This window comes from Sesamum indicum, linkage group LG3 (genome assembly GCF_026168435.1).
Source record: "Sesamum indicum cultivar Baizhima isolate 11 linkage group LG3, ASM2616843v1, whole genome shotgun sequence".
NCBI classification, from domain to species: Eukaryota; Viridiplantae; Streptophyta; class Magnoliopsida; order Lamiales; family Pedaliaceae; genus Sesamum; species Sesamum indicum.
Window position 1 is genome coordinate 18,606,843 of NC_142659.1, and position 117,714 is coordinate 18,724,556.

At 33.7% G+C, this 117,714-nt stretch overlaps 7 protein-coding genes and 1 non-coding gene across 8 annotated transcripts; 4 read left to right on the forward strand and 4 right to left on the reverse strand.

The window, feature by feature from the left end:
* Positions 1-3,531: 3,531 nt before the first annotated feature.
* Positions 3,532-6,651, reverse strand: LOC105158027 (uncharacterized). Its single transcript, XM_011074629.3, has 2 exons — positions 6,482-6,651; positions 3,532-6,219 (listed from the first exon to the last, which is right to left on the reverse strand). The coding sequence occupies exon 2, from the start codon at positions 6,215-6,217 to the stop codon at positions 3,971-3,973; it is 2,247 nt and encodes a 748-aa protein (XP_011072931.1). The 5' UTR covers positions 6,218-6,219; positions 6,482-6,651; the 3' UTR covers positions 3,532-3,970.
* Positions 6,652-11,382: 4,731 nt separating this feature from the next.
* On the forward strand, positions 11,383-28,267 carry LOC105158028 (alpha/beta-Hydrolases superfamily protein). The gene is made up of 9 exons (XM_011074630.3): positions 11,383-11,813; positions 14,689-14,862; positions 16,832-17,234; positions 17,699-17,970; positions 21,319-21,387; positions 21,531-21,587; positions 24,753-24,805; positions 24,913-24,988; positions 26,968-28,267. Exons 1-9 carry the CDS (start codon positions 11,773-11,775, stop codon positions 27,911-27,913), a joined length of 2,091 nt encoding a protein of 696 aa, XP_011072932.1. The 5' UTR covers positions 11,383-11,772; the 3' UTR covers positions 27,914-28,267.
* Positions 28,268-37,264: 8,997 nt separating this feature from the next.
* Positions 37,265-39,008, forward strand: LOC105158029 (protein ASPARTIC PROTEASE IN GUARD CELL 1). The gene has a single exon (XM_011074632.3). It carries the CDS (start codon positions 37,308-37,310, stop codon positions 38,838-38,840), a length of 1,533 nt encoding a protein of 510 aa, XP_011072934.1. The 5' UTR covers positions 37,265-37,307; the 3' UTR covers positions 38,841-39,008.
* A 22,730-nt stretch (positions 39,009-61,738) lies between these two features.
* Positions 61,739-62,455, forward strand: LOC105158117 (mavicyanin-like). The gene is made up of 2 exons (XM_011074754.3): positions 61,739-61,949; positions 62,058-62,455. Exons 1-2 carry the CDS (start codon positions 61,778-61,780, stop codon positions 62,453-62,455), a joined length of 570 nt encoding a protein of 189 aa, XP_011073056.1. The 5' UTR covers positions 61,739-61,777.
* Positions 62,456-64,100: 1,645 nt separating this feature from the next.
* LOC105158030 (Peptidyl-tRNA hydrolase family protein) lies at positions 64,101-74,052 on the reverse strand. The gene is made up of 8 exons (XM_011074633.3): positions 73,762-74,052; positions 73,577-73,661; positions 67,250-67,317; positions 67,111-67,161; positions 66,955-67,028; positions 64,809-64,867; positions 64,656-64,732; positions 64,101-64,558 (listed from the first exon to the last, which is right to left on the reverse strand). Exons 1-8 carry the CDS (start codon positions 74,011-74,013, stop codon positions 64,448-64,450), a joined length of 777 nt encoding a protein of 258 aa, XP_011072935.1. The 5' UTR covers positions 74,014-74,052; the 3' UTR covers positions 64,101-64,447.
* Positions 74,053-74,129: 77 nt separating this feature from the next.
* On the reverse strand, positions 74,130-74,201 carry TRNAD-GUC (transfer RNA aspartic acid (anticodon GUC)). Its single transcript has one exon. It is a non-coding gene; the product is annotated as a tRNA-Asp (tRNA).
* Positions 74,202-79,314: 5,113 nt separating this feature from the next.
* On the reverse strand, positions 79,315-108,828 carry LOC105158031 (DENN domain and WD repeat-containing protein SCD1). Its single transcript, XM_088878137.1, has 30 exons — positions 108,359-108,828; positions 106,517-106,655; positions 105,311-105,411; positions 102,773-102,836; positions 102,531-102,644; positions 100,575-100,789; positions 99,547-99,601; positions 99,374-99,457; positions 99,031-99,226; positions 98,804-98,930; positions 98,642-98,705; positions 98,515-98,559; positions 97,617-97,692; positions 97,428-97,501; positions 97,297-97,347; positions 96,269-96,426; positions 94,353-94,400; positions 92,916-92,973; positions 92,750-92,833; positions 90,193-90,412; positions 89,753-89,952; positions 86,654-86,718; positions 85,763-85,891; positions 84,237-84,413; positions 84,019-84,090; positions 83,775-83,935; positions 83,595-83,636; positions 80,728-80,936; positions 80,082-80,186; positions 79,315-79,666 (listed from the first exon to the last, which is right to left on the reverse strand). The coding sequence occupies exons 1-29, from the start codon at positions 108,826-108,828 to the stop codon at positions 80,091-80,093; spliced, it is 3,594 nt and encodes a 1,197-aa protein (XP_088734263.1). The 3' UTR covers positions 79,315-79,666; positions 80,082-80,090.
* Positions 108,829-113,544: 4,716 nt separating this feature from the next.
* Positions 113,545-116,419, forward strand: LOC105158032 (AT-rich interactive domain protein). Its single transcript, XM_011074635.3, has 2 exons — positions 113,545-114,019; positions 116,108-116,419. Exons 1-2 carry the CDS (start codon positions 113,594-113,596, stop codon positions 116,279-116,281), a joined length of 600 nt encoding a protein of 199 aa, XP_011072937.1. The 5' UTR covers positions 113,545-113,593; the 3' UTR covers positions 116,282-116,419.
* The last annotated feature ends 1,295 nt before the right edge of the window (positions 116,420-117,714 follow it).

Sequence of the window (117,714 nt, forward strand, 5' to 3'; positions counted from 1 at the left end):
GATATAACTTTTCTAGTGTAGAATACCATGGTTATGTAAAATCTCTTGGCAAGGGGAACTAAGGAACTCAGAGCCATTATTAGTGTGCATGGCCTTGATCTTGACATTAAACTAGGGTGAGCATTTTGGTGAAAAAAGAGGACAAAATATGGGGTGTTTGTGATTTATGAAGCATTAGAAAAGTTCAAGTGACCTTTGACAACCTAATAAAGAAAGTTGGTTATATGGTTCCCAGATGTCAACATGAATCAAGCCAAAAGGATTATGTGTATGAGATTCACTCAAAGGAAATGACCCCTTGGATTGATTAGCTGAAGGGCAGATGAATAAATATGATTTGTTTCTGTCATTGATGTTTAATGCATGAATATGATTGAGTACAACGGGACTAGTGTGGCCCAGTTGTTTATGCCACAATGTGTAAAATTTGGGTAAAAAGCCTGGCATGCTACGTGATCATTATCTTGTTGAGATAAAGGAACATAAACAAATGATTATTGTCCAAAAAATAGAGTCACTCTATCTATTTTGATATTGCCAAAGTGTGCTCAGTCTTCAGATCCTACAAGAGGCATAAGGAGGTAAGAAAGAAGAAACTAATAGACAGAGATCTGCATAAGTGAGATATAAAAGAAGATTATATTTGAAGTTAGGAACAAGGAGGACAATTTTAAGAGTGAAGGTAGGAGAAAGTTTGATGTCACCACATTGTGTGGCTTGTACAATACTATTATCAGGAAGGAAAATGTTTACGGAGGGATGTAGACTAGTAGAGATGAACAATCTTGCATCACCACACATGTGAGTGGCTCCAGCATCTACAATCCAGGAACTAGAGACATGTTTGTTTACAAGTTGCAGTTGCCAACCCCATAACTCCCATCTCATCAGCCTGTGGAAAATGCACTTTCACCAGATCCTGTGGCACCTTATTTTGTACAATCCTCAATACCTCCATCAATCAGCTCTATAGACAAAACCCTGTTGATCATCCTCATGAACTGCATATGCTCTTCCTACATTCCCAATCTTTTTTTTATGTTCATTAAGGTCTTTATACCAATCAAGTATGCCATGAATTTTGAAGCAAGTTTCCTTGCTATGTCCTGGCTTATTACGATGTTCACAAACCAGGCTTCTTTTATCTACAGTACCTTTTCTTCACATGTAATTCCTAGCACCTGCATTTCCTCTCTGATCATATCCCTTTACTTGTGTTGCAGAGTTATCTCCAGTATCTGCAAATCCTAGATTGACATACCTCTGCCTATCAACCTTTAGCACCATTAAGTAAGCCTTATTTATATGGGGAAGGGGATCTAACACTAGTATTTGATTTCAAATATTGTCATAATGACTCATTTAGCCCCGTAAAAAGTTGGATTAATTGGCCTGCTTCAATATGATCTATCTTAGCATTGTTGCATCCACATGTACACATAGTTGATGGCATTATGCACACTAGCGCATTCCAAAGTTGTTTCATATTGGTGTAATATACAGTCACACTTAGAGCACCTTGCGACATATAGCTAATCTCATGTTGTATTTAGTACGGCAATGGTCAATCACATTAGCCATAACGCACTTCCAATCCAGCCATAAAGATTGCGATGAAGTAGCGTAGAGATATGCATTGACAATATCTTTGGATATAGTATTCAATATCCAAGTCCTTACCATTGAATCAGTGATTCGCCATTACCTAATTGCAGAACCTTCAGTTGGTTTCGAGCATGATCCAAGCTTGTCTCTCCCTTCAAGTGCAATTCGCACCCATCTACTCCATGATAACCAATTTTACCATTCAGTGGTGCTGAAAGCATCATCATTCATGGATGATCTAACACCTAATACCTTGTTTCCGTGACCTCATTTCCAGATCTAGTACTACCAGCAGAGGCATCTGGAACTGCATTTGAATAGCTCGCCGTTGCAGATAATTTTAATTGCTAATGAAATACAATCATTGTAATACTCAGACATACAGAGATCATCAAAATGATAGCTCTGATACCATGTTGAAATCAGAAAACAAATCCATGGGAAGGATATTCAATATTAGCATAGAAGTTGTGGAGTGAAAATTTTTCATTCTCTGTTTATTGATATTTGAGCTGAGAAGCTCTTAAATAGCATACACAAGGCGGAAAAATAAAACTGACTAACCATCCTCGAACTACTCCTAACAACCACTTACATGTCAGCCACCAAATATGCCTGATAGGGATGTTGATGGGGCTGTCTTTTGAATAGATTTGGAGTTAGGGTTGGGAGTGGTCACTGGGGATTCAATTGGTACAGTGGTGGGGTGCCTATCGAATCAAGTTTGTGGAGCGCCTTCAGCTGAACATGCGGAGTCGCTTCCTATACTTACAGATTGGAATTCGTCGTTATGATAGGTTGGCAAAAGGCATTATTTTCCGACAAGAAGAATTTAATATGCACTAAAGCTAATTATTTTCTTTTATCTCAAATCAAAAATCAGCTGCCATAAATTAACTAAACAATATAATAATTATATCATACATTTAATTTGTACGTTAGGTTCATTTTTACATGCATTATTTCTTCGAATCATATTAATAATTCATTTAATCAATTAGTCCTACAAATCTGCGCCATTAACAAATTAAAATAATGATAATATATTGTGAATGGAATGTGTTTTTCATTAAGTATTTGAACTAAAACTAAAAATCATCTTATATCAATAGTTTATATAAAATATCATTTGCTTTCTCTTATTACACATATTTACATTCTGAAATAAAAATAAAAATAAATAATAAATAATCATGTAATTGAAACTCCATGGACCATGATCTGTATCTATTATTTTGACAGGCATGAAAATCACTTTTTTATGTCAATTTTATTTGTTTATATTTAACTTCTTTTCATGTTTTTACTTTTGTTTAGACTTATTACTTGTATGAGGCATGATCAAGATTAATTAATTATGAGATTTTTACAATAATTATCAATTTTTTTTCTTATTTGATATAATTTTGTAATTTCTAAATCATAGTTAGTGTTAAATTCTTTAACTAAATTTCAAGCCCATAACAAATAAAGAGGAAGAAGAAGACATGTCAATAAAACTTAACAATTAATCAGTATCTAAGTTTACTGGACATGTATCTCTTCAAACTTAGTTTAGACAATTGTAAACTTCTGTAAATTTTATCGATATTAATTCATTATAATTTGGAGAAAAAATAATTTTATATTATTGATCTCATTAAAAATAATTAATTAACTTCCACATAATTTTAAATTTTGTCCATTACAATTTTAATCATAATTAAATTAAACCCACAACGGGCACCCGCTAGTATATTATAAAGAAAAAGACAGGAAAACTGCCCGAATATGCTTGATCGGGGGTGAGATCAGGAAAGAAAAAACAAAGCATAAAACTGAATATGAAAGAAAGTCGAAAACTACTTAACTTAAGACTGAACTTTCAGTATAGGAGGAAGATTGAACTATTTAAGTCTATATGATATTACTACGAGGATCTTCATCTCAAGCCTAAACTAAGATCATGATTATTGAAAATACTTTGAGCAACAGGCGCCACAATTATCGCCATCCAAAAAGTGTAAAGAATTACAGCAAATCTAAGAGTTCTCCAGCATCATCAAGTGCATGGCTTGGCCATCTGAAGATTAAAGAAATTAAAGAAAATAAAAATACCAAAAACACATATAATGAACTCTCTGGCCTTGAATAGAAAAGGGTTCATTTCAAAATCAAGAATTCAATATATCGCCTAGGGCATGACCATAACAATGACAGTGTATGGCATGACCATAACAATGAGTCATATATTTGGTGTGTCGGTCGAGGTACGATGTTACCATATATGCCCATCTGCAGCACAGAAACCATTGACGAATATTACCACGACGGGCTCACTCATGTTTAGCATTGTCAAAACCAGCTTGAATGTGATCTATATGGGCTAAACTGCATTTTTCTTGTTCCTGAAGTTCTCCTTCAGTGAAGTAAACTTCTTCTTACACTGATTAACAGTTTTGCCAGGAACTGCTGCAGCAACACGATCCCATCGCTGGTTGGTGTCTTTTGGGAAGGTTTTAAGAGCTTGGATCAATGCTTTCTCCTGAACCTCAGACCATTTATCTTCGTCAGAACTAGATGAAATCCCGCTTTCAGCCTCACCATCAGCTGAACTTTTGCATTTTTCATTGTGACTAGACGAGTCCTGCGAACCGTTCAGGTTAGTGATGTTTTTCTCTGCCACAGTGCTGTTCCTGAAGCTCTCCTTCATCAGTGCAAATTTCTTCTTACACTGGGCCACAGTTTTTCCTGGAACTGCAGCTGCAACTCGTTCCCAGCGCTGGGGAGTCTCCTTTGGGAAGGTTTTCAGAGCTTGGACTAAAGCTCTTTCCTGAGCAGCAGACCAGGAATCTTGGTCTGAACTTGAAGCAATCCCATTACCAGCCGTACTATCATCTGAGTTCAGGCTGTTTCCACTTGGATTGGATGACTCCGGCAAATTGTCTGGACCAGAAGATTGCCTCTCCGCCACATTGCTATTTGATAAGCCCTGCATAACCTCTCTTGTTGTAAGAGGAGATGCAATTGCTTGTGCTGGCTTCCTTTTCTCAAGGAAGGAGTCAAAAGCTTTAGCAGAGTCAGGCTTCTGCAGAAGAACCGTTTTTGTAGCCTTGAGAATCTGTTCAACTGACCTCCCAGTGCCAATATATTCAGAAATCACTTCCCACCTCCTGGAAGTTCCTTTAGGATATTTCTGCATTCCTTTTCTCAAAAGCTCAATCTCTTCTTTACTCCAAGGTTTTTCCTTCTTCTCGTTACTGCCATAAGGAATCTGTCCATTGACGGCTACAGAACCATTCTGCTTTACTTTCTCCTCAACTTCCTTCTCATCCTTCAGTTTGTGATCAGATTCAAGTGTCACTCTGAGGAGCTTAGCTCTATCTAGCCCTTCCTTCCCTTCCATCTGATCACACAAACTCCTGAGCTGCTCTTTATCAAGTGTGGAACAAAGACCCTCCACATCATCATCAGTAAGACCAAGTAAATGTTCGGACAAAACAGGGGCTGAAAGTGTTCGAAGCCGAGTCCGTTCTCTGCGTAGTAGCTTTTTTTCTTTCTCCTTCATTTTTTTCTGATTTAAAGCAGCTTCAGCAGCCCTTTTCTCCTCCTCCTCTTTCCGTTGTCTTTCCTCCTCAGCAATCTTAGCTGCTTCTTCTTCCTGCAACTTCTTGGCCAAAAGCTTTGCCTCCTTCTTCCTCTGTTTCTCAGCTTTCTCTTCCTCTTTTCTTCTCAAAATTCTGGGGTCCCGTTTATAGGCATTATCAACAAGAGTGCGTATTCGTGCATATTCTTCCTTCCTTGCCTTCTCTGACAGTTTCGCATTTTGCCTTTCCATCCACCTCTTGTGATCACGGGACTCAGCTTGCTCGAGGTCAAACTCGTCAGCATGAGGAAATTCCCTCCAACTCTTGAAGCTATACCAAAAGTTGTAAAAGCTATCTACTTCTTTTAGTGGAGTTTTGTCATCTCCCAAAGTCGGGACAGGCTGGGTGACAGACCAGCGTCCATTCCTCAAGAAAGCAGGTCCAAAAACCTTGAAGAAGTCCTGTGGTGCACAATCAAAAGGAATTTCATCATCAAACTCATCTGTAGAGTCATAGATTCTTCTCCTGACCGGGTCAATCAACACTTCGTATGCTTCTTGAATGGCTTTGAAATGGCTCTCTATCTCATCCTTCTTTGCCTGCTTAGCAGCCTCGGTTTCTTCGGCAAGCAAAAGAGAAGCTTGCTTGTCAGGATGATGTCTCAGAGCAGCCTCACGATAACTCTTCCTTATCTGATCCTCAGTTGCAAGATACCTCAAATGGCTCAACCCTAATAAAGCATAATGATCCTGCTGCTTTGCTTCACTACCAGATTTCTTCTTCCCTTTAGTGCTGTACGAATCTGATGATTGTATATAAACATGTTCCTTTTCTTTTGATACTTCCTTCTCATCGTCTTCATCTGTATCCGCTTCCACACAGTGGCCTATCAACCTAAGTGCAGCAGCATGAAATGCATGGCCAGCAGGTTCCAATTTTGAAGCCTTGACCGGGAGGCTATTAGAGGATAAATAGATTGGCTGACCATCCACAATTTCTTGAGAGTAAGTAATTAGCAGCACCCTTTTCTGAGATGCCATAGCCATCACTACCAATGTCCAAAAACCCACAATAAGCTACCGATTTATTTCACATTTCAAGAAAATCAAAGCTACCAAAAGATACATAACACGAAACAAAAGAACTGCCCATAAGAATAAGAAATCCGTGATAGCACCCACAAAAAAATAAATAAGTAAACAATTTAACAAATTTCAAACAAGACATTAAACTTTTTCCCATTATTTCTCGTCACACCAAAGACAATAATCAGAGAGAACAGAAATCTCTACGGAGTAAAATCAACATACATGCGGTATTCTAAAATCTGCAACGAACGCGTCGGGCATGAAGTAATCACCCTGCGGCCGCCGCTCCTCCGCCGCCGAGGTTTGTGAAGGATCTTTGATGACTGCGACTAGGGTTTGTGTTATTGCTATGGAGAGAGGCAGAGCAAACAGAGGAGAGAGGTCTGGCGCAAGAGCAAACATTCATATATATATATAAAAGGGCTGTGAATGGGATGGCAGTTCAACATTAATTGGGCCCAATATGAGAAAAAAGGCCTATTTGTTAAGTTCTTTTAATGGGTCGGGTTTCCGTTTTCGGTTTTGGGTTTTTCACCTTCACATATAAGTGTTACTGATATATATGTATATAATTTAAATTATTATTTTTTATTTAATGTAATAAATAAATAAAATATACTAAATTATTTATCAAAATTGATAAAAATAAATTAATTTTTAAATAAGAGTGAAAAAAGAAGTAAAGTAAGGGTATTTTAAACTATCGACATTTAGTCTACTAATTAAAGTAGTTATTTTAATGCTGTGGACCTGAAAAATTGTATCTATAAGATCCTTCAAAGGACTCTTTTATCTCAACAACTTATTCCATCAATATCTCAGCCACAAAAATATCGAGCAACCTTCAAAACAACTGTCAGTATGTCAAAGTAAATCCACAATGGAGTCGTTATAATATAAATAAATTTTAAAAAAAATGAGTTATACCAATTATCGGAGAATTCTAGCATATGGGTAACCAACTACCTCCATAGCTAGTAAATCGCAAAACTATGTCGAATCAGCATCGCAAATACAACATCCTCAAATGTTAATACATAATTATCATTTATTATCACAATAATATGGATATCTAATTAAAAGATGAGACAAAGTATCTTAAACGTTTAAATATTTGTATAATAGAAAATTTGGAGTTAAAATAAAGACTTGTAATGATGAGGGCGAACAAATAAAGTTTTAATATAATATATATTACATATCAGCACTATATAATATATACACACTACACAAAAAAAAGAAATAATTCTTATTAATATGGTTCTATAATATTTATATAGAGAAAAATGTAAGTAACCCCCTTGTGACATTGTAAATGAGCAAATTATCCCCTTATAAAAAAATAAAGAGCGATTTACCTCCTTGTATAAGGAGGTAAATTGTTCATTTTAAAAAAATATTGGGGGGTAAATTGCTATAATGTTTTCATAAGGAGGTAATGTACTCATTTTTAATATCATAGGGGATAAATTGCTGTTCACCCTATTCATTTATATATATATACACGTACACCTACTTACCTACATATATATATAGAGAGAGAGAGAGAGTTCAGCTAATAAAAGAGTGTAAAACCCACATTAATAAATAAAAAGATAGAGGGAGTGAGGTGGTGGAGAGACCATATTAAAGAACAACACTTGTCTCCATTTTTTTCTTTTAAGCACTTGAACACTCTAGTATCTCTTTGAAAAACTCTATACATCTTATTTTGGTAAGCCTCTTGTTCATTCCTTACTAAATTTCGTGGAAAAGTTAAGATATAAGATGAATCTAAAGAAAGCAAATTGATTAAGTTGAAATAGTAGTGATAGGGAGTGTCCTAATTTACTAAAATACCCTTAATGAAGGGCATTTCCGTAATTATCGGAAGAAAGATCCGTGCCCATTATCAGGTAGGTCGGGTAGGACCCGCCCCAGGAAAGAAAAATCTAACTTATAAGAGCTATCTGATAGAGACGCAATTGCCCAGATAGTGACATGTGGACAAAACCACCGTACACGCCTGGAGCTATAAATACTCCGACATCTCATTTTATGGGGGTAATTGTTGTCTAATATTTTCGACCTACTACTTCAGATCGCACATTTTTACTTCGATCTATTCTAACTTGAGCGTCGGAAGGTCATTGTCGGGGACGCACCCGACGAGCCTAATGCTCATGTTTTCATTTTTAGGGCTCTAACACAAGATCTTGGAAAAGTACGTGGCCGTGTACAATCAACAGTCGTGGTCGTATATTTCAAACTTGATCAAGCAGCAACAGAAAACATTATGCACCACTTAGTCTCCACAAATCCTAATTCTCTTGAGTTCTATCAATTCAAATTTAGTGATTCTTTCATATATGAAAACCGTAGGATCTCGACCAAAATTTTTTAGTTTTGAGCAGCTGTTAAATCATTTGATTCAATGGGAGAATCTGAGAGAATATTTTGTTGCCTTGTTTCTACGATGATCCAAAATCAAGTATATTAGAAACCTTGTAACTTGAGTAATAATGGTTTAATTTATATGATTCTTTTATAAAATAAACCCAGACATATAAGAGATTATATTATAAAAAAATTGTGATTTTTGAAAGAGTACATGAATTTTGAAAGAATTTTAAAATAGTGTCCATGAATCTGTAACTAATTATATAGAAATCCAATTAGTATGATTCCAAATGGTACTTTTATCAATTGTATCTCGATCTAAGTAAAACTTATATTTTGGGCATTGATTCTATTAAGGAAACGTAATGGAGTAAGAGGGGTTTTTAATTTGTATGATTCAATATACAAATCATACATCATCGAAAAGCTTATTATGTCTAGTTTATATCGTAATACTAAAATAGTTTTGAAATTTGATAAATTATAATTAAAGTGATGATTTAATCAGTAAGCAATGCTCATGCTAGTAGGATTGGCAGTTTCAGGAGACGCAAAGTGGAATTTTAAAATATAAACACTGACTTTAAAATCTCAAGGTATATAATGATGGAAAGACAATTGAGTCTACTTTATGCAGAAGAAAATAGAATAAAGAACCAAATTTTGTAAATTTAGATACAAAAGACTTAGTGAGAAGTATACGAATATTATCTAATGCTTTATTAAGAAATTACAATTTGTTGACTATAAGTATTATAACCCTTTATAGGACAAGAGAACAACGTACAAGACTAAATACATTGTTCTACTATTTAAATTGTTGTGAAATTGAGGTAAGTTTAGTTAATTGAATCTAGTTAAATGTTGTGAAATTGAGGTAAGCCTAGTTATTTGTATACTTGATCGAAAGTTGTCATGTGCATTATTGGATTATATGATTGTCTTGTCGAATGTTGTTATGTGTCTCATCGTTTGTTGGTGTACTTCTTGTGGTAAATAATTGTGATGTACTCCAACTTGGTTGTTAAATAGAGATGAATGAATGAAGTGGTTGTGAATGACGGTGACATGCTCTATTTGAGTGTCGAACAAAGTTGAATTATGAAATCGATAATATGCAAATGGTAAATTGAGATGAACAGATGGCTTACCTAAATTGGGTATATTCAATAGTTTATGATGATGTGATTGATGTTATCAATTAACAAAGATGATGTAATATGATATGATTTGTGCGTTGATATTGAGAAAAAAAGAAAGGAGATGATATGATGGAGATGATGATAGCATGCCAAACTATTGAATATACTCCAACTAGGCTAAGCAATGCCGTAGAAAATAAACCATTATTATATGTGTATTATGATGTGGATGATGTTTAATTTTGGTATTGATTTTGCATGATTATTGGGATTATTTACTTCGTGATTACATGACGAATATTGGTTGATTGGTTCATTGCATGAAATTGGTCTTTTGTTGAATGTGCCCATATGTGTATATATATATATATATATAGGCTAATCAGCTATATTTACTCGATTTGCACTTTATTCTTTGCCACGTATACTTTTAGGTGATAAATTATGATGACTCATCTTGCTAGATCGTAAGCGAGTTATCAACCTTATTAGGTGGTTAACAGTGCCATCTTGAGTCGGGAGCTCTAGCTATATAGATATAAGAATATTAAACTGTGATCGAATTGGTTTCTTAAATTTTGTATAGCTAGAAACTCCATTTTTTTCCTTTTCATATAATATTGTATCAAGATTTCGATGAAGTACTTAACCGCTAGAGATATATAAAAAATATTAATTATATTAGTTGTCTTATCGGGTTAAATTTAAGTTTGTTACGAGATAGAATGTGATTATCGCTGGGGAGTGCCATAATAAAACTTGTAATAAGGATGGCGATGTTGTAAAAGTACTGGACCAAAATTATAGCAATCGATCTCGACATTTTATAGTTATCAACAACAAATATTTATTATTTACAAAGAACTTAAGAGAAAGTATGGGCGTAAATAAATTACTTATAGGGATACTTATACTCCCTTCTCTTGATGTATGATGTAATTACATTTAGATCCTCTTTAGTTTGAAAAATTATATATAGCACCCTGAGGTTTGCTTTCATATAATAAATAAATCCCTCCATTAGTTAAAATTAACTGAATTTGCTGATATTAACAAAAAGAACTGAATGATAATCAATATTTATGCTTGATTGACTTATTACCGACTTATTGCACATAAATAATTTTTCTTTTTCCGTCTAAACTACCCTTATAACGATGAAAATATACATCCTCACATGTATTAACGTGCAAAGATATATGAGAGTAATTTAGTTATAAAAACAAATTATCTGACCTGCAAAGTAACTCAATTAGGTTAAATATAGATTTTTTTTATTCTTTTGTTAATATCAATAGATTGGATGAATTTTAATTAACGAAAGCATTTATTTGTTAAACATAAAGCGAACCTCATGAATAGTAAATATAATTTTCCAGATTTAGGTATAATTACACTAAATTTCAGAAGAGGAGAGTATAATTATCCGTTATTTATATGAATTTTGACTAGAAAAATTTTAACAAATAGACGTAATATTCCACAAATTGAAAAATATTTCCTTTGTGTAATTTGCTAAATATAATTTGAACGATAAGACAATATTATAAGTCCACAAAATAACATGAACTGAAATGCGGAAAAAAATGAAAAAAAGAAAAAATTTGTGGTGAGAGTACGGCATGGCCACGTCATCAGGAGAAGAGGAAGTAAGTTGACAACCACGTGTAAACACATCTATTCCGTAGTGTTTTATTGGTGCGGGCCCCAACCCGATTCCAAAAGCTAACCGACCTCTGCTGCCTTAGTCCGGACGACAAGAATCGGCGTCGTAGCACAAAGCTCCTTCGATTTGGTGGATTCCAGACTTCTCTCTCGTCTTCAATTCCTATTCTACTTCCATAACTGGTGCAATTTTTCGCTTATAGTGCGTATTAATAATATAGAAAAAGGTTTTGATCTGAATATCCCTGAACTATTCTTGGGTTCGGAGGGAAAAGGGAAAGAAGGGGGAAAAAAAGAAAGAAAGAGGGGAGCAGAATCCGGGGTGCAATGCAAAGGCTTGTTGACAATGTTCTGGCTGTCACGAAAGAGTGAGTCAGCTTACGTTTTTGTTTTCTTCTTTGCATGATTTGGTAATTTTGATTGATTAATATATGAAGATATTGGGTTTTGCTGATGATTATGATCTGATGGAGTAGTTATTTCTTTAGTTGGCAGCTTTTTTGGTACGTTTGATGATTTGGTTATCAACATCATTAGTTCCCTTTTCATGGTGGACTCGGTGGCTAGAATTTAGGGGAGTGTTCGTTTTAGGCTGCAAGAGAGGAGCCCATATTGGTAATTAGCTTACTTTCTTCGGAGGGATTTACATTGATACGCCTATGAGTTTGACGTAACTGACTTTTATTAAATGTCACGACCTTGCCTATTATATGGAGAGCTATGTGATTTTGTTAGCCATCCATCCTGTTTTTACTTGGGAGCTTGTTAAGGCAATTAGCTCTATTAGTTGATTAAAATACTTGAATTTCTAGGCTATCTCAAGGGGATGAGAAATCTTTGTCATTGAGGATATCTTGAATGGAGAGACCGATTCTTACAATGACTTGATGATTATATTCTTAAGATAAAAATTGAAAATTAATAGTTTTACTCAGTACTGTTGCCGTTTTCAGAATTTTATCTTTGAGAAAAGTTTATGAAAGGTGCTTCAAAGTTTCTTAAACAAAGTAAGTGAGAAACTAGAATGAGGATTAATATTTTACCTACTTTGTGATTTTGCATATGTTCTTACTTCTCTACATAGTTGACTATGATAAACGGTAGTGGGCCGGTCCTGGGCTGGGCTTTTTTGGGCTGGTCTGTGCCGATCCTGGGCTGATCAGGCCCACTGTGCACCTTGAGTCTAGTTTAGAAACCAATAAAATTTTCTCTGACAGTGAATATGGGATAATATTCTAAACTTGCTGTATCCTTCAAAGGTTTAAGATGGCATCAAGATACATCTGGATTGAACTTGTGTATCAATAGAACCTTGAGAATTGGGATTTACTCTGATGTCATTATGTCTCGGCCTAACTCATAAGTCAATGAGCTGAGGGTTGAAAGTGAGGCTGCTCTTTTCTCTTTGCAGACATGGTTAATCTGCATTGTTTAAAGAAACACATTGCACCTACCTGTTGAGCAACCTAAACTTCTTCCTATAAGCAATGTGGAACTCTAAAATTACACAGGTAGCCTCATAATATTCTTGTACTGCTCCTTCAGTCGTCGAAGAATACCCTAAGCATGCGCATATAGGCCTCCCAAATTGTTAGTACTCTAAGGTTGCATGTAGTATCATCTTGTCACTCCAATGCTTATGGGGCTATTCCAGATTCCAACATTCTGAGATTTTCTGTCACCAGTTTACATCTGTCCTCATTATGAAAATAATTGAGTGGAGTTGCTAGATAACCACATTGCTCCAACCGACTATTAAGTCATTTTCTTCTGGTACGGTGTGCGTTCCTACATTGACATTCGCCAATCTTTGTTTGTAACACATAATATTGTTTTTATATCGCACGAGGCTTCATTTGACATGCAGTTCAATAAGGAAAATCAACAAAAAGAAATAGGGAATGTTTTTGTTTTGTTTCATGTCTTACTACCAATGGATCACTCTCTTTTACATTTTTTCCTGGATTATATTATATTTGAGAAAAATCAGGTGGAAAATTTTTGACTAAAGAATGGTTTTAATTCTTTCTATCAAAATCAAGTGAATGTCTTTTGGAAACATTAACCGAACACTTATTTAATTGAATATATGCCACAGCATGAAATGTTATTGCCAGTTCTGTAAGCATTTTGGAAAATCGGGCTTCATGGTAATGTCCATTCATGTTTTAGTGCTCTAGTTCATTGACTTCTGTAAGTAATTGTTAAACATAGTTATATTGTTTCACAAACATAACTTATATGTTTGATGTTCTGTTCGTTCTTGTCTATTAGTTTTTGTGGTGGAAAGTAATGTTTTACTTAAAATACACATTTTTCTATCATGCTTACTGGAAACTCTATAACAGTTCAAAGGAAACTTTATGATTTATTGAATTTTGGGAAATGTTGTTGTTTTTCTATTATATAGACTTCTCAGGAGTCCAAAGATGCATTTGTTGCTCCATTTGGAAAACAATGTTGAGCAGTTTTATGTTCATTAAATTATGAAAAGAAGATGATGAAGAAAACCTGTTTGAAATAAGTAAAGCAGTAATCCAATTCTCCAAACAAGTTGGTATTTTCTGCAGCTACAAGTCGAAGTACACCAAGCAGAAGGTGCACATTATCTGCATACTGCAATGCCCCTAGTCACCCAAGCCCTAACCATTCCATACCTGGAAATGACGGAGCATCATACTGTTGGGAGATAATTTGCTAGATTGTTTATTGCTGCTCCGAATCAAACATTCACTTATACATTTTCATGATATGCTTCTTGGGGAAAAACCAAAATCTGTCTTCTGGATTATATTTTTGTTTTATGGAGACCCTTACCGGAGATCACTGAGAAAACTTCTGAATTTTTTTTTGTTTCACATGCTTTGACAAGTGGGCATAAATTTCAAGGAACCAACGACAAGAATAGTCACTGTTGTGATTGTCCATTTTCTGTTGTTTGGTAGGCCCTGCGCTTCAATAGATCCTTGCTTGTATTACTATCAGAAGTAAGACTGCACAGTTTTTTGCTTTCCTTTTCACGTCTTGATTCCAAACCATGTTATATTTAGTGGTTGAATATGCTTCTCTGAGAAGGCTTGTATGCTTTGCTTCACTCGATATAAGCAGGTTTCATGCAGCTTTATGATTTGTTATTGCAACTGGTTGTTCTTATTTGCGAGATGTATCTGGCTTAAGGGCAGTTCAAAATGAACCTAGTGTATTAGAATTCTAATTCTTTTCTCTGTTGATATGGCTTATCAGGTCTGTGAAGACGTTTACTTATGAATCACTGAATAATGTGGTAAGATTGATAAATGGAATGTCAGCAATGTTGTTGGCTATCTTGCCTGGTAAGGCTTCTATTCTTGAAGGCATTCATGGTTGGGAGCTTAGGCCAACTTTTCGTGGACCTCGACTCCCACGCTGGATGGAGAAGTAGGGTTTTGTTCCTTTCCAATAATCCTTTTGTGAGAATTCCAAGTATTTATTTGTTGAATGTGATTACAACTATGATTAATCTCCTTGGTATTAAAATAATGCAGATTTTGTTTCATAATAATCACAGTCGCCTCTGAAGCTTTTTCACATTATACATTGCTATCTGAAGATGGAAAAGCCTCTTGACACTGATTGAGTATGAACTTATATGATAAATAAGGGTGTCTCTATCTTCTCAAATGGCTCTTTGACTTTATTTTTTTCATTGGTAGTTTTTGAATCTCATGTAATAAATTTTTAGTCAATATTAAGATAAATGAGATGTGGAAGGAAAAATCACCCTGGTACCAAAATGTGCAATTATTTACTCTAGGTGTCAGTTTCTGATTAATGTATGAACGCCTTCTGTTCTGTTCTGATGCGACAGAATTTTGTATTTTGGCATGTTGCATTTGCTAAGTTTTAACCAACTATGGTAGTAATAAGTAGTTTTTGGCTATTAGAAACTTTGTTTGGCTTGATTTGGCTATATAATTTTATGGCATGAAAGGGTAGCTAAGCTACTTCAAAAGTCACAGTCTTAGTAGAACAATTTTCTTAGGTTTTATGTTTCGTACAAATTTTACCATTATCACATGCAGTCCCAAGAAATATTTTAAATGAATAGACAAATAACAAAATGTGTGTCTTGCTTAAGAATATCTTCTATAGTGAAATGGGTGGGAACTTTCTGTCAGCTCCTATAGATAATCATCAATCCTGTTACTGAAAACCCAGTATCCTGTCTGACGGTTTTTGCCAATTTTGACCTTTGTGTTGTCCTAAATTTTCAAGCTGGTAGTGCATGCGTACTTTTGTTATGTTATTTCATCACTTGTGTAGCGGGTGGATAGTGGGTAAAGTTGTTATCTTTCATTTTTTTGTCCTTATTTGGTGTGTCAACAGATGGATGATTCTTCTGGACTAGTAGTGGTACATGTGTATACACACGCACACTCACATAAATTGTGTATGTTAGATAAATTAGGTAAAATAAGAAGAGAATAAATTAGTTTCTCGGTGAGTTGGTTGAAGTGGCTGCTACCGAGGATGCTGGGTGTCCGTTTGTAGTAAATGCTGCTAATGGTGCTTTTTAGGTTAGGAGCAATGTTGAGATTATTAATAGTAATGAGACTATGAAGAGATCAATGTAAAATGAATAGATTAAACTATGGTGGTTGACTTTTCGAGATGCCCCTCCTATAAGTCAAAAAGGTGATCCATGTTGATCCTTGGCCTGACTCCTGATAACTAAGGATATATTTGGTATAGTTGGGTCTATAATTCGTGTTACATTCCAGTGACATGTTTAGGATAAAGGTTTAAATCATTCTTTCTTTCCTGAGGCAGGCATGAGAATCCATTAAATAGTCTGTAGATGCCCATTCATGAATAGTTTCATTCAGAACTTGGGTAGGTTTGAAGCAGTCTTAGCTTATTAGAGTTTAGGAATTAGGAGGATTGGTAATAGTGTCAATGTGCTTTTATTGTGATTATGTAGTCGCTTCATGATACTGATGCTATGTGTTTAGCTATTAAGCCTAGTAAGTTATTGAGAATTGGGGATGTCTGAGGATCATCTTTGCCTTGAGTTTAGGTAGCAAAGTAATTTAGATGGTTTTCAGCAAAATCCGATAATGAGTATGATTTAATTTGTTAAGTATGTGCGTGTACAAGATGCCCGACTGAGTGGAGCTTTCTGGTCATGTTATGGATCTTCACCCATCTTTTGCTATTCCTACAGTTACATGCTTCCAAGAGTATTAACATAGCAAGTTTGTAAAATTTACAACAATTGCTATGGGCTATTCCCAATTCAGAACTTGTCACCAACCCCATTCTCTTGCTTGTTTCTGTCTCTGCATAAATTATGTTTTCAGCATTCGTGCTTGACATGATTGTAAGGTTTTCTGCTTGATGGATGCAGTGGCGTGTCATCTTTCAATCACTTCATTCATGAGCTCTCTGTCGATTCTGATACATCATCAAGTGTATATTATTCATCTGATGGAGAAGATAGCGATATTTATCCTGGAACTCCTATGTCACAAAGTTCCAGATTCTCAAGGGAAAGCAGTTTCACTAGGGCTAAGCTAAATAGAAGTTGGATATATTGGGTCAGATGTTTAATTTCATGGATTCTGTTTCCCATGAAATTGCTTTTGGGCGCCCCACGCTATTTTTTCTCTTCAGCTTTTCATAGGGATTCAAGAGCCCCTGCTAGATCACGGAACCTCCACCCTTCATTTGCAAATTCTCCTAGAAGATTGCAAAATCTCAAGGAGCATTTTGTTCAGAGGGCCACTGATCGCAGGCGCGGCGTTGTTGAGGTTTGTTTCCATGTTCATTTTCTTTCCATGATGAGACCATATTCTTCTTATATCTAGGTGGTGGGATCATATTCTAGCTATCTGCAGGACATAAAAAAATATCTTCTGATGGAATCTTAACCCCGTACCTGTCAGGGATGCCCAGCTTTTAACTTCATTGGACATAATACTTCCCAAGAATAAGAAATTTGTTGGCGAAAAATCAAAGGACTTGAGTATGTGAAATCTAACACCAAGACGAGAAATACTGCAAGAAATTTAGAAATGGTAAAGGCAAGAAGTAAAGCTTGAAATGTTCTAAACATGACCACTAAATGACCAAGGAGAAGGTACATATGGCACCGTGACAACACCACGCCGAGAATCATATATGTCAAAAAAGTCTATGGGAAGACTGCATATCTCTAGATTGCATTTACGTAAGCAGTACATAAGTGAAGATAACCTCTTTTTGATGTTTTCAGGATCTCCACCTAGCAATTGAGATCTTCATAGAATCTGCATTCGATGTAGTTCACAAGGGGGCTCACTGTCTTCTAGCACCAGGAGATACCCTTAGAAGAGTATCTCGATGGTTCTCTTCTCAAAGAAATTGTCATGCAGATGCTCCTGTCACTTCTGTCTCCACTTCTGTTCTATCAGATAATGATCCAGCTCCTACAGAAAAGAAAACAACTTTCCACGGTACTCTCAATACAGATGCTCGGACATGTCAGGATGTCATAACAGAGCTGGGGTATGTGAAGTTTGATTTTATCTTATCTTCTCTGAGCTCATTTCTTCAATGTGCTTTCATGGACGGTATTTTAAACAAGATACATTATGCTTTCTGTTGATGCTCTAGTTTGTTGGATCTTGATGAATCAGATCTGGATGTTTCCATACATATGAGTATTGATTTTATTTGTTGAGCTACTTGGTGCAATGAATTTACTTGTCACAAATTGTAGCTTGGTAAACTCAGTTTTGACTAAGTTATTCTATGGAACTACAAGATTATTAAGGGTACTTAGATAGTTTTATAAAGATTGTACGGACAAATTATTTTATTAATGTGAAGCTGAATTTCAATTCAACTGCCTTCTTTAAGTTGGACTCTTTTGGATAAAGAAATGGTAAATACACTTGCTAACAAATTAAAAGTAGGATTTATTGATTTCTTAATCAGCCAAGTTGAGATCAACGAGTCTATCCAGATGTGCCAGTGAGTGTCACTTAAAGTGGATAACATCAATTCTTTTATTATATATAGACAGATTAACAACATTAATTAATTATGTTACTGACTTTTTGAGTTAGATGGATGTCACGTCTTATTAGGATTCAGTGCACTGATATGAAATACAATTTTGTACAAATGAAAGTCTGTAAATACGTGCATTTTATCAAGACATATAGCACCAGTACACATTGTCTTTATCAGAAACTACTTTCTTCATTGTCTTCTCTTGTATTATTACTATGTTTTCCTGCGTGCATATAATAAATAATCTTTCACATTTTAAAATATATTATAAATGAGAAAAAAATTTACATACCAACACAACTCACATTTCAAAAAAATAAAAAAATAAAAAAAAGAAAGAAAGACAAGAAAAAAAACCGTGACATATTATCGGCACAACAAAATAATTAGAGAATTAGTGTGGTGGTGTTAAAATGACGTGGAGTGACTTTTGTAGAAAAAAAAGAAGGAAATTACAATTAATTTTTAGAATCATCTAATTACGGGTATAATTGTCATATTTTAAAATTAGTGCGGCGGTGTCACTAACCACCATTTGTAAGTGTGGAGGGCCTTACTTTTATTATATTAGTATAGATTTCAAAATCGTTGCACTAGTTTTTGTAACACAAGAATGTTTGTATTTATTTAATTCTACTTGAGTTTTATTCTCTATAAGATGATGCTAATAGAGTTCTATGTAGATTATTGGTAAACTTTTTGTTTATTTCATCATATAGTTAAACCAAACTTGTTACGTGGAGTATGATAGTTGACAAAATATGAAAAGAGAAAAGCCAGATAGAAGTGGATGCAAGCAAAAACTGGTGGCACGAAGTATCAGTATAGGTAGCTAATACATTTGAAAAACCTCATTGAGAAAAACATATTGAGTTTTGACATCTAAGCTAGAGCAAATAAAGAGAGTTCTTGCCGCTTGCCCTTATTTCTGAAACATTATGTAGATCCACATGAAATTTCTGCATGTGAGAATCTATAAAGTATTAAAAAAAAGAAAGATGGACATCAACACATTGTAATTATTAAAAAAAAAAATAATAGTAAAAATAGGACTTAGTTAAAAGTAATGTATTTTAAAGTAACCTTTGTCTTTATTGCATAGATATTCATTCCTCTCGAACACCTCCTGGATATTTAAGCTTGGTTGAGATATAGTTGTATAAATATGTTATTCATTCATTTCATAGAGTTTCTTCTACCAAGAAAAGGCGAAAAAGTTATTATACTTGATGGTTTATGTTCATAGTGATTACTGAGATTAACAGATGTTTGTTGTTGGTTTGTTTGAGTTATACTGCATTGTAAGTGCGAGTTTCTTGGAGTTTTCACTGTGACTACCAACTTTTGGAAATACAATAATAAAATCATCAAAAGTTAAAAAAATGAAAATTTGCAAAACTAAGTTAAGAAACATTGAAAAATATACATGTTTATATGGAAACCATTAGGTCGATTCTTCTCCATTGGCATGACATGGAAGTATGGTCCACCCAAAACTTTCAAATGATTCCCTCAAGCAAGATCTAAGAATAGTAATCATCAAAGATAGAGAAAAATTAACAAATATATCATAGAGATGAAAGTACTAATGTACTAGTGGATTTTGTGTCAATGAAATCACCATTTAATAAACACTTGAATATAGACATTGGTTTTATCTTCCACTTCAAATAGTAGCTCTTTTAGAGTTAAGAGATTCACACTTTCAGTAACAAGAAATATTAGTATTTCTCTGTGATATGTTATGTGGGAGAATTTTGCAAATGGAGCGTGGTTGCTTGACATTTGTGTTTATTAATGGTGATTTTTGAAATATAGAGAAGATGTAATATGCATTTCTTTATATAGAATATGCTCAATTCTTATCTTTAAATTCAATGTTAATTGGGAGAAAAAGTTTAGTTTGTGATCAAAGAGTTTTAGGTGGGTATCTATTTTTGGTCAAGTATGTTATTTATTTTCAGCTAAACTTAAGTTCCAAGAGTCATGATTGCATGCATCATTCTGCTATGTTGAGCCAATTTGGTATCTGTTTGTTCATAAATCTCTCTGATCATGTTTTCCTGATTAACTCCAAAACTAAGTGAGCTATATATAGTTTGGGATGTAATTTTTTTTCCCCTGGAAAAGGGGGAATTTTTTAATCAAAAGATAATACTTACTTACATTCAAAAGAAGGAGGGAAGATGGAATTGTGTAACTATACTCGAGGTTTTCCAACTAGCTTCAACTAATAAATCTTTCCATATGAGTTTCTAGTCTGCTTAAGCCTAGGAACTACATGCCTCCACATTTTATGTCTTAGTAAAGCTGATCGCATTGGTAGCATTCAAAACAGCATATATACATGCACAAAAGGCAGCAATACAGAGCTTGTATATAACCATTTGCTTTTCTCTTCATTTTATTTTCTTTTTCTTTTTTTTCTGGGAGGCCGGGGGGGGGGGGGGGTGGGTGGGTGGGTTGGGGTTTTGATGCCTTCTCAGTTGAAGGTAAGGTCAAGTAAAGGATATTTTCTCTCTTGGTTTGTGAGGTTGATATTGGGTGGTAAAAGAACTCACAAAATTTCCTATGGACTTGAGGCACTCCATGAGTTTTCTGAGATGTTGGGAAATTTTGTTTTTGTTAGCTGCCTCTCCCGCAAACAACAGGTCCAATTTAGTGTAAATGTGTAGCTTGGAATCTTATTCATTTCTGAAAGTTGAAGTTAATATTCAAGTACTTGAGTATTTGCGCTCTTTAACAGTCTAAAAGTTACATTCAAGCCCATACATGAACCTGTTTGCTCACTTTTTCCTGCTTATTCGAGTGGACTTTTAAATGTCTTTTCTGATGTAGGTATCCTTATGAAGCTATTCATGTGGTCACGGCTGATGGTTATGTACTTCTTCTTGAAAGGATCCCAAGGTGTGTGCTGTTACTTAGAGGAAGCAGCGGTCTAGTTTGCTTGTTATAGCGATGCATTTTTCTTGAGGTTTTGTGATATAGACGAAATTTTAAAATTGACGATATGCCAACAGCACATCCTGATGCTTGTAAGTTGATTGCAGGAGAGACTCGACGAAAGTTGTTTTTCTGCAACACGGAATATTGGATTCATCTATGGGGTGAGTTGTGTTTTTGATCAGTTTGTAGTGCAGATTTGGTGTTCATTTGAAATTTATTCTCAATTGTTCTATTATGTCATAACTGATGTCTAATTAATGGCCTGAACTTGTGCAAGGTGGTGCTATTACTTACATTAGAAGTTTTGCCATGGCTTCTATCAAATTGTAGTTGACACCTTTCATAGAGTTTTTTAGTTATGTCCTACTGTTGTGGCTACTCTAGAAATTGGTTTGAGTGCTCTTACTTCCACATTTGCTCCTGGCATGTCAGGAGGACAAGTATGAATCTTAGTTTGTCATCAACTCAATACACAGTCCAACCATAAAAATCAAGGATGCTTTTCAAGAATAATATTGCATGGTACGATTTGAAGAAGTGAAATGAGAGGAGATGACTTATGGTGTTATCTGTATATTTTTGTTCTGGCTTATAATTGTGATCCCTTCCAATAAATTGGACCTAGATAAGAAGTTGATCACCTTAAACATGTTGTCACAAGATAGTAGTCTCTTAACAAAGTCGCTGTGATGGCTTAGACATTGTACCATTAGTTAATATTTCCAAATCTTTGTAAAGGTATATTAAGGGCGTCAATTGCTTCTGAACCTTACAGTAAGAATGCTGATAATCTATTTTGCTCATGTTTGGAATGTGAGAATAGGAGGTCTTCATCCCTTTAAGTATTCTGTTGTGTACAAAATGTTATGCAACCTGAGAGCCTCTTTCTTCTGTTAAGTCTACTGATTTGTTCAGTAGGCTTAGTCATTGAGTTGTTAGTATGCTCTGAAATGAATATACAATTTGTAGGTTGAATACACAATTTTCACTATTTCTTGATTTGGATGCATCACTAGGCTTTTGATGGGTTGTACCCTGCCTGGTCATCTATGGAATTTCTTTGGAAGACAGGGAGAAAGAAAAAGAAGCTTAGGCAAGAATATGAAATTTATAATGCCAGGAACCACCCTGTAAGTCGAACTAGTTCAGGTAAATTGCTCTAAAATATTCTGCGAGTGGAAACTTTGGGAGAAGGGCACGAGGTTTATTCTTGGGTTTGAAATGCATTGAAAAGCTATTCGTTAATGATGCAACAAAAGGATATCTGAAGTATAAAGAAACTAAGAGGAGATAAGAGAAGGAAATTTGAATAAGAAAGAATGATGAGAAAGGGTGTCAAGCTGCTAGACTTTCTGGATGAGATCATTATGAATCTTTTGCAGAGGCCTCAAGGTTGTCTACTGTGGATTTTAGTAGATCCGACTTTGGCAAGGACTTGCATCTTGGCATCCAATGTGGTCAGGGTTGTCTTTAACCTCTTGCATTTACTGTTCACCATCTTAGTGGTTCTTCAACATGTTTTAGGGGCTTCAAATTTCCCTTTTGTCAACAATAGCGTTTTTATACATATGGCTTTGAAGACTTTTTTGGGCCGAACCAACATATCTTTCTAGAGATGGAAAATCTGTCAGATAATGGAACATCATGTGCGGTTTCAATGTCGGGGAAGTAAGAAGATATGGGCTACCATTTTTTGTTTATACACAACTTTCCCTTTCTCCAAGTAGGCAAGCTCCCCATATAGTTCCATATTTGGATTTGGAGATTTATGGTGCCCGGCCTGGAAGGAAGATCTGATTTGAGTTTTCATTTTGCAACACTTCCTTGGAGAAGACGACTAATCATTGTTAGTGTGGTCTTCTTCACAAGAACAACTTGGATCGTACATATAAGGATTACACATTCTATATGAAGTTCCATTACTGCAGAAGTTGGCTACTAGTAGACCTAGATGTAGAACTGGAACTGGAAGGGTCCATGAAAAAATACTGTTTCCTCTTTTCACTTGCTTGTTTGGTCTGAAACACACTTATTTTGACAATTTCCCATGCAACAAGAAATGACATAGCTCTGGTATGTGCTTAAGAGCCTTGTATTTATTCTAAGACTTTCAGAAAGGAAAATCTTAACTGAAATCCTCAAGCTAAAGATATAGAAAATGTTCATTGCCTTTGAAGCAGGATTTTCTACTACTACCCCTTTGCTTTATCCATCTGCAGTGACAAAAAAAAACAAGAGGGATCAAAGCAGCAATAACAGACCAGAATAAACTAGCATGTGTACACAGGGCAAGAGTGTTTAGTTGGGGAGGACTAGAATAATATGCAAAGTATCTGGGGTGGCTTTTGAGAGAACTGAAAGAAATTTAGAGAGCCATGGAAGAAAAAAACAATTTTCTTTATATATATCTTGACTTTGAAAATATTTGTCTTGTGTCTTACATGATGCACAGGACTCAGGAAGTCTTTATGTTGACCTTAGAGTCTGAACATTAGAGAGAAACTTAGTGCCGTCCGATAGATACCGACTCCATTTTCTATTGAACAAACTATAAGACCAAGCCAATGACAAAAATACACGTTTTTCAAATATGCCTTCCAGTAGAAGATACCTGACACTGGCATTTATTGCTAGTGATGTGATGGCATTGCTTTATTCAAGCTTGTCTTTAGATTTGCGTTTTAGTAGAAGATACCTGGTCATACATTGGTAATTTTGCTAGTGATGTTGTGGCATTGAGTTATTTAAGGATGGGTGCTAATAGTAAGGATTTTGAGAATCGTCGTATGGGGTTCGTAAACCCTAGTTAGGAAGCTGAAATGAAAAAAATCTTTTGTGCTTCTCTAGTAATAGGGTAAGCTCCATAGAACTTGGGTCCTAGACCGCAGCTCAGTAAGTGTTAGTTCTACCATGTGGACCAAGCAACCTTTAGGTGGGATTAGTAGACGAGAAGGGGAAGAAATGGAGTAGAGGAATCGGTCAACTTTGAGAGTTCATATGTTGATGCTGTGATCCTTGGGAACAATTCATTTGTAAAATGGAAACTCCATTTGTTTTTTAGTCTCTCCTGTAATCATATCTTGTGGATGACACGTACTTGCATTTGGCATTGATGGATATTGAATTTCTGCATTTCTTAATGGAGATTTATTTCCTTCAGCCAAATTTCTTCCTTTTCTATATTGGTTTGTATTTCTGGGTTATGGATTTTATATGGCAACTGGGCAAACTAATTGATGATCCCGAGTCTTCAGATTCTTGAAACTTTTTGGATGTTTTTATTGTATCATAACTCATATTTCTCACACTAGTAGCTGCTTTTACAGTTGGGTGTCCAATGGGGTTGTTGGTTCTCCGGCTTTTGCAGCCTATGATCAAGGTTTGTACCAGATGTCTTTGTTATTTTCAATATGGTTCACATAGTCTCTGTCCTTCTGAGAGTAGAACTTGTTGATATTGAAAATGGTTTTTGCCTTCCTTATCCAGGATATGATGTTTTCCTTGGGAACTTTCGTGGATTGGTCTCAAGAGAACATGTTAACAAAAATATCTCATCACGACAGTAAGTAGTTATCTCATCCAGTAAGATGCTTGAAATGATTCTGTGTTTACATAAAATAGTGGACAGAGATACTTAATCTTCAGGGCCTTTGATCAATAATATCATAAAAACAATGAGTAAATTAATGAATGAGACAATCACATGATATAAATTTCTGGTGTGACTTGAGAAATGTACATCACGTTATGTGGATTTGCGTGCAATAAAAATCACACAAGAAGACCTGAATAGCAGCTTTAGAGAACCCTAGAAAGAAACCTACTGGGACTTAAAAATGGATATGGGTTGACTCCATTATCCACTCAAAGATAAACTAGTCATTGTTTCTGGAACTTTCACCAATTAAAAGTTGTAGAGCTGATAACTTTAACAATGAATTTTTAAAGAGATAACATCAATAGGGGAAGTCCTATGCATTCCATGATTTCTCTTTTCTGAAATAAGTAATAGGTAAACTGCAGTAGCAAACAGAGCTGGGCACGCTAACCACCACGTAAGTGGGCCTATCGACTTTTGCAGATAAATTTGTGTTCTGAACGATAGTAAACCACCCTGATCCTCGACTTAGATTTTGAAATTTCTGTTGGTATTTGGATTTTGAAAACTTAGGCAGTTATAATTGTTGTTGAGATCTCAGGAATGGGATGCCTATTGTAGTGTTGTACATTGATTCTTATATCCCATTGTAATTATATCTATATTCGGTCTCAGATATCAGTTGCATTGCATTGATATTAAGTCATCAGCAGGTATAATATTCTTTCAGTTTTGTGGTGGGGTAAAGAGAGGTGGATAAGATGTGGTTGATCAATTAGATTTGCTATGGGCGTATATGTTATGACATCATAGGATCTTGATCTAGGTTATGCTATAATGAGATTGCTCTATCTCGTTCTCAATGTGTTGTTTGAAATCATGCCTTTTGTTTTTCACTAGTTTCTGGGAATTTTTGATTGTCATACTATCATATTGCTTGTAATATAAAACCTTGCAGTTTGCATAGTTATTAATAATCTGGAGGGAGAGATGTTCTCATAACTGGAAGAGTTTAGCATGGTTAACATTTTTCAATTGATGAAATGTTCTCCTATGCTTCCATAGCATGTCAATTTTTCAGAATATATTATTATGATTTATTTGAATTTCATATGTCAATCATTGTATTATATCATATTAGAGGTGTAAGAAATAAAGAATATATCTTTCATTTAGAAAAATATATTTCTCCTACTGTTCAAATTTTGCTGCTTGGTTTTATCTTGTTAGCTTTAAGATGGTAAATATACATTCAACTTTAGGGCTAATATTCGCGTTTAAGCTTGTCCTTTGTATCGTTGATTAAATGCTTGCACTATCTGTTGGTTTGGGAAGATACCAACATATCCTTTGAAGGTGCATTATATTTTGGAAAAGATAAAAGCAGCATATTGGCATGCATTCTTAGAATTTGGTCAATCTTGAAATTATCATTGGCTTCTTCTGGAACAGTTGGTATGGCTTAAGGGAGAAGTTAATCACTATAATTAGATAGATGTCTCAAATAATGAATCGCGGAATATGATTTGATGATCATGACAGTGTAAAGAAAGAGAGGGTAAGTATCAATCTCAATTGCTGTCAAGATTTTGTGTAAAAAGAGTAGCAAAATATTCAGTTTATAGCAACAAATATGTACAATATTCTTTGTTTCTCTCCGAGTAAGATCCCAGCTAGACATTTCTATTAGTTATCATGAAGTATTTGGAGATGCTATCTTTTGTATGTTTATACTGTAAGAGGATTTTTGTTGAGATGACAGTTGATACTAAATTCTTGATATTAGATTATTTAATTTTGCATCGTGGGACAACTTTCTGTTCCATAAAATTTATGGAAATTACTGAGTTCATTTTTCATATCTAATATACTTATTGAAGGTGAGACCTGTTTATAATTCTTTCTTGTTACGTAACATTCCTGATTATGCTGAATTGTTGCAGATATTGGACTTATTCCATCAATGAGCATGGTACTGAAGATATACCAGCAATGATAGAGAAGATACATGAAATAAAAATTTCTGAATTGAAGTCCAAACAATCTGATTTGGAGGTAGAGAGTAATATTGATCAACCTTACAAAATATGTGCAATTTGTCACAGCCTGGGCGGAGCTGCTATTTTGATGTATGTTATAACACGTCGGATCGAGGAAAAGCCCCATAGACTTTCCAGGATGATCCTATTATCACCAGCTGGCTTCCACCATGATTCCAGCTATGCATTCACAGTGGTAGAATACCTGTTTCTTTGTCTTGCTCCCATCCTAGCACCTCTCTTGCCGGCTTTCTACATCCCCACTAGGTTTTTCCGTATGCTGATGAATAAGTTGGCTCGTGACTTCCACAACTTACCTGCAGTTGGGGGACTTGTACAGACCCTCATGAGTTATGTTGTCGGCGGGGACAGTTCTAACTGGGTTGGAGTGTTAGGTTTGCCTCATTACAATATGAACGACATGCCCGGTGTTGCATTCCGGGTGGCTCTTCATCTGGCACAGATGAAGCATTCAAGGAAGTTTGTAATGTTTGATTACGGGAGTGCGGCTTCCAATATGGAAGTTTATGGTTCCCCGGAGCCACTGGATTTGGGTGAGTATTATGGCTTTATCGACATTCCTGTTGATCTTGTTGCTGGAAGGAAGGACAAGGTGATCAAGCCGTCTATGGTGAGGCAGCACTACAAGTTGATGAAAGATGCGGGAGTTGATGTTTCATACAGTGAGTTTGAGTATGCACACTTGGACTTCACATTCTCACATCGAGAGGAACTCTTGTCATATGTCATGTCGCGGCTGCTACTAGTTGGTTCCCCATCAAAGCAGATGCCTAGACCAAAATCTCTTAAGCTGAAAAGAAAAGATTTACATGCAGGAATCGCTAAATGAAAGCAGATGGCATGTCGGTACCTGAAACCTGTCTTTTAAATAGTGCTTCAGGATGTTTCTACAATGTTCATATTAATGTGTATAGAGAAAATAGTTCCAACAGTGCTTAATGTAATTGGTGGCCCTTTTGTCTGGGATTTGAGGAGACGAGGACTTCGTGGATTCGATAGATAGAAAACAGAGTTGTAGAATGAAATATGTTGTCTGTAACCATATCTGATCTATGGTTTTGGTATTTATTGTAAGTATCTTTTCTTCCAAAAATTCTTGTAAATGCATCTGACTACCATTACAGGCAGTTCCCGTGCAAGGGTTTATTGTGTTAGTTGAATAATTGAAAATTTTATTCTTATACTCAAGTTATCAGGAGGGTTATTAGATTTCATGAGAGTATATATATATATATATATATATATATGTATTATATTAAAATATTGTGTATTATCATTAAGAGGAACCTAATATTTCTGTTGGATGCTTATCTTGAGGTGTTTTAACTTATTAGAACATATCCCGATGGTTGCACGGGTAAAAATATATGTTTAGAAATGATTATATTATTTGTTAAGTGCAAAAATATTAAGTTAATAATTTTATTTATATTTATATCATCGAAATATTAGTATATACAATTATATTTTCCTAGAAATTGTTAGTAATTGTTTTAATTGATGAGAAATACTCTGCTATTTGTAATTCACTTTTAGTTTAACTGAAATTGTTAAGCAAACATAAAATATAATAAAAAAAAATTTAATATTGAAATAAAATTAATTTGTCAAAGTCCAATAGTTTTTAATTCTTGACAAGAAATTTCAATTTAACAAAAATTGATAATTTTTTCTTTGTAGTTATTTTAAAGTAAATTATATTAACATCCTGGATGCTAGCTAAAATAAAAAAAACATTCCATGACTTTTGCAAAATTACAAATACACTTCTTGAATTATAGTTGTAACTACTACACCCCACAAAAACTCCTAAAAAATATTACGCTAAAACTCCTTAGGGGGGATAGCTGTAATTTTGGTCTCAAGCTAAATTGGTGCTATTGTAATATACTTTTTTAATTTAATATTATTTTTTGACAAATTGCATAAAATCCCCAGTATTTAAAGGTTTAGTTGAAAACTTCCTAAAAAAATTAGGATTTTGGGGGTCTAAAGTGTCGATCTCGTAACGTTTGGGATCAAAAGTGAGAAGAGATCAATCCTATAGGACCAAAAGTGTAATTAGTCCAAGATTAAATTAGTTAGATTAATTTAATTGGGTTTACCTTGATTAATAAATTGAATATTTTAATTAAGAATGTTTGGACTGATGTAGTTAATTAGATTAAATGACAGTGGGTCTAATTTAATTGGTTTTTATTAAATAGAATTTAATTAGAATTCATTGGACCTTTGGGCTTGTTTTAATTTATTTAAAACAAAGCCTGATCCACTAAAATAGGACCCATTAGCTAGGGGTTGACTTCCAAGTAAGGAAGGGAGGAGTTCATACTTGAAAACATGAGAAGAACGAGTTGCACTCTCGCCATATATGATGCCCCTTTTATATAGTATGATTTGATCATACCATGTAAAAGTAGGCTTGATTTGTGGGATTGAGTAGAATGTATCTAGATATATTTTCATTCTTCCATACACTCAATACAGATACACCATCGCTCTTCCTCACTCCTAATCTCTCTCTCGGCCACCCTTTTTCTCTTCCATAGTCTGTTTTTTGACTTTTTTTTATCTAGGATCAAGTGAAGAGTAAAAGGATATTTTATAAAGAGAATACACTAAATTGATAGTGTAGTTCTCTTGAATCACAATATTCTAAAACTGAGTTTGATTTCCTCTAATAATGAGATCAAAGTTTTTTCTCTTTTTGTTGTGTAGATCATCTTTGGAGGACTTCTTCTTTGGAGTTTGAAGTGAACAATCAGCAAAAAAATTTATCGGTTGAAAGGATCAATAAGGTAACATCCAAATTTTTATGTTATTCATCACATTTGTTCGTTTTTATCTATAGACTCATATGCACAGATTTTACATATTGGTTATTGTTATCATTTATGATCCGCATGTGTTATATTGAATGCCCGAGAATCAACAAGTGTACGCCCCTTAGTTTGTATTGTAATTTTATTATTATGCACATTTATTACTTCTAGCTCTTCTGTCATGTGTTCCTAGGCCAATCCACTCCCTTCAAGAGGTGTATACAGACTCGAACTGACATATTAGATATGCTACAACGAAGGCACTCTCAGCAACAAGATGACTAAAGGGTCATCTATGCAAGAGCATGGAATCAAGATGTTTTCCATTGGAAACTTTCAAGTTGGGCTTGAGAATGACACATACATGGATGTGATTTTTCAGTTACTTCCTCCCTCTTATAACGTGTTTGCCATAAACTTCAACATAATGGGCTTACAAAGTCCATCCACAAGCTGATCAACAAGTTGGTGCAGTTTAAGGCGACGTCTAAGAAGTGGGCAGTCGACGGTCATGTTGGAGGTGGCTTTAACCTTAAAGGCGAAAGACAAGGGGGCCGAAGCTGGAGGAAGAAGAAGGGTCAAGCAAAAGCTACTGCAAGTGCTCAGAGCACTCCTGTTGATAAGATTGGAAAATAAAGGAAGAGGATGGTTCCACACTCTAGAAGAAAAAATAATGTTTGGATGAATAGCCGTGAGAACGTTTGGAAGAGGCACTATCCTAAGCTCCAATCAAGGTATGTTTGTTGTTGAGCTTAACATGACTAACTCTACTTCTTAAGTATTGGATACCGGTTGTGAAGCTGATGTTTGTAATAGTTTGCAGGTAATGGAGAGAAGTAGAATGGTAAGTAGGATGAGAAGAACCTAAAGCTAAGCTGTTGCTAAAGAAATTGTAGGATTAGTTAGTAATTATGTTAGGATAAAGTTGAAACACTACAATTATATACCTAGCATGATCAAAATTTTGTTTAGCTTACAATTTTTTATTAATAAAAGTTTATTTGCATAATTTTCTTTACTCTATCCAATTGAATAATTTATCATAACTACTGAAAACAAATGAATAATAGATAATCAAGAAAATGCGCAGGTTTGACATGTAAGGCTAGGTCTGATAGGAGTGCAGGTTTATTATAATTTCAGTGATATCTTTTGAGGCTAAAACACTTCTAATCAAGTGTTTTGCAGAATTAGCTTATAAGAGATTGGTGGAATGAAAAAGAAAGAAAGATGCCACACTCAATATTTTAACCGATTGAAATGACCAGTTAAGCTTGCCCATGCCTAAACCTATGGGAAAGCAACAAAAAGAAAAGAAGGTCCAAAATACGATTTTTGGAAGAATTTGTGGCTGATCGAGAGATCTATGGCTGAGTGGAAGATCTTCCTGCTTAAGAAAACTCTTTAGGATAATAATTTCAATTCCTTAGGTCTTTTAGTTCTATCAGGTATCTATCTTTTTTAGTTCTAATAGGAATAAACTAATTAGTATAAATAATTGATGTAGTTCATCATATGGATATATTTGATCTTGGATCTTTGATACCATCTTTGGATATTCTTTGCGTTTTTTTACAATATTTCTTCTTTTCTCTTTATATGTTCTTCCATGAGCATGTTAAGCTAGTTCTTTAGTTCCGATTAAAGTTCAGTGAATCTTTAATTCCAATATGTTGTGAGATCTTATTTATGCTCTATACTTTCATTCATATTGATATTATTATTATTCTCTTTGTTTTTATTACAAATAATCTGATTTATGGATGATAGGACCCATTGTTCAATTTTGTTAAGAATATTTGGCTAGCCAATTGAACTTGCAAATTCCTAATTGTTTGTTTAGTTCAATAACTAGTGTTAACATAGCATAATTTATCGTGTCGTAGTGGTTGGTTATGTTGTGAGGAATGCACAATCTAACTTGAATAAATCCTCGTAGGAGTTTATTAGTTAGAATTGGACCTTTCTAGTTCTTAATGTTGTTCGATAGATTAAATCTAGATAATATTTCCAAGGTTGTTTACTGATTAGAAAATTAGTCAATGAATGTTCCTTAACTAACGGCAAGGTAAGAAAATGTGAGGTCGTTAGGCCATACCAATGACCATAAGCAATTTATCTATTATGAATGATTGTCATCTTTGTATCTATGACTAACTGTGGAATTGAGCATGATCATATCTTTAATTGGAACGTTTCTCTCATATTTACTCCCTCTTTAAGTGTTCTTTTCTATTTAGTTTTAGATTTAGACTTTAAACAAACTCTCCTATTTTATTTTGCTTCTACTCTTAAAGAAATTAATTGAAAATCAATCTTTGTGGATTCGACCCTTCTCACTACTTTTATAAGTTTGAGTAGGATATATCTCTGGTTGATTCGACACCTATCAAAGTTGGTAGACTCAAGAGTCTAGAAATAGACGACTTGGATAACTTGCTAGCCCGCGAGTCCCATTTGAAGGAAAAAATGATCAAGAAACTCTTTGTAGGACAAATCACGATTGCGCACTCTGTTGGATTTGATCCACTAAATACGCATGCCAGAAGCGAGTTCACAAATCTAGGGCTTTTGGAAAGTCTAGGACTCGAAGTAGAGTAGCTTTTTTCCATACGTCAAAAGACTAGTGGGAGACAAACTTGACTTAATGTCTAGTTTGTGAAGGTTCATCGGTTATCCCAAGAAAAATAATTTTCATCGAATACCAGGCGTGAGGAGTTGCTCCTTGAGGAATCAAGTGAGGCAACCCCTCAGCAGATGAAACAACAACATCTAAGCTTATAATTCCTACTAACAATATTCCAGTCCATTGGAGGTCGACTACCAACAGCCTTAGAGGTATTTGTTTTGTGGTCTGACCAAGTTAACTGAATAACTATCCAAAGGACATGTGCTAGACATCGATTCGGGAAAGAGGCTTAAGGTCATGAGATCCAACATGGATTCAAGGAATTCCGACAAGGTTGGACCTTTTCCAGAAGATGCAATATACATTTGACGAAGCCATTTGGGGTATAATTTTATCAAGAATGAGTTTGACCTTTGTGTATACAAGAAGGTTAGTGGGAGCTCAGTTGAATTCCTAAGGCTTTGAATAGACTGCATCTTGCTCGTTTGGAATGATGTCAATATGTTGGAGACACTAAAGCACAGTAACTCATGCAATTCTCCATGAAATAACTGGATTTGTTCCTATAAAGCATGGGGTTAAGATTTTCAAGACGCACTCTTCGAAGATTGATGGGGACCTTCAAAAGATATTTTCCCCTATGCATATGTTATAGGCAATATATAGTACGTTGTTCAGTCATGGCGTACGACGGTGGATAGTTGATTTTGGAAGGCTGTAGCATTGCTAGCTTCCAGTCTGAAGTAGATGATATGAAGTTTTCAATTCAGATTCATATTCATATTTAGGTTGAGTGGTGGTTTGGTGGCTTTAAAATGTTCCAAGTGTACTAAAGTGGATCCCACCATGGAAGCTAAATAGATAGCGGCTTTAGAAGTTCTTTTTAAGCAGTTTGTACGAAAACTGCATCAGTAATTGGATGTGGTGCCTAGTATTATTGAGTCAGCAATTATCTTTGACGATAACAATAGGGCTATAACACAAGCTGAAAAAACAAAATCTCATCACAGATCCAAGTAAATTCTTAGATGTCACCATATGCTTAGGAAGATGGTACGAAGGGGTAACAGATGGTTGGACCACATCTACGGAAAACATAGTAGACTTGTTGACCAAGCCAGATTTGTAGATTGCTCGTGCTTAGCATCTTTAGAAAATGGGTCTGAGGCACATGGGTGAACGGCTTTAGACCAAGTGGGAGGATATTAGAATAGGTGGTCAGAAGGTCTATTAGATTGGCATTTTCTGTAATCTATTTAGCTATTATGTTGGAATATAATATTGAATTTGATGAATAAAGTAAGTATCCATTTTGGCAATATGTGTTTGTTCTACTTACTATTTATGTTGTGTTACTTTAACATCTTAACAAAGGCCATAAACCAGACAGACAATCCATGTAGTTAGGTTGCTATTGAACGACAGCTATAAAAATAATTTTTTTAGGATTGCGTGTGAAATGTTCCAAGTCAAGAACCTTGAGATAAGACATCGAGAGTCTTATTGAGACTTGCACTAAGTGTTGTATTCATTGAATATCACACTTTATCGGCAACAGATGTTAGACATCTATACAATTTTAGCTGGAGGTCAATAAAGTTGTCAAGTTGACTGAACTGACTCATGATGAGTCATCAACTAAAAGCTTTTGAGGCTTGATCGGTATGACTGGTATTCCTCGGCTCTGATAGTACTGGATTAGTCATCGAATTTGAGGAACCACTACAGTCATATATAAATGTGATGGTTGTATCTTGGGCCTGGCGAGAGATGATCATGCGTTTGATGTGGTCATTATAAGCTTTGTCTACTATAGTCAGAATGTAGTGAGGACAGTGGGCTTCAAGATAAAATCCGTCACCTATCAATAAATGACAGTCAAGTCTCCTATGCGCTTTGAGATATATTTGAAGCTCTTTCAGTTTGTCGCCACAATGATTGGTCGAATAGAGAATAGTTTCCCATGTCTTGGAGATAATATAGTAGTTGAAAATTATCTTGGAGATAATATAATGGTTGAAAAATCAGATTTTCAAGATATCACAATTCTCACACTCTCAAAAGTGAAAAAAAAAAAAAACAAATCATGCTTTTTGTCTTACGAAAAACCTAACCCTCCGATTCTTGTTCTTCTTGAACTAGGTTCAAGTTAAAATCAAAACAAGATTTGATTATACTAATAGATAGTATAACTCGGATTTGTTTCTTCATTGATCTTGTTCTATCTAGTAGTAGGATTTGATTTCCATTCTTAGTGTGGTGTGGAAATCAGAGGAGTCATACATTGGTCTCATGCATGACAAGATTCCACAGTAAAAGAAACAATGCACAAATCAAAACAAGTAAACAAAAGGTATAATTTCGCTGTTAGATGTTTGTACTTTGTCTTTTTGCCAAACCATCCTAAAACGATAAGTGTATGGTTTTACGTTTTTGTTTTCGTGTTTTAATATCGAATGCCCAAAAAGTTAAAAGATATCTCCCTTTGATTGGAATAAATTTGATCTATTTTTTCTTGCATTGCGTTTTATGCTTTCCTCAACCATACCGATTCTTTTAAAACTAAATAGGCATTATTCTCGGGTCTTGGAATTGGTCGGGTGGGATTGAATAAGTATGCGGATCTTCTGTCCTGTCTTCTAATTTTTGCCCTATAAAGGGGGTATTTTAGTCTTTTCAACGACACATTTCTTATTTATCCCATTAAAATAATTAATTACAGAACATGAGCATTAAACAAGTGGAAGGCTGCTATTAGGGTAGTGGCACCAACTACTATAATTAATAGGAATTAATTATGCTTTCATTGGCTCAATTAAAATTAAATTACAAAAAGTCACTATTTATTGTTTGTGTAATTACATAAATTTCCTATCTGTGTTCATCATTGCCCAAATAACCCCCTTCCAGTAATATGGTGATTGTCAATGAGGCGCGTAAAGGAGTTATAGCAGAATCAAAAGTGGGCAGTTTTTGTAAAAAAAGTGAAAACCAGAGAAAGACTAAACTATATAGTGTTTGGAAAAAAACCCACTTCTAAAATAAACTTAATTGATGAAAATCTGTTTTGTCCATATGTGTTAAAAGAATACTATCTTTTGCTTATTATTCACTTGTGGTTAGTCACTGTTAATTTTATTTTATGTTTATATTTTTAAATATCATTAAAATGTGCTTAATTTAATAACGCTCCCACTAAATAATATAATTATTGATTCATACAAAATCATTAAACTTGCATGATTGTAAAAAGTAATTAATTTATTAATTAATCAAATAATAATATGTTAACAAAATAATATAATTAGATGATATAGCACATGAAATATAAAAAAACTTAAGATATCAAATATGTGAAAGTGCAAATTTAATTATTGTTCAATTTTAAATTATTTAAAAACTCCGATATCAACTTCAAATATATAATTTCAGAAATAAATTAAAAACAGTAAAGTTGAATCAAGATTATTATAATAAAGGGTAAAATAGTACAAAATAAAGTTGAATTTATTTATAAAAAAAGCCAAAGCAGCTAAAAGCACCCCTCAAAGTGCTTCTAACTTTTGGACTAAGAGCGTTTTTTTAGATATTTCAAAAACAAAGTTGATATCTTAAATATTTAAAAAGTACTTTTTTGGAGTCAGAATCTGAAAAACGCTTTTATGAAGAGTGCGCAAACACTCCTTAACGCAATTGGCAAAATTGATGGCCTATGAAGGTCATATTTTGGAATCCCGCCATATGCGCAGGGTATTATTTTTACTGCATATTAAATGTTGGTAAATTTAATTTATTTGATATTATTTAATTGTAATCAATCTATTTCAATTAATAATAATTTATCGTTCTTATTTAAAAAAAGAAGTAATATAATCATTACAATAATGATGCTTCTATCATACACAAGGAAGTTAGTGTAATTAAAATTATAATCAATGGGATCTAAGCACAATTATTCTAATAATTGAAATAATTTGTGTACTTCCATACACAGGTGTTGATAATTTGGGATCTAAGTACAATTATTCCGATAAATTGATCCAATCGAATTGCATAGTAGTTGATAAATACTGATTTTTGTGGCACATCATTCGTGCGTGTGTATAAAAAATAAATTTTTTACGTTTCTAAAATATATTATAAATAGAAAAAAAATATTTAAACCACTACATTACATTAACAAAAAGAAATAAATGAAATATATTAATCTATTAATTTTAAAATTTAAAAATTTGAATAAATTAATTATTCAATTGAAGAGCATTTTTAAGTTTGATAAAAAATTAGCGTGACAGTATCATTAACCGTCATTTATAAGTGTGAATGTCCTTTTCCTTTTATGAAAATTCTTGTCCAAATCAAGTTTTGGTCGAACCAAATCAATTACAGAACAAGTGTATCATATTTGTTGTGTGATTGGTCACTTTTTATAAATTGTACATAAATCACTAAGTAGGCCTACTATACTTATTATATAATTAATTTAAATTTAATGGAGTTAGATAGCTAAAATTTCCTTTCTTGTTATGTTAATGTAAATTAAGAGAATGTTGGCGTAATAAGCTGTCATTTATTAGAAAATGGAAAAGAGAGAGTTGGGAAGAAAGTAAAAACAACATTAATTACATTAATTTTGCGCGCACAAATTCATACCTCTATTGCAGCTTTTAATGCAGCCTCAACAGCTCTGCCTTACCTACGCCCCCCCTAACCCACCCCCCTTCTTTGATTTATAAAAATTCCGTTTCCATCTTTCCTTCCATCTCCCAAACATGGCCCAACCTACAATCACCGCTCTCTCTCTTGCCAGTTTCATTCTCTCTCTCCTCCTCATAACTTCTTCATCATCACACCATCATGACGAACACCTTTTTCAAGTTCTCGATGTCTCTGCTTCTTTGCAGCAAGCCCGACAAGTCTTCTCCCCCAACCTCGCGCAGGGGAGTGCGTCTCTCCGTCAATTACAGCCCCTGAATTCCAGCAACTATTCAGCTGATTCCCTTTCGCTCACACTCCACCCTCGCTCCTCTCTCCCTTTCGACCGCCACAGCAATAACTACACTCATCTCACTCTCTCCCGGCTCGCCCGCGACGATGCCCGTGTTCGTTGGCTTCACTCCCATCACCCACACTGGAGATCCAGACACTCCCATCACCCACACTGGAGATCCAGACACTCCCACGGCCGCTCCAGGCACTCTCGTGCTCCTTCGGCTTACAAGGCTGTTCGCCAGCCTGACCAATTTGAGTCCCCCTTGATCTCCGGTATAGAGCTGGGCAGCGGGGAGTACTTTGCCCGAATCGGGGTGGGTCGACCCGTCAAGGAATTCTATATGGTTATTGATACTGGCAGTGATGTGAGTTGGCTCCAATGCCAGCCCTGCTATGACTGTTACCAGCAGGCCGACCCGATTTTCGACGCATCAGCGTCCTCCACCTACAAGCCACTCAGCTGTAAGACCGAGCAGTGTGCCTCCCTTGACATCTCGGCCTGCAGCAGGATGGGCAACTGCATTTACCAGGTCTCCTACGGCGACGGCTCCTATACCGTCGGCAACTTCGCTACTGAAACGATTTCGTTCGGGGCGAGCGGGTCTGTCCCCAACGTCGCCATCGGTTGCGGCCACGACAACGAAGGCTTGTTTTCCGGCTCGGCTGGGTTGTTAGGCCTGGGCGGCGGCAAATTGTCGCTGCCTTCTCAAATGAGAGCGAGTTCCTTTTCCTACTGCTTAGTGAACCGCGACTCGAGTTCGTCCTCGACTCTGGACTTCAACACAGCCCGACCCGCCGACTCCGTCCTGGCTACCCTGCTTAGGAACCCCTTGATTAAAACATTTCGCTATGTGGACCTCACAGGAATCAGCGTCGGAGGTCGGGCTCTGCCTATTCCGTCGTCTCTGCTCGCAATAGGCTCAGACGGAAAGGGTGGTGTGATTGTCGACTCGGGGACTTCTGTGACTCGGTTGCAGACGGAGGTCTACAGCTTAGTGCGAGACGCCTTCAAGAACATGACCCAGAACTTGCCTCCCGCCAGCAGGTTATCTTTGTTCGACACTTGCTACAACTTGTCCGGCAGGAGCAGGGTGCAGGTGCCGACGGTGTCGTTCCAATTCTCCGGGGGGAGAACGCTGTCTCTGCCGCCGACCAACTACCTGATACCGGTTGACGACGAGGGGAAGTTCTGCTTTGCATTCGCGGGGACGTCTGGGCCAATGTCTATAATGGGTAATGTGCAGCAGCAGGGGACACGTGTCAGTTTCGACCTGGCGAATAATTATATCGGCTTCAGTCCGAATAAATGCTAGTATCTCTCTTGTTTCGTGAAGCAGCAGAAATACAGCAAAAATTTTACTATTATTTAAATTGTGAGTAAATCCTCACCGTTGCTCTGCTTTGGGTGAATATATACCGACGATCAAAGACCCTTGGATCAACTTCTGGCGCTCCGATCAATAATAATTGAAATTAACCTACTTTATATGTCTAAAGAATTTGAATAGTAAAAAGGAAAAAAGACAAAACAATTGGCATCCCATTTTGTAGAATTATTCTAATTTTTTAAATTTCTTATTAATGTTTGTGGAAAGTATTTAGTGAAATTTTACTATGATGTATATTTTAACTTTTAAAATAAGTTGTTAATTTTTATAAATGACATATTTTTTTTCATTTTCACTATATATAATCATACACTTTAATTATTAACATATTTGGATTATTTATTTTGTTTTACTTGAGAAATAAAAAATCTAATCAAACTTGATGTGCCAAAAAATGCTAGGTTCAGTTGTTGGATGGGCTTAAATGCCTTAGGAGGCCAGAGTCCTTAAAATGCTTATGAAACGAGGACCTGTAAAAACAACGTTAACACTCCAATGCCTAAGTTAGAATAAAATATTGAAATAAAGATATTGAAAGAGGAAAACATGAGTGAATTATGATGAAATATGATAGTGAATCAAGAATAAGGATGAGGGTGTGTTGTGTGATGAACTTGAGAGTATTAGAAAAGAGGAAAAGAGTGCCCTACAGGAGGGAACCAAACCTGTTTATATAGCCAAGGCCTCCTCATCATGAGGGAGTCCAATCTTCGAGAGGGCTAAGTTGGGGTAGTTATCCAATGAATAAGCATCTAGGGCTTCCTCATCCAGGTGGTTAGAAGAAACTGGAGGATTCCTTCCTAGCCTGGGGAGTCCAGAGAGGGTAGGAGTCCTTCTTCATCAGGGGACTGTCCTTTAGGGTCCTCTCGTCAATTTCTTCCACTCACACCTCACCACATGGATGCAACTATGGAAGGGTGCTCCTCCGACCTGAGTGGGCGAGCTCTTGTTCTTGTGCCTTTGCCCTCTTGGGTCGAGGCTAGGTATAGCTCTTAGTGGGCTTTCTCAGGCTCTTCTCCTTCATTGGGCCTCCTGGCCTGGTAGCCGTGCTAAAGGGTGATTGTGGCTTGTGGGCTTCGAATTTATGACTATAGCAAAATTATTTGATTTATTACCTCAATAAAATCTTTCGCTCAATAGTTTATAATATCTTTTAAGCTAGGAATTAGAGCGGTGAACTTGAAATTATGATTTTCAAATTTATGTTAGTAGATCTTGTGAATTGTTTAAATAATTTTAAGTTCAAAGAATTTTAATTACTTCATTTCTAATTTTGTAATGTATTTTGATGAATATTGATAGATTTTATATTTTTTTATATAGCATTATTGAAAATACTTTTTCCAAATCCTCTACTCAAATCCAAATCTATGGATCCAAATGTAATCTTAGGTTATAGTTGAATGGGAGGGCACAAAGATTTGGGAAATGATTTAAGTACATGATTTGTAGGAACTCTATATACATGAATTTAAACTACGACAAATTAAGTTTCACAAAATATAATTCAAAATTAGAGTTGGAGGATTAGAAATAATTTAATAATATTAAATTATCTAAATAAATTCAAAAAATATCATAAAAAATTTGAAACTCTTAGTTTTGAATATATTAATCCAAACACAACCTCAAGTATTTTAGCCAAACACATCTTTAAAGCATATAAGTAATCGTGTCAAGATCCTGGGACGATACCTTTTCTTTTAATAATTTTAAAGTTAAGACCCAATTTCACAAAACTAACCTCATACTTAAGATTAAAAGAATAATTGTAAAATTATTTAGTGGAGTATAATAAGTAATACATGGTAATACACAAATAATACGTTCGATCAAAGCATTGACCTAATCATTTGGAGACCCAATTCGTGCAGAAATTTGATGCGAGGGTCCAGAGTGCAAAAGGCACAAGAGAAATTATCCCCCCATGGGTTGGAGCCTGTGTAGGGATTTCTAAGGGATGGGCCTCAATCCATGCCCATCAGCCCAAGACATTTGGTGCTAACTGGGTAGTCGAGTTGGTCATTTCTCCTAAATGGCAAGAGACCATTCGCTCCGAGAGTGAGTGCTCACGTAGACTATAACAAGGACGAACGGTAGATGTTGCTCATGCCCCCAACAATCCTTTGGAATCTCAAGGTATATTCCTCATGAATCTTATTTCCTCACAACTAGGATTCCTTGAAAATCTCTGGTAACGTCTCCCAAATCTTGTGAAGACTTATCTTCAGCAATCGTTGAGCCGAGTCCCTCAGGATCCTGCCTCCTCATTCACTGCAAGCGGTTTTCCCCTCCGATTTAGGGTAATGTTATTTTAACATAAGCACACCTATAAACTCGCTTTGCAAGTATTCTTTTTAGCAAAATCATTCTCTTAATTTCTAAGCATTCATTACTAGTTTATTTCTCTTTGGAATTTACCCTTTTATCATTAAATACTGATTTGATTTTGGACTGTTAATATCTTTTTTGCAGGTCCCCTTTATTAGGCATGCTAAATATTTAGCCCAAAGATTTCAAGTCCAAAGTCTTACTTAATGAGGATTTTGCTCGCATCGAGTGCCGCAGTCTGTGGGAACATAGAACTAAGACGTGCGCATCAATGGAGACCCCAAACAACAATTTCAACAAGCAAAAAGGTATGGAGGCAAACGGTGAAGCGCAAAACTCTTCAGGTGGTAGCGAGGGGAACAAGACCGCCCTTGGCCCCCATTAGACCCACCGTCCTTGGCCCCCTCTAGACCCACAACAGTTGGATCTTCCAAGGCCACCGAGCCCCTACCAGATCCCCCTCGTAACAACACCTCGTCTGACACCTCCTCGGTAAGGTTGTCTCCGGATCTATTGAAGACTATGCAATAAATTATCGATTCAGTTGTATGAGCGCAATTGATTGCTGTAACCCAAGTGCCTATGGTGGATCCTGCAACAGCAAAGACACCAGGTGAGCAAAAGGTGCCCCTAGCTCAAGGGCCGCTGGCTCCCCCTTAGGAGCAAGGCCCCCGCCTGTTGTTGGAGGAGGTTCCACCTCAGTGGATAGCTCGTCCAGAATGCCTACAGAAAGGACTTTAGGATGTCCAGCACCATGTGATAGCAGACTCGATGGAGGAGCAATGCGTATCTTCTTTACTGAGGGGGTTATAATGGATGAACTTCCCCTGAACTGTCGGACTCTAGCTATCGCGAAGTATGATGGCTCTACAGATTCCCAAGAACACCTATCATGATTAAGAAATGTGGCTCTCTTACATTTTTAGACAGATGGGATCAAGTATTGAGTATTCGTTACCACTTTTGCTAGGCAGCCCAACAATGGTTCAACTAATTGCCAGCTGGGGCAATTGAGAGCTTTCAGGAGTTTTGGTCCTTAGTTACATCAATGTGCTAGTAACATAAAACATTTAAAGATGGAGCCCAGTTGTTATGGTCCACCAGAAGGACAGAAAGTCCTTGAGGGATTACCTCCATCATTTCAACATTACTGCCCTGGAGGTGCTTTCAACTACCCAAAAGTCAAGGCCACCGCCTTCTTCCAGGGATTGTTGGATAGAGATTTCTTCAAATCCTTGACTAAGAAGCCAAACTTGAGATTTGACAGCCTCTTAGCCCGAGCAACCAAGTATATCAACATGAAAGAGGCACAAACTTCCAAAAGAGAAGGACAGGGGGACAAGAGAAAGGATTCTAAGGAGTAAAGATCTTCCAAAAACTCAAGATTGGAGTTTCGAGATAAGAAGTCGCCATTCCAGAGAGGGTACCACGCTACACTCCCTTGAATGCCCCTATTACACAGGTACTAATGGCAATCGAAGACAAAGGATTGTTAGCCCGGCCATGCTGGCTAAGGAAGGACCTACCGAACCTAATAGCAAAAAAAAAAAAAAAAATACAAAAAATTATGTTTGCACTTGAAACACATATTTGCTCGACTGGTCGACTTAGTTTCATTATAATTAATTTAATTATAGCTCTAGTTTCATTGCAATCCGTTAAAATATTAAAATTGAAAATCTAATTCATAACACGGTCATGGTAACCCGGAATAAAATTACGTGTGAGCTAGGTAGATCTTATTTGTATTATTAGTACAGTGGTCCATGGGAAATCATCTTTGTAGTAAAAAAAGGTAGTTGGCTTTTAATGTTTTGGAAGTGCCAGCCTGCCAACTTCATTCCTTTTCCCGATTCCTGCGCTGAAAATCAATGCTATGCTAAGAAAAAGGAGTGTAATTATTTAAAAAGCAACACAAAGAAAATTAGTAGAAAGTAAGTACATAACATAATGACGTGTGATGTGTGTTCGAAATTAGAAAGTGCACAAGTATTTAGTCCAAGTACGAATTTGTTTATGTTTACGTAATTGGAGAATTTTGTAGTGGGTCTTGCACGATAAGAAATAGCAATAACCACAGCCAAAAAGTTTCGATTATAGTCCTTCGATACATAAGTCAATAAGATAGTAGAATATAAAGATCGTAAGAATATTCATGGTGTTAAAAGTTGTACTTAAGGTATGGCGGACTAGTATCTATAATTACATTGAGTTGTGTGATTTCATGTGAATCATTATTCAAGAGATGATTAGACGGCCATCATGAGTCTGTAGATACTTTTGTGAAAACCATATGGTTTGTGTTCAATTATTTGTCAATATATATATATATATATATATAAATATTAAAGAATAAAATAATCATAATATATAAAGTGATAAAATAAAACAAATAAAGCTCTAAATTGGAAAAGTTGCACTGATGGAGAGTTAAGGCACTCGCTGTCATAAATCCATAATTGTCTTTCTACGGACAAGTGTTAACGGCTAGCCATGACTAATCCCATATGCAAGATCATGAAAAGATTAGGAATCAATCCTTAGTTACGTTGTCAAAACTTTAAAAGACTTGTGGAAGTATATATGTAATATGTTTATGAAAACTCACATAAACTATTACAATTATGAACTCTCTCCCTCAATGTGTCAAATAGAAAGGACGATGGCCCTTTAAATAGTTTAAAGAATTTGACCACTACAAAAAATTAAATAACCTAATTAAAACTCATAATATTATAATAAATCCAATTATAAATAGGAGCGTAATGGTCAAGTACGTACTTATTGAACCTCATAAAATCACAAATAAACCAATGTAATACTGGGTCATAAATCTCAAATAACTGGAAATAATGTGACAGTTAAAAAACAAGTTTAAAAAAGCAATTTTAACATATACTTAGGGTCAAGATGGGCGGAGATCGGATCCGTAAGACCCTCATAAAGGAGCCACAAATCTTAATCTATTTTGTGATTAATAAAAAAAATTAAAATTTTGTGTAAATTTCGAGATCTTAATGTAGTCCCATATTAACATGATTCGATAGAAGTACTTTCATAGTATTTTTCAGTAGCTATTGACTCTTTATTTTGAACATAGAATTCTCCTACACATGTGCTTACAATTTTCAGTGATGTATCTACCAAGATAGGATGATCGAATTTTAAAGACAGCAACATTATAATAAATTTCGAGGAAATTAATAAATTAATTTTGATCTTTCGGATAACAAGAGAAGAAGGATAAAAACATATACTTGTGGTGGAACGAAGTGAAACGAGAGTTATAGTGTGTTCAGTTGTAGGATTAGGAAAGGATTATTGAAAATTTTAATTGATGTTTCAAATAAGCAAATTACTCGTTTACGAAAAAAATCAATAGCAATTTACCTCTTGAGCTTTTTAAAATAAAGTGATTTACCTCTCTGTCTAAGGAGATAAACTGCTTCATTTTAAAAAATATAGGACATTGAATTGTTGTATTTCAGAAAATATAGAGTAAATTGCTATTCTTTTTTTCCATAGGATGGTAATTTACTCATTTACATTAACACACGGGGGTTGTACTTTTTTCTATTTTTTATATACTTATCCAAAATAAGGTAAAATACACTTTGCCGCCTTGAACTATTCGTCGGGTAGTATTTACCCCCCTAAACTAACAAATGTAACCCTTGATTGGACAAAAATGCCCCTCATACCTTGAACAATTATATTATTTTCAATATATTTTACTATTTTGCATGAAACAACATCACCAAATTATTTTTTGATAAGTGAAGAATTTATATTAAAAGTGGAGTATAAATTAATATAACCAACAACACATATATGCTTCTTGAAAGCAATTGACAAATATATATATATATATATATATATATATATATATGCTTAACCAAAAGTTAAATATTTTTAGGAAAAAAATTGAATAAAATATATTTCATTATATTCTAAAAAAAAATATTAAAAACTGATATTTAATTATTCATTTTTATCTATAAGAACAAATGTTATAACTTAATTTTATCACTAAATTAATAAAATATTTTTATAATTTTTTTGTGTGTATTTATTGTACTCATTTATTAGTTAACATTGAGTTGTAAAACAAAAGAAAATTCGAACTATTTAACTCACTAATTATATTTTTCTTTATTATAAATAAAAGATATTTTTTATAATTAAGAAACTTTTAATTAAACTTAAAATGAAAAGTTAAAAGAAAATAGAAACTCTTTGAACTAAATAAATAAATATATATAATATAAGGATAATATTGTCTAAAAATTTAATTTTGAGGAGTAAGTATTATATTTGTTAGTTTAAAGGGGTAATTGTTTCATGACACATAGTAGGCAAAGTGTATTTTCACTCTAAAAAATATATTCATACATATATGAAAAAATAAGTGTATAGTTTATTTATAGTTATATATAATACATAAAATTAATATGTTAATAAATTATAATAATAATATTAAATAATTTATAGATGTTTTAATATATATATATATATATGTAAGTACACATATTTTAAAAATTTTGATATTTTAAAGTCTAAAATATGAATAAATAAATTTATTAGATATAAATTAACCTATCAATAATATTATTATCTCATAATTATATAGTTATGTTATTATTATTTTTTTTAAATTGGGTCCAACCCTTATGATCCTGAGTTCGGGGCAAGTTTTATGGGTCGGATCCAACCAAAAACTTTTTAACAGGTCGGGTCTCGAAGTTTGGCAACCTAACCTCAAACCAAATCCGTTGTCATTTTTATAGACGAACTCCGTGCCTACTTGGTAGCCTATCACTGATCCAGGTATATTGAGAGAGAGATAGAATTTATTTTTCATCTAAATTTTCTTCAAAAAGTATATATATATAGATATATATATACATATTTAACAATAGCTAATTGTCATTATTAAAAATAAAATATCGTAGCAAATAATTATTGATCACAATCATGCAACGATTGTTGGCCGTCGTATCTACAAGGGTGACTAAAAGCATAGCAAATTTTTTTACCATGGGTCTTAACCATGGCAAATAACTTTTTCTTGGTGGAAAATTTATATTTTTGCATTGATTTTATTTAATTATGGCCAATGAAAAATATTTACTATGATTTTTAGTCCATATTTGTTAAAATTTAAGCCAGTACTCATTTTTTTCTAATGTATTGAGGAGCCCAGCAAGTTTTACCGCACTAACCCATTGAGCAGTCCAACAAATTTGACCGTGCTGCCCTATGAGTAAGGTATTAAGTTCATAGTCGATTTATTTATAGTAAATTGGCAGGCCAAAGCTCAATCCAGTAGGACGACTAAGTGCACTGTAATGTCCAAAGATTTTAATATATAATTGAGGGATTAATTGATAAGTATTTAAGAAATTTATTTAATTAGTAAATAAATTATAAATTCAGATTTTGATTACATTAAAATTTGATGGAGTAAATTGAAGCTTTATAAAATATTTTGAAGATAATTATATTAATTAAGAAAATTAAAAAATGTAATGGATATTCTGATAAAAAGTAAATAAAAAAAAAAGAAAAATACAAAATCATAAGAATTGGAGTGGTGAGCCCACGTGGCCATAAATCACCGCCTCTCTTATATTTTTTATATGAGTTTGTAGGCAAAAGATTTATTCATCCCTATAGTACGAAATTATATGTTAAAAAACTATTAAGAATTTATTTAATTATTGTCTTTATTAACATAATTTATACTATGCCATTTAATATTTAATTGAAAATTTTTATAGATTTGACTAATTATAAATTAGTAATTGATTTAATATCTCAATTAAACTAGGAATATCATAATTGATGAATTAAATTACTTAATTTACTAGATTTAATTATCTTTTAATTGATTTGCTCGATTTAACCAGATTGATTAATAAGATATTTAATTATATGGATGGGTGTTTAATTAATTGCTATAATAGTGAGAAAATTTGATAAAAATGAATATGGATATTAGAAAATTATATCTAAGTAATATTAGAAAGTTGTATTTAAAAATATTATATTTATTAACAAAAAATATGAGACTTTCGAGATAATTTAGTTTATAATTGTTATTAAGAACGGTAGCTTCAAGAAGATGATGAGTTTAATGAAATAAATCGTACGAGTTAATTGACAAACTATATATATATTTTGCAAGCTCGGATTGTCTAGTTGTTTATAAGAAACGGAACGAAGATTTGAATATCGACAGAAATGAAATATTAAAAGATTGTTGGAACCTGTACGAATAATATTTAATATTTTATTTAAAAATTACGATATTTTCGATGTATTGATTATATGCATTATAACTTATACAAGATACAGTACTAAAGTAGATGATTGAACAACTCTCTACCTACTAATCAAATAATTGTAAGATCGAGATAAGTAAATAATTTTAAAACTATCTATATATTTTCTTTACTTTTGATATTACCTTTTTTTTAGTCTATTTGAATCATATCAGGGAACGATAATTTGATTCAATTGGTTATATTGTGAAAGTGAAAGAAAGAAACGCATTGCAATATTCTATCTGCTGAATGATGTGTTGTTAGTGCTTGCAAATGAAAAATGTGTTGATATGTTGTTTTACGTGACTAATTGCTTATAAGAACGATGATATATGCAAATGAGAGAATGACAGTGACAGAAACTAAATATAATTATTATGTGAATATTTCTAGATGATCTTGAATAGCATATAATGCCGGAAAATAAAATTAAAAGAGCTACGATACAAAATAATCTTGAATAGCTTATAATAAATTCGTTTAAATTGATCAAATTACTATTATTCTGAGGTTGATATTTTAAGAATATAACTACGTTATTTATTTTATGAAAATTGATTGTGCATTAATGATTATGTATATTAAGAAATAATAATCTTAATTTATCATAATATAATTATTGATAACAAGAATTATACATAAAGTTATTAAAATAATAAATAATTAGTGATATATATTTAAAATAACAATACAAATATAATTATGAGAATTATATTTGTTGTCACTCTATTAGCATAAATGTGTCAACTGCGCTATAGTGATAATTATATATATTCGGAAAATGCAATCAACTCCCTTGTAATATCATAAATAAATAAATTACTCTCTTATAAAAAAATAAATAACGATTTATTTCCTTGTATTTTTTAAAATACAATAATTTACCACCCTATGATTTTTAAAATGAAGCAATTTACCTCCTTATACAAGGAGATAAATTGCTTCATTTCAAAAAGTACAGGAGGGTAAATTACTATATTTTTTTTATAGGGAAGTAATGTGCTCATTTTCAATATCACCGAGAGGTAAATTGCTATTCACCTTATATATACATATTTTTTAATCATGAATTATTACAAGTAACAATTTTTACCCAAATCTTGTTCATTATTATTAAAATCAGAAAGCTATATACTATAATGATTAAATAATTTTTATATCATATAATATAATCAGTAATTTTTAAATATGATTACTTATTTTTTTTTATCACTAATATTATTATTCTTTTTCCAGAAATCTGGACCCGTGCCGTGCAAATGGAATTGATTTACGTAACTCAGACGTACTTTAATTAATTAAAAGTAATGATATTTTATACATATGGTTAATTTTCTAAAAGTAGTGAATGATTGAAAAACATTGTTTTTCTCTATTTTCAAATACCAGACATATAGTATGATGTCAAATTATTTCATTTTTATTGATCTTACTGTATAGTTCTTTAACAGGAAAAATGCAATTTATCCCTATGATATAATAAATGAGTAAAAAAGTCCCTGTAAAAAATAAAATACTAAATTACCCCCAATGTCTTGAAAAATGAAGCAAATCAGGAGGATAACTTATTATTAAAGATGTCCGACAACGGATACTTAGTGTTGATTTACCTCCTTCTATTAGTACTTGTGCATTTTTTCGTTTATGGCGGATCCTTTGGCCTGTTGACGTGACTGTCTAGCCTTTCATATTGTATTGTACCGATGTAATGCTATTTATTTAATAAAATTTATATTTATCGAAAAAAAATAAATCGGGAGGATAATCTGCTCCAATTTTTGAAACACAGAGGAATATTTTACTAATTCTTTTTTAATAAGGGTTATACATATTATAGGAGGTAACTTGCATTTAAGCCGTTGTTTCACATATGGGAAAGAATTAAATTTTCAGACTATGAGAAGAAAAGCTGATTGCTTAACAGCATCAATTGAATTTATTAAAAGACTAACATATATAGTATAATTATAAATGATGTTTAGTTTTTTCACTTCTCTCTAATTTTAGAAGTATTAATTTATTAAACTTCATACAAATAAATCGATAATATTTTGCCAAAATTTAAGAGAACTGAAGAGAATATTATTACTGACATTGTTTTTTTTTTTCTTTTTCCCAATTGAGTGTTGTATTTTAGACAATTTTATTAGTCTATTTAAATTTTGAAATTTATTATGAGATTAATTTATCAATATTCCAAACTTTGGGACCTGAAATGTAATTTGGGTAATATCTATGTACTTTTTTACATTACTGATTGAGTTATTTATGACTCCTTCAATTTTACATTTTCTAATAGTGCAAAATACAGCTTCTTTTTTGAATGTATTTATTTAAAAAGATATATGTTCTCAATTAAGACAGTGATGTGGCATTTGTAATTAATTCTCAGTTAATATTGATACAAACAAAAAATGTGGTGTTCGTCCCATTTGGAGAAAGGTTGTGAAATAAGTGTTACAAGATAAAAATGTATAAATGAGTGAAAAGGAGAGTGTTATTGCTCGATTTTTGTATACAAGAGGGAGATTGATATTGAATCAAAGCTATAAGTACGAAATTATAATGTTCTTCCACGCTCAAGTGGTTGTATAAAGGTGAAACTCGTAAAATGAGGGCTCAAAATGAAGAAATATACGAAAATATGTCAAAACTTATCTCTCTCGCTGGAGGAGCTCTTTATTTAAAGATAACAACAAGTTGGTTGGAGATCATGAATTTGGGGGAGTATGACCTTAAAGTTATTATAATTAATTTTCAACAATCTTGCAGGCTTCTCTTCTACAGACCTCAAGGGCAGTTGGAGGATCCTCTAAAATTCAGGGAGCTTTTGGAGTCTTTTGGGAGATAATGATGTCTTTTCGAATTTTCAAGGAGGTGGTTGAGGAACCTTCTCTCAGCCGAAATTGAACTTTAGTTACATATCTCTGAGGGTGCACATGACCCCGAGGGACTGTTGGTCCTTATCTAATTTTGTGAGGAGGGCCTCTAGTGAACGTCATGTGAGAGGACCTTTGATTTTGATAGGAAAATTTCAAGTCCCTAAACCTTCTTGTGAGCCTTTGGTCCTTCTTGGATTTGAGTCTTCTTAAATTTGAATCAGTTGGACTTCTTTTGGTCTATTTCTTCTCTGGGGCGACTGTCCTTCACCCTAGGCCTTATGGGCCCTCTCCCGCATCGGAAGCCCTAGGGGCACCACTGACCTTGCATTTCTGTTTTTTATTTTTTTACTATTTTGACCTCTTTGGGCCAGCTTATTTTAATACCCATCAAATATTATTTCTTTGAGCGATTCCAATTGAACAACAAATAGGTTAAGTGCAATTTACCCCTTTAAAATCTTGAATGTCTAGAAAGTATCTTAGTAGAAAAATTATAAAAAAGGCCCTCAGAATAGAAGAAAACGCAAGAACAACCCTTCACTGACACGGTCTTTTGCTTCTTTCTTTATTCACAAGAGGCTTTTCTCGGTATAGGATTTTTTTCAAATATTTATGATTTTACATAGATTCAAATTATATTAGATTCGTGTAAAAATTATTTCAAATTAAATAGATGAAGATAAGTGTTTTCTTTTTAAAGTATTGATGTGACATCATTAACTCTCTATTAATATTATTTCATAGAGAAATAATACAAAATATACAAAAAAGTTATTCTCTCCAATCATGTTAAATTTACTTGGAGGTAAAATAAATAAAAATAATGGAAAAGCAAGTTTAACTTATCCAGCAATAGCACATATGTAGCGACGTTTAGTGTTGAATATGGACAAAAGAGGTGGAAATATTCATTACTTGGTCCCGTGTGGAAGGGAGCATCATGTGTTTGTTGTAATTTGTGCACCTAACATTTGTTCTTTTGCCAAAGGAAAAGGACAATGATTGAGCCTTGCACGTGATACGGATGACAAATACACTCCCCATTGCTGGGCCCCAACGATGCATGGGGCTTTGGAATTATGGGAGCGTACGTACAATGTTTCGTTTTTTAAGTGCTTTATTATGTTTGATGGAGATAAAGAAATAAAAAAAAGATAAATAAGTATGTGTTAGAGATAATATGTATATTTGAATTTATTTTTACAGATAATTTAAAACAAGTATTATATGTTTAATATTGTGTTTTGGGAGACAAAAATTACTATTCATTGTCAAATTATGTCTTTTTTTATATATATATTTATGTATATGCGTGTGTGTGTATATGTATGTATTTATACTAAAATAGTTAAAAATACTCAGATAAGGTATTTTTGAATAATGACAAATATTGAGTATATTTTGACTCGTCCCAAAAATTATTTGAAAATAAAAACACACATAGTGTGTTTTTTCTCGAAAAATAATCATATTAGAGAGTTGAAACACATCTAAAAGCTGAGAGTGTTTGTAAAATAATTGATATATATTAGAATTATTATACTTTGATTGTTTCTAAAAGTTTAAAATGTTATATTTTTTTTTAAATAAGTTTCAAAATTATACTTATAATTTTTTTTGAAAATTTATTATTTATATTTGATTCTTTTTTGTTAGGATTTGAGCGAGAAGTGTTAAAAATTTACATTAATTTTTAGTTTTACCTCTCACTTAATATTCGCATGTAATAATTTTGTACTTATAAGAAAAAAATTATAATGACGTCAACCTTACGTGTAAATTACAGCGAACTCACCTGAGGTCTGGTATAATTACGAACACCCTCTTATTATTTAAAAAACTACAAATACCTCCCTGATGTTCGATAAAATTATATAATCTTTGGATAGATGTATGAAATTGTCAACTTTTTCTTTACTATATTATTTTTAAAAAATAAAATTTTATTAAAAATTCAGATGGGGTGGATGAAAAAAGTTTGAAAAATTATAAAAAAAAATATCCATTAGTCCATAAGAAAATTAAAAAAATTGAAAAAATAAATAAAACTATAGTGCTGAGTCCACAATGATATTTTTTTGAGTTCACCACAAAAAAGAAATGAAAATCTAACGAATTGAGCTAATTGTTAGACGGTTGTTAAAATCAGGGGGTTTTGGTTATTTCCAAATAAAAATGGAGTATCATAATTATATCAAATTTTAGGGAGGTCATTGTAATTTACCCTAATCTTACTCCACATATATATATTATATTTATTTCTTTACAAATACAAAAATATAAAGAAAAATATAAAATAATGAGTATTTTATTTTAACTAATAAATGAGTGTCAGGTGCAAGGAAAGATTTTTTTGAAGAGAGTGTAAATATAATTTTAAAATTTATCTAGGAAAAAAAGTAATTTCATGTTTTTGGAGGGGGTTATAGTGTAATGAATCAATAACCCTTTGTACTACTTTCTTTTGTAAAGTATTGGTGAAAAGTAGGAGATACTCTCAACTCTGCAAAACTATATACAATGATGAATCTAAACCCTATTGAACGCTGACGTCATATAGACGTAAGGGAATTTTGTTTGATTTTGTTTTTAACTTGTTTTGGTATATTTTGTAAAGATAGAGACAGAAAAACAAAGTTAAATAAAAATAAGTTAGAGATAGTGTGTATGTTTGGATTTGTTTTTAGAGATAATATAAAATAAGTATGGTATGTTTGACGTTGGGTAGTGGGGAGACAAAAAATACTGTTTATTGTCAAATCACGTCTCTTTTATATATATTTATATATATATATACAATTTATTTAGTTGTGAGTGATTTAAAATAAATATTATTTTTTTCGAAAAAGTAATTAAAACTATTTTAAGATAATAAAAAATATATTCAAAACTTACAAAACTAAACAAACCAAACATACTCTATATTTTGGCCCATCTCAAAGATGGGCCAAAATCAAAACCAAACATAATGGAGAGTTTTCCACTTTTTATAGGGATTGTTATTCTAACACCTTCTAAAAGTTAGTGAAAAGACGTAAGGCACCCGTATTTTATTGATAATTACATTAACAACCTTGTCAATAAAAAAAAAATTATTGAAAAAAATGAAAAGACTTATTTACCCCTATAGTGATAGCAAAGATATGTTTACTAACATTTTTGCCCCTTGTTCAAAGTTTCAAATTAAAACTTTTCCTCCTTTTCCTTTTGGGATAATTTACACTCCTCATCTATTGTCTTTTTACTCAAATTATCCTTGTCATTTGAAAAATTACAAAAACCACCTTGTAACAGTCTTTAAAATTAAAAAATACCCCTTTTGACTATGTCAATCTTTAAAATAATTTTTCAAAAACAAAAATGCTCTTAGGGATGGATATAAGAGATGTCTCCCAAACTTAGTGTTTGAGATAAAGAGTAATATTGGACAAATCATATTTGAAATAGACTTCGAAGTCTTCCAAGTTCAGATGGGACAAAGAACATCTTTCGTAATAAATATTAATCGATACTTATAAATAGCGTGTTTCTCTTGAATCCAAGAATGTGTGAGCATTAAGTGCAATTCCTATGTAAATACTATTTTTGGAGCATCGCCAACTCTCCTAGGGTTTAAGGCGTGTGCAATTTAGTGGAAATATTGATGGAATTGTATTTGGACAGAGCATAGGGTGTTGGTCGATGTGAATGTAGAACTACAAGTTCAATTGGAGGCTTGTCCCAGAGTCACTATACTTAATTAGCCAGGTGTTTAAGACAACTGTTTATGTAGCAATGTGAATTATTTGATTAATTGTTTTGGTTTTCAAGCATATTTTACTTGAGAGCAAAAGATTTCTATATATGAAATCCGTGCAATCATTTTTGCAAGATAAATTTGATTTATTCTCATTTAATACAAAAAATAATTTCAAAATGTAATCCATTGATTTAATTATAGCAACGATATCTCTTGAAGAAGCGTTGGTTTATAAGTTTTTAAGAAAAAAATAGGGATAATTACATTTATACTCCCTAATTTATGGTATGTTTATACAAACTACTTGTATTTTTTGAATAATTACATATACACTCAACATAAATGTCAACAATATTTATATAAACAACTCTTGCTTTTGAAAATTTACAGATACATTCACTAGGGTCAGTATCATTACAACAACTACTCCTATTTTTTTTTTATTGTGAAGGGTGGTTTCTATAAACAAAATATAGGCCATGGAGCGTAAATGTAATTATCTAAAAAAAATGTATATATAGCCCAGGTGGAACATTTTTTTTTTGGGGGGAGGAGAAAAAGGATATAATTCAAGATTTTTTTTGAAAAAGGGGAGGGGAGTAACGATGGATATCATAATTAGAACGACACAATTTCAAAGTATTGGGGGTTGGGGGAAGTAGCGATTGATGTCATATTCAAAAGAAAATTGATGGAGGAAACAAATCACATAAAATAAGGCAAGTAGAATATCCCTATAAGCGAAGGTCCAACGTCAAAACTTTTCAAATCAAAATGACACAACAAATTACTAAATAACCATATTAAATGAATCTCAACCATGTAATGAGTGGTAGGTGAGGGGCAAAGAAATACTTTAACCCTTTCCTACCTTGAACAGCATAAATTCCTACTAATATAAATACTCATATCCATTCTCTCATTAGAAGAAAATGAGAAAAGAGACTTGTATGAAGCTCTAGTGTAAGCGTGTTAAATTATGCTCCTATAATATAAATTCAGTTGATCTTAATTTTTTATGACATCAACTTGACGTTGTCTGTGGAAAACGCAACTAAACAATTGAGGATGAATACTAAATCAAGAGCAAGAAACTTATGTGAGCTCAAAGGGGTCTTGAAGCACGCCCCGACGAAGAAGTCCAGTAACCACACAACCCCATTACTGGTGAAACAACCAAGGGCAGTACGAGCAGGGAGCATGGGAGCAAGGCCTCCCTCCCCCCATGCTTTATGTGGGACACGAGGCCCTTTAACAGATGATCGAAGACACCATAGTGCAAGCCGTTTCAAGTAAGTCACCCAGTATATCGGGGAGCATGCAATGCCGCCACGACCCCCTCGCTATCCTGGCAGAGAACCTAGAGGAACGTGGCCCCGAGAATAACGAGCATGACAGCAGAGTAGCAAGAAGGAAACACCTTGAAGAGGAGCTGGAAAGCAAGCTTTCCCTACTAGAAGACAAATTGCCCCCACCAACTCCAAGAAACGCACCAACAAGAAATCGCAGACCCCAGGAGTATACCATGCAATAGCTAAACAAACTAGCCTTGAGGGTACGGAGAACCACGAAGCTCTTCCCCTAGTCGTGGTCCCTCCTAGGCCCAATCCTTTTGCACCTCATATCCTAGCGGAGGCTATCCAACCTGGGGACCAAAATTCTAAACATCAGCGAGTATGATATGACCAAGGATCCACAAGACCACTTAGTCGATCTTTTTGCAAAGGTGGATTTTCTAGACATAAGCGACTCTGTACTGTAAGATTTTTTAGACTACCCTAGTTGGAAAAACCATTACTTGGCTCAACCAACTGCCTATTGGGATGATAGAACCTTTGAGCAATTCTCCCAACTTTTTCAATGGCACTTTGCAATTAGCAAAATGTATCCAAAGACCTCGTCATATTTGTTCACTATACTCCAGCATGAACATGAAGGTTTTAGGGAGTATACCAAAGATTTTCAAAGGCTATGCTCAAAGTCCCACACGTGAACCTAGAACTTTTTAGCAAGTATCATGCAACAAAATTTGAGGAGGGGTAGGTTCAAGGAATCAATAGCGGAAAACTCCCAACTACCCTAGAGGAGTTATTAGCAAGAGTGGAAAAATAAATAATAATAGAGGAAATTGCGGGCAGCAGGCCAATGACGCCAACGAAAAGAAGATCGAACGAGGAAGAGGGAGTTATACCTCCAAAGGCAGGGGAGGCAAGCACAAGCCCCAACATATGCCCCCAAACAACTTAGCACGTCACACGCCGTTGAACATTTTACGAGCGGAAATCTTCGTCGTCGCGAAACAGCAGGGTCTAGTCCGTCGACCCCCACCCATGCAAGACAAATCTAGGAGGATGAAGTTTGATGGGTATTGTCAACTCTATAAAGATAGGGGCATATACAGAAGATTGTTATAATTTGATAGATGAGGTAGAAAGGTTTATTTAGAAAGGACAATCAAGAAATTTTTGAATCACAGTGGAAGATTGAATGATTTTCAAGAACCAAGATGGACAATGACGACCTGCAACAACAGGAACATTGGAACCTGATGGAATAAGAAATTAAGGAAATGTTGGCGTTTTTAAAAATAGAATATTATATAATTGATATTAAATAGTAATTTCTATTATTAAATGATTAAGGATGATATAGTAAGTAGTTTGATTTTTTTTAATATATAAAACTTAGAAGTCGGTTTAGATTCAATGAGATTATGTATGAAACTCAAATAGTTGTTCAGGTACAAACATATTGTATGGTTACTAGCAAAATGACTCAAATGAACAAAACTAAAAAAGAATTCCAAATTCGAGGAGACAAAAATTGCCATTTCAGAAAATGAAGGTATTAACTAAAAAAAATGTTAAAAAAAAAAAAAAAGAAAAGGTTGACTTACCAAATTGGTGTAATATCGTATTAATATAATTTTTAATGGTAGAATTACCCAACAGATAATTATATATTAGTCAATTGTTCACTCAATATAAATTCAATTATTATAAAAACAAGAGAGTAATTTCTTGAACATGTATTGTTGAAGAAGACAACTAAGCACTAAATATTTTATATACATTAAATTGAAAAACCTACTTGAGAGTGATAGTGGAGGATAAATATATTGTTCTTGATTGGTTTCATAAAAAGATAACTAGTTAATTTCTCTTAAAAAATATACAGTATAAATGAAAAAATCATATTATGCAGAGAATAAATGTTGTAAAGAAAATGAAGAGAATAAATGTTGTAGAGAAAATAATGACAACTTCTTGATACATATGTTGGTTGCAAACTTATTATAATTAATTAGTGATTTGTGTTGATTAAATATAGAATTTTTCTAATTTTAAATTTATTTTATATGGGAGAAAATAGCCTGAGATGAAGGCAACGTCAAATTTGACCTTATGGAAGGACACAAGAATTCTAGGAAAATTTGTGTTACACCTGGTCGAGGGCTGCTTTTTCAAATACAATGGCCTAAAAAAAATATAATCGCGAGTATCAAGAGCTTAATTAATATTGGTGTTATTATCCTCATACGCACATAATTCTCGTGCATTCTCGAGAGCATAGAAAAATATATGGCAATAAAAGAGTTGTGTATAAAGAGAGAAACAATTAGTTCTCTCTGAGAAAAGTGGAGAGGAAAGATGAGTTAGGAGATTAATGTCGTTGCTTAAATTACCTTTGTCATGATAAGAAGCTGACAGGCCAGACAATACAAAATAAAAAATTATTTTTGGTTCGAGGGGGAGATGGTATGGAGATTGTCCTAGCTCTCCCCCTTGTGTGTGGCGTTATGTTTCTTGTTCCAGCTTCTTTTTCTTTACTTACATTTTCAAAAGGTCAAACTGCAGCATTTGGTGTTATTAGCTCGATGTTTTAAACGATTGAGCCAATACATTTTTCATCCATGCATGATAATATAACACTTTAAAATATGCATATCGTAAATATATGCATATCACAACAATACGCCCTCAAATAGGGAGTAATAAACTCAAATGACAGTCAAGCTTACTTGAGGCACATAATAAAACACTCTGAAGCTAAATGATAATCAGGTTTTCTTGAGGCATATAATGAAACGCCCCCGAAGCCAAAGCTCTCTTGAGATGCATAAAAGAATGCCCCGAAGTTAAATGATGATCAAAGATTCCTTAAGGTGCAAAACGAAATGTCCCGAAGCTAAATAAAAATCAAAATTCCTTTAGGCACATAATAGAACACCCTCGAAGCTAAATAATGATCAAAGCTTCCTTAAAACGCAAAATGAAGCGCCCCAAACCTAAAGAAAAATCAAGTTTTTTTAAAAGGCGCATAAAAGAATGCCCAGAAGCAAGGAATAATATGAGAACTCATGAGAATTTCTCATACAAGAAATAAATGTACTAGTCAAAATAATAAAATAAAACATGCAGCAAATAAAAAAAAGCTCATGAACTTTAAAATTTAAAGCTCAAAGTACAACACTAAAGTAACAACAAAGTTCTTAATCATATAAACTTCAAATTAAAATTACGGTCAAGAGACATTATCTCGACCCTCAACAGTTGAGGCTAAGCCTTGCAATCATGCTTTTGGTAAAAATAAATAAAACTAGGAGCAATATTTTTTAGTGTTTTGTAATGCATTTAGATACAACAATCGGGCTAACCCCTTTTTGAAATTATTCTCATACTTGGCTTCTAAATTAAATTTTCGCCCTCAGCACCTTAAGACAAAATAGACTTCTAAAAAGCTCATAATTAGATTTAATTCCTAAATTTCCTATGAATTTTCAGGAATTGAGGGGCTTTTTATGGAATAAGAAATTAAGGAAATGTTGACATTCTCAAAAAATGGTATATTATATCATTGATTAAATAATTCTTTCTATTATTAAATGATTAAGGATGATATGGTAAGTCGTTTGGTTTTTTCTAATGTATGAAACCTAAAAATTTGTTCAGATTCAAGGAGATTATGTACGAAACTCAGATAGTAGTCCATGTACAAATATATTGGCTACTAGTGGAATGACCCAAATGAACAATGCTAAAAAAGGAGTCCAAATTCAAGGAGGCAAAGGTTGGCATTCCATGAAATGAAGGTATTGAAGAAGGAAATAAGCTAATGGAAAAAGAAAAAGATTGATTTACCAAATCTAGCGACAAGAATGATCAAGAAAGGAAGACGTGCATCAAGGAATCAAATAAAGACGGATAGAAATCTAAGAGGTTTAGTACTTAGAGGTTTCAAGATGTATTAATTTGTTTATAATTGCTTTCTAAGAAATAAAATGCCAACCTCTCTTATCTCAACATCAAATAAATATTCTTTATTACTACCTTGTCCTCTGTGATGAACCAAAAATGGCTTCCATAAGGTGTTATAAGCGACATTGATAGATTTCTTGAGGGGTCATAAGGGACACTCTAAAGTCAAAAGAAAAAATGGCTTCCTTGATGTGTTATACGTAACACTATGAATTTAAAAGAACAATGACTTTTTTGAGGTATTATATGCAACAAAAGAAAACAAATGAAAAATGGCTTCCTTGAGGTGTTATAAGCGACAACCCGATGTCAAAAGCAAAATGACTCCCTTAGGTGTAATATGCAACACCATAAGTCAAATAAATAAAAAAAAATGACGATCTTGAGGTGTTATAAACAAACCCCGAATTTAAAAGAAAAAATGGCTTTTTTGAGTTGTCATACACAATACCCAAAGTCAAAAAAATTTTTAAAAAAAAAAACTTCCATGAGGTAACATAAGCAACATCGTGATGTCAAAATTAAAAAAACTTCATTGAGGTGTCATATGTGACACCCGAAGTCAAAAGAAAAGCAAAATATCCTGTCTAAGGTATCATAAGCGACACCCTAAGTTAAAGTTACTCTCAAACAATTTTCTTGGTCATTCTATGGTTTGACTTAGAAAATCATCAATTGAATTAATAAAAATGTAAACCCTAACAAGAGAAAAAATCAAGAAAGTGTGAGACAAATGGGGCTGAGGAGAAACCTCTACGGCACCAAAATTCAGGTCGAGGCGAGAAGCCTCGATCATGCGAGTTTGGTGGAGGCAAGGCTCCTCGACTGTGAAATTTGGAGTACAAGAGGAGTGCTCAAATTGTCTTTATGCTAAACTTGACAAATATATTTATACATATAATGGTGAGTTGTTGGGCATCAAACGATAAAATTGGGAAGTTCCACGACACAGTGCGACATGACATGACACAATGCAACGCAGCGCAAAGTTACACAACACAATGTAATGCAACGTGGCACGATAACACGCCAACATTTGATTTGCTACGCCCTCCTTGCCCCTATGCCAACTTGTGAGGATGTAGGGGAGGAGGGAGCAAGTGACGTCGCTTGCCCTCCTTCCTTGATGAGGGACCAAGACAGACTCGCAAATCGCACTAATGATCACACTACTCGTGCTTGCATTTCGCCTTGAACCATTGACAATGAAGCCTGAACACTCCGAACCATGACGAGGCTAGAAACCCTTTTTTTCGACAAACTCAATTCCATTAAAATTTCAAGAGAATCCAAATTACTCTCGAAAAAATTCTAATAGCTTCAATAACCTTGTCATAACGATCATCAACTCTCCCAGGCCCGAAGAGGAGCTAGAGATCAAGATTTAATTCCTAAATATTCTAGGAAAACTTAAGAATTGGTGGTTGTTGTCGGAGGAAATAAATCATATCAAATAAGGCAATCAGAATATTCCTAAAAAGAAAGATCCAATGTCAAAATTTACGAAATCAACATGGCACAACAAATTACTGAAATAACCATATTCAATAAATCTCAACCATGATAAAGTATTACTTTATACTTATCCACCCTAAATAGCATAAATCACTACTAGTACAAATATCCCTCCCCATTCTCTCATTAGAAGAAAAAAAGAAAAGAAACTTGTATGAAGTTCTAGTGTTAGCGTATTGAATCGCACCCTTTTAATATAAATTTAGTCAATCTCGCTTTTTCAGACGTGAGAAACAATCACAGAGTATATTTTCAGCCAGGCAAAATAAATCCGCTTGATTATATACATATATGTCCGTACACAATATAGCTATTAGATAAGGCAAGAAATTATATGCGTAGAAATTAATCAAATCTTGTGAGGATCGGATATATATTTACTTAAACATGAATGGAAATCTTCAAACAAAAATCACTAATATCTCTCTCTCTCTATATATATATATATATATTGCATTCAATCTAAAAGAATATTTAATACAAAAATGTTATGTTATTAATCACTGGAGTACTACCTAAGCCATTCCATGCGTACATAATAATACCATAATCTATAAAATAATCACATAATCATTATAATTAGTAATATGACCCTAAATTAGACAGTATTGAAGTGTATATACACAATAATTCAACAACAAAAAATCTTATATTTCCGAAATAATACCACAAAACTCTCTCTCTCTCTCTCTCTCTCTCTCTCTTCATATTTATTTGTGTATATATATATATGTATGCATATGAGTACATATGTAACTTGGAGTAGCACTATTTCCGAGTGAAAAGGGTTCTTAAGTGTGTGTTTTGAGCAATGGTAATTAAAAGAGTGATGTTGTTGTTGATAGTGAATATGATCATAATAAGTGGAGTGTGCAATGGTGAGGTCTACAAAGTTGGTGAGTCTTCTGGTTGGACAAACATTGCTCCTCTGCACTACAAATCTTGGGCTGCTTCTAAGAAGTTTCGTGTTGGTGACATAATATGTAAGTCTCTTAACGTACGTAGAAACTCAAAAACAAGATTTGTTTCCTTTATTGTCTTATTTTCTTGATTCAAACTTTATATTATTGCTATGGGCAATAACTTTGCAGTGTTTGAGTACAACAAACAATTCCACAATGTGGTCCGAGTGACGCACAAGAACTTCAATGCTTGCAACTCAACATCCCCTTATGCTACATGGGCTACCGGCAACGACTCCTTCACCGTCACCCGACCTGGCCACTTCTACTTCATTTGCGGCTTCCCCGGCCACTGCCATTCCGGTCAGAAGGTTGACATCCGAGTCCCGAGAGACCACGACCACGGCCCTACACCAGGCCCATTACCATCAGGCCTATCTCCTCAAAGCCCACCAATATCAGGCCCATCTCCGAGAAGCCCATCATCAGTTCCGCCAGTGCAGTCTCCCACAAGTGGTTGTTCTTCTCTCACTTCATGGAAGCTCTGGGCATTAGTTGTAGCAGTTGGCCTTTCAGCCGCATTTTAGATGTGTGTTAGGGTTTTTTATTTAACATGGGGGGAAAAGAGGAATTGAGAAGGAAGTCTAGTGCTAATTTTTTGTTCATCTTGATTTTTATATTTTTTTCTTGATTTAAATTTAATGTTTCCTTTAATATTTATAATGGCTTATTGTAACTATTTACTTGACTATTTGTATTTTTTATTTTTTTGTTAAAAAAATTAAGAAAACAAAGGTGATAATTCACAAATCCTTCAAGAAGGATTGCATCTGAACATATTTGTGGGTTAAAATCTTTATAATTGACTTATTTAGTTCATATATTTGTGCATACGGTGACTGAAAAGCATGTGAATGACCTATACGCTAGAAGTGTGGTAAACCACTTATATCTAAAGATATAAATCCTTGAAAGAGACAAGAGCACATTGTTTCAGTTAATAATGGTGTTGATGTGGCCACTACTAATAACTCTAAGGATAAAATCCGTGAAGCGAGTTTATTTGAAAACTCTAAATGTAATGAGCAAACTCTTGAAGAAGGTTACGAAATGTTTATTAATTATGCTTGCAACAACTTAAGTTGGTATCCAAATGAAGTTGAAATTGATGAGATTGTTTCTATACTATAGTCGTCCAGATCATGGACGAAAATAAAATGATTCTTAAGTTATGAAGGAATGTCGACACCGAAATGATTGAAAAAATTGGATAAAAGCAGTACAAGAGGGAACTTGACTTGCTAAACAAGCGAGGAGCATTTTGACTCATAACTCCAATACGAAAGGTGACAAAGCTGAATATAAGTGGATAGGTGTACGATATTCACTTATAATGGATGCAATCACACTTAAATTTTAAATCAATTTATCAATAATTGAATAAATAAAAACATAGCTCATGAATATGATAAATGCATTTGTATAGATCATTGGATGCAAATATATCCATGAAAACCCTAAAAAGATTGAAAATGTTCAAAGCATTAACAAAAATACCCCGTCACATGTACTCCATCAAATTCACTATGAAAGTTATAAATATGATTTAATGGGATAATTTTCTTTCCCCCACCCCATTCAACTTTTTATTAATCTTTTTAAATTATCTTATTAAATCTAAAGTTTCTACAAATTTTAATTAAAGATCACTAACATGTCATGAAGAACATATTTGTCTCCAAATATTATATATTTACCGTGTGCTACAATCATTTCATCATCCAGTTCAGGTACCTAAATAAATTGAATTGAGTCAAATATATTATTATTTTAAATTTATTTAAATCATTATCAAGTCGGAAAAAGTATATTTGAAATGATTTGATTGATAGAACTAAAATTAAACGAGTTTTAATTGAATAGAACAAAATTTCGAGCCTGAATACTTTAAATTTTCAAGCATACTTTGTTATTTTTTCACTAAACGAATCAAGTACTACGAGCAGCTTTTATTGAATTCAAAGGAGCATCAAGCAATTTAATTTAACTTTCAACCTACTTGTCCCAGTTGGACTTGACGTACAAAATTATGTAAAAACACTAACCCTCAATAACTATGAGTTCTTACTTAATATATAGTCAGAGAAGCACTTTTCTCATTTGTATCCCTCCTTGCCAATGATTTCCAACAAGAAACAAGTTAGACCTAAACAATTAAATCGCCTTACAATGTTACAAAAAAGGAACAGTCAACTAAGGATTACTGGTGAAAATTCTTAATTTGCTACAACTCTGTAGTTTCCAATGTCAGTATGAATACCTCCACAAAATGAAAACTTTGAATTGAAGACATATTATAAGCTACAAAAAAAAAATATGTCAATTACCTGGAGATATTAGTATAAGCAACAATGCAGAACAATAATAAGAGATTTCTCTATATTCATAAGTTGAAAAATATGAACTAATTTAAAAAAAATTACCAAATCAATACGAGTGCCTAACTTCGTACGGCATTTGCAATTGCTTCCATTGATCAGGTTCCTATGTAACGTCATGATGTAAATTACGAAGACCGGCTACAACATTTGAAGCGGTTTGGCACTGTTTACGAAGGTCGCACTTTTATCAAAGTTGTCTTGCACAAGGATTCGAATCGCTTCTAAGCCATTTTGGAATGTGAAATCCAACTGGTATCATGAGAAAAACACCACTATAAGCATCTAATCCTTCTTTGCTCAACTAGTCGAAACTTCTCACAGTGCATGCAAGGTGCAAGTTAAGTACCTCTTGCTGTTCTTCTTTGTTGAAAGGTCGGAGAACAAAACTTGCAGGGTCCATTTTTCCTGGAGGCCTCCCAATGCCTAACAAAATTCAATTGGTGATTCAAACAGAATACGGTAACACTGTCAAAAGACATCATTTAATCAAGGGAATTACCTATTCGTAAGCGTGGGAAATCACGACTACCTTTCAAGTGATTTATAATACTTCTCATCCTGCAAGAGCAATTAATTCAGAGCAATATCAGCAACTACTCATAGAAAAGTTGGTATGACGCTAAGCTCAAATCATGATAAATCTAAAAAAGAAAAAAAAAATAAAGACAAATGGAACAGGTTTCTAGACATGGGCGCTCATTTTTAATAAGCATGGGAGAAAGCCAACAAGCTCAACTCAAGATATAATCCATAGAATCATTTACACATCAAGAAAAAGAATCATCACACCCTCTATCCACCGTTAAATTTCCTAGTTTGAGGAACTTTATGCATCACCCAATTTTGTATCTAAAAGCAGCAATTAAAAAGTGATTTCAGTATATAAAGGGTTTGCTTTGGAAGTAAATCGCTATTTAGGAATTGAAAAGGTATCACCTAAATCTCCAAGGAAAGGACGTTCACCAGAGGACTGAGGAACAAAAACTGAAACAATGTTTGTACCAATTCACGACAGCATAAAAATGTAATTTTTGGTCACTTGTGCATCATTAGTCAGAAAAATTTTCAGAAGATGAAAAGGAAACTTTATGCTATATCTAATTGCTTAGTGATTGGATGTCATAAACTAAGTTGCAGGAGATGATTTTCCATGATTTCAAATAGAATTGGTCTCCCGATAAAACAGACAAGACAATAGATCTAGTTTTCACGTTTCACCTATTTACAGAACTATGATTGCCAGAAATTGAGCCCCAATTTGATACACAATCTGACCCTCAAAAACAAAACAGAAAGTAAATTTATTACACATTTGGTAATATTGCATTGAAACAAGAAACTTCAGCTGGTTATTCCCCATTCCCTCAAAATTGAACAACAAGCACTAGAGGGGACAATATGCTCGAGAAATAGTCTAGTAAACAATCTCTACAACTCTCAGTTCAGAATGTGAAAGAAAACTTGGGCAATGTTAGGTCTCATCCTTCAACAAGCTTTCATTCCCCATGAATGCAACCAAATTTATTAAAAGCCTTCAGGGTTTTATTTCCGCTAAGGCGCTAAAGGCATCCCCCTTCCCCCAAAAGATTTTGAAAAAAGGTACATACCTGTATTGATCTTCCATCAAACAAAATAAACATTAACATCATTACCTTATGACAACAACAAAACTAATAAAATACAAGTTTGATGCAATCCCATTTATCAGAAAAAGTCTTTACATAACATGATATCTAGAGGAGAAAATGTTAGGGTTGGCAACAGGGCGAGTCTGGAGCGGGTTGGAATGTACTCCTGATCGGACCCGCTTTGTATTGAGAAAACCCGAACCTGGAACCTCCTCGGATAAAAACTGCCTTGCCCCCTCAATACTCACAACCTTCCCATGACCGACCCAGTTAAATATTTAAAATTAATCCTTTTCAAATTCTAGAATAAAAATATTTCTTAAATAAAATGACGTGTATGAACCATAAAAAAGTTGGCAGTGTTGACACTTGTTAATGGATCAATTCATGTGATTTCATAATTGTTGGTTTAAATCTAATTATCATAACCACCTATATTGCATAGTATATGATAAACGAAATGCATTATCAATCACTCAAATACAAATATCATCCATACTTAATTTCAAATCATAATTTTCAAATAAGTGGAGTGAATCAAAAAATTCAAACTCCAAATTCCAAAACTTAAAAAATAAATTAATTATTAATAATAATTGTGTTCAGGTTTAATTCCAAGTCGGGTCGACAGGTTCAGGGCAGGTTCGCACCAAAACCTGGGACCCGCCTCACAGCAGGGTCACAAAAATTAAACCGAAACCTGCCCCAAGACCCATCTAATTGGACCCGTACCCATCCCAGAACAGGATGCAGTGCCATGCATAGAAAATGTCCTCTTTCAGAAATTAAAACAAACACATTTTCCTCCAGAAATACATAACGTGAACCATTTCCAAACCAAAACCTAAGACATTTTCATTCTCCATTCCCAGAACCACCACCGAAAACCCATTTGCAAAACATTTTCCCTAAAAATAACTCAAGATGATTCCAGAGAGAAACTTTATGTCCTGTTTAGACATCTAATATTTATGGATGTAACAAGCAAAGCAACCAGTTAAGGAATATAGTTGATACCCATTATGTCCTCCATGTCCACCTTTGGGTAATAGTCTCAACTTTGCAAAAGGCAGATCCATGTCATCAAACATCTGAAAATGAAGGAAGTAATTAACTATGAACTTAGTCCATACAAAGTGATACAAAGATTACAAATGGTTGTAGATACTTTACCACAAGAACTTGCTTCAGTGGGATCTTATAATATGAAACAATAGCACCAACCTGTGAACATGAATAAATAGCTCAACTATTCATCATTAAATGTAAAAAGATTTGTTAACAAATGTAATGTCAAGATGAGCGAACTTACAGACTCACCACTAGCATTCATAAAGGTCTGTGGTTTAGCAAGCATAACAGGGACATCACAAATGAAACCTAACCACATAAAAGGAGAATGATGATAAGAAGAAAAAGCACCAAATAAAAGATCGTAACTGTAAAATAAGACAACACATTGGTCTTAATAAGATTGGCTACATTTAGGTCTAGCTACTTAGAGGTTTCATATAATCGCTAGATACTTGGAATCAACACATTATTAAATTTTATTCCTTACCATCCTCATATAAGTTTTACGCATTGCAAAAGAAGATCAACTTTAGCGCTCTCTCCTCTCTTAATCTCTCAAACTCACACAGATTACATGCTTAAGCACGCAATCCTTTTTAGACCAAGTAGTTGGGCTTCAATAAGCACACTCTTTGAATGCTTTTTGTGACAACCACAGGCTCACTCAAGCAGCATTGCTTAAAAAAGCACAGTGAAGGCCTTTTAAGTCAGCAGCTAAAAGGCCAAAACAAAATCGAACACAAAGGTATTCTGAGACAGAATTGTGCCATCCAGCAAAACAGATCTTCTCCTCCACGCACCACCAAACTCCATAGCTTCTACCTTTTTCTCTCTTATACCTCTTTTATTTCTTGTCTTTCTTCTTACACCTTTATTGCTCTTCTCATTCTTGTCCCCTTAGTTTTCTTTCTTGATCTCCCCCTAATTCTTTTGGCTTCTTTCTTCTGCTCTATTCTTTAGCCTTCTTTCTACCCACTGAAGTTCAAAGCAGAAGACACCTCCTGGCTCCTTCACCTTTTTCTTTTCCTTGGAATATTTTGTTGAAAGTTTTTACATCATGCTGATAAAATATGCAGCATAGACGGTGAAACTCATGTCATTTCTTTATTTAGTTCTGAAATTGATAAATTTTCTGCCATTTAAGTGCTGACATGAATGAGATTTGCAGAAACTAATGATACGTGGTTGAAAAGTACTGAATTATGCTTTAAATTTGGTGGAAGTCATGAGTTATCCTCAAATTATATATTTATACCTCATTTGATTAACCATTGATATGTTTCTACCTCATTTGATTAACCATTGACATCATTTGAAAAACACAAATTTGTACCTTGGCCTAGACTCTAGAACCCTAGGACATCTTTGCCTTTAGGTGTGACTTGGGTATTTAAATCAAACAGACACACAAGACATCACCTTCACAAATATTCAGGCCATGCAATCACAGTCTTCCCGGATATTCATACAACACTCCATGTTTGAATATACATAAAATATCATAAAATTTGAAGTCCATCTGCTATAGAGAAAATTAAGAAAATCAGTGGTGTTTATTGATACTTTTATCCCCATTCAGAAAGAATGGAAGTTTTGTCCATGTTCTTTTCATCAATGTTTCAGATATAAGTAGTAACAGCAACATAGATAAAGCCTTAGTGGTACTAGTTGCAGCTTTTCTTTGACTCTCTGAAAGGAAGGGCATCAAGCGGGGGATTTGAGGAGCTGGCATTCATGTGTCTCATGCTTCAGAAAATTTTTGGAACAGCCATGGCAATTTTTCCATTTTCATTCTCTCTGATTTCTACCTCTTAGGGGAGCTATTGTAACAACCATAGTACGAAGGTGCTAATGGTGTGAAGTAGCACAGAGGATCAAGCGGTAGTGGACAAGCATCTATTTCCAGTTAAAGAAAGTTGGAGGTTTCTAGAGATTGATGTATGGGCTCCGCATTCTTTCTTATCATCTTCGATGTGCCGGTCTTGGCATGACAGTGGTGTTCAGGATGTGCACACAGGCAACGGAAGGTTATGTTGCTCTCACTTTGTAAGGCTCACCAGTATTGCCCAAATGGCAAAATGTGACCATGGCTTGAAACTACAATAAGACATGTCTGGATAATTCAAAATTAAAATAGTTCAAAATAACTATAAACTATTTCCCCAACTTGTTTTTGTCTATTTCAGCAGCAAAAACCACAAAAAGCATTTAATACATCCACTAGTCAGGCACACACCCCTTGCTTATGTATCCATCTTTACTTCCTACATCGTAAGATCAGCTTATATGCCAAATTCTAGTCTCTACTTTAGTCACTAGGTCGCATATGACCACCATAAAACTATTCGCCACTTTTACTAACATAAATAATTTACTTTTGGCAAATTTTCACTTTTTTCTATACTTGAAGATTTCATTACTGATTCAGTTTTCAGTATTCTATATGTTTCATTAAAGTCTTTCCCTTTATATGCGGTGATAAAGTTATTGAAGCATACTCATCTAGTAAGAAAAATTAGTAATAGAAGTTCTTTGGCGGCGAAAGCAGGGTTTACAAGTGCAAGAAGAAAGAGCATTTAAGGTCACAGTTTCAAAATGAGGATGGAAATGGAAGTACTCGAACATTCTGGATGCTCAATTTGTCTTCACTTCTCTGTCTAATTTGCTCCCTCCATTTGCAGGAAATATAATAGAATATAAATCCTGGACAAAGCCAGTTGTTACTTCTAAGATTAAAACAAAGTCCATAGTTTTGGATATCTGGTCATATTGTGGTTGCTATGCAAGAAGTTACGAATAATCAAATTTCCTTTAAATTTTCTGTTGAGAATACAGACCTCCAGCTCCAACTTCAGTTCAAGCTCCAGCTTGACATCACCAGGATTCAAACCCGTGCAAACTTAGCAAAATTTGTATCTTTCTCACTTTGTAAATAAATTCATGTTTACGCTTTTGTAAGTGGTTTCACGTTTTAGTTGTTGCAGGTTGTTACAGTTAGTTAGGAACAATTTTCTTCTGCATTCTTTCTCCCGCCTGTACAGAGTCATATGTAAAGAGCTTTCATGCTCACAATCTGGAATGCAAGATTCATACAATTCCATAACTCTTTCTGGCTATAGCTCTTCATTTTCATGGCAATGCTCTCTGAATTCAACATGGTATCAAAGCCATCCTTGTGATGGTTTCTGCATATCCAACAATATAGATTGTATATTTGATTGATTTTATACATATTGATTGCGATGGCAAGTTCATCAACTGTGGTTCCAGATACCTCTGTAGTTGGTAATACTTCTGGAACTGAAACAGGAAATTCGAGGATTGAAGTGCTGGATCATCCAGGAATGGTGATGATCTCAGCTTGTTGAATGGAAATAATTGGTTATCTTGGAGTAGATCTGTGCTGATTGCACTGGAAGGACGCAACGGACTCTGATTTATCGATGGACCATGTGCAAAGCCAGCTGAAGGCTCTGCAGAATTGAGGCAATGGAGGATTATGGATTCAATGGTTCGAACATGGATAATGAACATGATATCCAAGGGTATCCTTAACGCATATTTGTACGCTACTTCAGCAAGATCTTTGTGGCTGGAGTTGGAAGCAAGGTATGGAGAATGTGATGGACCACTTCTCTATAAAATTCAAAGGGAGCTTGGTTCTATGACGTAGGGGAACTTAAGTGTTACTGCCTACTATACTAGTATGAAACAATCATGGGATGAGTTGGTGTGCTTGATGCCACCAGCTATGTGCACTTGTGGGAAGTGTACGTGCGATTCCAACAAAGCTAAGACAGACCAAATTGAGGCTGGTCAATTGATTCAGTTTCTTACAGGTTTAAACAAATCATATAATCACATCTGTAACCAGATAGTTGTTTTCTAGATCCCCTTCCCAATGTTAACAAGGCATATCCAATGGTGTTGAGGGTTGAGAGACACAGGCAAGTGAATTTGGGATTTGTAGATTCTGGTGAAACTTCAGCTATACTGGGAAGAGGATATGAAAACAGAGGCGGTTCAGGACCTAAACAACATGAGGAGAAAAGGTCCACTTGACAAACGGCACTTTATCTGTGAAAATTGCCACAGAACTAGAAATGGAGGAAGGGCATACTCAATTACTGAAGAAAATGCTGGGAACTCTGTTGGGAGTTCTGTGGAATGCCAGTTACTGCAGGAGGAAACCTTGTGGCAGACTTAATGGAGGCACTTAAAATCATCCAAAATAAGATACCTCAAGACACTGTACGAGTCCATTTTGCCCAAGGAGATGAAATGGCAGGTATGGCATTTGACACCACATTGAACAGTACTTATTTTGGCTCATGGATTGTAGACACTGGATCCACGAATCATATGTGTGGTGATGCAACTACGTTTCACTCTTTAAATACTCTGAAATCTCCTATAAAAATCAGCCTACCTGATACTAGTATTGCTACAGCAACACAATCTGGAGACATTAAACTCTCAGCTCACTTGACACTCAAAAACTTGCTTCTTGTTCCCACTTTCAGGCATAACTTGCTATCTGCGTCTCAGCTTTGTCAATCTCAGTCCGTTTGCTTCCTGTTTCTCACTTCCCTATGTCTATTGCAGGACCTAAAGATTAAGAGTACCCTGGCAATAGGCAAACAACTAAGGAAGCTTTACTACCTAGACAAGAATTATTTTGTCTCTGTTCCCACATCTCAATGTAATATCAGTCATGAGGCTTGTTCTTCTTCTTTCAGTCAAATGTATGACCTTAGACACAAACGTTTAAGGTCACACTAGTGCTTCAGTGCTTAGACATATCCCTATTGAATTCCATTACTGCTAATAAAGATCATGTTTGTTCCATTTGTCCCTTAGCCAAACAATCTAGAGAATCATTTTCTCTTAGTGACTCCACCACTTGTAAACCTTTTGATTTGTTGCATATTGACATTTGGGGGCCATACAAACAACCATCATTGTCAGAAAGTCATTATGTACTTACTATAGTCGATGATAATTCTCGAGTAATGTGGACATTCCTCATGCACGGCAAGTCCCAAACAATTTCCACCCTGTCTTCTTTCTTGCAAAAATATCCACCCAATTTAATGCCAAAGTCAGGGCCTTACGCACTGATAATGGCTCTGAGTTCTTGAGCCTTCCTTGTCAAACACTCCTCCAAACCATGGAATAGAACACCAAAGAACTTGCCCATATACTCCACAGCAAAGTATCATGGAAAGAAAACATCAACACCTATTGCAAGTCGCCAAGGCCCTTATGTTTGAATCTGGCTTGCCTAGACAATTTTCGGGTGATTCAATCCTTACTGCAACCCATATTATAAACAAACTCCCTTCACCAAAGCTACATCAGAAATCACCTTTTGAATTACTCTATAAATCACCTCCTTCATATGACAACCTACGCACTTTTGGCTGCCTTTGCTTTGCATCTAATGTGAATCCCCACAAGTATAAATTTGATTTCTAAATTCGATTGTTATATTTCAAAACATTTGTTTCAATTACACAAAACTGAACTTCTCCAACACTTATCTCTTGCACGACCTTCACATAATTCCTCCTACTCACATAGTTGCCAACCCGGTTTTCCACAAACGAACCAAGCACATCGAAATTGACTACCACTTAGTCCGGATTCGTTCTCCCCACACATGTTTCCAGCAAGGCGCAACATGCTGACATCTTTACAAAGCTTTCTGCCTGCCTCTGTTTTCCAACCACTAATGTCCAAGATAGGCTTGGTCTCTCTTTCCCAAGTCCAACTTGAGGGGGGATGTTGAGAATACAGATCTCCAGCTCCAACTTCAGTTCAAGCTCCAAGTTGACATCACCACGGTTCGAAGCCATTCACACTTAGCTCATTTTGTATATTTCTCACTTTGTAAATAAACTCATGTTTACGCTTTTGTAAGTGGTTTCACATTTTAGTTGTTGCAGGTTGTTACAGTTAGTAAGGAACAGTTTTCTTCATTCTTTCTCCTGTGTGTACAGAGCCATATTTATAGAGCTTTCATGTTCACAATTTGGAATGCAAGAGTCATACAATTCCATAACTCTTTCTGGTTAAGCTCTTCATTTTCATGGCAATGCTCTCTAAATTCAATATTCCTGAGTATAAGGATCTTTTGCTTCAACAAATGCAGTCTGCTATCTGCAAATCCCTTTAAAATTTGCCAGATTGTAAGTAGATCTTCAGGTGCAATAATTTCTAGAAAAGCCATGTCTATACCACGTAATTAAACAGCAAGATGAATCTTTGGAGTGGAAGTGGTATAAGTGTTCATCATATATCATCACCGTATAACCTGATAAATGTTTGTATGTCTAGAATAATGGATATAACATAACAGGAGCAACATCCTTGTTTGTTTCAAGCTATAAGTACAGTTAAAACACCAAAAAAAAAATTGCCCACTCTGTGCAAATTGTTTGTACCTCAATTTCAAAATTATAAGTGACAAATTGCGCGAGAAGAAAAGCAAACCATTCATAAATTCGCATACGAAAAGGTTGAACTATCAAAAACTCAAAAAGACAATAGAAAAACGAAGAACCTTTTCCAAAAGCAGATTTGAAGGAGACAGTACTCATAGCAATCCCCTCTGCTTCAGCTATAAAATCAACCAACTCAAAGCCCACCTACCAAGAAAAAGAACAACAGAAAAGCCTCAATCAATAAACCACATACAAACCCACACAAACATAACTAAAGTAACAGCATATGGGTGTACTATCTGACATTGTGGCGAGTGCGGCTGTAACGATTTCCAGGGTTACCGAGGCCGACGAGGAGCCAGGGCTTTTGCTTTTCTTCTGCCTCGGTGGAAATTGAAGCCATTGGCTTGAGTTTCGGGCTTCTGAAACCGCTAGTTTTGTTGGTATTCCACCAGGAAGAGGATGAAATTGAGCAAAGGGATTCACAGAAGAGGCGGCGCCGCCCAATCGCCGCCGGTGTAGACCGAGGAAATAATGCAGTGGAAATATTGTACATTATTTCATGCAAGCTAATTGGATATTTTGCACAACCCAAAACTTATTATATACACAAAAGTATAGGGTAAATTAATTTTTTATTTTGCGAAAATAAAATAAAAAGTAAAAATGCAACGCCGTTGCCGGGGATCGAACCCGGGTCGCCCGCGTGACAGGCGGGAATACTCACCACTATACTACAACGACCTGTTGATGAGTTTGATGATCTGTTTTATAATCGGAGTGCTAATTTGAATTAAGGGTTTGTATTGTTTAAATGAGATAAAATGAAAATCTTCTGTAGCTCGTCATAAAAGGTTCCATATCACCCTTCACAAAATATTGTGCAATGTAGATCGAGACTCAAGCCAAAGTGAAATCAGATGATTCAATAAATAAGTACAAAGCACGACTAGTTGTAAAGGGATACTTACAAGAACTTGAAGTTGACTATGATGAGACGCCCAGTAATTAAGTCAACTACAATTCGAGGCTCTAGCAACTTCACGTAAGTGGGATGTAAGGCAATTAGATGTCAACAGTGCCTTCAACAATGGGCATTGGCCTGCTCATAGTAGGGCACAGTGTTTATGCCTCAACCTTCAGACCTCAACATGTGTGCAAATTGAACCTGAGTTTTATATTTACATATTAGAGTCAAGTACATAGCGAATAGGGTCATATCTCGCCTTTTGATATTGGACATACCAGAAAGATGAGCATCAACTGGACTAAAAAAGTTGAGAGAAAAAAAAGATACAAGAGGACGTTAAAATGGGTTAAAAGATAGACCAAGTTAGGGGCGGTAAGTAAGATATATGCAAAGTTCCGCTGCCTGTTGGCTCCCCAACGGAATATTTATAGCGCATACTGAAGTATTACTAGATAAAACTAAAAGAACCTACCAAATATCCGTTTCTTGTGACTCTATGTATATCCGCTTGAAAAACGAACTCAAAACGCAAGAGAAGTGCTTTTGACAAGAATATTGTTGGTATGTGCCATCGCACACCTCCGTTACTCTTTAGGAGGCATTCGCCCCGGATAAGATTCCCTTTATGGCCATTACACAATGAAATTCTTTTTGGCGAACACGAATCAGAGATATCTATCCACTATATCCACAGAGTGCTCACCATGGGTCCTAGGTTTTTCTAGCACTGATTCGGTATCTCCGGATTGGAACCTAAGATCCATTGACATATGAGCCTTTGCATGAGGTCTTACATAGCCATATGTTAGGTTAACACTTCTTTGCCTCCTGGCTGTCTCTGCACCTCTACATCCTTCATCACTGAGCGATCATTTAGGGGGCTTAGCTGGTGATCCGGGCTATTTTTCTCTCGACGATGAAGCCTTCCGATAAAGACCTTAGCACTAGCAGTTTTGCTAGTCTTTCTATTGACCGAATCAGAGGTGAGAAGAGTATAGGGGAATATTAGCAAATGCGAGCTAACTTTATTGAGTTGGGTTTCCCCATGTAGTCTGTGGGCATTCACTGTGTCGACTTAGGTGCAGAACCTAGGATATTGATCATAGTTTCGGATTCTACAATACACACAGAACTTACCGAAGATGTTGCAGTGCAAAGGAGAGGGTATGGAAAAAAATAATAATTCTTTTAGTTGTTTGGTATGATCGGAAAGAAAATAAATCTCAAATACTCTCCTTGTGTGGTACGAGAAAAATAGATTGAGAACAAAAGATTATTTTTTATAATTTTACTAATTAACTCTTTCTCTTTACTATGCATTAAAAATGCACAAGTTATATTATACTAAAATAATTTTTAGTGTATAAAAAATTTAAAAATCTTATTAATCAAGTTATTCATCAAACAAGAACAAAAATATTTTTTAATAATAAAATATTCATCAAAATGAGTATTGTCCATTTATTCTAAACTATTCTATATAAATGAAATATAAACTACTACCAATGCCGTCAAACAAAGAAATAAAATCCAAACATTAGCGCTTTTATTGGTAATTTAGTTATATTTTTTCAAAGATTATGTACTAGCATTATCAGCCGGAATGAGAAAAGATTTCTAGAAAAATCATATATATGGGTAATAGAATAAATAAAAATTAAAATATGTATTTTTGTCTTTTTAGCCTTATAATTTACTTTTCCGCCTAATTTCGGACAAAAACAAGATTAGACTCTAGTAGGATTTCATATACATCAAGTTTTTACTTTTCATTTATCTATTCTCCATAACCAAACACTAAATTTATTCTTATATATTTATTCTCACTTTTAGTTTTCTTATACACCCACTTTTCTCCCAATCAAATAATTCTAAGGTCGGACCTCACCTTTATATATAAAACTAAATTCAAAATTATGAATTTAGATTAAAATATTATTAGTAGAAGTAATATTTAAGTTCAATCTTGGTATAGTTTAGATTTTCAGAGCCTAAGAGTTATGTCTTGGTAAAAATAACTTAGTTATGCTTCATAATTCTTTACAATATTCACATCAGAAAATTCCAGCCCAAACCCGATTCTTTCAAATTTGAATCAAGTATAACGCAAATACAATACACTTGTCATATAATTGATGTACAGTTCAGGAAAAGTGATCAATCACATAGCAAGTATATCATACTTAATTTATTAATTTGGTTCGACCAAACCTAATTCAAACAAGAATTACTGCGAAATCCGGTTTAACTATGATTGGCATAACAAAATATAGCCCAAAACTATTACATCTACCAAAAATAACCTCTCTAAAATGATCATTTCCACGATGTCCATATCCATTGTTGTTTTTAGAATTACAACCACGATATCCATATCCACGGCCACAACTACAATCACGACCTTGTTCATAATTATAAGGGTTATGTATTGCAATATTCATTTCAATGATAGAGCAAAACCAATTAGCGGGACTCGTGATTTTTTGTCAAAAGCTCAATAATTTATTCAACCAAAAGTAGACAAAGAAATCAATTCAAAATATTTTTTGAAATTTTTTTTCACGATATTGCTTTTGCAGGAACACGTGAGATCTGCACATGAAAGCTGGAGAGTATTTTCTCTGACATGTCCTCATCAGTGATTTTTCTTGTTGACACAGTTTCAATTGAGAGATGATTATGAATACGGGAAAAATATTTTTTTAGTCCGTTAAGTATGTCCAATTTTAGTTTTAGTCCTATAAGTATGCCCATTTTTTATTAACTCCAGTAACTTGCAAATTTGATTAGTTTTAGTCATCCGGTCGATAGGATTTATAATTTGCGCCAGAAAAGTGACATGACATGACACCTAGATGCGTTTTTGTTGATTTATAATCCTATGTGACTAAAATTATGATCTGGAAGACAAGTTGACCATCTTTTGGAGGGAAGAAATGTGACTTTTCTTCTCTCCAAACTTGCACAAAAGATAAATAATTTTTCCCGTAATATCAAGAGCCAAAAAGTCAACATTGAAGGGGTCAACACAATTGTACTTGAAAAATCAAATGCTACTACAAAGATTTCTTCTTGATGATTAAAGGGTGCTAATTTTGAGTATACAGAGCTCTCATGTCGATGACATATTATTAAATAATATAAAATGATAGCGATATAAGAAGTACAATTGAGAGAATAAAGAAGAGTACAGTTTATTTTATTTCTCCTTATACCAATAAATAAAATAACCTATTTATATGCTCCAACATTACAAATAAATTCTCATCTTTTTAACATAGGAAGATGAACCATATGAAAGAAATAAAATATCATCATGAGAGGATATCAATCATGAAATATTCACAACTTATAATTAATCATGGGATGAATATCCACAAAAGATAATATTCCTAACATATACTAAATTGCCATAAAAAATCACAATTAAATAATGATACTTTAAGGGCCTATTTATTTTGATGAATTGGTCTAAGTATCCAGCCTATTCCAATCTTATTGGATGTTTACTACCAATTTTATAAGCCTGATATCTTTGTCATGGTCTCCTACTAGTCACCCATTTAGCCTAATAACTTGTGTCACCCCATCTTTGGAATAAGATGTTTTTTTTTTTTTAAATATGAGCGATGAATTTTTATTAAATGTCTAATTAATGCTTACTATTACAGTAGAAATAACATCTTACGTATAAGGAGAGGTTCGAATCCATGACCTGAATTTTACCAGCTGAACTAGACCTCATTAACCACCCTTGGGATAAGTTATTCAGCCCAAGTTGCTCATTTTATCCCGTTCATATCTTGGACCCATCAATCACCTATTAGTCCTATTCAAAAAGGTTAACGAGCTCTAAATATTACAAAAATTCTAAAATAAAATACTATATTTCTATCGTAGTGTGTGTATACAGATAGAAAGATTATATATAATTTATAGATATCTTGGAAAAGTAATTATAGAATTAGAATAGAGTATAAAAAACTTATAAACTTACACATATTTAAGATATTTTTAAAATTTATAAAATCTTATCTTAAAAGTAAGATTTTATAGTCTTTGGACCATATTAGATGGTGCAACTTATAAGACATTAGCAATTATAATTTTGTAATTAAATTTAGATAATTTGTTAAGATGTTAATTATAAGTTAGGATCTAATTACTTTTTTAAAAAGAAATTATAAGCTATTAGTATTTTATTTTTTATGTTAGAATTTTTTTTCTTTAAAAATTTATTAAATACTTTGTAATATCGTACAAGTTTGCAAAAATCTTATAAAATACTTTGCAAGCTCACCTAGACACTTTTTTAATAATAATAAAAAATCTAATATACCACTGAAATAATTAGATTTATTTAAAAAACAAATGTTGATAAAAATGAAAGTCTAACTAACCCTTAAAGACTTTTGTAAAATGAATATTTCTATTCAACTTTGCTATTAAGGATCATTTAAAGGCCTAATACCAGTCCAAAACCGTCCGTGAACAATATTGGATTGATCTTGTGTTGGACTTTCGAGCTGATTGGTGTCGATCAGACCCATTATGTACCTTAAATCTTATACAGAAAGAAAACCGATACTGACTCAACCTAGTAGTTAAAGCTAAATCTCATAACCAAGTTTGAGTTTATGAATTTGAACCCCACTGATACGAGAATATTTATCTCGTGTTATGTAATTGTATTGTAATTTATTTCATGTTCATCGCTATATTAATGAACTGATCAAATCAATGCATCGTCCACTCGCTTATAGTTAATTAAAACATTGAGATAATCAAATAATCATCCCTTCTATTACCAAAAGAAAAAAAAAGTCACTAAAAAATTGTATTTTTAATCCTACGTGTGATTTATATGGACATTTTGAAAATCCCATAAACAATAAAATTAAAAATAAATAAAATCTAAATTACGGGATGAAAAATGCAATTTTTACAAAAAGTGGGTGAAGGATAACATGAACTGTACCAAAGATGTATTCCAATATTTCCATGATCATTTGGGCTGCTGTATATTTGACAACCCTAAACAGATTGAGACAAAATTATGACTTCACCCACACTGTACTACACTGCTTCACTGGAAGAGTGATAGAGGTCAAAATTTCACAGCGTTTCAGATTATTGCTTGGCAAGGCTGTGAGTGGACATCAGAAGCCTTATTACAAATATGTTTGTATCGACAGCGCCAGCATGTGAGTGGTTGTAGTCCAAGTCCTCAAAATTGTACCTGTATATGTCAGAATACCAACAAATGAGTAAAATGTAAATTAAACTTGACTATAAAAAGACAGAGTATCTAAACATTGGGGGAGGGAAAATTTGATTTTAGATCTCATAAATTAGTTCTTATTTATTTATTTATTTATTTTTTTGCGATTTTAATTTCATTATTTTTGTACTCACCATGTTGCATACTATAACTCTAAAGAACTTACATTTTTAACCCCAAATCTTAATTCATACATATGTGATTGGTGTACAGATGATGGAGAGTAGAGGGACGAATTATATAATAAGTGTATCTCGCATTTACTATATGATTAGTTGAGTTCGGACAAATTTAACTTGGGCAAGAATTTTCTGTAATGTATTGATGCTGGATCAAAAATTGGACAAGAACTCGAAGTCAAAGCTAAGCTTACATGAGCAGTTTATTTGGTAAGAGTTGCATCCCACAACCTAAGCAACCCGTTGCGTCCTCCAGCACAGATCCTCTTCCTTTCAAGGTCGGAAGCTGCGCATCTCACCTGAAACCAAATAGGGGGGAAAAAAAAGGCCAAATTAATGAATTCAATCATCTTTTAAGGAATTGTTGATGTGTAAAATTATGCGTGATCTCTTGGATCACAGAATGAAGGCACAATAATTGCTGTTAGAACAAATTGTTTCATACTAAATGGGAAAATAGCATTTTTTTTCCCCATATATTTTAGAGATCAATACACTTTTTGTCCTCTTGATCAGGGGATTCTCATTAATGGTTTCATAAACTATAAAAATATCTCATTTTCCTTTAAATTTCATTTTATTCAATTAGTATTTAAAAATAGAAAAAAGACCTGGTAAGCGCATGGTTGTCAACTTTTTGATCACTTTTACTCACATGCTTAGCATTTTTAGTCTCATTAGTTACGGGATTCTCATTAATGGTCTCATAAGTTATCAAAGCTGTTACTTATGAGACTATTAGCGAGAATGCTATAATCAATGGGACGAAAAGTATAAAAGAGCTCCATAGCCGCAGAACACTACAAACGAAAATAGTAGCTAGATAGGGAAGAGAACTACCGTTGCAACTGCTTTCTGAGGAGTTCGATAAAGTTGCCAACCAGACATCTTCAAAGCTGTGGTGGAGTGGCCACCAAGTCTTTCTTGAGACCGATGGAAGAGGGACATGGAGTTATCAGCTGCCCCGGTTCCTAGCCAGTATTCCCCAGCGTTTATACACAATATGGCAGCATTATGGATAGTAACATTCTTGATACATCTTATAGCACCTACAAATATGATAAAAGAGTGTTACAATACGCATTCTACGTTAAATATTTAGTATAATCTATTATCTTGTTACTTTCCAACTCAAAAGGGCTACAAGTGGTATTGTCCATTCTCTCAAGAACTTTCATATTGGCCCCTTAGCTCAGCTTCATGGTGGCACAGCTTGTGAAGACAGATTGGGATTCCTTAATCTCTTTTTTCATCTCTCTTCTATTGATGCAAGATAGTTCTAGACCTCGTTCTTCCGAAACTAATTCATGGGGATAAACTTAGCCAGAAAAAGAGATACTAGTTTACACCAAAAGCCCGGAAGGCCAAGACCATTTCAGCATGATCGATCATTTGACCCGAAGCCAAGTCCTTGATTGGATCCTATCAAGAATGTCGCAATGCTATCTAAAAAGGGGTTAGATCTTGCACTCAACACTCGATTACCAATTATTTGATCTATTCTAAGATCTATACTTAGTATATATTTCAATGCAAAGATAGATAGATAGTGTTGAGATTCCTAGAAACATTCACAATATCCTACAAGATCCAAATTGCACAACAATTGTTTTACAAGAAATGAAGGCACTAATAGGTAATGGTACTTGAGAAATTGTTGACCTTCCTCAAGAAAAATAATTTTTTAGGGTGTAAATTGTTGTTTTCAGTAAAATTCAAGTCATATAGGATAATATAGAGGTATAAGACCATATTGGTGGCTCAGGGATTTACTGACTTCTGGCATAGATTATGATGAGTCGTGTGCTTGAATTGCTAAGTTGAATTCAAACTGATGATTGAATTCCCACTGAAAGCTACAGCAAATGGATGTGAAGAATGTATTTTTTGAATGGAAAGTTGGATAAATAAATATACGTGAGAATCCCACCAGGTTGCTAAAGCAAAGAGGACTAAGGAAAAGTATGTAAATTAGAAAAGACATGTGCTATCATCAAGGACAAGTTGATCATAATTTGTTTACAAGCATGCAGAACGGGAAAGGATCAAGCCTAATTATCTATGTCGATAACGTAATAATTGTAGGTTATGATGAGCAAGAGAGTGAAAGTCTCAAGAAGCATTTAAGAATCAAGTTTGAAGTAAGAGATTTGGGCAATCGTAGTTATTTCCTAGGCATGGAAGTTGCGTAAAGCAAACACGGGGTATCTTTATTCCTCAAAGGAAATATATACTTGATTTTACTGAACGAAACTGGCCAGTTAGGATGCAGACAAAGAGGAACCATGTTAGAGCCAAATTGGAGACAGAAGAAACTGACGACAACAATCCAACTGACACAGGCAAGTATCATAAGTTGGTAGGAAAACTCATACTTATCTCTTACTAGACCGGATATCTCATTTGTTATGAGTTTTATCAGTAAGTTTGTGCACTTTTGTGCACAACGACGTCTATGTGGTGAATCACATTTTAAGTACTTAAAAAAGGATCTTTCAGTAAAGGACTTATGTTTCAGAAGAGTAAGCATAGGGGAAGTGAGGGCTTTGTAGATGCTGATTGCACAAGTGCTACTGAAAATAGGAAGTATACAACTCATTTATGAATGAAAGTATGGGGTATCCTAGTTGCATCGACGAGCAAGAAACAATAAGCGGCACTAAAAGCAATGGTGAAGCAGAATTTAGAGCTCTTCCTTGAGGATTTTATGAGCTATTTTGACTGATGAAGAGATTAATGCTGGACTTAAAGGTACCTTGGTCTAGTCTTATAAAGCTCCAGAATGATGATAAATTTGCTATTACTATTGTTCATAATCCAATTCATCATGATAGAACCAAACATGTTGAGCGCTCTATCAAAGAGAAGACCGAAAATCAGTCATTCATCTACCCTATGTGGCCAAAAATCTCTGAGAAGCAAATGTTCTAAAGTTATATATACCTAAACCAAGATTCAAGATTCAAGATTTCCATTCACCGGCTTGAGGAGAGTGTCGGAAATTGTTGTATCTCAAATTCCTTGGACTGATGAATCGCCTCGCCCGGAGAAGCACCTATTTTGTGTGATATGGATTGATCATTTCCCTTTTTTATCCTAGGTAACTAGCTAGGGCTTCTTCTATTGTAAAGTATATATATGTCATTGCCATGCAAGAAATTGAAGTGAGAATTTTCTCCTCTATTTCTTTCTAATTTCAATTTTGTTTTCAAGTAGAAATTACAAATACATAACAAAGATGCATCATAACCATATATTAACACAAAGCATGTCCACCATGTAAAGGCATCAAGGACTACCAAATATTTCAAGTAACCAAACTTCTGATTATCGGAAGGATTAAAAGGTGCTGGTGCATAAGGGATAAATAACAATACTGGGGCAAAATATTTTTTTAGTCCCATAAAACATGTGCAGAATTTTTTCTAGCACTACAACTATGGCAGATGACGCTTCTAGTCCTATAAAACTCAAAATCATGTCTTTTTAGTTCGAAATAATGTAATTTTGGGCCTTTTTAGTCTCAAATGCCTTTTTAGTCCCAAAACCACAATGCACGTGACTTTTTGTGATAAAAAATACGTGATTATGAATTTTATGGAACTAAAAGTAACACCTGTCATAGTTATGGTATCGAAACAAATTTTGCGCTTATTTTATGGGATCAAAAAACATTTTGCCCAATAATACTGATTTATCATTCTTACCGTCGTCATATTCCCAAAACCTAAGAAGTCCATCACTTGACCCTGAATGACGAATAACAATTATAAGAAAAAAATTAGCGCAAATAATTTGCAACTTGTTTGTAAACTTAAGAAACCACAAACTGAGATAGCAACAAAAGAAATCACCAACAGTAGATTGCGACAGAAGTGATTTTTAACCTGTAATAATTCCTCTATCTGCCATAGAGTACTCCACGCATGAAACTGGACCATCATGGCAAGCAAGAACAGCATCACATGTCCCTTGAGAAACAGACCACATTCGAGCAGTCCAATCATCACTACCTGTTATTACAGTGTCGCCGACCATTCTTATCGACCTATGTAATCAACATAGCTTCTATCACTACCTCACTAACAGAATGCAACAATAGAATGATTCTTCCAAAGAACCATTACTCACCTGATCCATTTCGAATGCCCTACGAGCTTGTGCATCTCCTTTCCAGCTCGAATATCCCAAATGTTTGCAACCCTTGATCGGAAACAATGTAAACGTAAGTCGGATTTTGGGGTGATAAGTCGAAATTGACAGAATCTATGTAACTGCCAAAGCCATCACGATGGTGTTTGTTCATATTAATATATCAAGAGTCAAGACAAGAATTTCAAGTCACGTACACATCTCTTCCTCCAGCAGCTAATATCCCCGTAGAGTCGTCGTACTCCATACAGAGAATTGCACTTGAACAACGACCGACGGTAGCTACACAGGCGTCGGTTCTCACATCCCACATCTTCACAGTTCCATCATGTGAAGCTGTGAGGACACGCTCACCTGAGAGTATGCGTACAATGCTGACCTAAAAGGTAGCGTGACAAGAATAAGCCAACAAGATACATTTTTTGACAAGGCAAAGACAACAAGATACAGTTTCCTATAAAAGGTTAGAATGCTAGGACACTGAATATGGACAAGGCTATAATTATTACATGAATTGCTTAGGAGTGAAAGAAAAATATCGAGGCCAAAGGCATGACATACTAAAATAAGATAAAACTAACCGACATCTGTTGTAGTAATTTAAAAAAAAAATGATTAAACATTAATATCTAAACCATGAGATAAATAAAAAAGGGGCTAAATGCAATTTACCCCCTGTGATATGTAAAATGAGTAAATACCCCCTTACGAAAAAAGAAATAGCAAATTACACCCTGTGTTTCAAAAAATGAAGCAAATTACCCCCTATCAATGGTTTAGATAAGGGGGTAATTTGTTTTTTTCTTAAAACATAGGGGATAATTTGTTATTTTATTTTTCACAAGGGGTTTTTTGCTAATTTCTCATACCATGGTAAATTGCATTTTTCCAAATAAAAAAGTAATGAAGAACAAAATGCAACAAGAGTAATTAGAAGTTTTTATTTATTTAGACAAAATAGGAAAAAAGAAAGTAACTATAAACGAATCAAAATAACAAGAAAAACATAAGTCAATATAGATAACTAGTCTAGGTGAGGACAAATATGTCTGAACGTAATACGAAGCTGCCAACAGTTGCTCGGAAAAAGTACAAATTTTGCACAAAAGTTGAAGCAAGAAACTATTAAATGGAATTTCCTTTTAAATTTTTTCAATGCATGTTTCTATCTTAGTTTACTAAATTAAAATCTAGAAAAAGTTTTTATCACAATTTTAGAGATTAAACCCTTCTGAAATTGGGAAAAATATATTTATTTACATTCATTCGAGTACACACCCAATGACTTTGTAAGCTTTAGGGAGAAAAGGTGTACATCCCAAGTGGTCAAGCCACATTTTGTACCATTGGGTGTACACCACAAAAAAGACGTGTTGGAAAATTCTTACCCAAATCAAATTCGACTGAACCAAATCAATCACAGAACATCACCATGTGATTGGTCACTTTTTTTGGAATATACACCAATAACACGGCAAGTGTACTGCACTTGCCATGTAATTGGCTTAGGTTCGATCAAGCTTGTCTGAATTAGAATTTGCCATTATATTTTACCACAAGACACTTTTTAGCACCGGTGCTGCCATTTGATGGGCCCCATGATCACTTTTAAAAAATATCACCACGTAAACTATGGACATGAATTTTCTAATATACAGGAAAAAGGGGGAAAAGGAAGAAAAAGACTAAAAATGCATTGTAACTATAAATACTCCAACCAAACCTGACCTGAGCATCATGGCCCTTCAATTCTTCTAAAAGTTGTGTTGTCCTCTTATCCCACACAAGAAGAAAATGGTCATCTGATCCTGATACCACTTTCCCTCTGTCAGAGTTTATTGCTCTCACAGTTCTTCAGACAAAGAAATTATGATTTAGGAGAAAAATGACATCATCAGTCTTCAAATGTTTCAACAAACCAACAAGCATTTGCAACTGAAACTAAGATGGGTCTCCCTGTATGTTTCTGCCTCTACATACAAGTGAAGAGCAACTATCCCATCCCGTTTCCCACACTAGACACTAATATAAAAAACAGGGATATTTACACTTCATTCTCCTAGGGTTTGGTGTAATTATACGTAAATCTCCTATGATTTGAAAAATTATATCTAGCACTCCTGAAGTTTACTTCCATTTAACAAATAAGTCCCTTAGTTAGTCAAAATTCACCGAATTTGTTGATATTAACAAAAAAATAGACAAAAAAATATATATTTACGCTCGATTGACTTATTACTGACTTATTGGAGATTAAATACGTCTTTTTATTATCAAATTATTCTCATACATCTTCACGCGTTAATACATGTAAGGAGGTATATCTTCATCGTTATAAGTGTGGTTTAGTCAGAAAAAATTGTTTAACCTACAATAAATTAGTAATAAGTCAGTCGAGAATAAATTTCAATTTTCATTCAATTTTTTTTGTTAATATCAATAAAATTTAGTGAATTTTAACTAATGGAGAGACTTATTTGTTATACGGAAGCAAACATTAGGGGTGCTAGATATAATTTCTCAAACCACAAGGGGTCCACGTATAATTACACCAAACCTTAGGGAGGTGAGTGTAATTATCCCAAAAAAAAGAGAGAGAAGTATTCCATAATACCTAGAATGACCATTTAAAGTTGCCCTGAGTTCAGAACCACGAAGGCTGGGATCCCATATCTTCACCTGCAAATTTTTACAAATTTCATATTGCAGTTATAGGAAAAAATGCAAGCAATCTCCCTGTGATATTGTAAATGAGCAAATTACCCCCCATGAAGAAAAAAAAGCAATTTACCTCCCTAATTTTTTAAAATGAAGTAATTTACCTCCCTGGAGTAATTTGTTATTTTTTTTATAGAATGATAATTTACTCATTTGTAATATCACAAGTCCTGCAACTACATTCACAGTGACAAATACCATTATGCTTGTTTGTTTTAGAATTGTGTAATATTTTAGAATGGTTCTCTAGTTTATAGAAGTACATATGAAGCATACAACAAGTGAATTGATTTTAGGACCATTTTTCAACCCAACCAACTAGTTTTAGTGGTGCCCTGAGATTTTACATAAAGGTCCAAGTGGGATTAGTAAAAGGGAAAATTTTGGTCCGGACGAAGTTTTGTCAAATCAAACTAATCAAAATGCACGTCTATCTCTGTGGTTGGTCATTTTTTCTTAATTGTACACCAATCACATGACAAATGTATTGCGCTTGCTATATGATTGATTCAGGTTCGCCGAATTAGGTCCGGGCTAGAATTTCCCTAGTTAAAGTGGGTTTTATTAGGTTGTGCATGAAATTTGGTCCAACGAAGAATATTACACTAAAATTTATGAACTTGTTTAAGAAACAGATTTTATATTTTCTTTTTCAATTTTTCTAAAAAATTTAGTAGACTCCCATCTCTCTAATCACATATATATGAGTGGGAAAAATGGCTAATATTCTACAAAGGCTAGGCAATATAGATAAATATGAAAATTACCAGGACATATCTGATTATGGTAACATAAATTGACTAAAACATCTACAGAAGAGTCATTGCATGTGCAGTTATTGCGCTAAATGATCTAAATGACATAATGTGATGCAAAATGACTAAAGAAAAGACCACGAAGATCAAAACAGTATATGAACAACCAAAATGGGAAAAGAAAAAGCTCCTAGAAGAATAAAAAGGTATAAGAATGAAAGGGAAAAATATAACTTATGTGGGGTAACATTTTTGGTTTTACACAAATTAATTTTCACAATTTAATCTTATAGCTTTAGAATTTTGGCATATTTTAGTGCTTTAGGCGAGTCGGCATTTTTGGACCTGCACGAATTTATTTACATGACTAAAATTAAAATTTAATTGAGTCATGTACAAGTCAGATGCAATTTTTGAGCCAAATTGGCCAGAAAGAACTAAAATTGCCAAAATTATAAAGTTTCATAACAAAATTACAAAAATCAGTTTTTACAGAATTAAAAATATCACTCCCCTAAGTTACCTAATTAAAGGACTAAAATTGTAATTTTTCCATGAGATTGAGAACTTAAAAGAATTCTCGTAAATGGTCAAAGTTACATGTTTGTATGTAAAAATGATAGAACACTGATACATAGCTAAACTCACATATAATATGAAAAATTATAAAAATACCCCTAAAGCTCTAAACCAATTCACAATATTTTTTATTCAATTAGTTGAGATGAAGCACCATGTTAAAAGGAATGAGAATTGCAATTTTAGTCCCACACAATAGAGTGTGTTGCACTTTTTGTCCCACGGTTTATAGGTTTAGCACATTTAATCACGTAGGATATTATATTGTAGCATTTTTGGTCCTGTATGATTATAACACATTTGGTCCCACAGGATATAAATTTGTTTATATTCTGTGGGACCAAATGTGTTATAATTTTTATCCTGTGGGACCAAATGTGACATAATTTTATTTAATGTGACAAAAAAGTTACTATAATATTTATCCTACGAGACTCAATGTATGAGACCAAAAGTGCAACACATCCTATCATGTGGGACTAAAATTGCGATTTTCCCTAAAATGAATAGACAGACTACATGATTCAACCTACATCGTGGTTTCTACTTGCAAATATCATAGTTATTTGACTACAATATTGTTGACCCATGATATGAAAATAAAGGACATGTGTATCATCCGCAACAACCTAACAAAGAGGGACTTCAACTTTTCATGAAACCTCTTTTACACACAAAATAGTCTCCTTACTCTTTTCCAATGAAATAAGAACACTCTCCTTACTTTTCTAAATACCAACCGTTGTGTCACATCGTTTCTATCTGTATATAATAAGCAATCTTTCACGCTTTAAAATATTTTATAAATAAGAGAAATATATAAATAAGTACATTATATTAATAAAAAGAAAGAAAGAAAAAAATAATAATTTATCAATTAATGTAAATTTTAAAAAGTTGAATAAGCTAATTATTTTATCATGAAGGGCATTTTTTACTTCAACAAAAATTGGTGCGGCGGTGTAAGTAACAAGATTTTTCTTTTCATATTAGTATAAATATAAAACACAAGCAAAATAAATTAGTACAAACTTAAAATTTACTTAATGACTTTCCTTTTAAGAAATAAATTTTGAAAGCCATATAATTAACTCCTAAATAAATGGCATTTTTATGAGAGTACTACATGATTAGATCATGAAGAAAGTTCTAACCAAACTTCTAATAGACCAAATTTGAAACTTTTAAGTATATACTTTCTATTGATACAAGGCACAATTGACACTTTTAATTGAAAGAAAACCTTTACTGTTGGTATAAACAAAGATTTTGAGCAAACCAAAATAGAACGCAGGCATTCTTTGACAATAGTAAAAATTACCGATTGTCAAAATGATTTAGAAAATATCAATATCTAAAACTGATTGAACTTGAAGATTGAAAATCATAAAAAAGAACATGATAATATAATTTTGAGCAGCAATGGTATACTTTTAAATTGCTGACGAATATAATTTTGAGCAGCAACGGTCACCTATACAATTGCTGACAATTGCCACCTATACAGAGCTGAAATGAAGTTTCCTTTTGGGTCTGTTATAGGGAAAAGTAGTTGTGAGGGTGAAGAAAAGAAAGAAAAAAATAGGAGAGCAGTTGATGCTTATCTTTTATTGGTCCCAAAGTGAAACTTTTGACAAAAATTTGGATCAACTAAATCTTACCGTGCAGTCTGTGCTTCCACTGATAAAAAATCCTGAATCATCACGGTCGCCAACAAGATCCCACACTTCTCTTTTGGTCACACAATGCAAAGCAGTGACTGCTCCACTATGACCTCTTAGCACACGGATAGTGGTTTGCACTTTTTTCTGTGCAATTGCTGACACATCTTGCTTGCGTGGAGATCCAATCTCTTTTGCACCTGAATAAACAACCCATCATGTTTCCAGAACAGTCCGCTTAAGTTATATTATGTTCCATGAAAATTTCTTGCAATTATAGAGCAAGTGTGATGGTCGCTTTTCTTGAATTGTACACCAATCACACGATAAGTATATTACATTTGCTATATGATTGGTTTGGGTTTGGTCGAACCCGGTCCGTGCTAAAATTTCTCTATGTTCCAGTTTGAATAAGGCATCATGTATGTATGTCCACTTACCAACACGACTAAAAGAGCCGGCTCTACGACTAAACATGCTCTGTACCCAGCTCCTTCCAACGCCAGATTCCTCTGACGATTCCTGAGTGTTATTGGTAGTGTCTTTTGGACTTGGAGGAGGCAACCCATATGAAGATACAGAATGAGATTTAGCAACATAAATTCCCCAATACCCGATACAAGTCTGTCTGGTGTGCGATAGGAATCCCCTCAGATTTATCTGAAGCAATATATACACAATAACATGCAGCAGGGTTACTCTTCCTTTTTGTGGTTTAAGCATGCTTATTCATTGAGACAAATACATTCCTAGATAAATTAGAATGTCAAGGGTTCACGTTACACAACTGTGTTAAAGAATAGGGATAATTACATTTTCACCCCTTGACTTATGGTCTAACATCCGAAAATAAGGGTAGTTTGTGTAATGATACTAACATTTTTAGTGTGTGTGTAATTTTTCAAAAAAGTAAGAGGTGGTTACTGTAAGTGATAATGATATTTTAGTGGGTGTATGTATAATTATCTAAAAAATAAGGGTGATTTGTGTAAACAAGCCATAAATCAAAGGGTGTAAATATAATTATCCCGAATCGGGGAGCACATCTAGACCGAAATACTGCAAGCTTACAACACTTGGAGATGTATTATTGTTGACGAAAAAAAAGATATGACTATTTTGTGAAGATATATTCATATCATGAAGAAAGGATAATTATTAACATTATATAGATATAGATACTTACACAAGCACAAGTTTTCGATTTTACCAAGTATTTCAAAATGGTGTAGGTTTTCACAAGCAAAAGATTCGATGCTCAATTTCGACACTAGTGAACACGTCATATCTTTAGTTTCTACTCTTCAAGTCAACATTGTTGGTAGTTATTACACACTTCGGTTTCAATTTAGGGGTGGCAGACGAGTCGAGCCGCTTGTGAAGCCTCGATTTTAGCTCGAGCTCAAGCTTCTTCTGCTCATCAGCTCGCAAGCCTTTTTCTATTTTTTTATGTTTTTATTAATTTTATATTCAAAATTGAACATATATTATAATTATTAATCAATATCATACATTTTAATTCTATTTTGAATAACAATAAATTATGGTACTTTTATTTATTTTTTATAGAAATATAAATTTAATCAACAACTTAATAAATTATAATATTTTTTATAAAATAATTATTTAATATGACACATATAGACTTTATGTTATATTTTAATATATATTTGTATTGTGTTATACTTTCTTTAAATTGACAAGTAATTTACTTATGATTTTTTTTCGATTTCTGAGTTTTATATTTATATCAAATACATACTTGCATTATGCAATCTATTTTATTACTCATAAATTTATGTCCAAATTTAGTGATTCCTATGAATTAATCTAAAAATAATGATAATAATAACAATAATGATAGTTGAATAATTTCAATTATTTTTATTATTATTTTATTATATGTATATAATGAGATAAAAAAGTTTAATCAACATTTACCATATCTTAAAATCCGGAAGCCCAATTCATACCAACATTTACCATATGATTTAAAATCACATGGTCTGATTCAACGATACACCATCTTGAATGTTACTCTTATGTTTCGAGTACGATATCTCGACATCCGTATATCCAATAAGTCTAAAACTTTACCAAACGTATTTTTTTGTAAGTTTGATCATATCTAACGATTTGATCTGAACTTTGATGGTCCGATTAACCCATGTCGTTCAACAATGTAAAATAAAAGTTACATCAATATAATACTAATGTTTATAAATATATAAATTTATTGCAGATTGTGAACATATATTAATCTCAACTATAAGATACTTATATGTATTTCAATTGCATTATTCTAGATAATGGATACTTTTCTACCATTTTTAATTTCGAGTATGATTTTTTTTTTTTTGATATATTTTACTAATTATATTACTACTAAACTAATTAGTAGTTTATATTTATAACAATAAATTGAAATATCATACTATATTTGGTATATATATAACATAGTATGCATTATGCAATCTATTAATTACTTATAAATTTATGTTAAAATTTGGTGATTCTCATGATTTAATCTAATAATAATAATTAAAAAAAAATTAGCTCGAGCTCAAGCTCAACTATAAGAGCTCGAGCTCACCAAAAAAGGTCAGCTCGACTCGTTTACACCCCTATTCCAATTTTGGGTATTTATAACCTATGACTGTCTCCCAAAATTAGTTCAGTTTTCTTGCCCACAAAATACATGTTATAATTACTGATCCTTTTAGAGATCCACCACCCATGGATATTCTACTCATAAACCTTCTTCTATTTTTTAAGTATTGTTATGTTTTCAGTACCTACAGCTAACTCATATTATATATTTTTTCTTGCACAAAAAGAAAAGATATTATAGTTTTTCAGTAGATTGAAGATAAAAAAGAGTTTGTGTATGACTCGTACTAAAGGAGTAAAGCTTAAATATTTCAAGCCAACAATATCTTAACCATAAAGTTCCAGAAAAATAAAGGCATTTAACAAAAAACATATTATTTAACTTACAACGTGTTTATACCCAATGTTGTTTTTTCCCGCTATTGTTTCAATCATGTACCATGCATCGCTGTCTGGAAGCCCCAAACCAGCCTCCATAACAAAAAAAGATAGTCAAAACAGAACTTCAAATAAGGAATAGTGTAAGAAAATGAACGACACAGAAAAGAAATACCATATGTATTGCCACTATGATTAGTTGTGTTGTCACCAATGTTGCATAGTTGGTTGACCTGACATAATAATAGCATAAAAAGAACTCTCACTTACAATATGGCAAGTATAACATTTTGTAGGTTAAAAACGTATATTTTTAATCATCAAAGTAAAAAACATGGAAACCAAATAGAGCCTCCTAACATTAGGATGTCTAGAAATTAACACTTGAATAAACTGTGAACAATTTCCTTACATGTTTACTTTTGTCCTCTGCCTACTGATAGGCTAAAAGTAAGATTAAAAATATATATTGAAATAAGCAAGCTTTTACTAAGTTACAATATAGCAGACAAGTCCAAGCAAAGAGTTTAAGGTTAGAGAGGATACTTTCTAAGGCATATTAAAGGAACTTAAACGCAACTTTAAATGTGGCAACTATCTAAAGGGCAATTGTATTTTACTTTAATACATATTGAAATCTCCTTTCGTGGTTTAGGCCTTGTATATAATCAGTTAATATCTCTCATTGATGCGGCTTGCAATTCGATCGATGCCCCGTTGCGCGAGGTATTGTCCGCTCTGGCTTCGTATGAGCCTCAGGGTTTGTCCTGAGAAGGCACCTCGCTTGGGAGAAGAGATTGAGTGACTTATAAGCCCCCAAGTCCTCTCCCTAACGAGGTGCCTTTTCAGGACAAACCCATGAGGCTCGTATGAAGCCAGAGCGGGCAATATCTCGAGCAACTGGGCACCGATTCAGTCGCAAGCCGCATCACCATATTACAATTATTAGACATGCGGAGTTGCTACTGGTACAACAGCTCTCAAATCCTCCTATTTCCACTGTCAAGACATGGCTCAGCTTGCCGCCAATTGGAGTTAATCACAAAGCAATAGTAACTCCCCTATTTCCATGCTTCACCCTCTAACTGCAAATAACTATTCATTGCAACCAAATAAAACCAAGAAAACAGATCACATTCTCATCATCTAGATTGTGGGTTAAATAATATGAGATTTCTAGAACTAATGTTACCCATAGATTATGCCTTTGTGAACATAGCAGAACACAATGGAAAGACATCCATATTGGGCTAATATTTTATTTCACACAAGGAAATATGAATTTATTATACCATGGAGCACTTTATGAATTGTAATCACTATCTTTCTTCTAAACACTTATTTTCTTAATTAACATTATCCTGTCACTTCAAAACAAACAAGATCGTAGTCCTACAAGCGATATTGGCAGCCTTCCTCATTTAAACCAATTGATAACAAAATGACATTAGCAAAAATGATTTTCCATCAAGTACTCTTCTAAGAAAACAAAGACAACCATAATTCACAAGAATTTTACTCAGATAGGGGATGTGGGTAATGAACTTGCCTATTATTGCATCAAGCAAATGAATTATTTCAAGAGCATCAAACTAATAGTATATATCCTTACTTGCTAGCAAAGCGGTCAATCAGATCGTCAAAGTACCCTTCCCAAAAGCTGCAGATAATAATACGTAATACAATCAAAAGCATGTGAAATATATCTACACCACCAGTAAGCACAAACATTAAGGAAATATGTGCATTCTGTAAGCATTAAAAAACTTTAATCTACCAAGTTAAACACTTATCACAACCCCATTACTACTTGTCAGAAGTGGAAGTAATAAAAAACTTTCAAACATAGAAAAGGGAAACTTTTCCTGTTTGCTTACCTACTCAGTTACATGGCAAGCATTTAAGGTCAGATAGAAGAGATTTATTTTAGGTTTGATGTGTTATGCTCAGATGTTAAGCAGTTTTTCATCAATCCCAACTTTGGTTGCCCAACAGAATGATTCCAGAGACAAATCTTCTGAAACATAGAAACTTCTTAGCCACAGTAATTCGTTCTTCTATCTTATACGCAAATAATTTTAAGCAGGCATTTATTAACTAGAACCTGCAAATTGGGGGGTATCAACATCACTATTTATTGGTTTTGGTGTAAGTGATGACTTTGACCTTTCTGACACTCCCATCAACAAAAAGTACACTTTGTGCGTTTTGCAATTGAATGGAACTTCACTTTTAGAATGTTGATTTTAGCAATAATGATGGTACATATTTTTCCAGCATGCATATGCATTGTTTTAGGTTGCTTCAATTTGTGTGTGCTTTTATATGGTCATCCCATGATTCTCTAGGATAGTGCTCTCAATAGAGAATGATCAACTGAAATTTAGGGCGAAAGTGCTGGAACTAACTTGTGACATGTAATAGGAGGCGTTTGCCTATCATGCGCATGATAAGTAAAAATACTTCATTTTTGCTTCTTCAAAGAAACCATTAGATACTTCTGATCAAGTTATCAAGTTGATTTCTAGTTAAAACTTAATGCATGAGAGAAATGGTTCTTATTGATTTTTAGAAGGGTCCTTACTAATGTAATTGAAGTGTTCTGGATCTAAAACTTTTGTATGATATCTCATATTTGCCTTTCTTTTGACCAAAGGGCCATCACAAACTGATCGTTCCTCTCTCCTTATCCCTTGGCAGCTAAAGTTTACTTGTCTTAGAGTTTTAATGCATTATTTATCAGGTAGTACCAAGAATTGTTCTCAACTTCGCTTTTCTGAGACCGGTGAACCTCAAAGAACCAAGCTTTTTTATTCCTAGTGAAAGTCATTTATTCACTGATTAAAGTTATTCTTCAGCTGATTTGATTTATAGATTCAATTTGAACTGGATCATAGGCATAAGATTTGATTGTTAAGTGACTTTGTGAATTATGATGGACGTTCACTATTGTGCTATCTACGGATTGAAGGATTTGGAGATGGGTTTGAAATCCACTTCAATGGCTCCAAAAGTGTATCAAAATGGGAGATCAAGGATTTGGAATCTATTATAACATCAAATTGAACAAGATCTATAGATTTGTTGTAATGGATTTGAAACCTTAGCTTTGAATCCATCCCTATGAACATAATCATAAGACATTTATGGATTATGTTATTCCCATGATATGTTGGGGGAGGTCATTCAGGTGTCTTAGTTATGGAAACTCAAAGGGGAGTTGCATGTCTAGAGCTTCTGTAGATAGTGTTCCAGCTAGGCCTCTCCAAGGGCATTACAGAACCCACCAATTAGTATTTTCTATCTGTTGTTTATGTAGGCACAGTCTCCAAACTAAAAATTCTGAGTATCTTTAATGCACGAGGTTGAAAAGATGTCATGAGAACTAGATTTTGTTCAATAAATCGTGATGACATAAAAACAGTAAGCATAAGTGATCTAAACACTTAAAGAACAGATGCCGTGGAAGATGTTAGAACAAATAAATGGAAAAATGTTGGAGCCGAGTGCAAAAGATGACATGCATACCGTAATTCCTCCCAGATGGAAAGAAAACGAATGTGTCCCTGAACATAATCGGAAACATTGTTCATGTCCTTTTTGTGCATTTCAGCAGACACTTCAAGGGCATCTCTTATAGTTGCCATATCATTCCGGGCAATAGCACGACTAATGGCTGTTTTGAGCTATTAGCAAAACAAATTAACTACTTTAATGCTGCCAATCTGAAATAAGGATACTTCTTGAAGTGAATTACATACAAACAACATAAATATGCAAATCGAGTTCCTTGTGTAGGATGTCGTTCTTTCTTTTCTTTTTGTTTTTTGAATAAATATAAAAACTTTTTTTGCATGTTAAAATATAGAGAGATTGTAAAGCTTTCTAATTTTGAAAATAGTCAAAATTTGGATACTTTTCAGACAAGCATAAAGCATTCCAGATCATTGACTAAGAACTTTTTCCATAAAGAGTTCATATAATTAACGAAACTGAATGGAGAAATTTGAGGTGTGAAATCTGTTTCGCAGACTAATCCGCACATAATGGAGTCATAGTTCTCCTTCCAGAGCAACCAGTGTCAAATTCAAGATTTGCTACTACTGCTATGAAACATATCTAGTTATGCATGTGGTGGAATGGTACTTTATTTCAAGAATTGGCACATAGAAACAGATTATTAGAGTTTGCATTAACCGATCCTTTCTTACCAATGCCTATTTTCCTTGTTGAGATAAGCTTACAAATATAAACATCCCAGAGTTATAGGACATATCAACATTAGATGCTTAATTGTAACTGGAAAGAAAATTATAACTGTTGAAAGCAACTCCACTGTAATAAATCTATTGTGCACGGGCATCCGAAAATGTCATCCACAAAAATATGAACTACATCTCTTTTATTTTATGCTTAGTGTATGAGAACCTTGTAATCATTCACAGTAAAAGGAGTAAAGAAGGAACATAATTGAATATATTGACTTTAAAGAATGCGAGAAAGTATTTATATTGCAAATCATCATCATGCTTCAAAAAGAGTAAGATTAAACAAACCAGTTCTTTCACTGCAATAAACTGCTCTTCCGTTAATTGACAGTTCCATCCCTACAGGAAAAGAAGTACGGAAGTTACAATATCTAGGTGAAGACCTATATTATTAGTTGTGCCTGTGAGATAGAACATACTGTATAAATATGCTCTCTTATACATTCAACAAAGCCACTGCCACCAATCCCCTCAGCATCAGACTCAATTAAAGCTGATAAAGCAGTAAACGCTTCTCAGTAAATTACTTGTCTTTGCATGTCCAAGGAAATAACAAATGTACTCCACAAAGATAGGTGACTAAATTTAGTCAAGTCACAAGATCATACCAAGAATAGTTCCATACTCAAAAGAAGAAAGAGGATCCTCAGTTGTTTCCAATTTCAAAAGCCTGAGCCACAATCCCTGTTTAATGGAAGCCGGATTTTTAAGAGTCAAAGATCTTTTGCAGCAGCAAACAAAATAGGAGAAGATATTCGGCTTCTAAGGAAGCATTTCTTCTCAGAACTACTAAACAACGTTGAAATACAAATATAGACCTAATCGAGTAACAAAGGCATCCCAATAGTCCAAAAGATGATCACTGGACGAACATCATCTAGTTGTCCAACAAGTGTATGCTATGAATCCTTCATCTTTTCAGTTCTCAAAGCACAAATTGTCTAGTGCATAATATCAGCTTAATGATTAAATGAACCATGAAGATAATTGAGTAAGAATTTAGAGACTGCACCCATATCAAAGTCATGTAAAGGACGAGCCAACACGCTTAACAGGTATCTCAAATTAAAGTTGAGGACAGTCATGTCCTCATTGCTCTTCATTGTAAATATTAATATAAAAGAATATGTCCAGGTGTAAACGCAATACACAAGAACCTAACAAACCATAAACATATGGGACACACATAACTCCACTCGAGAATGTGAGAAAAACAACCAAATTAATGCCAACTACAAATATAACATAGAATCTGTCTTAAAATTCCATAAATTCCATGCAACGAATAAGAAAATCATCAATCCAGATGACCGGAAAAGACTAATGACCACATTCTTGATTAACTACACCCAAGTTCATTTAAAGATTTTACGGTGTAATAGAACTATGCTACCAAGGATAGCCAATCAATAAGACACTACCAAGTGCAAAACTCTAGCAAAACGAGGGGCTGAGGTCAAGGGAAAGATATTCAAACATAATATAGATACCACTAAGAGAATATACCTGCAACTTCACTTTAATGTCCAAAACCATGCGTTCTCTTTCAGCCTGTAAGCATAGATAATCCAGTTATTCTAACTACTAAAGTTGGCAAGGGAAACCACATAAATTACCATGATATGATACTCACATCCCTCTCCATTGCACTTAGGCTTTCATAATAAGAATCTCTCCCAGAAGGTATTGAAGGTGAACTGCGTAAAGAAAAATGCAAAAGAATTATGGCTTCTAGAAGCAAAAAATAAGTTTGTTTAGGGGATAAAGGATGATCTTGATTTCTCGTGTCGTATACTTCTTAAGCTTTGCAGAATACTCTAGAGCTCCACTTGCTGCTGCTAGAATCTGCTTCCTCTTCTCTTCTTGCTCTTCTGTTCTAATATTTGAAGGGAACCTGTCATAAGAATACTCAACACCTGATTCTGCATGGAACGAGGAAATTGCATTAGTACCACATCTTAGGGACCTTCTCAATCTTTATGCGTATTCTAGAAGCATCTAGTTCAAAAGGTATTCAGTTACCTGACATCTCTACAGTAGGATCATGAATAGTTACAATCTCAGGCTCGATAGAAACTGAGGGGAGAATTGATGTAGGATTTTGTCCCTTGTCAATAGCATCTTGTAACTTATCAAGAAGGTTTTTGCCATTTTCTTCAGAACCAAGACCTCTCTCCAAATAATCGAAGAAACCTTGGGACTCTAAAAACTGGGTTATCTGTTAAAGTTGAATGTAAAATATAAGATTCAGGGTTCTCATTCTATAAAATTACAAAATAATAGAAATTGACGATTTCTAACAAATAGAGAGTTATTAGCAGGTCATAAAGTAATGACAATCAGTAGAAACAAACGAACAACTCACCATTGGGTCTGGTGGCTGGTTTGTTGAACGAGAACGCTGCCTCAGAAAAGCCTGGCTATTGAAGACTTGGGTTGCAGTGTTTTCCTGACAAGTAATAGTTTAGAGCTTGCTTCACGTAGACTACTGAGTCAACTATTTTGATTTCCAAGAAAAATAAGGTAGTAGCTTCATACCATAAAATTGCGATAGCCACCTAAAATTGATGCTAGGAAATTTAGGAATATAAACCTGCGAGAATAAAAATAATGTACATGGTTGAGATAGACATGGTTATGAAATCTTCTTTTTTATTCCGTGGCTCTGCTCTAACAGCTATAAGAATCAATACACAAGTAGAAAAAGTGTAAGGTAAACTGGAGGTAAAAACTCAGCAAAAAACTATCATAATCCAAAAAAAAAACTATGAAATGATATTTAACATTGAATATCTCATACACAATAAAGTCACATCCAGCATATGTTCTACTCTAATTTATGCACTATACAGATTTAAATGGAACAGCAATTATATGTAATCTCACTCGGTCTAAAACGTGGACATCTCAAATTCATAACAACTATCATGAAAGAAGCGCAAAGACATGTACCTCAATATATTATTACTTAAAATCACCACCTGAACAAATTAGATGGAAAGAAAATTGTGGAGCATCAAAGTAGTCATAAAACATGTGGAGGTGTGATGTGCAAAGCTGATATGAAGTGCAACTGAAGCTAATAATATTGAGCTAATTACCACATAAGATCCAGTAAAATACGACAGTATGATGCATATTGCAAAGTCAAGTATCACCATTCATTTTATGCAGACACCACTGGCGACAACATTAATTGTGAGTTCACAAGCAACTGCAAACAAAAAGTAGACTTAAAAATATAAATAAATAAATAAAAGACAACTAAAACTCTCACCAATTTGAACTACAACTTAAATAAAAAAACTTTAGCAAAAAGAATAACAAGCTAAACCGTCTCATATTTGGGTAAAAAATTGTTGAAGAACATAACATCATCAACAAATTTCTTGGTTGAAGCTACTGAAAAGAATATACTTCGCACCAGAATAAAATTCAAAGTCTTCAATCAAAGAGGTCATAAGCTCAGAAACGTAGTCATAAAGTCATTTAATGTATTTAAGATAATGACATCCAGCCTATCAATAATTATTTCATAGGAGTTCATGCAAACCACCAAGAATCACCTAAGATAGAGATCATGATCCTCTCCCCACATTTTGCCGCCAACTTTAGGACACTGCTCAACAAAGGAGCTATCCTTCATGTAGTCTATGCTAACAACATTTGGATGTAATAACTTCAATAAATCACTACGCAAAGCACTGTTCTCTGGTTCAGGTACGGATGGAATTTCCTCTGAGGTGGTGATGAGATTATGCTCAAGGTCAACCACGACTACCTGCAACGAAATGGAAATATACCTAATTCCCCTTACAGACAAGTCATTGATTTAGCAGTCAATACAACTGTGTACTATCAAACTGCTCTTAATAGGAACTATAATGTAGTGAAGAGAATAATAAAAATACAAGCTGCGGCATTTTGGTGTTATGTACAATATAAATAAGTAAAACATAAACTTTATCAAATTATGTTATAACTGGAAAATTTATGGTACTAAGTATAAGCTTAATATTTCAGAAGAATATGACAAGAAGACATCACTGGGCAACAACATTGAATGCCAAAACTTGTCAGACTAACTTGAAGCTAAGTAGAAGAGAAAGACTTGGCTTTTATTCTGGGCAAAGTTGGATCAAAGTCAGAGAATCGAAATATATTTTTGTCTTACCGCCATCATATACAACTGTATCCATTTACATTGTGGAATTCACTTTGGCCATGGTAAAACAACCATGAACTGTGGAGTGGAAAACCCCTTCTCCCTTACACTATGGCCATTATTGAATGTTAAGACTAGCATCACCATATCCACAATGTGCCACCTACTTTCCTTTTAGTAATAAAAGAAATGAACATTTCATTCCACCAATAAATAACTAAGATATTTCCTTAAAGGAATTCAAAATATTGAATGTGTCTCGGTTAATCAACTTTAGATTTTTTCGATCACTATGTCCAAATAATTTTCTCAAGTCTAATAAGCATCTCAGGACGTGAAAGCATGCCAAAACAACCTTAGCTACTCCAAACATGAAATATCCAACATCAAGGGTGACTGGAAGGTTAACCACTAATGAAGTATATTATAATTATGTAAAAGATATATTTACATTTCACGAAAAAGTGATTGAAGAAAAATAACATAGAATTTACACATAGTGATTGATTTTCTTGTGTTAAGTATAACTTTTGCGATTAAACATTTCTATGACAAAAACTTTTCTAGATAATGGAAAATTGTGAATCCACATGTATTTCTTGAATCAAGTGAAGTGAGGACAATTTATGCCCTCGAATTTTCCTTGAATTGAAATATATATACTTTAAGGGCCATCATCCATCATATTCCTATCGGATGTGTTCAAATAAAGTCAAAACCCAAATTTGTGAAGGAAGAAAAAAAGAAGAAAGAAAATATATTGGATAAAATAGAAAGCTCTAGTAAGCTGTCATCATATATTCTGCCTTCAAGTGGCTCAAACCTCCCATCAGAAGTTTCTCCAGTTTCCTCTTTTTATGGTCTTTTCTGTTACCTTAATGATTATGCAGTAGCCAATTACACCAATTCAGCTTGTAATTTTGACTTCCACTTTCTTTCACACCACAAGCAATTGTCTTGGCATCACCAATGAATCTAATATGCTTCATTTAAATCTAACGTTCACAAATTAAGTTTCTTGAGGAATGGATTGGGTTGGAAGATTAATGGTTCCAGTAGTTCCGGCTATGAAACTGCACAGTGTTAGAACCAGATGGCTGATTTAGTAGACAAAACATTTTTCCTTGAAGTACTAGTTTATGAGGCATACAATTCTTATACTCTATCTAGCTTAGAAAGCATCCTAGGTTTGCAGTCCAGGAGGTTCCATCACCATGTCCAATCTAGTAGTTTTCAATTTTATGCATCCTTATGGCAAGCAATCTAAAGAAGATAAAGAATTGTAGAATAAATCTATAGTGGATGACTATAAAACAGAAGAACTATAGACAAAACAGGCAACCAACAAAGAACTTACACCATCCATCATCAGCCCAAAAGTGTCAACACCAGAATGAAGGCCCATCATATATGGTGTGGGAGCATCAATATAGTCAACTCCACTGTAAAATAGTAACGGAATGTAGACATGCTTCAGCACAAAAAACATAGTAAGATTAGAACATTCCCCTGAAACTACACAGGATGGTATTAGATTCATTTATCATATAGTGAAAATAATGTATCTCAAAAGCTTATGTCAAGAAGACACTGATTTACCTGCCACCGAAATGGATATATTAAATGGCATATGGCCTCTGATACAAGAGTTAGAAGAGAGTATCTGCACAAGCAATGTAAATGGCAAGTTAATAATGTGTATAACTAATAGCACATTTACAAGGATAATTACATCCACCATATATGAGGTCCCTCTTGGGAAATTCGACGCGGCCCATGTGAATTTGGTCCCACATGAGCTTTGAATCAATGGATTAACACATGATGATCATCCAATAACTGATAGCTTATGTGGATACAAACTCATACGGGTGGCATCACCGAACCCTGTGTCCTTCATATAGGAACAGTACCTCGACTCCCAGGAATTAAACCATCTTCCCTGGACTCGGACTTCAAAAAATGTAGATTCCCACAACAGTTAGACCATATTGCAGGATGTTGTGACATCAACAAGGACATTGGAATCCATATTAGCCCTTAACTCACATATTACATGAGCCTAGATAAAATTAATGGACTAAATTGCCCTTTTTCATCTGATTTCTCCTGTGTGACATAAGATGGCCATTACTTGCATTACCATTTGTACGGCATAAAGAATCATAATGGACATCCAAGATGAAGGTTATACAAAATATTAGTATACAAGTATGTGTGTGTAAACAAAGGAGGCTGCCTTCTCCATCTCCAACTAAACTCACACCCACCTACATCCCCTGCGCCAACACCTTGCTCTATAGTTTTGAAATTATCCAACCACCCTATCCAATCACCACTCACTCAGTAAGCCCAACCCATGCATGGGTTTAGATCCCATTACCAAAGTTGACACTAACCATTGCAGACATCCTTTCTCACCCCCAACTTGGCATCTGACATCCCCCCAATTCAATACCTTTAAATTGGAATCCGTGGCTTGTATGACCAAGGCCAAGCTTGTGGCGGTTGCACTCCCTGGCTGAATGAAGTTGCAAGGGATGCAAGCCTACAATTATTGCAGGATGGAGCAAGGCAGTAAAAGGCTGAGCGGCATGTGGTGGCCTAAAGACATCGGCAAGCCATACGAACCCGATATAATTATCACTGAAGTTATACAGACATTATGTTCACAAGTCCCATGGATGAGACGAAAAGAGACAGGTGACCAACAAACCATACATACATGTGGTACTGCTAGAACTACAGCGGTAATAGAAGGCATCAGAGCTATTCCAACTTCTATGGGTAGTATGGCTATTCTTTGTCCCATGATGTTTTTCCCTTGTGCCAATTTGTGTCTACCATGTTATAACTTAAAGGTATAATTACATTTTCATTCTTGATTTACGATCTATTTACACCAATCGTTTAAAATGTACTTGGACTCAAGAATTTAAAATTATATATTTCAAATCCTTAATAACGAATTCTTTGAATATGTTTAGATAATTTCAAAAATAAATAATTTTAAATACTTTCATTCTAATTTTAAATTATATTTTTGATAAATATGGATGGATTTCAAATTATTTCAAATGAATTCGTTTCAAATACTTTCTCTAAATTCTTCCATCAAATTCAAATCTATCAATCCAAATACACTATTATATCTTTTGTATAATTATAAAAACTATCTTCGACTGTAAAAAAAGTATGAATAATTTGAATAATGATTTTGACCTTTAAGTAATTATATTAAGCTTGGTGTTCAAGCCCAAGCCCCTATTCCTCAAAGTAAAGAATCTACTAACCTGAATAATTCATCTTATTCAAACTAATCCATTCAAGTAAACGGTGCTCAGGAGTAGGGTCGTTACTAAGATATATTTCATGTAGAGATAAAAGTGGGAAATTTATTGGTAAATTACAAGTTTACAATCACATTTTTTGAAATTTGATATAATTACAAATACTTTCTAATTGTTTGAAAATTATGAATAACTCCCTGATTTCAGTATTCATTGAACAACGGGCTCATTCTGTTTTCCTCCAGTATCTTTTTTTCATCCAATTTTTGCAGTGCACGATCAAAATGCACTTTTGGATTATAAATTATACTTTTATATATTTTTTAGAATTTGCTAAGAAAAACTTAATGACTAATATGACCTATGAATTATTTACTTTACCTACCCTCACATTTTTTTATATTTTTTCAAATATATTTTTAAAAATAAATCTCAACTAGGGCGAAGTAGTAATTTTTACTTTTTCGTTTAGAGACAACATAATTATATTTTATTTGACAAGGATATTTGTAATTTTTTAAATTACGAAAGTATAGTAACTATACTAAGGGAAATTCTATCCCAAACCTAGTTTGTTCAAACCTGAACCATCCATATAGCAAGTGTACTACACTTACCATGTGATTAGTGTACAATTCAGGGGAACTGACCAATCATATGTCAATTACGATACACTTGCTCTATAATTGATTTTGTTCAACCAAACCTAATTCGAGCTAGAATTTTATTTATACTAAACCTAAAAGAAAAAAAAATTGTAGTTTACCCAAATTTATTTCAAGAATTATTGAAAATGTATTATAAAATTCCATGCTGCATTACACATTTAAAAGGGCAAAGAAAATACTTGTCAGAGCGGAGCAAAATCCTCCTTTCAAGCAACACAGCTGTAAATAGTTTGATGAGATTATCAACATCCAAACACTGGACCAAATGCTGGAAGGATATCTGCCATCATACCAAAATAAACAATAAATAAAAGGATAATTACGTCATATTTTTTGAAAATTTATTGTAATTATACATAAATTTTACATGATTTGAAAAATTATTTTTAATATTTTTTTTATATTTATTTTTGTTCAACAAATAATTCATTTGCTACTCAAAGTTCACAGAATTCATTAATATCAACAAAAAGTTTGAATGAAAATATATATTTACCCCAAATTAATTTATTTCTGACTTACTGTAAGTCAAATAAATATTTTTTGATCAAACTACCCTTATATATGTTTATATGCCAGTGAATATAAGGAGGTACATCTTCACCCATACAAGCGTAGTCGTTCAGGAAAGATTTGTTTGACCTACAATAATTTTGTAAGTCAATCGCGAGTAAATATGAATTTTCATTCAACTTTTTTGTTGATGTTAACGAATTCCATGAATTTTACTAGCAAATGAATCTATTGTGGTTAGGAACCAAACGGCAGGGGTATTAACAAGGTGTAATTTTTCAAACTATAGATGATCTTTATTTAATTATACCAAAGTTTTAAGAAGAGTGATGTGATTATCCATAAATAAATGGATAATTACACTCTGCTCCCTTAAGGTTTGGTGTCATTAAACGTAGATGGCTTGTGATTTAAAAAATTACATCTAATACCCCTAAAATTTGCTTTTGTTCATCAAATAAATCAACCCGTTAGTCAAAATTTATCGAATTTGCTGATATTACCACAAAAAAATGGATAAAAATCCATATTTACATTTGATTAACGTATTACTGATTTATTATAGGTCAAATAATCTTTTTATGATCAAATTATTCTTATACATCTTCACACGTTAATGCATGTGAGGAGGTATATCTTCACCGTTATAAGAGTAGTTTAGTGAAAAAGAAAATATTTGACCTGCATTAAATTGATAATAAGTCAATCAAGGGTAAATATAAATTTTCATTAAATTTTTTTTAAAGATAATTTTTCAAATCACAAAAAAATTACGTACAAATTTATCAAATTCCAGAAAAGAGGAGTATAATTATGGCATAAATAAATCATCAAAAGCAATGCGTAAATGAAGGAAACAGTAGGTGACGTACATCAGCATGGGGAAGGCTATCCCTGGATGGAACCTCTACGGCGAGCAGGCTGTTCTCAATAGCAAACAGCACCCTTTCCTTTCCAGGAGCAGGCAAAGATACCTTGGAAATTACGAATGATATAACTTCCCACAATGGCCTGCTCAACAAGTTTTGAAGCTCACCGCATTACATACCCTTTTCAACACACTGGTAATTATTTAGCATTTTAATTCTTTAACTTATTAGGACAGTTAAAATAATTTTTCACATTTTTGTAATTTCAGGATAAAATTGGACGAAATTTTTAAAGTTATCAGGAAAATGACGTTAAGTCACGAAATTACAAAAGGTGATTGACCATTAGGGGACAAAAATGTCAAAAAAGAATATAATTACAGGCAGTAGCAAGGTCAGAAATTTGGTTTAGCCCTATCAAAATTATTCAATTCACAAAAAAAAAATTATAATAATTATTATAAATTAAATAGATATAGTAATATAAATACAGTTGATTCTTACGAAATTATTATTTCGACAACGGGTTGAAATTTATAGCCAAGAGGAATCTTCATAAGAAGTATAATCTACTTTTGACAAAATCACAAGATAACAAATATATATATATTTTTGGCTAGGTGAAAATCTTGTGGTTCTAACTATTAGAAAGAGACTAGATATGAAAATATCGCAAAAGTTATTTTTTAAATAAATTGATGTAAATTTTTATTAATAAGCAAGACAAATTTAGATACAAGACTTGACAGGCTAATAGATCTAACCCATCAAATCCTGTCGGCCGCTAGAGCTCGAAAAAATTTAACTTTGTCCTTAATTATAAGACTAAAAATACAATAAAATCCAAATTCCCATATGGATCAGAACTAGGAATATCTCGTCAAAATAGAGAGCACGTAGATTCTCCAATGTAAGAACCATTCCTTATTCAATGAGCTACAAAACTATATTCGTATGGAAGATGGCCAAGTCTAGTTATTTAAAAGAATCTATAAGCTCATACATTTTATAAGATGTTAGATCTTATTTCAAAATAATTTTATGAAGTGTTTGGATAAAATAAAATTATGAAGTTTTAGTAATCAATAAATTTATAATTAATTTCAAAGAATTTGTTAAAATCCTAAAAATAAGTTAACTACTTAAGGTTTTTTAGAAGGTTTATGAGCTCCTAACATCTTATATTTAGAGCTTATAAGCTCTTTCCAAAGAATTTTGTCAAACACTTTATAGCATTTTATAAGTTTTTAAACATCTTATAAGCTCACCCAAACACCCTCTTAATTGGGTCCAGATCAACTACATAAGGCGTGACGTTAAGTTTCCACATTCTCAAACAATTGGTTAGGCAATAATAACCGCTATAAATTTAAAAAGCACACCTACACGTATGTCTACTAAAGGGAAATTCATTTTCGTCCATGTAAAACTTGTACTCACGTGAATTGTAAATCGTAACATTAATGCATGATATTCATTATGATGATATTATGTATGATCCAACGATAAATAATTTATATGTGTACAAACTCACATGAATTGCACCACCAAACCATGTACTCAAGCAACTGGTTAGGCCATAAAAATCACTATAAATTTTAAAAACAAACGGACACATATGTCTACTAAAGGGAATTATGTTTCGTCCCAATGAATTTATACTCACATGAATTGTAAATCGTGAATTAACACATGATATATATAATAGTAATATCATGTGTGATCCAACGATAGATAACTTATGTGGGTACAAACTCAAATACACTGCACCACGTAACCCGTGTAAATCAATCAAAATAATCAAAGGAAAGACTGTTCACAGCAGTGATCATCTACCCATTATACCTGCTTCCCGAGGTAGCAAAACAAAGAATGTATATTTCCTCCAATGCCTCACGTAGAATGCGGAAACTGGGCGACCGTGAGACGAGGCATATGCATTTATCAGCAAAGGAATCGGCGGGAATGCGGTAAGCCTCGGCGATGTCCTCGCACACGCGATCCCGGAACGCAATGCAACTGACGTAGATCTTGGAGCCGTCCCCTTCGGTTAACACAATGGGGTAACTGCGAGGGAAGGATGTGAGGTCATTTGAATCACAGCCCGAGGAATGGAATTGGACGCCGGCGGGCAGAACACATGTGGAGAGTTGGGGCGGAGGCGGAGGGTAGAGAGAATTGTTGGAGTGAGGGTATTGATCCAACAGAGCCGGCAAGTACATGGTGTCAGTGCCATGGTAGCCTCTGCTCCCATCAAGGGTCCGGATTTCTGGGCCGATTCCGCACACGACGAAGTACTCGAAGATTTGCGGCATTGATCGATCGATGTGGGCTGGGAATGAGACGACAGGGCGGGTTCTGGATTGTTTCAGAGGTGTGGAGTGCTGATGACAATCATGTGGAGTGAGGTGAGGCGAGTTCTTCCATGACGCTATGAAATAGTGGTCGGTTGATAAAAGAACGGGTTAGTTGCTTTGATAGAGTGAACTTCCGTTTTTAATTAAAGGCTTTTATTTATATTTTTTTTATTTCATTTAAGTTAATTATTTCATAAATACACCCTAATAATTTCTTATTTTTTAGATTTAAAATTTCTGCAATACTCATGTAGTGATTTCTCTAAAATCTCCTTTTGTATTTTAAAAATAGGCGAAAGATTCGTCTCTATTTTCTTAAATATAGTTCAATCACCGCTTTCTGTTAAATCTAACCACGGACGTTAACTTTTTTTTTTTATAGAATAACCGTTATATCCTTATATAATATAATTATTTCTTATTTTTATGATCTTTTGATTAAATAATGATTGTCAGATCTAATCACTTAATCTCAACCATTAAATTTTAAAAAATTAAAGATTTGGATTATATTTAAATAATTTAAAATTATAAAAAAATATATTTTCTATATATATAAAGTTATAAAAAGAACTCTAATTACCCCTTCTCAATCACCCTCAGCCCCCACCGTCCCCCGTAGATGGGAGTGACGCAAATCCCATTGCCAGATGAAGAAAGAGGACGATGACATCAATGCCATTGCCCTTCCATGTGCAATGGCAGTCGCCCCTAATTCTTTTTAATTAATTTAATTATATTAATTAAATATATTTTAATTAATTAAAAATAATTTTAGATAATTATAATAATTATTATATTTAGATTAATTTGCAACTTATAATTATTATAATTGCTTAATATTTATATTCATGTACATATCTAAACTTGTAAAGTAAAATTTAGTATACTAGAACTCTTTGTAATATAATTTTTTTTTTATTTTTTTGATATTTAATATATATAAATATGTTTAAAAATAAAAGACTTCATATTTTCAGAAGAGAAAAAAATACAAAAAATTAAAATAAAAAATAATTTTACCATAGTAATTTTAGATACAATATAGGAGCATTTTAGTCAGTTAAAGATAAAAAAAAATATCAAAATACACAAAAAATTAAGTCTAAACGCACTTTTGGCATGTGCATCTCATCTTCCGTTAGCTTCTTACAGGAGGGAGGTTTTGTACTGAATTTATTAGAACCTTCTTAGTCTATTTCTAAATTTTAACTATTTCAAAAAAATACATAGGGATAAAATGATATTTAGGGTAACATAAAACTGACTAAAACCTTACAAAGCTGTGCAAATGAAGAATCTTTGTGAATGAGAGACATAGATTGATAAACATGGACCAAATCAAACAAGCAACATCATTTTTATTACATAGTTAGAAAAATTCAATGATTTTCACATCTTTACATTAAAAGCACAGGACACTAAACACCTTTTGACAAAAAGGGTGAGAAAAGTTAGACAAAAAGGCAAATGGATGAGATGGCAACAAAATCTCCAACCGTAGCAAAGGAAAACAAAAATCAATTATGGCGTATCCTTTGTCAGTCGAGGGATAACATATTGTACGAACACTATTCTATTATACCTTCTTTTATTTGTAAAATTTATCTTTCCAAAAAAATAAAATAAAATAGATATAATAATATAATATTTCATAATATGATTAAATATATTTTGCACTTCTAAATTAGACATTTGATCGTATTTATATCCTTAAAGTATGAAAGGTAATTAATAAAAACACCCCTAACAAAATAGTTTAACATTGATAGGACAAAAATGCCCTTCCCACGTATCCCCTCTACTTTTTATTTTACTCTTCAAAATATATTTTATTAAAAGATCTCCACCAAAGCTACTCGCAGTAATTTAAAATTTTATTCAAACTTTGTTTTGAAAATAATATTAAAATTTATAACCTTTTTATAAAATTAAGTAATACAACAAAAAATACTTATAAGCTCAATATCTGCACAATTATATTTTACAAAGTAAATAATTTATGTTAAAAAAGTACATGTAATCTGTGTAAATACATAATGCATATAATATTATAGAAAAAATATGTGATATAACTTATAAATTTTTATTTAATTACACCTCCACATAATAGAGTATATTATATCATTACTCAAAAAATTATAGATACTATATATTAATTATATTATAAATTTGCATATTGTATAACGTATACATATATGTTCAGTTTAATATCTTAAAATTGTATGGATAATATATTTTTCAGTATACCAATTATGTAAATCATTTACCAATTATATAAAAAATATAAGGATTGTAAAAACTAGATCTCTAAAGTAAGGAGTAAAATCAGTCTTTTGTTTTGTCACCCAATGAGAATGAAAACGCTCTTAGCTTGACTTGTTCTTCGATGACTCCTTGGGGTCTCATTCCATAACACACCACATGGAATTCTTTCAAGTGTTTGTGCCGGTCTTCACCTGTAAGGCCACGAAAAGTAGGAAGTAAGTGAATAAGACTAAATTTAAGTTCAAAATCAACACTTAAAGGATATTCAATGCAGAGAGGTTGTTGATTTAAGTCAAGAGAAGCCATCTCTTTGATTATTTATTCTAGATTTTGAGCCATGACTTCGTCTTTAGAGTCGCTAGACATGGGCACGTCTAACTAAAAATCTACTACTGGTTTGGAGGAAGTAGAAGCCTTTTTTTGGGTTGCTTGGTTTCTTTTTAGAGTCTACGAGCGATTTCTCGATTTTTGGGTCAAACTCAAGTTCATCTGTACAAAAAGAACGTGACTTAAAAACCAAGTAACAAGAATAATTAACCAAAGAACTTAATTTAAAAACATCAGTCCCGGCAATGAGGCCAAAATTTGATGGTTGTCGAATATACAGAAAATATTATTTTACTAAAAACTTGTGAAAGTGATGAGCAAGGTCGAATCCACATGGATTGATTTTAAATTAATTCTTTCAAGAGTAGAAATAAAATAAAAATAAGGGGGTTTTGATTAAAAATCTAGATCTAAAATTAAATAGAAGAAAATAGTATTTCAAAGAAGAATAAATATGAGAAGAATATTCCAATTAAAGACATGATCATGCTTAATTCCACAGTTAATCATAGATGCAAAGATGACAATCATTCATCAAAGATAAATTGGTTATGGCCATTGGTACGGCCTAACGCCCTCACCTTTTCTTATCTTGTGAATAGTCAAGGAACGTCCATTGACTAAATTCCTAATTAGTAAACAACCTTGGGAATATTCTCAAGGTTTAATTTAATGACAACATTAAGAACTAGAAAGGCCAAATTCTAATCAATAAATTTCTATGAAGATTTATTTAAGTTAGATTGTGTATTCCCTACAACATAATAGAAAACTTCTACATAATCAATTATGCTATGTTGCCACTCATTATTGAACTAAACAAAAAATTACGGATTTGTAAGTACAATTGGCTAGGCAAATATTCTTGACAATGAATAATGGTACCTATCATTCATAATTCAAAATATTTGTAATAAAAGTACAAAAAACAACACAAATACCAATATAAATGAAAGTACAAAGCATAAATTAGATCTCACAACTCATTGAATTTTACCATTTATCAAGTTTTTAACCGCAATTAAAAGAACTAGCCTAGTATGCTAATGAGAGAACAAATAAAAGAAGAAGAGAAAATAATAGAAAAAAGCAGAGAACATCCCAACAATGAGAGATTAAAAGATTAAAAGATCAAAAAATGTTCATATGGTGAATGATATACTAACTAATCGAGCTTGTATACTTTGTGATCTTGATGAACTAAAAAATCATGGTCATCTATTTTATAGTGTCTGTTTTCTACAAGATGTGTTGTAATTCTCAATAGGAAGACGGGATTCTGTTGGCCTCATAAGGATTGGCAACAGAAAATACAGTGGCTGTGAACATGAGGCAAATATTTGGTCCATGTAGCTTTTCGAACCAATTTAGCTTTTTTGGTGGACCACATCTAGAGGACGAGAAACTTGAGACGTTTTCAGCAGATTTAGTAGTCCCCCGAAATAAGTGGTGGATATTCTGATAGAGCAAGTTAGAATGCATACTGATAGTGATGAATTACCTCAATTCATTCAGTTGTCCAGCTTGACGTATTGCTTGGCATTGAGGATTGATGACGGTGCATGCTTGTTGTACCTTGTACCCCTTCCCGTCCTTTTATTTAATGAAATTTATTGTTACCAAAAGAAAAAGAGAGAGACCAAAAATATGCTTTCCATTATTATATAGTATAGATATATAAAAGTATAAATTTATACCATTTATTAAAGATCAAAGCCTTAGAATAATTATGTTTAGCAAACAAAATCTGAGTTGACTGAAATATGTTTCCCTAAATTTATTTATTGCACAAACGATTATTTATTTAATTAATTTAATTATATTAATAATTTGTATTCATATATATTTATAATTTATTTATTTTATTTGTTTGATCAATATCTATATATTTATTTTAATTTAATTGATTATATTTATATAATAAAAATTTAAATTATACACAAATATTGATAGTGGCTTCGATTGCCAGAATAAATTAAGAACCGAAAGATATTTGAATAAGATAAAAAAATAAAAAACAAACCGTTGTCGACCGCTGCGAACCGGATTCACAGTCATCTATACAATTATCTTCTCTCATCCACACAACACACAATTATCTCTCTCTCTCTCTCTCTCAAGCCAGTAAATGGCTCTCGCCGGTAGCACCAGCCGGATCCTCTGTACCACACCAAAGAAGACCCCATACGCCCACGTTCCTCTCCACCGTCCATTCCTCAATCCTTCATCTCCTTCATGGTCCCACCACCCCAGATCATTACCTTTCACAGTCTCTGCGAGCCCGAAGAAGTTCTCTTCTTCGTCAAGAACCGGAAGATTTGACAGCAAGAACCGGAGAAACAGCCCCGTCACTACCAAAGAGGAAGAAGAAGCAGAAGAAGAGGAAGCAACGGATGAGATTGAAGGAGATGACTATAGCACTAGCTTTGCCGTTGATGATGGGTTTGTAATGCCGAAGCTCCCTGGTACTGAGCCTAATTTCTGGGAAGGCCCTCAGTGGGACGCTCTTGGATTCTTCGTGGAGTACATGTGGGCTTTTGGCATCCTTTTCGCGGTAATCTCTAAGTACTTCTTTTTGTTGGCTCAAATCATCCTATTTACTCGGTAATTATTTGTTCTTGGATATGGGTTTTTAGTATGCTTGCTTTGATAATTAAGGGGGTGTTTGGCTAATTTATTTGAAAATTTCGACGACGTTCGAGTTTATCAGATTACAAGATTACAACACTTATTTTATTTTAAAAATAAGTTCTTGATTTTTGACGCAATTAGGCTTACATGTTTTCGTAGTTTGGAAAATTATATGAGTACCCATGAAGTTTGCTTATGCGTGACAAATAGTTTTTTAATTAATAAAAAATCATTGAATTTTTTTATATTAATAAGAGTTTTACATTATATTTACCCTCAATTTACTTATTACATATTAAACTACCTTTATCATTGACTAAACTCTTCATATAAATTAACGTATGAAAATATACAAGGATAATTTGGTCAAAAAGATTATTTGACGTGTAATAATTACTAATAAGTCAATTTAGGATAAATATAGATTTTTATTTAGTTTTTTTGCTATTATCAGTAAATTTTGTGAATTTTGACTACTAAAAGTTTTATTTGTTAAACGAAATCAAATATCAGGAGAGAGTGAATGGCCAAAACACCCTCTTAATTATAAATATCCAAACACCCTCTTAATTATAAAAATGGATAAGTACATATAAAAATTATATATAAGCAAACTTATTTGTTAAACAGAATCAATTATCCATTATATAATCCTTGATGATTCACCCGATACTTGATAATGTTTATACAAGATTGTGATGAGGTGAGGGTACATAATTTGATATGGTATTTCGGAAGGGGTAGACGTGAACGACATGAATTAGTGATTCATTTCGCATCCTATTTTTGCGTTAATGTTTCAAAGATGATTAAAATAATTTCTAGTGTTTATATTTAATTATTTGTGTATTATGATGTGAACATATATTGATGTATGAAATATATAATTTATTTTTATACATTTGCCCTGTGCTTTAAAAATCCGCGTGCTGCGCCGTGCTCCATGGCTCTATGGGACTATTGTGCCATGGGGCGCCGTGCACTATTAACGACTACGGTTTTAGGCCATGGAGATTCCTTGAGAAACTGATTTTGAGCACATGTTCTTGCATGTAAAAGGGACTTTAACGTAGAGTGGTAATTGCTCGTCTCTCTTGTTGTCAAAGATGAATCCCATATAAAATGAGGGCAGTTGCCTGCAAGAGGGGGAGAGATGTTTGGTTTGTGGGTTGGTGCTGCTATATTCATAAGAACTGCTTTTTGGACCGGAAATTTCTTGTTCTAATTACCTTCATAGGATTGCTCTCTATTATATTTCCTAGGAACAGACCCTCTGTTTATAATGGATATATAAACTACGCGACAAGTTTTCATTGGTCATATGATAATGTCGTAAATTATTAGAAGTAGAAACAACAGTACTTTCATCTTACATTCTTTGGTCGTTGGGGAGTCTGTCCCAACAATATATTCAAATCCATCGACCGCAGGCCCAACTCTGGTCGAGTTCGCTGGGGTTGCAGGGTGCGCTGCCCCTTGCCCCCAAGGTGGGGTCTCAGTTTGCTGGCCCGTAAAGAAAACTTTTGCCTGGATTAAAAGTGTAATTAACGAAGCTTTATGAACGCCCTAGTGTAAATAATTGACAGGTGGCACTTTTATTGACACGAAACCATTTGAGTAGAAATCAACCTTGAGCCATTGTGGATGTAGGAGAATTCTCCGAACAAATACATCTTGTTTGTTGCACACATTCACAGTCATATGAAACGATCTCCTGAGATCTTTTTGGTAGATATGAAGAGAAGGACAGGAAGTATAGACATGTTTGTTCCTCGGGGTTTTAGTGAGGAAACCACAATAGAAAATGTTTTCTTCACCTCAAATTTCCTCGCCAAAGTTTGAGGTCTGAAGAAAGCATATATAAAATGATCAACAACCTGTAATCAAACAACCAAGGAATTCAAAGTAAACAAAGACGGCCATGTAGTATCCAGTTACTCTAATTCTTCTGCTGGAAATACGCAATTCTTCTCTGTGTATTCGTGCTGATTACGGTACTTACTTCTTGCAGTTAGTAGCTTGTGGCATTGCTGTGGCTACATACAACGATGGAGCAACCGATTTCAAGCAAACCCCTGCGTACAAGGAATCAATCCAATCTCAGGAGCTTCTTGAAGAACCGGAAGCATCTAACTCGGATGTCTTTGAGTCGAATCCAACGGAACAAGCGCCGAGTTTGGAGTGATTAAGGTTGTGAGAAAATACATGATACAAGAAAGATGTGTACTGTAGGCATCATATCTATTTGGAAGGTATATATAGCCCTTGCTACTGTGCTTTTTATATGAATTGTTACAGGGAATATAGCTGGATTATGTTTCAAGTGCTCGGTTGTACTTTTGCATGATTTCATTTTCTTTGTGGGTAGAGTATTTCTTTTTTTTCCAAGTTTTAGGGATGAAATTTCTGGTGAGCGTCTCTTGTGTTTAATTTGGGTTAAAACTCCTGTGACAACATTAATAGATAAAAAAATGCAGGAACAAAATCGAAATAAAAAATAAAAAATAAAATTTGAGAATTGAATTTTAGTATATTAATATTGTACTGTGTTTTAATTTAATTTTTCAATTTATGTTATATATTGGGGAAGGATTGGCAAAAAACCCCAGAGAAACACCCTTAAACTTGAAGAAATAAAAGGGTCATTTTATATAAGCAACAGGGGCATTATTTTGCATTTGAGTAAAAAATATGGTCAAAACCAGCTAAAAAAAAAAAAAAAAACAAGCCAATTCGTAGTAAACGCGCGTGATACACACCTTTCTTTAGAAACTAACGGACGGGGGTTTCAACTTTCATGTACGGGTTTCCAAAATATGGGTTTTTTATTTTTTATTTTTGCTTATTTTTAAAATATAAGGGGATTTTCAGCGACTTCTGAAATATACAGGGAGTAATACGTGTGCATATAATAAAAAATCTTTTAGGCTTTAAAAACATATTAGTATGGAGAACAAAATATATTACTTAAATTAAGAATTGGGGATATTTTAAGTTCTTGCATTTATCTACGGCATAAAAGATATAAAAGAAGATCAAGAACCATAATTAACTAACTAATTGACTATTATATACTAGTAATTGTGGTACACTCTATGTGTGGAGTTAATTTAAAATTTAAATAATATAATTATTACTTTTGCAAAATTATATGTTAGTTAAATAAGTAAAATGATATAGCAAAATAATAAAGGCTGTGGGAAGTTATTGAGAGAATAATGGGGGAGGAGAGAGAGAGAAAATTAGAGGTTGGGAAAAGAAAAGAAAAAAAAAACAGATCAAGAAAAGTTGAGACATCAAACGGATGCTCGCCCTTCAATAATAATGATCATATGTGACACACTCACACAAAATCAAATTAAAATTTTTAAAAAATAATATTATTTTGAAAATATATTAGTTAAATAAAAAATATTAAAAAGTATGAAATATGATAAAATGATAAAGAAAATGAGAGAAAAAAAAGAGATCTGGAAGTTAGGAAAAGAGAAAATGAGAAGTTAATTAGAAGAGAGAGAAAAATAAAAAGTGAGAAAAGAAAAAAGAAGAATAGTTAAATATTAAAAAAAATAAAAATTGACATACTAATAAATTGAAGAGCCAATAGGGTATTCTTCA

Coding starts and splice junctions, on each gene's coding strand:
- LOC105158027 (XM_011074629.3), bottom strand. CDS start 6,217: ATGGCTATGGCATCTCAGAAAAGGGTGCTGCTAATTACTTACTCTCAA.
- LOC105158028 (XM_011074630.3), top strand. CDS start 11,773: ATGCAAAGGCTTGTTGACAATGTTCTGGCTGTCACGAAAGA. Junction 14,863..16,831: donor CTCCCACGCTGGATGGAGAA/GTAGGGTTTTGT, acceptor TGATGGATGCAG/TGGCGTGTCATCTTTCAATC. Junction 17,235..17,698: donor GCAGGCGCGGCGTTGTTGAG/GTTTGTTTCCAT, acceptor TGATGTTTTCAG/GATCTCCACCTAGCAATTGA.
- LOC105158029 (XM_011074632.3), top strand. CDS start 37,308: ATGGCCCAACCTACAATCACCGCTCTCTCTCTTGCCAGTTTCATTCTC.
- LOC105158117 (XM_011074754.3), top strand. CDS start 61,778: ATGGTAATTAAAAGAGTGATGTTGTTGTTGATAGTGAATATGATCATA. Junction 61,950..62,057: donor TCGTGTTGGTGACATAATAT/GTAAGTCTCTTA, acceptor ATAACTTTGCAG/TGTTTGAGTACAACAAACAA.
- LOC105158030 (XM_011074633.3), bottom strand. CDS start 74,013: ATGTACAATATTTCCACTGCATTATTTCCTCGGTCTACACCGGCGGCG. Junction 73,662..73,761: donor ACAGCCGCACTCGCCACAAT/GTCAGATAGTAC, acceptor TTTTCTTGGTAG/GTGGGCTTTGAGTTGGTTGA. Junction 67,029..67,110: donor CACTGAAGCAAGTTCTTGTG/GTAAAGTATCTA, acceptor CTTCATTTTCAG/ATGTTTGATGACATGGATCT.
- LOC105158031 (XM_088878137.1), bottom strand. CDS start 108,828: ATGCCGCAAATCTTCGAGTACTTCGTCGTGTGCGGAATCGGCCCAGAA. Junction 99,458..99,546: donor GTGGCTATCGCAATTTTATG/GTATGAAGCTAC, acceptor ATTACTTGTCAG/GAAAACACTGCAACCCAAGT. Junction 80,937..83,594: donor GTTTTGGGAATATGACGACG/GTAAGAATGATA, acceptor TCATATTTGTAG/GTGCTATAAGATGTATCAAG.
- LOC105158032 (XM_011074635.3), top strand. CDS start 113,594: ATGGCTCTCGCCGGTAGCACCAGCCGGATCCTCTGTACCACACCAAAG. Junction 114,020..116,107: donor CTTTTGGCATCCTTTTCGCG/GTAATCTCTAAG, acceptor TACTTCTTGCAG/TTAGTAGCTTGTGGCATTGC.